The 122,146-nt window shown below is 41.2% G+C and overlaps 6 protein-coding genes across 13 annotated transcripts; 4 read left to right on the top strand and 2 right to left on the bottom strand.

Annotated features, from left to right (window-relative positions):
- The first annotated feature begins 5,799 nt into the window (after positions 1-5,799).
- On the top strand, positions 5,800-18,258 carry LOC147197476 (junctional adhesion molecule 3B-like). Of its 4 annotated transcripts, none has more exons than XM_086126390.1 (10): positions 5,800-5,942; positions 9,503-9,574; positions 9,672-9,785; positions 9,936-10,088; positions 12,545-12,747; positions 12,969-13,068; positions 14,300-14,429; positions 14,508-14,546; positions 14,643-14,675; positions 17,725-18,248. In XM_086126390.1, the coding sequence occupies exons 1-10, from the start codon at positions 5,876-5,878 to the stop codon at positions 17,831-17,833; spliced, it is 1,020 nt and encodes a 339-aa protein (XP_085982516.1). In that variant the 5' UTR covers positions 5,800-5,875; the 3' UTR covers positions 17,834-18,248. The 4 variants fall into 4 exon arrangements, with proteins under 4 accessions (XP_085982516.1, XP_085982518.1, XP_085982517.1 ...); XM_086126392.1 differs by having other exon boundaries at positions 14,624-14,675; positions 17,725-18,245; XM_086126393.1 differs by having other exon boundaries at positions 5,860-5,942; positions 9,503-9,552; positions 17,725-18,258.
- A 4,379-nt stretch (positions 18,259-22,637) lies between these two features.
- Positions 22,638-38,627, top strand: LOC147197475 (junctional adhesion molecule 3B-like). The gene is made up of 9 exons (XM_086126379.1): positions 22,638-22,830; positions 32,941-33,012; positions 33,103-33,216; positions 33,373-33,525; positions 34,545-34,747; positions 35,494-35,593; positions 36,648-36,777; positions 36,852-36,903; positions 37,601-38,627. Exons 1-9 carry the CDS (start codon positions 22,638-22,640, stop codon positions 37,634-37,636), a joined length of 1,053 nt encoding a protein of 350 aa, XP_085982505.1. The 3' UTR covers positions 37,637-38,627.
- A 463-nt stretch (positions 38,628-39,090) lies between these two features.
- vps26b (VPS26, retromer complex component B) lies at positions 39,091-43,740 on the top strand. 2 transcript variants are annotated; one of them, XM_086126028.1, is made up of 7 exons: positions 39,091-39,267; positions 39,496-39,726; positions 40,802-40,958; positions 41,152-41,316; positions 41,430-41,605; positions 42,445-42,587; positions 43,069-43,740. In XM_086126028.1, exons 2-7 carry the CDS (start codon positions 39,504-39,506, stop codon positions 43,240-43,242), a joined length of 1,038 nt encoding a protein of 345 aa, XP_085982154.1. In that variant the 5' UTR covers positions 39,091-39,267; positions 39,496-39,503; the 3' UTR covers positions 43,243-43,740. The 2 variants fall into 2 exon arrangements, with proteins under 2 accessions (XP_085982154.1, XP_085982155.1); XM_086126029.1 differs by having other exon boundaries at positions 39,091-39,726.
- thyn1 (thymocyte nuclear protein 1) lies at positions 43,739-46,803 on the bottom strand. The gene is made up of 8 exons (XM_086126030.1): positions 46,745-46,803; positions 46,123-46,174; positions 45,887-46,050; positions 45,757-45,825; positions 45,178-45,270; positions 44,999-45,094; positions 43,968-44,118; positions 43,739-43,895 (listed from the first exon to the last, which is right to left on the bottom strand). Exons 2-8 carry the CDS (start codon positions 46,163-46,165, stop codon positions 43,849-43,851), a joined length of 663 nt encoding a protein of 220 aa, XP_085982156.1. The 5' UTR covers positions 46,166-46,174; positions 46,745-46,803; the 3' UTR covers positions 43,739-43,848.
- A 347-nt stretch (positions 46,804-47,150) lies between these two features.
- Positions 47,151-55,076, top strand: acad8 (acyl-CoA dehydrogenase family, member 8). 2 transcript variants are annotated; one of them, XM_086125481.1, is made up of 11 exons: positions 47,151-47,271; positions 48,772-48,872; positions 49,148-49,317; positions 50,020-50,129; positions 50,208-50,284; positions 51,553-51,690; positions 51,797-51,932; positions 53,200-53,297; positions 53,378-53,530; positions 54,475-54,577; positions 54,657-55,076. In XM_086125481.1, exons 1-11 carry the CDS (start codon positions 47,157-47,159, stop codon positions 54,710-54,712), a joined length of 1,257 nt encoding a protein of 418 aa, XP_085981607.1. In that variant the 5' UTR covers positions 47,151-47,156; the 3' UTR covers positions 54,713-55,076. The 2 variants fall into 2 exon arrangements, with proteins under 2 accessions (XP_085981607.1, XP_085981608.1); XM_086125482.1 differs by having other exon boundaries at positions 53,378-53,534.
- Positions 55,077-56,430: 1,354 nt separating this feature from the next.
- On the bottom strand, positions 56,431-114,921 carry esamb (endothelial cell adhesion molecule b). 3 transcript variants are annotated; one of them, XM_086126381.1, is made up of 8 exons: positions 114,431-114,921; positions 68,163-68,308; positions 66,100-66,301; positions 64,354-64,509; positions 61,049-61,093; positions 58,878-59,000; positions 58,639-58,768; positions 56,431-57,593 (listed from the first exon to the last, which is right to left on the bottom strand). In XM_086126381.1, the coding sequence occupies exons 1-8, from the start codon at positions 114,483-114,485 to the stop codon at positions 57,116-57,118; spliced, it is 1,335 nt and encodes a 444-aa protein (XP_085982507.1). In that variant the 5' UTR covers positions 114,486-114,921; the 3' UTR covers positions 56,431-57,115. The 3 variants fall into 3 exon arrangements, with proteins under 3 accessions (XP_085982507.1, XP_085982509.1, XP_085982508.1); XM_086126383.1 differs by lacking the exon at positions 114,431-114,921 and adding an exon at positions 70,073-70,359; XM_086126382.1 differs by lacking the exon at positions 61,049-61,093.
- Positions 114,922-122,146: the final 7,225 nt, after the last annotated feature.

Raw genomic sequence — 122,146 nt, 5'->3', positions numbered from 1 at the left:
TGGGCATATTTCCACCTACAAAAAAAAAAATAAGAAACCTGATAAAATTTTCAAAAAAGTATCCCCATGTGTGCCATCTACGCCTTTCAGTGTTTGCCGTGTGTCGTGCATGTGTGTGTGACGCATGGGTGTGGCGACAGAAATAAGCATGGGGATGCAAGCTGCTTCTCTCCACTACACACGGTTCGTCCTGATAAGCCAGCCACTATCCACTACTACGCTACACACATCTCCCCATCTCTCCCCTCGCCTCGTCTTCAATGGATGCCGCTTTCTGCATGCATGTGCGCACACAGGGCTGCGATTGATTATTGCACCTCCAGAAAACGGCGCTTTGCACCAGGCAGGACCATCAAAGGCGTTATTCTGCATATTCAATACATGTCGTCTTTTATATCGGCAGCACGGCGGGTTCGCGATTGAGCACGGTTGCCAGCACGGCGGATTCGCGATTGAGCACGTCTGCCTCACAACTCTGAGGTTGGGGGTTCATATTTTGATGCATTTGTTATGCTTGAGAAAACATTTGTCTGAATTTTGGGGGTCTTGAAACGGATTAGGGCACGAGTTTTCATTGTGAAATGAGCACAGACGCAACAGTATTGCACAAAACAGGAAGTAATAAGATAATTGAAAAGAATGTAAGTAATTAAACAGCTTTTGAATGATTATTTTATGCTTCAATGCCCATTGACATTGTGCTTTTTCTGGCGTTTGTACCTTAACTATCAGTAGCAGTATAATACAGCTGTACATTCAACACAATGAAGACGTTCACATCTAATTGACTCAGTCAGCTGCAGTCATTGTTTTCTGCAGAGGATAAAGAATATATGCCACCGAGTATGCTCTGTGTGTTGCTATTTGTGTCGAAATGCCTGTGGCTTAAAGGATTATAACTACAGCAACAATGATTCTAGTTTTATTAGCCTGTCTATGATGTTTTCTATTGTGGTTAGTTATCAAGCTAACGAACTTTGATTAAATATTCAATGTATAATTCTCTTTTATTTCATGTTTAAACTTCAAATGGGAATAAAACAATAAAACAGCCTGAAGATAGCACTTGGCCTCTTTTTTTTTTGTGGAATTGTTCACCGTCTGTTGTTTGTTGTGAAGTTCACTGCCACTATTTAGCGCTTGCAACTCAGATTTTTGCTCGCAACTCAAGACAAAGATTGCATTGAATGCTCCGATTCGGCAATTTTCCAGGGTCAGTGTGTGAAAAACACATATAGTATGACACTGATATTGGGCCACATGGGCTCCAGGAATTGTTTTGGGGCATCTGCGCAAGGTGAGCTTTGTCCCTCTTCTGCATAGTAAGACACAATGAAATTATCAACACGCACTGTCCATTCCACCCCTCCCATCCGAAGTTACCGAATTGCTGACACAACAACACAAGACGACTTACATGCAGCCACATCTGAGATGCATTTTGATTGTGAAACACGGTGTGACATAACATCTGGCTCACGAGGCAATTTTTATTTGCCGTGCTGCCTTTGGATTTCCCCGCTAGAGAAACATAACATAATCTCTTACGCAACCAAACTATTGGTTTTAGATGAAACCGTGATAGAACAGGAAATCTTTCCGATTTTTGGTAGGCAACATGGGGAGTCATTTGAAATAAGTTTGGGTTTATCTGTTACATAATATAAAAATGATATGAAGTTGGGCAGAATGAATGCCAAATGACAACACATTTTTTTTGCATTGCATAAACAAAATATGTAAATATTTTACTTTCCCAAAAAGATGATCTTGAATGTGATGTACGATGCTTTTTACAGTCAAGACTGAGGGGTTTACTTATATGATATGCTACAGTACATAAAAGCAATGTATCATAAATTATTAATTTCATAGAAATTGAAGAGAAATGCAACTCTACAAATACAATCCAACGTTCCAACAGACACAAGGAGGTAGTGACATATGCATTTGTGTGCTACAGAGCTCCTTCCAGCATGTCAACTTAGTCTGTAAAATGTGGACCAGACTGGCCAACATCACAGTGTCTGTTGCAGCTGCGTCTCCATGAGTGCTGCACTTCCATGCTGTGTATTCGCATGTTAACTTTACCTCTAATTGTACCTTTGAAGGTTATGTCTGCTAATATTGCTTGCTGCTTATGTTTACTTGGTGTGTTGCGTCATCACAACTCACTCCTGAAATGGCCAGCAGCTAGCCAGCCGGGGCCTTTTAGCATAGCATTTCCGTGTTGTGTGTTAGCATGTCAATTTTACTTCTCATGGTACCTTTGAAGCCATGTCTACTGACACTGGTGTGGCTAGCTTATTCTTATTTAGTGTGGTACGTAGTCAAATCTCAATCCTGCTTGAAGTGTGGCTCTTTACCAATGGCTAGCCAGCTGGAGCCATGTCATCTAACAGTTAGTGCTACGCTCCTCTTAAGCACAGAGACCGTGATCGCTTAGATTGAAGCTACAGGCAGGATGCTGAAAGTCCAGTTTGACACTCATTGACTAAAGACAAGTGTAGATATTGCCGTTGTTTTTTCTTTTTTTGGGGAGGGAATTAAACAATGTTATAAATATCACAAAACTATTAGTAATGTCTCTCTTTGTGTGATTCTTGTTTAAAACGTGTGGAGCAGATACATTTCATTAAGGTAACACAAACAATGGTTACAATAGCGGCTTTGTGTGCTTATTTTAATCACTGTAAGAGCCTTGGAAATGTGTTGAAATACTTCTGTTTTGCAACCCAACCCTCAAGCTCCCACTTCACTTTAGGTCATCAAAAAGTGATGATTTTACTTGTTTTGTCTTCTTCTTTATTGTATACAGTGGTAAGGGCAGAGCGAGTTCAAGTGATTTTCTTTACTTTTCATAGTGACAGTGTTAGTTTTTCACAGTCGCCATGGTTACACATACAAAAGCCTCTACAGGTGTCATATGCATCGCTGCCACCGCAGGAGTTCAATTATCCATCCATCCATTTCCCGAACCGCTTGATCCTCACTAGGGTCGCGGGGGGTGCTGGAGCCTATCCCAGCCGTCTCCGGGCAGTAGGCGGGGGACACCCTGAATCAGTTGCCAGCCAATCGCAGGGCACACAGAGACGAACAACCATCCACGCCCACACTCACACGTAGGGACAATTTTAGTGCGTCCAATCAGCCTGCCATGCATGTTTTTGGAATGTGGGAGGAAACCGGAGTACCCGGAGAAAACCCACGCAGGCCCGGGGAGAACATGCAAACTCCACACAGGGAGGCCGGTGCTGGAATCGAACCCGGTACCTCTGCACTGTGAAGCCGACGTGCTAACCACTGGACTACCGGGCCGCCCTGGAGTTCAATTAAAGTAGAATTAAAGTAAAAAGGCAGCAATGAGAATGTGAAAAGCGACCAGGTTTGAAAGGAAGTCTTCAGGTCTTCAAGTTGGGGTTTTTTTTCCTCTCACAAATCTATTTTTAACACAGTGCTGATTGCACCAAAGCGTGCAATGCCTGCAAATTCACAGCTCTCGCACTTTGGTTCAACCTCACGTTGCTAGTTTGTGATGCAAGTCATTCTGTGAAACATTATATTAGGTCACTTGTTGTTTTTGTGCCCCCCCCCTCTCCCTTACTCATTGTAACTTCCAGAAATGTACCTGTAATCCCACTGCAAACGGAGAAGGCAACCTTCCAATTGGCTTCGCAAACTTATCTTTCCTAGCAGGGGGATCTGAAGTCTACACCCAAAGTGGTAAAACAGCAGTGCAGATGTGAGCTCACAGAGAGGAAGCTAATATAGACTCTTGAAATTTGCATCTATTGTACATTGGGTCTTTCCACTTTGTGTGTGCCGTGGCATAGTAAGTAAGGTGCTCTAAAGCTCATCTCTCACAGAGATAGGTTTGACCGAGATATAGGGGCAGGTCTGTGAAAATAACTCATTTTCATCAGTTCACTGACTTTTTTTTTTTTAGTTGCTAAAATACAAATAGACGTCATGGTACGTTTATTTCTTGAAGTGGATAGCTTCCATAAATGACCTGAGAGAAAAGGCAGGCAGCAAAAGGCGGCAGCAGCAGTATACCCTGGGCTTATACCTCCACCTAGTGGTCATGAACTAGAACAACCCCATTTGAATAAGCACGATGGAGTTCGCAATTCATGTCAAAATCAGATATACAATCATTCTCATCCAGTCACCCGAATCTCAAGTGGATTGCAATTAAAAATCGAGCAAATACACAGTCGAGGATATGTCGTTTAAAAAATATATTTTTTATGTGAGAGCTCATTTGCACTTTTGATCAACTGGTATCATACTCTTTATTATTATTATTATTGTTATTATTGTATTCCTATGGTTACAAATGCAGTCGTCCTCAAGCGCAGTATCAATACTGATGAACCGTGTGGCAAGTCCACGTTTTAAAATTATTTTGTGGAATTGTGGGCACAGTGTCCTCCGAGTTAAAGAGAAAAAGAACCACACGGACTGCTTTGACGCAAAGTTCAAAGCCATCATCTTTGATGGTATGGGGCTGTATTAGTACCAATAGTATGGCTGATTTACGCATCTGTGACGGCACCATTAATCCTCAAAGCTACTCCAGGTTTTGGGGAACATGCTGCCATCCAAGCAACAGATCTTTTTGTTGGACGCCCTGCTTATTTCAGCAAGACAAAACCAAACCACTTTCTGCGTGTGCGTTACAACAGTGTGGCTTCATAGTAAAAGAGTGCGGGTACTAGACTTTGGCGCCTACTTGCAGTCCAGACCTGCCTCCCATTAAAAATGTGTGGCACATAATGAAGCGTAATATACGATAATAACAGAGACCCCGGACTGTTGAACAGCTGAAGTTGTACGTCAAGAAAGAATGGCAAAGAATTCTACTCAACAAAGCTTCAACAATTAGTGTCCTCAGTTCCCGAACGTGTATTGAATTTTATGAAAAGATGACGCAACACAATGGTAAACCCTGTGCGAGCTTTTTGCAGCCATAAAGAGTTAACAAGTATTTGCAAAAAAAACAAAGTATCAATTTAACATTAAATGCGGTATCTTGTCTTTGTAGTGTATTCAATTAAATGTACGTTAAACATGATTTGCAAAACAAGGTATTGTTTTTATTTATGGTGAACGCAATGTCCCAACTGCATTGTAATTTGGGTTTACTGTAAATCCTACTGGCTTCATCAGGTGTTTTGTGCCTGGGAGACCATGCGCAGGGCTTAGAGACTCTTGGCGTAGCGATAGAAACAGCTGGACGGAAACATTCACGAATTATCTGGAGCGTCGCTCTCGCTGTCCCCCTATCCTTGCACTGTACCCTATGTGCGGTGGAGATCATGTGTGCATCCGCGATCGATAAATGAGGCACTACAAGAATGTGCGACTGATCGCGCCGGAAGGAGGCACCTTCCCTAGTTAAGAGGTGGCATGCCCAGTGCCCTTGGATTCATGCCTGAACTCCAGCAGAGACTGGCCGGCCTGCGCAAAAGTGTGCCAGGGGAGAAGGTACCTTCGCTACGGAAGAGGCGGCATGCCCCGGGACCCTGTGTGTTGGGTGCTGTGCACCACTAGCAGACCAGCCTCGACGCTAAGAGCTCGATCGAAACGAGATGCGCCTGTCGCAACTCGCCTTAATATGAAGTTGGCTCAACCTTCACAGGTTAAAAGAACGAAAGACACGTTAGACTGGTACGCTTTGAACCACGTTTAATCGGAGATTACTATGACGTACATTGCCTTCAATGTTACCAACTCTTTGATGTTTTGGAGTTCACGTTGATATAAGCTTTGACTCCTCGACAAGGGTCAGTTCGCTCTAGACGACTGCTAATCAAGTTGTTTTTACTATTACACGTGACGTGGTTATTGGTCAACTACCATATCGGTTATCATGGGTAAAAGCAGGACATCTTTTTTGTGGACGTTGTCACTTTGTCTCGTCGCGTGCACCTTCCTGTGTAAGTAGACCGGCCATGCTGCTGCGCGTCATTACTCCTGTAAATAATAGCTGGGTGGGTGCGTGCGAGGGACACGTTTAAAAAAGGTCTTTATGTATTTGGAGCGAGATGCTGAGACGAGCCGCTTTTTTTTTGGAATGTGTTGCAATGCATAGAGGCACACAGTGGCGGGCCGTGCATTTCAACCTTAGGCCTTCAGTGACGTCACATACATTAACACAATACAGTATAGGCTTGATAACCATCGAGTATGCATTCACAATTAAGAGCAGGAAACTAAATTTATAGATATTGTCAAAAATAAAAAGATGATTTGAAAATACTAAATAAAATACCTCCCAAATTACGCTGTGTGATCTTAAACAAGTCTGTCCAATAAATTGCGCAATGTCGCAGTTTCATATAAGACACCAACCAAACAATAACAAAACAAACTATTCTTTGAAAATAAAGTAAACAGATCATTTGCATTTTGAGAATCGGCTATACAACAGCAAACAACTGACGATGTTGAGCAGCTGAGATTGAACGAACTTTAGTGCACGAAGGTGACTACAATGTGCCATTATAAATTGCAGGTGAGCAGATTTATTTGATACATTTTTGTATCTTTGTCATTTTATTTCGTTACCATTAATTTAATACAAACGAAATAAAATGACAAGAAGAAATGTAAAATAAAATTCATTTACTCACCTATGTAGTGCCTGTTCACTGAGCTGCACATCTACGCGAGTGTCCCCAAACGTTTTTAAACGCACCGTAGTTTGTAGGTGCCCAGCCGTGCTCCGATGTTTCCTTGCTGCCTTGGTAAAACAACTTAAATAGGTAAATCCAGTGTGGCTCCAAACACCAAATCGTTCCGTTGCAAGCAATAGGCATTCCCAGCAGTACAATTTGCAGCGTTTCTCAGAGGCTGTGAGCCACGGGTACCGTTCATAATTGCTCGTCTGAAAATGACGGACAAACCCCTTTCCTTGCTGGAACAGGCTAGCTAACGCAGGAGTTGGGCGACCTCTTCGCACAATATCCAGCTTTTCGTGGAAGGTCCGTCTTGAAAATTGTGTGGAAAGTAGTTCTGCAACCAGATCAACGTCTTCTTCTTCGGCCATCTTGGGTTAAAATGCAGTGATAACTCCCTCTAGCAGGCGCTAATCCAATCACAGAACGCGCACATCCAGTCTCGACGTAAGGCAGTGTAGTCAAACTCAGGTCCTGGTGGGCCGCTGTCCTTCATGTTTTCCAAGTCTCCCTGTTGTAACACACCTGATTCAAATGATCAGATTATCAGCAAGCTCTGCAGAAGAACATTGAAGAACGAACATTGAACCTGTTCATTTGAATCAGGTGTGTTGCAACAGGGAGACTTGGAAAACATGCAGGACAGCGGCCCTCCAGGACCTGAGTTTGACAACTATGACGTAAGGCATTCTAGCTAGCCCCGGTACACAGACTCGTGATCTGATTGGCTATTGCAACCTGACTGTGCCCGTCATTTACAGCGCACAGGGGCCTGTTCTGTTTAATCTGCAGGCCCCGAGCAAGTTTAATTTACCTGGCAACACAAGCTAACTGGAATATGATTGGTTAAAAACTCTACCATAATAAATAAGTTATTTATCGAGTGGCTTTCAATGTTATTTTATTTTAAATAACATTGAAAGCCACTGGACTAAGTGAAAATAATATGGAGGCACAACAGTAGGCATCTGAAGAATCTAATGAAAGCCAATGCAAGAGCTGCGTATGGGAACCGAATACCAATATATGTATATTTGTATATACGTATCACGTTTGCAAGGTGGTGGTGGACCCCAAAGAGCAGGCAAGAGAGGGAGGAGCACGGTGTACTTGAAAGATTGTATTAAAACACAGAAAACTAAATCCTAAACAAACAAAGTCCTAAGTATCAAACAAAAACCATGATGGAAGCTCAAAACTATCAATAACAGAAACATAACCTAAACATGACAAACAAACAAACAAACATGACATCAGCAAAGAACAACAATGACCCGACAATGAGTGTTCGTGCGGGAGTCCTTTTATAGAACTAATTACCTAACGACCAACGTGTGTGCAGCTGCAGGGGGAGCCGTACAGTGCCACCTGTTGGTCCCAAACCGAATCATGACAATATGAGTATGTGATAGCTGTTTTGATACTATATCTGTCACCCCTTCATCAGTTATTTGTAGCCTACTATTATCTTGAGATCGCATATAATGTACTAGCACGCTTGAATGTTTGTCTGAAAAGGGTTGAAAAACTTTTGTTGAAAGTCAGGTTTGTTTGTTTTTTTGACAATGCGAGTGAAAATAGAAAGGATGCATAGATTTGAGTAGGTTTGTTTTGTTAAAATTGATCATTACATTAAAATTGATCATTCGAGTACGGATGGCTCTAGAAGAGCTTTGAAAAAGATGGCGTATCACAGGCGTTTGTGTTTGTTGGCATTTTGTCCTGTTGGGGGCGTTAGCGTGTCCACGGACTTTGATGTAGAGTATGTGACTGTGCTATGTCCGTACCATCCACTATTGTCACAACCAACCATTAAGTTTTTATTTATTTATTTTTTGACCATAGAAATGATTTGCATGTCATAGCATTTGTTTTCCGTGGTCTTCTGGCCACACCTAATGAGTTGTTACATGTTTCAGCCTAATGAGGGCTTGCTTCATTGGTAGTGAGAGCTCTTTGGAACTTTGCATTGAGAGGTGACCTCACCAGATTCCAAATGAATATACCACACTTGAAATGAACCCTAGGCCTTTTAGCTGTTAACAGTAAGTGAAATAATGATGAAATGACAGATACCTAGCCACACAAAAAGCTGTTTAGCCGATTCTCCAAATACTCTTGGTCCCTTAAAACGGTGGAGACACTTGTAATAACTACACCATTGACCTGAGTTGGATGTAGATACCTCAAATCAATATTCACAGAGTTCATTTAAAGCTCATCGTGATTGCCTCATTTAAAATCCATTGTGGTGTTGTACAGAGCTGGAACATTGGAGTTTGTGTAAACATCCAAATAGTTATCGACCTGATGATGTAATTGTGTCATGCATCATATGAAGAGCTATCGCTACAGCTTTGCTCCTCTCCTGGGGCTAAATAACGGTGACCATATTTTGATATAGCTCTTCGATTGTGACCGTGAGTGCGTCTGTGTCGAAACCTAATAAATAGAAAAAAAGAATGTACCTGTAAAACGTACGGTCAGCACTCTAACCTGAGCATGTATCTGGAGAAAAGGTCATGACTGCCGTAATTTTTATGGCACCACAAGCCGCATTATCATCAATCAACCACCAAAAAGGGACACCATAGAATTGGTGGATGTGATGCTGTGTGTACCCCTCACTTTGGAATAATCTTCATTAATAGAATAAAAATGAAGTGTTTAAAAATTCCAGTCGCAGAGAGCTTATTCGTGTATGTTTTGTATGTGTGTTTTTGATGATAATCCAGTGTTTATAAAGCGAGTTGCCCAGCTGCTAATGAAAACTATCAGGGTGACTTAGCATTAAGTCTTTTTTTCTTATCTTTCCACAGGCCATATCCCATCAATGTTCGCAGTTATCCTCCGAACCAAGGCCAAAATTGTGCGTATAAATGAGTTTGAGCGTAAGTTGCCGCTACCTATTTTAGCAAAAGTAGCTTTTCTTTCTCTCCCATTTTATGTTGCGCTTTTCTGCACTTTACATTCCCTTCTTCTCGGCAGCCGTTGAGCTGACCTGCTTAATGCACTTCGCTTCCACCTACAACCTGAGGATTGAGTGGAAGAAGATCAGGAACGGCATCCCGAGCTATGTTTACTACCGAAGCAAGATTGTAGGTAAATTGACACAGCAAGCTGAGGAGAACGAATAGCACAGAGAGCACTCTGCTTTGAATTCCGTTTGCATCTTGACCCGATTCCTGCTGTGTATTTCAATCAGTTGTTGTAAAGTTGTGTTTTTTCCCCCCCTCTCTCTTCTCTCAAAAGGTGACTTGGAGAACAGGGCACAGCTCAGAGAGCCGGCCAGCATGCTGATCTTCAATGCCACCCGCACGGATACGGCCGAGTACCGCTGCGAGGTGGCCTACAATGACGGCTCTGGGGAATTTGATGAGATTAAGATTAATCTTGAAGTGAGAGGTGTGTGCAATCAACCAACCAAGTAAATCTTTGCTCGACTGCCTGTTCCCCAAAATATGACTGAGAGCAAGTTCTTCTGCATTTTACCGAAATGTGACATCACAATATGGCTACTTTCCATAATACCGCCCCCACATGGAGTTTCTCCACCGAAGACCAGCAAGACCATCATGTTACCTGAACAATAATTAGCTTCTCAGAACGGGCAGTTGTGCTCAAGTCCGCTGCACTGAATTTACAAATGAGCTGGTTAGTGATGAAGTGCTGCCTCAAATACAATCCATGCTTTTGCAAAAAAATGGATTGATGGATTTCATACACAAGGGAACTCAATGTGCTTCCCACAAACAAAAGCACAACACATGAAAGCATTTACAAACCGCTGAAGAAATTCAAAGGCAAGGCAAAGAGAACAAAAGTAGCTCATTAAAATTACTAAAGAACCTACATCGAAAAAATTTCATGGCATTTACAAACAATTTCCAAAACCGGTATCCTCAGTCCTGTTTTGATTTAGTTGAAGGAAATGTTGGTTCATTAGTTTGTTCGTTCGCTCGAGACAGGGACACGTCAAATGAACTGCGAAGTGAGGCAGCTCCATATATGGCACTTCAACGCTTCAAAACGGTTATAAAAAAGTGACAGTACTCAATAACAGTCCTGAACATGGAGGAGATTATTAGGTGGTCTTCAGAGAGCAGGCCCTTCAAATGAAGGCGAAACAGTTGGCCAACCTTGAGTCATAATGTACTGAGCCGCCAGGCGTCATCACTTTTGTCGCTACACTTGGGTTACGCAGCAGTAAGTTCTATTTTTGATGTTATGGTTAACGCACTGCCACATTGCCTCGTGATAACTCCAGGGTGTACCTCACTTCCTGCCCCAAGTCAGCTGGGATAAATGCCAACTCAAACTCACTGAGGACAGGCGCGACACAAGATGAATGGATGGATCGATAGCAGAATTAGAAAAAAAAATCAACTCAACTCACCTGTATTTTTATCACTTTAAAACAACTATCGCTGTATAGAAAGTGTTGTACTTTGAGCAAATATCGTATATACAACAATAAAACTAAATAACATGGACAGTAGAAAGGACAAAAACAGTAAAACTAAAAATTAAAGTGAGTCATGCTGAGTCAAAAGCCAAAGAATAGAATATTAGTTCTGAAACGAGTTTTAAAGATGGGCAGCGAGGGCCCTTGCCAAATATTCAGTGGGAGGTCATTCCAAAGAGAGGGACCAACAACGGCAAAAGGCTCGATCCCCCACACCCCCCAAATTCTTGGTACCTCTAATAATGTCTGGTCCGCAGACCTGAGGCACCGAGCAGGTGTATAGGGGTGGAGAAGCTCATAGACAAATAATAGGATCTTGAAAATAACTCTAAAATGTATAGGGAGCCAGTGAAGGGATGCGAAAGCAGGAGTGATGTGCTCCCTCTTACAAGTACCAGTCAAGAGGCGAGCAGCAGCATTCTGGACCAACTAGAGACGCTTAACTCCAAAGTAAAGAGCATTACAGTAATCCAACTGGGATGTGACAAAGGCATGAATGAATGTTTCAAAGTCCTCAAGAGAGGTTTTACTTTAGCCAGCTGCCTAAGATGAAAGAAGCTGGATTTAACAATGGCACCAATTTGCCGGTCCAATTTAAAATCACTGTCCAGTTTAAGACCCAAGTTTGAGACTGTTGGCTTTAGATAAGGAGCCAGGGGGCCCAAGTCTGGGATGTACAAGGACCATTGAGACCAAACACCATCCCTTCTGTCTTCTTTTTATTTAAATATAAGAAATTTAGTGCCACCAAGGGCTTGGTTTCCTCGAGGCAGGATAAAACTGGACTCAAAGAGAAAGTGTCTTTTTTGCTCAGTGGGACATCGATCTGACAGTCATCCACATAGGAAGGAAATACCACGTTTCCGTAAGGTGGAACTTATTAGGAGCAGATACAATGAGAACAGCAGAGGCCCCAGAACTGAGCCCTGTAGAACACCACACGACAGTAGGGCAGTACGTGACTCAGAGCAGCCAAGGCTAACACAAAAGGTTCTGTCAGCCAAATTGGGCCCAAACCACTCAAGGGCGCGGCTGCCAATGTCCACCAAGTGCTGCAAACAAGTCAACAGAATACTGTGATCCACTGTCTCAAATGCTGCAGTTAAATCCAATAAAACAAGACACACATAGTCTCCAGTGTAATTTGCCAGGAGGATGTCATTAGAAACACGTATCTGTGCTTTGCATCATCTTGAAACTTGACTGGAATACCTCCAAAATGAAGACTCTAAAGCTTTTAGGCGCAATCCCAAACACAGTTTTTCCATTGTTTTTGTTCAGAACAATCACTTGGTTTCTGCCACCCAAAGTTCCTTTGCAGCCACTTGTTTCTAAATCTTACAAAAAGGTCTCTCTTCAAGACAAATCAATAGGGAACATGTTATGTTGCGCACAGTGAAACCCGTGGAGCCCCAATGCAGCGTGCCCAAGGCGGTCATGGTGGGCACAGCGGCCGAGCTCCAGTGTCTGGAGAATGAAGGCTTCCCGGCACCTGTCTACCGCTGGTTCCGAAACAACGAGGAGCTCCCCCAAGACCCCAAAAAAAGCCTCAAGTTTATCAATGCGACTTATACCATGAACACCAGCACTGGAAGCCTGGTATGTAACACCCTATTCCTTAATACATTTGGACAAATGTCACTTTCTAATTTAGCAAATTCCACGTGTTAAATACTTTTGTCCATTCAGCATGTCAGCAAAAGCAACAGCTCGTACAAGAACCTGTGTATTTGTCATTGGAAGTAAACACCGGACGCAAGACTTGCATTTTGTCGACTGTGCAGCCGAGTGTCACTCAATTGACTTGACGTTTCCCTCAGAAATTCCACAGGGTGAGGAAGGAGGACGCGGGGGAGTACCACTGCCAGGCCAAGAATGATGCCGGCCACGCCCATTGTCCCGCGAACTTGATGGAAGTCCGTGAGTGACGTGATTGCATGTCCACCTTTTGACAACTGAGGAAAATGTTGGCCTTGAGGAGAACATGGGACGGCATAGAACATGATGGGACTGAGCAGAATCAGAAATTATGGATGAAGAATACATCCGTGTCCCCCAATAAGTCGAGCAGCGACACTTGTAATTGTGCTGACAGCCACGTGTACCAGAACGTATGCAAAAATTCAAAGGCATATTTGTCACCGTGTGTGATTATGTTCTGTATTTCTAGTGGTAATTTGTCTTACACATGATGACAAAAGGATTTGCCAGCTATCTTCACCGGGCACTTCATTAGGTTCACATGTGGCTTTTGTTGCAAGGTCTATTTTGATTTTTATGAAGTCCTCCAAGGGTCAAGGGTCATACGAAATGTATGATAACAAATTACTTAACAAACATATTAACATTATTATTACACGGTGGTTTAATTTAAAACTAATTAAAGCAGGATCGTCATGTGAGGCTAATGCCACTGTTGCCCTAAATTAACAGCAGTGGTAATTAATACGGTCCGACTGATGGGGATTTTTTTTGGCTGAAAAGATATTTGTTAGAATAAAAATTCAGATAAGTAGTAAAATTGCTGATTCATGTAAAACATATATAATGAATGAAATAACTTGATCTGGTAATGCTTACAACAATAAAGATATGAATTATAGTCAGAATATTTGACTGTTTTAGAATAGTTTGTCCCCCATTTTGAAGCCCCGTTTGAAGGGTGGTTGAAGGTCATTATCGTTGTTCTATGTTGTAATGTGTCAAAAAAAATGTAATGTGAAAAAAAAAAGTGACTTAAGAGCTAATACCGGCCAGGCCATAGTAATTACCAATATAGTTAATGTTTCTGATAATTAATACACCAGTACATATGCATTACTGTAATGCTAAAATACACTGAAAAAAAAACGGAACGCTAGATAATTTTCCATGAACAGAACTGAAAAAGTCTTCTCCCAAATATTGTTCACAAATTTCTCTCACAGGTGTGGCCTGTCAAGCTGACTAGACACCATGATTATTGCACAGCTTAGATTGTCCACAACGATGTGTCCACACTATTGTAAGATCTCCACAAATCTACAACCACAAAACCAAACATTCTAAAATGGATGCTGACAGCATCAGTCCTAAATGAGTGCATGAAACATTTTCATTACATTGCGCTAGTGTCATGTATCATAAGCATGTCTGTATGTACGTTTTCTAGATGATGTTGACATCCTCGCCATCATTCTCAAGTCTGTCGGCGGCGTGATAGCTGCCCTCTTTGTGATCAGCAGCATTTGGTGTTTTGCTTCACGCGTCCACGCCTCCAAAAAAGCCAGAAATGAAAACGAGTGAGTCAAATAGCAATCCATTTACTCCCGCATTGACTGATAATTCTGAGATTGGCTGCATTTGCTGTTGCCTTTCAGAAAAGCCATCTTCTTCAAAAAAGGCCAAAATGAAAACACGTGAGTATCTCATACCAATTTATTTACCGGTAGTCTTCTAATGACATGGTATGCATTCATCGTGTCATCTTTGACAGAGTCAATTTGTCAGCGCAGAACAATGGTGTTGATGACGACAAAGCCGATGAGGTACAAAGTGTAGCATATCCTCAAGTGAGAGTAGGATAATATATAAAATCTTCAATTGCTTAAATGCAAATATTTAGAGCACTGTGCCTGCCCACTAATCAAATAAACCTTTTTGGGTCCTACTTTCGTTCTGAGCGCAAGTCTAGTGCAAGGTGCATCTATTTCACAGACTGACGTAGTTTGGGGCAGTTCGACGGAGGCTGTGTCATTTGGGCATCAAAACACCCGACTCCAGTCGTGCCCAATCAATCAAGTTGCTTTCCATCCTTTAAATGTTGTGCGCCTGACCAGTATACCAGCATAGGAAGAGATTCAATGATGTCAGATAAAAGGCCAAGGGTAAACTAGTGGAACGCCGTGCAGAGCAGCAAGCAACAGGTGGGTGGGAATGCTTATCAAGGCGTAGCACGGTTTACCAAAATCACAAACCCATTAAGTTGCACCTGCCCCGCCAAGAAAATTACAATGAGACTCTTTTATGCAGAGCGCAGGTCTACTCTTGTCACCAAATCGTTTGGTGCGTCGGGGGATCGGCATCTTATGTGCGGCAGAATGCACAAATAGGCGCAATGCGGTTTGCCAAATTCCCAAATATAGTAACCTCGACTTTTGCTCCATCATGAAAACTACTTATCGCCAAATCTCTCTGGAACGGTTTGCAGCCGTGTGTGGTTGGGATTAAAAGCAGCACCAATACATCTACACTTCTCGTGGAGCCACTGAGGCAATTATTGAGGAAACTGCAGAAATAGCAAATGAATTTAATGAATATTTTGTTAATATCGGCAGTAACTTAGCAAAACAAATTCCTGATCCAATAAATTCTTTTGAAATAGATAAATACATAGAAAAAAATCCTTCCACAATGTTTCTTACTGCTGTGACTCAAAATGAAATATTAAATATTGTAAAAACATATCAAAGTAAAAAGTCAACTGACTGTTTTAATATTGATATGTCAATAGTAAAACAGATTATAGAATTTGTAGTGCGACCCTTTACATATATATGCAACCTGTCATTTAAAGACGGTATTTTTCCATCAAAAATGAAAACAGCCAAAGTCATTCCAATTTTTAAAAGTGGAGAAAGACAATTCTTTACAAATTATAGACCAATATCACTGTTATCACAATTTTCAAAAATATTAGAAAAATTATTTTCTCGCAGACTTGACAACTTCATATGTAAATACATGCTATTAAGTGAAAATCAATATGGCTTCAGAGAAAAACGGACCACCTTAATGGCAGCAATGGAGTTTGTGGAAGCAATAGCTACTAATATAGATAATAAAGAATACACGGTCGGGATTTTTCTTGATCTAAAAAAAGCTTTTGATTCTATAGACCATACTATATTATTGAATAAATTAGAGAGATATGGCATCAGAGGCACAGCATATAAATGGATTGAAAGTTATTTAGAAAACAGATATCAGTATGTGCAGTTCAAAAACAAAAAATCCAATCTACTGAAGATTATCCATGGAGTGCCTCGGGGGTCAGTGATTGGACCAAAACTATTCATTTTATATATAAACGATATCTGTAGGGTATCAAATCAACTCAAATTCGTCCTATTCGCCGATGACACAACCTTTTACTGCTCTGGAAAAAATATGAAACAACTCCTGAAAATTGTGGAAAATGAATTGACAAAATTAAAAACTGGTTCGACAGAAATAAACTATCTTTAAATCTAACAAAAACTAAGTTAGTTGTCTTTGGCACGAGACCAATCAAAGACCAAGTTAAAATAAAGATAAATTCAATTGAAATAGAACGAGTCTATGAAAATAAGTTTCTTGGACTAGTAATAGATACAAGACTATCCTGGAAGCCACACATAGATAACATAATAAAAAAAATATCCAAAACTATCGGGATACTCCACAAAACGAAGGATGTGTTGAGTAAGAGCTCCTTGTATACATTATATTACTCATTATTACTCCCATATATGACCTACTGTGTAGAAATATGGGGAAAAGCTTGTAAAACAAACACACTCCCTGTTTTAAAACTACAAAAAAAAGCAATCAGAATAATCAATAGGTCTAAATATATAGAACCCACAAATCCAATATTCATCAAATTAAACACAATGAAATTCTACGACTTGGTTGACTTCAAGATTACCCAATTAATGTATAAAGTACATAACAATCTCCTCTGCCAAAATATCCAGCAGCTTTTTGAAATTAGAGAGAGCTGTTATCATCTAAGGGGTACAAATCAATACAAAAATCCAGAACAAGAACAAACATCAAACAAAGGTGTGTATCAGTAATAGGTGTCAACCTGTGGAACAAGCTTGAAACGGACCTGAAAATGAGCAAATCGTTGGAGGAGTTCAAAAACCAATTCAAAAGATTAGTACAAAAAAACTACATGAATCAGAATTAAAAAGATAAATTTGATATACTTATAAAATATAGTAAGACAACCGTTTGTTCTTGTTTTGGATTTGATCAACTTATCAATTGTATTCAAGAAATGAAAATTATAATGAATATCAGAAAATTGAAATACAAAAGGAGAAAGAATAACTATATATATACAAACCAAAAGGTGTATAAATAGAATAGTATAGTATACATAAGGGTAAAAGCATTTGATGATATGTAGATTTTTCTTTTCTTCTTTGTTTTGAGAAATGATCAAATCAAATTGCTACAAAATAAGGGGTAGGACTAGATAAATTACTTACTTCTTCCTACTCCCTTGAGCATACAACCGTGATGATGTGTGTTTTCTTCTTTTATCTACTTTCTAATTTTCCTTACATAATTTTTGTTTGACTTTTGTCAACCTGTTATTGTGTATACTATATATGCTCAATAAACAATAAAATTAGGGTCCTCAATCCGAAAGTGGTGCAGCGCCTTTTGCAAATAGGGGATGAGATCTGCCCTGAAGTGGGGGAGTTCAAGTATATCTTGGGGTCTAGTTCGACAAATTAAATCAAGCTTCTTGAAATGTTGGGGAAGAAATGCATCAATACATTTCTCCTGGAAGGCTAAAGGTGATTTTGTTTGCCCCCACAGGGAAATTTCATCCACAATCCATCTTTCATCATCTGAGCCTTGGGATAAGCAAAACAACAAGTGCACTGGCGGTTACATTCAAGCTGTAACATGGCACACTATTTTCTAATGCACATGAAAGCAACTTACCAAAGTAATGTTTAGTGTGGTTTTGTGGCACTGAATCATATTTTTATAGCATTGACAGATTTTACATTATGAAACTGCCCATTATTCACGTCATGCTCCACATTCCACTTGAAGCGGATTATTTTTTTGTCCTGCATATTTCTACCTGACTGTAGAGTCATTCATTCATTTCTATAATACGACATTATGATGGTCGCAATCGACGCGTTGAATTAACATAACATAACATCACAGGTTTTGGAGCAAATTCTCTTCATGTTTTGTCTTTGCTCGTGAGAATTTTTTTTTTTAATGATTCTCTTTTGTGATCATATAAACACTCAAAACTGTTGTAAAATAAAATACCCGCTGTTCGTGGTTGATTTTCATTATTAAAATACTCAAGAACTGTACACACTTGAAGGCTTCTGTATGTCCTTTTAGCTGCAAGTTTCATGTGATTGAGAAAAACGTGAACATAAATTATGTGACTGGGGAGAATAACATTTAGGTTTTTTTATATATAGCTTTGTAGTTTTCTGTATCTTTATACCTCGAATTTGTAATTAAATTTATAATCTCACTTTGAGTAAATGCAAGTTCAACTCCGGTGTTCCTTTTTATTTACTAATACTGTATTATCTTTGCTGTGTATGATACAGGGGTACTCGTCGTAAAACGTGTTGAATCTTGAAACGTTTTGAACTCAGTATTGAGCTCTGCAACCTTGCTGACCGGGAATATGGCCCCAATTGTATAATTGCTCTGGTTGCCAACAGTCCTTCTGTACTGGTAACAATGTGAGAAAAAAACTCAAGATAAAAAGTTTTCGTAAAAATAAAATGTACAATGTTTTTTTTCTTAAATCCATCACATGTATATTGTTTGTTTAAATGATCTTCAAGACAAGGCAGGCAACAAACATGCCGCCGCAGCAGGAAAGCCTGGGTCTATACCGACACAGTATGTGCAGTATGTGACCAGCCCGACACATGAACAAGGTCATATTTTAGACCTTGTCCTTGCTTATGGTCTACCGGTGTCAAATCTGGAAGTCCTTGAAAATGGGATTTCTGATCACATGGCAGTTTTATTTGACGTAGTCTTATCGCGTGCTGCTGTGAAATCTGCCGCTCCTAGTTTTAAACGCCGAATTTTTAACCCTCGCACTGCTGGTCGTTTCTCTGATGCCTTTAATAACCTTTGCGTATCCTCGTCTAACACAGAGGAACTCACCTCTTGGTTCAACTCATCATGCTGTGCCATCCTGGATTTGGTGGCTCCTTCAAAAACTGTGCTCCCAAAACCTAAACCCGAGCCATGGTTTAACGACATTACCCGCGCAGCTAGGCAGGGGTGTCGCAAAGCCGAACGCAAGTGGAAAAATGACAAATTGCATGTCTCTTATCAAATTTGGAAAGACTGCTGGCGTAACTACCAGCTCACAGTAAAAGAGGCCAAAAGAGAATATCTGTCGGACCTTATTCAAGCTAACCGTCACAACCCACGCGCACTATTTAAAACAATAGATTCTGTACTCAAACCCCCTCTGCCTACTTGCTCGGATTCTTCACCCGAGATGTGCAACAGATTCCTTCAGTTTTTCATTGGTAAGGTCTCTACAGCTAGGACTCCGGTCTCAAATACCGCATCTGACCCCTCTGTCCATGTTCCATGTTCAGCTGTGCTAAATTCTTTTGAAACTGTGTCCTTGGCGCTTTTGGAGGATGTAGTTCGCCAGACAAAGCCATCTGGCTCCCCTTGCGACTCTCTTCCCCCGCACTTCTTTCAGGAGGTTCTCCCGAGTGTTGGCGCATCAGTCTTGGATATCATCAACAGCAGCCTCTCTTCTGGTGTAGTTCCCCAACAGTTTAAACATGCTGTGGTCCAACCCTTGATCAAGAAAGCTGGCCTTGATCCAGATGTGCTGTCAAGTTTCAGGCCCATTTCCAAGCTGCCTTTCATTTCCAAAATTCTGGAAAAAGTCGTGCACATGCAGTTGAAAATTTTCTTGGATGAACATAACATCTTGGAGGTCTTCCAGTCAGGTTTCAAGACGATGCATAGCACGGAGTCAGCCCTGTTACGCGTTTCTAATGACATCCTCCTGGCAAATGACTCTGGAGACCACGTGTGTCTAGTTTTATTGGACTTAACTGCAGCATTTGATACAGTGGATCACAGTATTCTGCTGTCTCGTTTGCAGCACTTGGTGGGCATTGGCGGCAGTGCTCTTGAGTGGTTTAGGTCCTATTTAGCTGACAGAACCTTCTGTGTCAGCCTTGGCTGCTCTGAGTCACGCACTGCCCCCCTGTCATGTGGTGTTCCACAGGGCTCAATTCTGGGGCCTCTGCTGTTCTCGCTGTATCTGCTCCCATTGGGTTCCATCTTAAGGAAACATGGTATTCCCTTCCACTGCTATGCAGATGACTGCCAGATCTATGTCCCACTGAGCAAGAAAGACGCCTTCTCATTAAGGCCACTCCTATCCTGTCTGGAAGAAATCAAAACCTGGATGGCACAAAATTTCTTGAGATTCAATGAAAAGAAGACAGAGGTGATATTGTTTGGTCCCAGTGGCCCTTGTACATTCCATCCTGTAGACTTGGGCCCCCTGTCTCCTTATCTTAAGTCAACAGTCTCAAACTTGGGCCTTAAACTGGACAGTGATTTCAAACTCGATCGGCAAATTGGTGCCGTTGTTAAATCCAGCTTCTTTCACCTTAGACAGCTGGCCAAAATAAAACCTCTCCTCTCACATGAACACTTTGAGATGGTAATTCATGCCTTTGTCACATCCCGGCTCGATTACTGCAATGCCCTTTACTTTGGAGTCAGCCAGTCCTCCATTAAGCGCCTTCAGCTGGTCCAGAATGCCGCCGCTCGCCTCTTGACTGGTACTCGTAAGAGGGAGCACATAACTCCTACTCTGGCATCCCTTCACTGGCTCCCCATTCATTTTAGAGTTATTTTCAAGATCCTCTTATTTGTTTTCAAATCTCTGAATAATCTCGCGCCACCTTACCTCTCTGAGCTCATCCGCCCCTACACACCTGCCCGGCGCCTCAGGTCTGTGGACCAGACTTTATTAGAAGTACCAAGAACTAAACTGAGGCTCAGAGGGGATCGAGCCTTTTCTGTTGCTGGTCCCTCTCTCTGGAATGACCTCCCACTAAACATTCGGCAAGCCTCCTCGCTGCCCATCTTCAAAACCCTCCTCAAAACTCACTTGTATTCTTTGGCATTCGACTCAGCATGACTTAGATTTGTTCTTGGTTTTACTGTTTGGTGCTTTCTACCGCCTTTATTACCGATTTGTCTTACTGTTTATTGTGCATGTTAAATTGCTCCATGTACAGCACTTTGTATGCAGCGATGGCTGTTTGAAAGTGCTCTATAAATACTGTTGACTTGACTTGACTTGACTTGACACCTAGCGGCCAATTACTATAAATTTAAATAAACCCGATGTCAAAGTCAGATATAAATGCAAACCATATAATTCACACATGTGGAATACAATTAAAAGTCACTAAAATCCAGACTCAGGTGAATAAAAAATGATCAATTTTAAGTTTTAGTTGATTTGCATTTTTTGATTATCAAATTGTGAATTATCGTTTTCAGTGGTTACTGCTCCGGGCTTCAAGCACATTGTCAAAAGTGATGAACATGCATTTCCTGAGCGTTTTTGTATTATTAGCCCTCATCGTGGTCTTAGAGGCACACACACTATATATACAGTATATATATATCCATCCATCCATTTTCCGAACCGCTTGATCCTCACTAGGGTCGCGGGGGGTGCTGGAGCCTATCCCAGCCGTCTCTGGGCAGTAGGCGGGGGACACCCTGAATCAGTTGCCAGCCAATCGCAGGGCCCACAGAGACGAACAACCATCCACGCCCACACTCACACCTAGGGACAATTTAGAGCATCCAATCAGCCTGCCATGCATGTTTTTGGAATGTGGGAGGAAACCGGAGCACCCGGAGAAAACCCACGCAGGCCCGGGGAGAACATGCAAACTCCACACAGGGAGGCCGGATATATATATAAATATATATATATATATATATATATATATATATAATTTTAAAGATAATTTTATGATATATATTTTTTCTCTTACACTGCACATAGACCCACCAAAGCTAAAAGGTCACGGTTCGAGGCTCATCCCAATCACTGCTAGTTTTAATAGATTCCCATCAGTGGCGACTAACAAGGGCAGTCGCAGAAATTGAAGCTTCAGATGATGATGTCCATTACTGCACAGACAAAAATTGTGTGATAAGTCCTCAACATAGCTCCTTGAGCTTTTTGCTTCATCCCCTGTTCAGGAAAACCATTCTCCAATTGGCTGACACACTTCAGTTAACAGTATCCACCAATAAGCTCGTACAGGCCAAAATTCCAAGCAGTTCTTCTCCAGGTCGACGGGTCAAAAATACCGTAACGTTTTGAACTGCTTTGCTTGCCCTAAAAACTCGACATACATCGTGCAAATGAAAGGTTAATTTGTAAGAAGAGCAATGTGGGCAGTAGATCATGTATACAACATAGTCAAATTCTGTCCACTGAATGTATTTTAGTGCATTTACTGGCCTTTAATGTGCTCATTCAATGTGCGTTTGTTTTCCAAAATTCTACCTGTCACGATTCTAATGTGAGAATATTACTACAGTGACAACTTAAATCGGGATGAATATATTACCGACTGTACGACTACAGCGCCTAATGACTGAGCATGTGTTTGTGGCCTGCGAGACAATACGCAGGGATTACTGATGCATTTGTAGCTATGGAAACTGGTCGATGGCAACATCCACCAGTTTTCTCAGTCGCTCTCTCTTTCTCTCTTCCCGGGTCCCCCCCATCCTCCTCGTACCTTCTGCGAGGTGGCGAGCGTGTGTGCAAGCGCGAACGACAAATGAGACGCTGCAAGATGGCGATTGCGCGACTGATAGCGTGTTGTGTGCTGTGCACCAGCCTCGGTAAGACCTCAAGCTATACAGTACATACGCGTGTGTAGCCTTTACGGACGCTCGTGCTCTACTAGTATTCGTGTTATAAATATAACACGTGACGTAGTTATTGGTCAGCTGCCATGTCGGTCGTGATGGCGAAAAGCAGGAGGACAACATCTGCTTTGTGTGCGGCGTCACTTTGTCTTGTGTGTGCTTTCATGTGTAAGTAGACCGTCCATGCTGCTTCACTTCACTACTACTGTAAATCATGGCAGTGTGTGCGAGAAGGGCTTTGGGAGGCTGAGACGAGCTGCTTTTTGGTCGACTGTTGATACAGAATGAGGCACAACTATCAATGCACTTGAAGAATCGAATGACATAATGCAAGAGCTATGTATGGGAATCAAATACCTACACAGCATATGCTGTAGCGTCGTTTGAAATGAAGAAATCTTTACTGGTGGTCTGAAATTTCGTTTTAATTCCTTTTTAGACTTGTGCACATCGTATACAGGACTGTGAAAGCCAGAAAATTCAACAACACCTTCAGTCATACACGTTCACATTTAGCAACTACGATTAATTAAAGTTTGAGTCTAATCACAAACATAAATGTATTGACATTGAAGCACAATTCTGAAAACTTTCACCCATGCTAATCATCTTTAAGCAGTTGTATCCGTCATATATGAATCTTCCTTTTACTTTTACAAAACATTTGAGTGGGTTTTGTTTTGTGAAATATGTGTCACTTTTATTCCTTGTTGCAAAAGGAAGCTTGTCAATAATGGAGGTAAATTAGTGTGCAGATTAACAGTCAATATGTATCGGAAGAGACACGTGATCAATAAACATAAAATGTGTTGGATTGAAAAAAGTCATGAAGTAAACATCGACATCGCCATTGTGCATGTTGTAGGCAGACACTTCAGTGTGGCGGCAACATTTTACACGTAAGCACTGGTGGAGTACCATGGTTGTAAACATTGCACATGACACTACATTGTAGTACACACAAGAACAGTGTACATATTTTTTGAATGGTATTTTTCACGTTGCTGATCAGCAGTTTTGTGCCGTCTTTGAATGGTATGTTTGTTTGTTTGCTGTTGTTTTAAAAAAAAAATTTTTTTTTAATGCAAGAGAGCCTTTTGTACTGTGGGAAAAATACAGGATACGGTTATGTTGTTGTTGGTGGACCTTTTACAGATGCATTGAGAAATGTATTATGAAAAATGAATATATTACAAGCATATGTTTTGCACATATGTACGTATTTTTCCCATATGCAAAAAAGCATTTATTTTTTGTCATACATCTGGTAAGGAAGTGTGTGACCCCCGAGTAGGCACTTTTTTGTGGCCCTCTCTGGCATTTTAATCGCCCATCCATGAAGTAGCGTTTCACACAAACCATGCAGGTCTAATTATGCCAAATAGTCAGACTGACGCATGCAGGGCAAAATTACAATGGATCAGAATGTCAGAAAAGTCAGAAAAGCTATGGTGCCCTATTTTAGTAGACTGGCGCCCATGCGCTCAGCATAAAAACAGACGAAAGTTCATTTTCTTGCCAGCATAAGTCTCGTTTATCTGTTTGGGACTGTGTTGTGCTCATCTGGCACAAGAAGCAGGCTCGCCCCTGACAATTTGGTGACAGAAAGTAGTCTGCGCTTGGCGTAAAAGCGAGTGCACGTCATGTCCGTGCAGAGACAATGGTTTAATTTGGCATGTTGGTAAATTTCGTATGCCCGTTACACCTCACTCGCAAAAAAGCACGTCTAATTTGAGGAGCAGACGGTCAAATCGGCACTCCGCAAATGCGAGCGGTGGGCGTCAAGTCTATGTTTATTCATAAATATGACACAATCCCTCTGAATCACGATTTGAACGGGTTATAATCATGGTCATCTTAAAAACATATTTTAAAGCAACCCTATGTGTGTGTGGGGGGGGGCACCCACAGGGATGCGGGGGGGGCACACCCACCAACCCATGTTTGGTTTTGCATGTCATGGCCATCAAGGTGACTAACCATTGCAGAGAGGAACGGCGGGTGGTGACGTCTCATCAACCACGCCAAGAACAACCAGTCGGGCTGATGGATGCGGCTGGTGTTGTGATGATGTGTCGTGTGTGTGCGTGCGGTCACCTTGCTGAGCGGAAGCTGACGGGTGTGTTGGCTGGTGTCTATAAACGCTATATTGCATCCGTGAGGCTTGAACTCCTGACCCAAGTGTGAATCAACGCGCTGACAGGTCGAATTTCATTTATCAGATTACTCCTCACTCGCACCCTTCGAGTAGTTTTCGCCTGTGAGTTATGCAGATGAATTGTTCAATACACGTTGTGGCATTTGTCAGCAGTGGATAGTAACGCGCTGCATTTCCTCAGTTACATTTACTTATGTGACTTGTTTGATGAATTGAATGTGTAATCGTTTTCATGCAACATATGCTTACTTGAGTTTTTTTTTCTCCTTGTTATATTGTTGTCAATTGGACATAAATACACTAATAAAACTAATAGTCTGGGGAGTTGGATTTGGGAGAGAATTCCAATAACAAAAAGTAAACCTTGCCAGACAGTAAGTAGGGGTGGGATAAAACATACTAATTCGCTGTAACAATGGATCATATCGTCGTTAATTCAGGCCTTATTTTTCTGCCCCGGTCTAACCGTGCACATGGATGGCATTTTCTTTCTTTTGCTATTTTCGTCGGGCACAGTTAGAAATGGATATTTGCACCGTTGTGGGGGTAAACACAGCCGACTTGCTCCCTGGCCAAAGTATGTTTCTCATACACACACACACACATACACATACACATACACATACACATACACGTACACGTACACGTACACACACATATATATATATATATATATATATATATATATATATATATGTGTGTGTGTGTGTGTATATATATATATATATATATATATATATATACACACACATACATACATACATACATACATTCTATGCAACAATGCAAATAACAACGAAGTGACTTCAGTAACATTGTAGGCTTTTTTTCTACTGCACCGATTAATCTGTTGTGTTGTGTGGTGAAATTATGGTTGTGGTTGGCAGAATATCGATAGAAAATCCCTTGGGATCAATAACGTCTTAATTCTGAAGTCATCCCCCTTGAGGATAAAAAAAGGGAGTCATTTACTCCTTACAAATGATTTCATTGTTTCAACAGCGAATCTTGCATTATTGTAGAATAAAAGCCGTTGGGTAACACTTGCTTTCTCATCTCCCTCAAGAATTTAAGACAACATGCTCACGGTCTAAACTCCGCTGGTTGTTTTTACACGGTGGATCCCAACGGTCCAGTCGCTCGCAGCATGTTTGCAGAGGCTGCACTGGAATGTCTGGGAAAGGGGCTTTTTATAGCTGCGTTCATATTTTGGCGCGGAAGAGGATTGCGGGACGTGACCGTTGGAGCGCACGTTTCCCCAGAATGGACGAGTCATTGGAAGAACACAGGGATTAAGACATGGCTGAGATGATTGTCGGCATTCACCAATATTGTCTTCACGCCGACCCACATTGTGCCACAGACGCACCAGTGTGGCATATGTGCTTTTATTCTCAGCTCCTATTAGCATTTAGTGTTACATTGTCTTCTTGTTTCCCACGGCCTACATTTTACTGAGGATGACAACCTCAATAAAAGGGTGAAAATATGTTTTCCTCCCTGGATCGGGGACAGGCATTTGACCCCCCATCTCCTTGATGAACTAGGAGAAAAATTGACAATCGTGTCTTTAAATTTTTATTTTCAAAGTAGTGGGAGATGATCTTTGTGAATGTCATTTTCACTTTCATTCCACCAGCATTCAGATTTCATTCTTGGTCCATGATGACTTTTTGTAATGTTAAAGTATTCTTGTAAAATTCAGACTTTATGGTCACTATATATATGACTTTATTCTTGTAGTATTGTCACTGTTCTTTGAATCTTGTGATTTTATTCTTCTAACTTTCATTTTCACCACATTGTGTTATTTATGGTCGTCACATGATGACATTCATTCTCGTTTATGTTACATTACATCTGTTATTCTCAAAATATTGTGCCTTTATTGTCATTATGTTACGACTTTCATTCTCGTTACATTACAAGTTAATTCCTGTAACATTAGGACTTGATTTTCATAATATTCCAACTTCCATTCTCATGACATTAGGATTTTATTCCTGTTACATTCAAAACTTTTTCTCATAATATTACAACTTACTTTTCACGACTTTATTCATATAACATTATGGGCCCTATTTTGGTAGCGTGGCAGCCATGCGCTCAGCATAACAGTCTTACTGACTGTATTTCGGGCTGTGTTTGGCATTCCAACGCACAGAGTTGCCTCAACCCAACAGATGCACGGTCGGGGTGGAAGGCGGTCTAAACTGCCAATGACCCTCCTGTTGCCGCACGGTCAAGAACGGCATACTGCGCTCGAACCGCCATGACTTTGATGCAAATGAGGGATGCCAGCAAAGGACTATTTCCATCCCACCACGGCGCAAATATCGGTCCAACTGCCCAGTTACCCCCAATTCTATCTGTGCAATATACCAAAAGAAAGAAAACTCCACCCATGCACACAGTTAGACTGCGCTTTCTCTTCGACTTGCATTTGGCACGAAAAAAGGGATCCTTATGACTTCACTCTCCTAAATTACGACTTTCATTTTTGTGAAATTGTGCGTTTAATTCGCGCAATATTACCACTTCACTGATGTCACATTAAAATCTTATTCTTGTAAGAATCAAACTTAATTCTTGACATGTTATGACTTTAATTTTTCATCATATAATAATGTCATTCTTGGTACATACTTTACAACAATATTCTCGTACTCTTACAAGATCCATCTTGGAATATTATAACTGCTGTCGCATTATGGCCTCAGATTTATTTTCTTATCATTTTATTAATAATTTAATTTCCTCTTACACAAGCTCTCAACAGATGTGACCTATTAGCCTTTCTGACAACGTCAAGTGCGCTTCATTGCTGCAATAGTGAGAACGTGAGTCATATGTGTAGAATAACAAAATGCACAGTGTTATGAAAGCACTGAATCCATAAATGTCATGTTTCTCTTCTCAACCTTGCAAAAGTGCGTCACGGGGGGGGGGGGGGGGGGGGGGGGTTGAGGACCGGAGGACAACAACCTCTCATGTCTTTACAGCCGCTTTCCTGCTAAGCCATAATGCTACACCTCTGGCCTGTCCGCAGCGGACGGAGCTGTTAAGGGATAATCCACAAGTAGCGAGGGGATGGGATTGTTTGCCGGACAAGCTCGCCTTGTGTCTCTCAGGATGTCCAGTCACAGCTGGAGTAAAAATAGCTCTCACCCGCCGCCACCGTGTTCAGGGTGGGAAAAGTCAGAGAGGGAAGGCAGAAGCCGAAACCTGGGAGTCACGTCTCATCTGCGCACGACGGCGCATTGATACATCTTGATGTTGGGGCAGGAGCCGTGTTTTCAGCACACCCACAGGCCCCTCGGTGTGCGCGTGCATGTGTCTGTGTGTCTGTGTGAGCATGTTCGTGGTGTCCTGCTTGGAGGCGAGGGGGAGTGATGTCGTGTGGTAGTGAGCTGCTTTGAATAAAGACCTCTAAATTAGTCAGAAAGCTGCAGGGGAACAAGGAAAGGGGGATGTCTTGTCGTGTGCGAGGCTTTTATTTGTCTTAATTTGGGCCTCCATTTTGCTGCCTTTTATCCGACCCCCAGTGGGAACGCACATTCCTTCATGACCCAGCAGGGGGGTCGTTAAGTCCCATTTTTGCACTGCTATTAACTACATGAGAATCACCACAGACACAATACAGACCCAGTGGATGGTGAAAACAATTCACCGCAGCAATTTTTTTAATGACCCACATTTTGGGGTCATTGTGGTTGGAATTCCCACTTCCTGCTCATTCAATAGCCTCTCCATATGCATTTTTAAATAACAACGACGTTAAAGTACTGTAAGATTAAACTTGACACAAAAGAGTCAAATTGTGATGTAAAAAAAAAAAAAAGTAAATTTTGAAAAATATTTTTCGCAACTTGACTTAAATAAAAGTCAATTACATGAGACAAAATATTTCTACAAATGAATTCACATATTTTATTCATGTTCTTAAATTTTTCATGAGAAAACACTTTTGAAACCTAAAAATTGAAATTACAACGATGAAATTACAAAAACAAGGAGCAACTATTCAGAGGATAAAGTGGGACTGCATGTTTACATTTTTACAAATTCCCAATTTAAAAAAAAATAAATTATAGTTTTACACAAAAATGTGACAACAATGATGAAAACATTGTTTGAGAAATAGTTATAAAATAGTAAAATTAAGAGAAAGTCATCATTATTTAATGTAGATAACTGTATTATTGTAACGTGTAATTTTACATGATTATAGTAGAAATATTCTCACCTGAAAATTAACTTGGGGTTGCAATTTTATGAGAAAAAAAAAGTTATACGATAATGTTTTATGAGAATTTTAATTTTTTCATCATTTTGTTTTCTGTTCGTGGCTGTTGTGATAGCGCTATATGAATAGTTAATTTTTTTGAAGATGTAATACCTGTATTTCCTGAAAATACACATAATATTTATTATGCTTTTTTTTTAACAAATAATTCTGACTTTGTGCCTCAAAGACTACAAGTGGTTATCAAAATATTACAACTTTATTTTCATATTCTATATATTATCTTATTTTACAAGGAGTTGTAATGTGAGAGAAATGGTGTACCTAATTTTGCGGGACTTTATGCTGTTTTGTTCAGCGCTTTGTTACAGCTGCAGCTGTTGTGAAAGCGCTCGATAAATCAGGATGTATTGTATTGTATTGTATTGTATTGTATTAAATTAGCGAAAATACCAATATTACAGCCCTTAATGGTGCACTACTGCAAAATGTAAATAAGCCTAGTTTGTGGATTCACCTTTTCTCCCTACCCCTCCAATTTTGACATCAGGCTACTTGGGGAAAAAGAAAAAATTGGCATTTACTTAAATAACACAGATGGCTTTGAGGAGTCCACTCAAGCAAGGACAGCTTAAACCTTAAGAGTTACTGTATGCTCAGTGTGCCCCGGGACAAACAAGAATGATGATTAAATATGCAGCACATTTAAGCACGGTTAAGTAATTTGCGCTTCTGCTTTTTGCGGCGCCCACACTTTTTGTTTATTGCTCATAATCTGCATACATTTCAAACATGAAGGCTTTTACCTGCACGGAAAGCTGGCATTATAATTGTTTAGGGTGTAAAAAAACAACAGCTGACATGAATTTATAATTTAGCAGCGATGCTTCAGTTTGTCAAGCGAGCGCGCCTGTCAACGTGACGACACATAATGGTTGAGATAATGCTCTGGTCTGGAGTGTCCTCATGTCATGTTGCAACATCAGGCTTGGGCTCCTCTGTGGTCTTCTAGCTTTCTTCCTATTAACTATTAACAGGCCCCACGTTATGCTTTCTGCGGCTTTCTTGCGTGCCACAAAGTTGCCAGTGAATAAGAGTAGGGCGCACTCGTGAACTTGGACCTCAAAGTCGTGTGAAACATCGCGGCTGCATTGATCGGCCATGAGTGCGGACATGATTTTGAATTCTGAAAATCGTGGAAACTAAGGGCAGTTTAAAAGGAAAACAATGGCCTTTCGTGGTGCATTTAGTTGTTTCTAATGTTGTATCCAGCTCATTTATCAAAATTCTATGCAACCCGTTGTCTATCGTGCTTGTTTGAGGCATATTGTTCCATTCACGCCAACTATGATGACTAGTTTAGTCTCTGGAAAGTGGAGTAAGGACTTGACAATGGACTCGTTTTTCTTTGATCAACTATGAAACACTCATGTCTGAATGTTCTGAAATCCTGTTTCCATAGTGGTGCAGGATCAAGCGGAGTCATGTCAGATGTCCTGTCATCCTCAGACAGCAAACTAGTTGAGAGTGAATCAACAGCTCTTCAATCAATTTCACAAAATAGACATACAGTCATACCTCGGTTTTCGACCATAATCCGTTACAGAAGGCTGTTCGAAAAGCGATTTGTTCGAAATCCGTAACTATTTTATTCGCCCATGATTAGGGGCGAATACACGATGCAGAAATAACATAAAAACAGTCAGATTTGCGTAAATCACAACAAACACATCTGCTCACAATGAACGCTACAGGAGGAAGCGTCACTTCCTCGTGGAAGGAAGCCGAGAGGAGTCAAGTGGCATATTCGGATTTGCTCAGTTTGGTCGAAAACCGGTTTTTGGTCGCAATCCAAGGCGTAAAAATCTCACATTTTCAGGTCGAAAACTGAGACGTTCGAAAACCGAGGTTTGACTGAACAGTCCTAAGCTCCCCGATGAAGCAGCATGTGGCTAATTAGCCATGGTCCGAAGCTTTTTGTTGAGTGCCATGTTTCAAAAAGCAATATCTAAATACAGTTGGATGAAGTAGCTGCCGAGGGGTTGGCTTTCCTGCTAAAGCTGCTGCTCTGCGAAATCAAGCTACCAACCAAATCAAATTTTCACATTCCATGACAACAGTTCTTCTGCCCACCGTTTCTAAACGACTTGGTTGCTAGATTTACCAACTTTTCCGCTCAAAGTAAAGATTTATTTTCTCCAAAGACGCGCCAAAACTCACGACTTTCAGTGCAAGAGTGTTGCTGTACCGCTGTACATCTTTCTCTCTGTCCCTGCCTCCTCTGTTGAGTGACATAGAGCTGTAGTGAGCACGCCGGCACATTTGGCTGTGCACTCAGACATCTCTGAGGTCAGAAGAGCCGCAGAAACTATGACGGCTTCGAGATAGCGACCGGTAACAGGTAGTCTTACTGGGCCATGTTTCACTCAGTATTTCATACTTGCTCCATTGACCGACGGCAGAACAGAAAATAGGCAAATGAGAAAAACTTAATTCATTCCAAATTAAGTTTTTAAGTTTTTCCACCTCTATTAAAATACAGTGTAAGTCCACAGATTCAGCTTTTAGCTGGTTGTGGCAGTGCTATGGGTGCTCCCATGGGGTTCGGCTCTTTCCAACCCAACAGCAGTTCATAGGTCAATCAGCTGTATTCCATTGTCTTGATTTACGTGATTGAGATGTCAACATCTAAGTGAGAGCTTTTATACTTGTGACGTTCACGAACGAGTCATTCTTTTGAACGGCAACGAGTCATTCTTTTGGGGTGAAGGATGAAATGATTCGCAGCTGTGAGGGAGCCATTCATTTTTTCATTTATTCATTTTTGCCTATTTGGTAATATTGAAGTAATTTAGTTATAGTATAAAATATAAGCTATAGACTTTCATCTATCCATAAAACTGTTCCAAAGCTTGACTCGTACTGTAGCAGATGAAAAAGTCCTGGAAAATTATTTCAAGACAGGAGTCGGAACCCTGTTTCAGTTGGAGTGTACAATAATATATCACCATAGATGTCTGTACATGTTAAAATGTTGTCACATTTATTCAATACAATATCAGACACACCGGCCCCCGTATTTGTTTAGGTAATCATCATACTAACAGCTATTTCTTCAACTTTGTTCCTCTCCTGAGGCTAAATACAGTGACCACGTTTTGATATAGCTCCTCGATTGTGCCTGTGAGCGCGTCTCTGTCCATACCTAATAAATTGAAAAATGAATGCACCCATAAAGCTCCAAGTCAGCACTCTAACCTCCAGCCTGCTTCTGGAGAAAAGCCAGAACAATAAAAGGCCGTCACCACCGGGATATTTATGGCCCGGTCCCGTATCGTCATGTTTTTATGAGCGACAATTGAACATTCGGCGCTTCCCCTTTCGTGACCCACCGCCGGCCGCATTATTATCCAATTAACCACCATAAATGGATGCCAACGACGTGTTGGAGGTGATGCGGTGTGTACCCCTCACTCGGTTTTGGGGTTAATCTTCTTGGATAGAAATAGGAAGCGTTTAATACTTCTCGCCGCAGAGAGCTTGTGCGTGTGTGTGCGGGTGTTTATCATGATAATCCGCTGTTTATAAGGCGAGTTGCCCAGCTGCTAATGTCTGCTAATGAAAACTCCATCAGGGTGACTCAGCATTAAGTGTTTTTTCTTCGTCTGTCTTTCCACAGGCCACATCCCATCATCGCTCGCAGTAATCCTCCGAACCACAGACAAAATCGTGTGGGCAAATGAGTTTGAGCGTAAGTTGCCACAATCTATTTTCGCAAAAGTAGCTTTTCTTTCCCTTCCCGATTTGCATTGCGCTTTTTCTACTCCCTTCCTCTTTGCAGCCGTCGAGCTGACCTGCTTAATAGAGTCCATCTCCACCAACAACCCGAGGATTGAGTGGAAGAAGATTAGAAATGGCATTCCAAGCTATGTTTACTTCCAAAGGAAGATAGCAGGTAAATTGACAGGCCAAGCTGAGGGGAATGAATGGCGCTCTGAGAGAACTCTGCTTTAAATTCCGTTTGCATCCTGACCCGAGTCCTACTGTGTGTTTCAATCAGCCATTGTAAAGTGTTTTTTTTTCTTTTTTTTCCTCTGTCTTCCCTCAAAAGGCGACTTGGAGAACAGGGCACAGCTCAGAGAGCCGGCCAACATTCTGATCTTCAACGCCACTCGCTCAGATACGGCCGAGTACCGCTGCGAGGTGGCCGCCATCGACGATCAGAGGGACTTTGATGAGATTCTTATTAGTCTTGCAGTGAGAGGTGTGTGAAATTAAATAACCAAGAAGCAGCCTATGCCCCAAATATGACTTGTGAGCCAGTTGTTCGGAAATTTGAGGAATTGTGACATCACAATAGGGAAAATATACGCAAACAATACTTCCCCTACACCAGGGGTGTCAAACCCATCTTCATCGCGGGCCACATTTTAGTTACTGTTTCCATTGGAGGGCCATTATGACTGAAATCATATTTTAAAAAGTCAAGAATTACAAATGTATCCAACTATTGTTTAAGTTACTTTAATGAAGCGTTTGGCAACAAGAAAATTCTCACAATATTTCTCTTATTTATTACAATGAGAATTTGAAATTTTGCTCCATATTTTAGCAAGTTGCCATGTTTGCTTTGATTTCACGGGCCGCATAAAATGAGGGGGCAGGCCAGATCTGGCCCCCGGGCCTTGACTTTGACACCTGTGCCCTACACGGAGTTATGCCACAAAGACCAGAAACATTTCTTAGGAAATAACAGAAATAGAATGATTCTTTTCTAGGATGAGACTGTCCAATTTTAAAGAAGACGTCAACATTTATGGCTGCTGTACAAGGGTGAAATCAAGAAAAACGAAACCTAAAAAAATCCAGCTTTGTTAATGTATAACAGAAGGGAAGATGAGTCGATTCCTTTTATTGTGTTTTATAATCTTCAAAACTGCTAAACAGCTTGACTGCCCATAAGCAGTCTTGCTATGCTCTCTGTACAACAATTGACGACATCCACTCAATTTATCCTCCTCACCTACTGTTTCTCCTGTCATAACTTACTGTACAATTTAAAAAAAATAAAAGAAAGAAAAAAACTACACCTTCAGGGCTACATCTGCTCGCCGCTGGCACAATTCCAAAAAGTGTTTGCCATTGTTTCGGTTTAGGTCAGTCACTTGCTTTCTGCCACCCGAAGTATTCCTGCGTCTATTAGTTCTAAACATGTTAAGAAAAAGGTCTACAGCAGTCCGTCTTCAAGACAAATCAAGAGGGAACATGTTATGTTGTGCACAGTGAAACCTGTGGTGCCCCGGTGCAGCGTGCCTGAGGCGGTTACGGTGGGCACGTCGACCGAGCTCCGGTGTTTGGAGAACGAGGGTTTCCCGGCACCCGTCTACAGCTGGTTCCAAAACAACGAGGAGCTTCCACATGACCCCAAGAACACCCCCAAGTTTATCAATGCCACGTACACCATTAACGCTGACACCGGAAGCCTGGTACGACATCAGTAGGTGAATGAAGAGACAGTGTCGAGCAATTTGAGAATGTAGCTTGAAAGTAGAAAAGTGCTAAACAAAAGGAAAGCCCATTTGTGATTTACAAGTTATAGGTCACATTAAAGTGGATGTTTTATTGTTAATTGTATTATTTGGTTGGAAATAAAGTAGAGTTGAATTGAGTTTGAAATGCAACACCATGTTTTTTTTTTAAGTCAACAATTTTTTAATCAATCATAATCTCAGTCTGTTGTTTATTTACCTTTTTAAGGCATAAATAAACTGTTTGGTGTTGGGATTGATGAAAAAACATTTAATTATCACTTTTTGTTGTGACTGAGCAAGATTGTATAACTTCACTGATAACTTGCCTGAACCAAGTAAGGACTTGACTAGACTTTTACAAATTTGGGGCCGACTCGGCTTGCTTGATTTTCTATTCCCCACGGTAAAGCGGGACATGCTTGAGTCTTGAAGGTTACAACTTGAGACTACCTTGTGACTTGCACATACTGTATGTGACTTACTCCCACCTTAGCCCTAACAGGAAGAGAATTTACCTTTCCCTAAATCTCTCATGTCCAAATACTTTTGTCCATTCAGCATATTCGGGCACCCCCCAAAAAAGCACTTCTAAGACCTTGTCTGTATTTGTTTGTCGTCAGATGTAAAGGCCGGATGCAAGACATATTTTACATTTTGCCGACTGTGCACTGTCACAAGACTGACTTGACAATTCCCCTCAGAAATTCCGCAGGGTGAGGAAGGAGGACGCAGGAGAGTACTACTGCCAAGCTAAGAATGACGCCGGCCACGCCCAGTGTCCCTCTCAGTGGATGGAAGTCTGTGAGTGACATATGATTGCGTGTGCACTTTTGACAACAATGAGGAAAATGTTTGCCTTTGAGTACGTGAACGGTATAGAATATGACATTGCGAATGAAGATTTCAAGTAGAGCAGTGACAGTTGTAACTGAGATCACATCCATGTGTACCAGAATGTATGCAAAAATTCAAAGGGGTATGTGTGGTTTTCTGTGACTATCCACTGTATTTCTCATGGCACTTTGTCTCACACATGATGATAAAAGGATTTGCCAGCTATCCGGACACTTCAGTAGGTTCACATGCGCCTTTTGTTGCAAGGTCTCTTTTGATTTTTATAAAGTCTTCCTCGGGCCATTCAAAACATATTACCTAACGAACAAATGGTTATTAATCATTACACAGTGCTGAACATATTTATTAATCCCAGGACAGATGTGAAGTTTATGCCACAGTATTCATATTTCTGTCATAATTAATACACCAACATGTAATGAATTATTGTAATGCTAAAATACACTAAACAATAAAATATACCGTAACGCAATACTTTTGTTTTTTTCATGACCTGAACTGACCTGAATTATGATAACCTCCATCAGGATCTTCAAGGATGTTTTTTAAGATTATTTCAATTAGGAGATCGCAACTGATGAGATAGCATGATTATTGTACAGGTGTGCCTTGTCAACTCTATCACAAGAGCTCCACAAAACTACAACCACAATAATAAACATCCAAAATGGATGTGACAGTGCCTCAAAACTCACTTGTATTCTTTGGCGTTTGACTCATATGACTCAGATTTGATCTTAGTCTTACTGTTTGGTGCCTTCTACCATCCCTGTTACTGATTTATTGCTTTATTGTTGTATATATGTTAGTTGCTCCATGTACAGCACTTTGTATGCAGCGATGGCTGTTTGAAAGTGCTCTATAAATACAGTTGAGTTGAGTGTCACTCATCAATGAGTGCATTAAACATTATTTTGTTAGACTGTGCTACTGTACCTAATTAATTATTTGTATATTGGAACATGTTTTCAGATAAGAGTGTATTTACCTTTTTCGATAGATGATGTGGACATCCTCGACATCGTCCTCAAGTCTGTCGGCGGCGTGATAGCGGTCATCTGTGTGCTCGGCTGCATTTGGCATTGCGTTTCACGCGCCTTCTCCTCCAAAAAAGGCCAAAATGAAAACGAGTGAGTGTCAAATAGCAATCCATTTACTCCCGCATTGACAAAATATGCATTCATTGTGTCGTCTTCTACGACAGATTCAGTTGGCCGACACAGAACAATGCTGTCGACTATGGCGATGCAGATGAGGTAAAAAATTTTAGCATATACTAGAGTTCGAGGCGGGATGATATGTAAAATGTACTTTTTAATTACTTGCAGACAAGTATTTAGAGCACTGTGCTTGACCACTTGTCAAATAAATCTGCTTATTCTTATACTCCTCAAAACTAGTCTGTGAGTGAGCTGTTCAGAATTCTGAAGGATTGTAACGTGAACAACTAAACTGAGCCCCAGTGTTAGCACAGGTTAGCGTTAGCTTCTGATACACATACTTGGATGTTCCTCTGAGTTATCCACAAGGGAAAAGGGGTGATGAGGGAGGACTGGTACTTGGCATTGTGTCTCTGCTGCATGTGCCACATACTCAATTCAGACCTCGGTGATGAAGTGCTGCCTTTATGAGTGAAAATAATTTATGGGCAGTAGCTGTTTGCTTTGTCACAACCTCCTTTTTCTGCTCACTGCCCTCGCGTTACCAAAATTGAACCCTGCGCTGGCTCGCAGTAGAGCATGGTAGGGCGACCTGTGGGTCATTTTATATAATAGAGGGCCACTCCCTCATAACAGGATGATTTCAGACAGGGTTTTAAATAGATTGTGAACATTCTTGATCATTTTGAGTGTTTCGACAAATTGAATTTGCAGGGAACTGTTTGAAATTGTGGGCAAGAAATCCATGATACATCTCATGTAAGGTTATAGGTTGTTCTTTTCCCCCCTACAGGGACACTTCCGCCATAAGTCATCTTTCATCATTTGAACCCAGGGAGGAGTAAAGAACAATGGCTCTGGTGGTTACGTTCGAAGTGTAACATGGCACACTCTATTCTCTGATGCACATCAAAATCAAACCAACTTGCCAAAGTAATGTTCAGTATGGTTTTATGGCACTAGCTCATGTTTTTATAGCGTTGACAAATTTTATAACACTAATCCTTTCATTGTCCCCCTCTCACTTGTAGAGTTTATTTTTTTATTTGCCACATATTTCTACTAGACAGTAAAGTCATTCATTCACTTCCAAGCTGTGGCATTTAGCTAAGTGATGGCAAGGGATGTGTTGGAGCAACATTCCATCACAAGTCTTGGAACAAATTGTCTTTTGTAACTTTTCTTTTTTTTTTATATACATTGAACTTGTTTTGCACAAGACCTGTGTCATGTGAGCAACATTGTGTTATTTCTTTTCTTCTTCCAAGTGGCCAAGAGTTGAAAGGTATTTGTGCATACCGTAGTTGTACAGGCAATGAATAAGCAGACTGAAAACGGAGGATATCAGATAGCATGAGGCACAATTTATCTGCCTTGAGCATAGAGTAGTTACAATTGATAACATTACATGTCCAAGGTACCCAATGGATTTGAATACTATCTATCCCACTTTGCTGCAAATTCAGTATTTACTATTAAAAGGTGGCAATGTATGACATTTAGAGTGCTGTTAGTGTATAAGTGACCTTCTGTGTGTTACTACTTTTTTGGGTTGTAGATATTGGACATATTGTCCAGTTTTGCATCAGTATTGTATACATTAAAGCGCAAATGCTTTTTTTCTTCTTCCCCCAGTACCTTATTGTATATAAGGCAATACGCTGTTCAAAATGGTAATTTTACAGTACAGTAGTTACTGTCCAGTGCTGTTTCAAACTTTTTTTGTGTTCATGATTTGTGTAAAAACTCAGGAACTGTTGTAAAATGCCCACTGTTCATGGTTGATTTTTGTTATGAATAAAATACATTTGAAATGTTCACCCCTGAAGGCTTGTGTGTCCTTTTAGCTGCAAGTTTCATGTGATTGAGAAAAATGAGAATATAAATAACGTGACCAGGGAACTTGTCTTTTGTGTTTTATAGTTTAGTACTTTACTTTATGCCTGCGGTTTTCATTTCTAATTTAATAGTATTGAGTATAATCCCAAGAGGGTAAATTCAAGTTTTAAAACAGTTATCCATCACAACTACGCCCCACGTGAAAATAAATGTTTTGGAAAATGAGTGGATATTCTTATTTCCTTCAGATAAAATAATAATTTAATTGGCTGGTGGAACTGATTTTATATAAAAACGGTAAACCGTGGACCTCCTGTAAACGGGTTGAACCATTCTTTACATGTTTTGAACAAAAAAATGCCCCTTTTATTGTGTAGCCGAATTTCCGGTCAGCGAACAACATTGCATTTGATACCCTTATTGTGTAGCCGCGCTTACCCGGAAATAGTTGTGTCGACCCAGATGTCTTACATCCTGACTATTTGATAACAAACGCGACATTATCTTATCCGAACAAAACAACCATGTAATAGTACAATACTCACGTCGCAAGCGTGCTTTGCGTGACTACGCAGAAACTACGCGTCTATTTAGGGAGAAATTGAGGATAGAAAACAATAAGTACGTCTTTTTCCTTTCCTTCTTGCTTTTTTTTAATCGATGGACATTTTGTTTTCTGTTGCGCCGCACGCACCGTTATCGTTTTCCACTCCATCGCTACCGCAATTGGGCATGGACACATAACGTGTTTGCATTACAAATACGTCTATCAAAAGAGCGTGCCTCGGGCGGGGGGAATTGTAACCTTCGGGCCTTGTGCTGTAACTGTATACGTTGTTTTTAAAAAAGCTCACAACATGAGCTTCTTCAGTTTCGGACAAAGTGCGGAGATCGATGTGGTGCTCAACGACGCCGAGACGAGGAAGAAAGCAGAGCACAAGACGGAGGATGGCAAGAAGGACAAGTATTTCCTCTTCTACGACGGAGAGACCGTCAGCGGCAGAGTCAACGTCACACTCAAGAGCCCCGGAAAGAGGCTGGAGCACCAGGGCATCAAGATTGAATTTGTCGGACAGATTGGTAAAGAAATAATCCATCCTGCCATTCAATCTCATGTATCGGTTGTGTAGCCACCCTGGAGCTGCTTTATCCTACATCACCCCATCAATCTATCTATCCAGCACATATAGCAAGAGAAAAGTTAATCAGAAAATCGTGTGTGGCACATCCGGTAAGATGCCCAACTTATACCCTATCCTACTACTTGGTTAGGCAAACCGTGCCGTAAACAGCAAAAACCTGTGAATACTGTAATTGTTGTTCCCAAAAGGGGGTTGTACCTGTATAGATGCCACAAGATGGCGGCATAGCGGTTAAAACAGAGGATCATAAAGCATCAACATCATGTTTCTAGCATGCACACTATCATGAACTCATGTTCCATAGTTTTCAACTTACTCAAAACAAACCACATTTACAGGTCCATCAATAGTCATCGCTTGCATACTAGATAAATAACACGTTAGCACAAACTGACATGAGATCACACATGTGCATGAGCACTTTTCAAAAATGAATTGAGAAATTGAACTGAGCTTTTCACCTTTGCGCACAGTAACTAATGGAAATACAGGCAAATCAATGAATTCTAACGACAATACCAAGATTCCACCACATAGCGACAAAACGTTATTACTTTGGACTGAACATATAAACTGCTCATTGATGATATTTTCAGTAAATAACCGGGAATATGCTCCAAGAAAAGAAACTCGATTGGCGTATTTGTGGATATGCGGGTGTTCACTGTACATCACAAGTACGTGTCTCCTCCGAGTACGGCCCACCCTGCACGCTGTTCTACCCACTGCTGAAAATCTCTACCTACTATTTCACCCAGCCAAAAATGGCCACCGCAAACCAAAATAGATTACTTTTTGTATCTTTTCGATGTCGTGCTCTTCAGCCTTTTTTTGTGAGTCAGCTCATGATGTGCCGACCGATGAAACTGGCTTTGCGGTCTGAATTTTCTCATTTCTGCAAGGACCTCTTTTTTAGATTGAAAAAAAATATCGCTGTTTGTTCAGCTCAAGAATGCGTTCATCAAAAACAAGCATTTCAAGAGGAATACAAAGAGATCACTTTGTGTTTTCAGAGCTGTATTACGACAGAGGGAACCACCATGAGTTTGTGTCCCTGGTAAAAGACTTGGCGAGGCCCGGTGAGATGACCCAGTCGCAGACGTTCGACTTTGAGTTCACTCATGTGGAAAAGCCGTACGAGTCCTACACGGGCCAGAATGTCAAACTCAGGTAAACCGCCACTCACCCTTGCGCCCTGCCTGTATTTTGCACATATTTTGTCTATATTTAATGGTATTTTTGTCATATAGTACATCTGATTAGGAAGGGCATGGTTGTATGTGGCCCCGAGTAGCACTGATGAAAGATTGTGGCCCCCTCCATCATTTAAGTAGCCCATCCCTGACCTACATCTTCTGTGCAGGTACTTCCTGCGTGCGACTGTGATCCGAAGACTTAACGACATCAGCAAAGAGTTGGACATTGTGGTGCATACACTGAGCACGTATCCCGAACTCAACTCCTCCATTAAAATGGAAGTCGGCATCGAGGACTGTCTCCACATTGAGTTTGAGTACAACAAGTCCAAGTAAGGCAATTAAGACCTCTTAATTGGCTTTGTACAGGTAGAATGAGTCACAGTTCTTAAATCGGATCACCTTTTATTGTGTGGTTGCATTCTACTACTTCTCCCTGTAACAGATACCACCTGAAAGACGTCATTGTGGGGAAAATCTACTTCCTGCTGGTTAGGATTAAGATAAAGCACATGGAGATAGACATTATTAAGCGGGAGACGACCGGAACGGGCCCGAGCGTGTACCACGAAAACGACACCATCGCCAAGTATGAGATTATGGACGGAGCACCAGTCAGGGGTAAACAAACCCAAATATTTTCACTCACTATTATTATTATTATTATGGGTGTTCTGATTATTACAATTAAATACAATGGAACATTTATTTCAATTTAAGTCTGGTCTCGGATTTTTCAAGGCTCAAACTTCCCCAGCATGAAGCTTTTATTAATTCTTCATTAATAGTGCAATGGTTTTACAAGCATTGCAAAAGGGTAGACATTTTCTGCCTGGGAGTTTTGTAAATATTCCATGTGAATTTACCTGGGAATAATGTAAATATTGTTTTGTCAGATGCAAAAATCAATGCAAAGAAACCTTGAGTGCATTACAATACAAAGGGACCAAATGCCACGAAAAATCTAGGAGGAATTGACAAATCCCCTAAAAGGGTTACTAAATACTACTTTTGTGTAAATGAAGCTCCTCAACTTTCTTCAAGTTTCCTTGGCACCATGTTCTCATCAACCGGCGACAAGGCAATACCGTTATTGCTTTCGTCTTTGTTTTTGGGGATGACTGAGTATCGGTTAAAATAAAAAAATCATGTGTGGAGGAGGGAAACATTTAAAACATGCAGGATAGTGCCCCTCAAGGACCGGTTTTGCACACTCGACCTATGGTGTAATGTAGTCACGTGTTTAAAAACAAATTTCAAAAAAGTAATCAAATGGGCAAATTTTAAAATAGCCCGAATACAGAGTGAAGTCAAACTGCTCAAATTTTGCGTGAGTTTTAAGGTATCGTTTCACATCATATTGAACCTCAGATTGTTCAAATTAGGGCCGTTCACATTTGCAGATTTTATTGTATCAGTTAATTGTGAGGAATATGTATTCAAATTGTGTGCGTTTTTAGGCGAGTCCATCCCCATCCGGCTCTTCCTGGCTGGCTATGACCTGACTCCCACGATGCGAGACATCAACAAGAAGTTCTCGGTGCGCTACTACCTAAATCTGGTGCTGATCGACGAGGAGGAGAGACGCTACTTTAAACAGCAGGTGGCCATATGTATTTATCTTGTATCTATCTTAAATCCGGGTGTTTCTGTTTTGCCCCCCGCCCCTGACAAATGAGGAGAATGTTTTGGCCATGTGATCATCAAGAGCTAAGATCAGCACTTTGCTTGCCTCACCAGGCAACTGGGTCACAGAATTTAGCGCGTTATTTATCTATTTATATATCACACAGCACATGTGCAGTCCTCCTACGGAGAAGATGCTAACGCCAGATCATCACTGAGTCGTGCACTGAAATTGGCAGCTATATCTCACAGCTGAGGGGAAGCATCTATTACAGGAGAGGCCTGTATTTGTACAAAGGCAACCTCAAGTTAGTTTGAGCAGAAAACAAAAATAGTTTTAATGTTACAAGAGCGCGAATTGTCAAATAAAAAATCCAGCAGAAGAATTAAATAGCCGCAGGTTGCTAACTCCTACACTCCACCATCAGTATGTACCAACGTTCCCCTTGTATTCCCAGGAAATTACACTATGGCGGAAAGGCGACGTGGTGAGGAAGAGCATGTCCCACCAGGCCGCCATCGCCTCCCAGCGCTACGAGGGCTCGGCTGCCTCGGAGAGTGCATTGGAGCAGTGTGCCAAGGAGGACAACGGATATGAGCCTCGCCTTCGACTGGACCGGGGGTCTCCGTGAGGCCATGTCCGTCCCAGGGAAGAGGACTAAGGGAGACTGGACTAGATTTATTCCTCCTTGCTTTGTTGTTTTTTGTTTCTCGACGGAAATCAAAGTAAATCAGCTATTATAATTCCTGGGACTTTCGCGCTAACGCCATTCAGTGTGTACTTAATGGTTTAATGGCTAACTAATTTCGAACTTTGAACAAGCAACATTCCAATTATGAAGAACTCCGAAATGTGAAATGCGCGCAGGTGTTGTCCAAGGAGTGTGGATGTGTAAATAAGAGCGGTTCAAGTCAGCATTCCGGCAGTATTATTTGCCTGCCACAGTGTTTAGTTTGGTTAGACACATGCAAGTGTCTTCCTGCCTCTAAACATGATTTTATGTCTTTTAAAGCAGAGAAGAGTTAAGTTAGAGCTATTTAGATCTTTTTGCAAAGCGCTTATGACTGATTCATTGTCCCCAAATTGTCAAATAAACTGATGCCAAATGAGAAAAAAAAAGTCACACATATTTTTCATTGTAGTATTGTTTGTCTTTTCACCCCAAACATTTTACAACAAACACATATTACGATGATCTACTACATAAACTAAAGAGACAGATTTCAGCCCAGCACAGTCACAGCGGTTCTTGGTCCTCCAAGCTTAGAACAAAGTCAAATTCCTCTGCAGGGATGATAAATAAAAGTGTGTGTGCAACGACGCTGATGCTACATTTTAAATTATCTAATCAATTACCAGTGGTTAGAGGCTGCACGGACAGCCTGGGTCTGGTGAAGAGCATGATGTCCTTCAGAGGGCCCCCATTGGTCCGATGTTGCAGGTGGTACTCTTTGAGCTCAGACAGAGGAAGAAACCGCTTCAACATTCTTTGGTACTGGATGTCCACCTATGAGCCAGGAAGACCATCAGCATCATTCCACCTTAACTTTTCACCCTCATTCCATTTGCATTCGGACTTGTTCTTGTCTTGATACCCATGCGGGTGATGGAGCATTGAATGATGGGTAGGTATTCATTCAGAATGTTTTCATTCATTTTTAGGAGTGAGTCTTTAAACTGAAAACAACAACAACAACAAAAATCCCCAGGAGCCATCCTTAAGGGGGAAGTCAAGTACACGTTTTCTTTACAATATGTTCTGGGCGGATCCACTAGTCTAAACATGGCATTCTGATTAGTATTGTGTTTGTGTAATATCATTTAAGCAGGAAAATCCACCTGTTTTAATCCATCTGGGGGGGGGGGGGTCATTTTGCCACGAGCTGTTTACTAACAATGACAATCACAGTTCCTCAGGTAAGGATCAATCACGGCTCACCTGTTTTCTGAATTCGGTCACGTGGCGTTCATAAGCTGAGCTGTGATTGGTCGTTACTTGAGCACAGACTAACTGATGGCATTTTTAGCCGACAGCAAGTGGCAAAATAGCCCCCCCCCAGGGATGGATTAAAATACTTTGAGACGTCCATATCTGATTACATGAATTATAATTGATATTATTCATTGATAAAGGAGGGTTTGCTGTTCACATCTAATATTTTATACCATCCAAAGGAACAAAAAATAAATAAAAAAATCAAAGATTAGTTTGTTTAACCCCTGCAGGACTCACTTTGAAGAAGTACAACAATGTGTATATTAGAAAATTATGGGGGGGGGGGGTTCCTCTCAAAATCACAGAGAGGATGTGATATCTTCTCAAGTTTAGAGTTCTTTTTCTTTTTAATTATTATTTCCAAACACTGTCTCTTTGCATGTCCTCTTACCATGCTCCACGTGGGCTTCTCTGGCTTGCTGCGAGCATCATAATGAACATCTTTCCTGTCAAACTGCGTGTGGTCCACATATGATTCCTTCACTATCTGGACAAAGGGAAAAGAATCACCGCTCATTAATTAAACATGACAGTAAGTACAGTGATATACATCCTAGCATGGGATCTTACTTTCATGATTCCTACTATGCCAGGTTCCTTGCAGTTGCTGTGGTAGAAGAAAGCCAATTGACCCTCTTTCATTTGACACATGAAGTTACGTGCCTGAGCAAGATAGAGCAAGACTGTGTGATAGCAGTGACATTTTTTTTTGTAGCGTCATACAAACTGTAAATTCATCTTCCGATGTAGGGCTGCAACAATGAATCGATACTCCCAGTATCACAGTCAGTTAGGACAGGCTCCTGCACCCTGCGACCCTAAGTGGCTCATTTAATGGGTGGATAAATGTTCGATTTTTTTGTGTGTCGGTCCTTAGCCTATTGTAATTTGATCTCAACTTTGTTTTTTTTTTTAATCATAATGTATTACTTGAAGAGCTCTGGTATGTTCATGCAGCAACTGCCAATTTGAAATTATGTCCAGTTTTTTTGATGGTAATTAAGGGATGGAAATTTTAGAACAATGTTGTCTTTTTTAATCCGGTTCATGGATTCATTGAAAAAATAAGTGACAGATTAATCGATCATTAAAATAATCATTAGTTGCAGCCCTACTTTGATGACAAAAGCCGCTTTTTTGCAGCTCTACCTGATAGTTGCGGACACCGTCCCAGCAGCTGGTCTGATGAGGCAAAGCCTTCAGATCCTCAATTCCAAACTGTAAATTTAACAATGATGAGATGTTTACAATCACATACCCGAGTCATTTGATACTGTACCTTGACGTCAATGCCATTCTCAAAGCGGCTCTCTGGCTCAGACTTCATGAGCCAGCGACAATACTGCTTGGCGCTCGTCCCCTCCAAAGGCTCCACTGAAGATGAAGCCTTCCTCTTGAGGCTCGGCTTCGGAGAAAAATCAACCTCGTTGTCAGCGTCTCCATCTGTGTTACACATATTGTACTTTTAAACAAACCAGACAAAAAGGATGTACTTGACAAATTGCTTCAACCTACCTGAATTTATTGTTCTTTTTCTCACTTTCTTCTTTGGAGGCATTGCTTTTCTCTGTAAGTAAAATCCTGTACTCTTACATGGACTTTAACCACCAATTTCATCAGTATACACTCAACATTTAGTGCAGAAAAGGGCAACAGAGACTTTTTTGTTTTAAACTGGTGCTATTAAATGGAAGATGTCTGGCGGTTTTATTTTTAATTATGAGTTCAACTTTTAAGGCTTTATGAGTAGTTCCTCTGGGGGTTCAAAACGTTTTAAAAATTGCATTATAGATGTGCTAAAACACGATTTTAAAGTATTGACATGCCCAAGTGGAGAGCGACCTCGACGTTTATCAACATTGGTATCGGAGTATATTAGTAGTATCAGTTAAGTATTAATTCAACAATACAACACTTGTTATCTTGCTCTAATGCGTAAATCCCAAATTAGCGTTTGGCAATCCGTCCATTTTCTGAAAAATGAAGAAACATGCTTTTCCTTCATTAGTTTTGGGTTCAACAATCAAAAACGCGTCCAGGCAAACTATAAGACATACTATTAATGCTTAATAGGTTTAAAGTTGATCTGTGGTAGGTTGATTAAATCCATAGAGGAGTTCAAGAGTGGTAACCATACCTTAAAGTCAGCCGTGTGTCATGTCAACAAGCGGCCATTAAAACCGGCGCCAATCCGGAACGCGTGACGTCACTAGAAGCAGTCCTGCTTTCCTCACCCGCATGTTACTACTTTAAATGTTTGTAATATGTGCATGTATTAATAACGTGTTCGTTTTGTTTTCTGTTTACTGAGAATTGTATCCTGACTTGTTCAATAAAGAGTGTTGAAAAAATCCGCGCGTTACTAACCAATGTTAATTGTGTGCCAAGTAACTGTAAAATAAGAAAATACAAAAGAATAAAAATAAAGATAAAAAAATATTTAAAATTAATACTAAAATTAAATAACCGGCGAGTTCGATGTTGTTCTAGAACTACATATCCCATCAGCACTGTCGGCACATGTGGTTCATTGGGGGAAAAAAACGAACATGGCGGCTGGCGGAGTATTAAGAGTAGCCCGGCTGACTGCGAATATCTACAGGAGACACCGTTTTTTCGCTGGTAGAAGTGCACAGAGACGAGGGGTAGCTTCGTGTATCGATCGTAAGTCAGCGCTCAACAGCACGTATACGTTTAGTAACGATCGTCATTAAAATACTCCTTTGTGTACCGATGTTAGAAAGCAAGGCTGGTTTCACATTAGTTTACAAACAATTTTCTATACAACGATTAAGACGTATTTTTAATGTGGGCCGTCTGAATGCAGTTTAGCCATTTTTAAATGTACTTTTTGTTTAATTGTCATTGGCAAGAGGCGCTCCTTCCTTCATTCGTCAGAGAGCTACACGCCCCTCATTGATACCGCCCCCATTTTCTTTCTCTTCTTTTTTATGTTCTTCCCCCGATAAAAAGAATCCCCCCGTTTGCCCACGTGACATTGGCACTTCTAGCCGGTGGTCGCTTGACTTCAGATTCAGTCGACAACTGGTGGCGGTACTGCATAAAATGTCAGCCGAGTCAAGTCCCTCAGATGTCTGAAAACGTGTGGACTCATCTGCTGAATTCTTATTCCATGAACGCAAGATTAATCAGAAGACAGTACGTTTGGGCTAGTGGGGGCACACAGAACATATTTCCAAAAATGTTTGATTTACGATTTCATTACCAACATTTAAGTCATACAAATTAACTTAAAAATAAGGCGGCCGTGGCTCAGAAGGTAGAGCAGATTATCCAGTAACCAAAGAACTGGCTGTTGGAATCATGCTCTGTTCGAGCCATGTGTCGCGTCCTTGGCCGAGACAGTTCAGCCACATTACCTCCAGTGACACTCTCACCGGTGTCAATTGGTGGGCGGAGGTGCTGTCGGCGCATCTTGGCAGTCCCGCTTCCTTCAGCCTGCAGCAGGACATCTGTGCCTACAGAATGTAGTTTCCCACCACCAGAGCATGAATGTGCGAGTGAATGAAATATATACCCAATGTGAAGCATCTTTGAGTGTCCAGAAAAGCACTATATAAAACGGATTCATTATTATCATTAAAAGAAAACTGACTAAAAGTGCAACATTTTCAGAATGATAAAAACACAACCAGGCTTTAAAAGAAATTGAAATCATATGTTGTTACATCTCAAGTAGTTAAGAGTTTGTCAATTAACTATTGTTAATAATAAATAAATAATAAAAACGAACTTAACAGACGGAGGTGAGTCGTTACAAGCCACATTTACTCCATAACCTTTTACTGAACTAGTTCAGTTTAAATACAGTACATCACATTTTTTAACTTTGCTTGAGTATTTTTTTTAAAAAGAATTGTCTCTATTACTCTGTTATACTGCTGAATTCTTGTTTATGTATTATTGCTTGTGTGTTTTGTCAGAGTGACTCCTTGTTACAGTGCGTCACACGATAATTTTATCAATTCGATACTTGCAATGTTTGACTCTATTTCACCAATCAAACTGGGAAAGACCATTACGTGACTCCACACATAATCTCTGTATGTATGGAACTTACATTTATTTTATTTCTTTGTTTTTTTATGAATCGCCTTGCAAAATATTGCAAATAATTTGTATTATGTATTGTTATTATTCCAGCATCTCACGGTCTCACAGATGAACAGAAGGAGTTCCAGAAAGTGGCCTTTGACTTTGCAGCCAATGAAATGGCTCCGCATATGGCGGAGTGGGACCAGAAGGTTGGTTAAACACCCTTAAATAAAAATCTCCTGAAATAAATGCCACACTTTTCCCAAAGGTATTAACTGAAATTATCTCACTACATACAGTAGAAACTATGTCTGCACAGTAACTGCTGAGGCAATTTCAACTCAGTTCCGAACCAAAGCAGCTGCACGTAAACAGTCTCGCTGCCTAATAATAAAAATAATGCATCAGATCTACAGTATATGCTCCCTTTCTAGACAACTATGCTAAATTAAGCTAGTTTATCGCCGTCTGCTTTTACCATAAGGAAACGTTCCCAGTGGAGACCATGCGCAAGGCGGCCCAGCTGGGCTTTGGGGGCATCTATGTTCAGCCAGACGTCGGGGGTTCTGGTCTGTCTCGCCTGGACACATCTGTCATCTTCGAGGCCTTGTCCACCGGATGCGTCAGCACCACTGCCTACATCAGTATTCATAAGTATGTTTCATTCAAAACAGTGACTTGTCACTGTACAACATGTACGATGTAGTCAGAGCCGCATCTAAAACACACCTACAGTGTATCATAAAACGTCCTTCATATGAATAAGAATGTAGGTTTTTTTCCCTCTTCTTTAACCTTTATATACAATGTAATACACACACACACACACACAAAATGTTCATTTAATCAAACATATGAATAGCTAAATTAGAAATATCAATAATTTTGCAATGGTCTATTCCCCCCTACGATCACCACATTAATATTTCCTTGCACGCCCGTCATGTGGTTCTCTGCGTGGTGTGCAACGCAATTGATTCCGCAGCAAGAGGGATTATCATCGCTATAAAAATAAAAATTTCAATTGAAAATTACATTTATAATAGCAGCCTACACAATTGCTCAATAAAACATTTCTCAAACCGCATGAATAGTGCTGTATATGAAAAGGAATCAAACAAAATCCATATTTAGTAAACAAAACAATGAAATAATAATCTTGCTTATTCGAAACAGTTCTCATTATGACGCAAGCTACATGAACAACAATAAACATCCCGATGCATTAATACATTCTGACAGATTTCAATCAAAAGTGAGCATTTTTATCTTGGCAAAGGCCCAGTTATTGATATCGCTCTTGTGTTGGATGTCGTTAAAATGGACAGCTGGCCCTAACATGTACTTTGCATGCAGCATGTGCGCCTGGATGATTGACAGCTTCGGCAACGAGGAGCAGAGGCAAACATTCTGTCCTCAACTGTGTTCCATGGAGAGGTTTGCCTCCTATTGCCTGACAGAACCCGGTCTGTTACCTACAATACTACTTCGAATTAATACAGTACCATGACTCCATGACTTGAATGTGTCCTCGTTGATTTCAGGCAGCGGCAGTGATGCTGCGTCGCTCCTGACGAGTGCACAGCGCCAAGGTGACCATTACATCTTGAATGGCTCCAAGGTAAAGCTTCCATGACATTCTGACACCATGCTGTGCCCACATTAGACGAGGAAGAAAAAAACCAAAAACATTTTAGCGTCACTCTTTTTTTCCAGAATAGTGTTTCCCAACTTAATTTAACAAGTTTTAAAATGAGTAGTTTTTCTTAACACTTGGAGAGAGAGCGAGAGAGAAACTGACTGTTAGGGGAGAAAAAACAACACGTAAATTATGGTGAATTTACTCGTGGAACAGATTAATTCCAATTTCTAATTTCCTTATTTCTAATGGGTGATTAAAAACAAAACAATAAAATACTTCCAAATGTGAAAAAATGGACTTGTTGTGACCAGTTTTAAAAGGATTAGCTTATCACACCTACTTTTTTTTTTTTTTTTTTTGCAAACCCGCTTGAGAAAACTCGGAACAAAGAATGCTCGTCGACACCGGCGTGAAATGAATGCTCTTTGCAAGAGTGAAACTGTATCGTTCCAATGTTCTGGTCCTTTTACGTGCCCTATTCTTTTTGCCACTCAAACAACTGTTTGCTTGAATGTGAACGGTGCATCGCCGAATAACTCGGTAAGAATAGAAAAAAGCAGTTAACGAGACAATCAACAATGCAGTACAATGGCTGACTGGGGATGTGTTTGCACTGTGGATGAAATTTCATCTGTGCTGTATGTTTCACTTAGAGCACATGTGTCAAACTCAAGGCCCGGGGACCAGATCCGGCCCGCCAGGTCATTTTATGTGGCCCGCGAAAGCAAATCATGTGTGTCAACTTGCTAAAATCTGCATCGAAATGTCAAATTGTCATGTGTAATAAATAACGTAAAGATTTTGCAATCGTTTTGTTACCCTGTTTACCTTCACTTGAACAAACTATTTTAATCGACTTGACTGATTTCAAAACTAGCAGTCTATTAATTTGTTGTGTAAAAATAATAATTTAGTGATGTCACTATCATGACAGCCCTCCGAGGGAAGACGTAACTCCAAATTGGCTCGTGACTAAAATGAGTTCGACACCCCTGACATAGAGCATATTTGGCAATAAAGTTGACTTGACTTGAAAAAAAAATTGCAGAACAAAAGCATTTTCGTTGCTTTGAGTCTAGCTATGAACCTGTGAGGGTTAGCTTAAAAAAAAAACCCAAATTTGCTTAAAATAGTATTCGCTCAAAGTATTACTCAAAAGATGGTTGGCCAAGTCTACTTCACACTTGACCTTTAAGTGTCTTATCCTGGTTCAATGTGGCACACCTCTCCCTCCTGTGTGATTCCAGGCGTTCATCAGCGGAGGTGGCGAGTCTGACATTTACGTTGTCATGTGTCGCACAGGAGCCAAAGGTCCGAAAGGCATCTCGTGTCTGTTAGTGGAAAAGGGAACACCGGGTCTCAGTTTTGGCAAAAAAGAACAAAAGGTACCGCAATTGTTATCTTATGTTGAGCTGCCGGAGACCACTAGATGTCAGAGGGGAATCACAGACAGTTCAGTGTGGAGTCGCTGACTCGGTTGTGTTCCCTCAGGTGGGCTGGAACTCGCAGCCCACCAGGGCAGTCATATTTGAGGACTGCGCGGTTCCTGCGAGCAACCTGCTGGGAGTTGAAGGTCAAGGCTTCACAATTGCCATGAAAGGACTGAACGGAGGCAGAATTAATATTGGTGAGTTCATACTGCCGATTACGCTCATGTACAGTGACAGCAAAAAGTCTACACACCCCTCTTTGATTACCAGTCAAGTTGCAGGGACTTCTGAACAGGTCCAAATTCAAGTCAGTGAGAGAACAAAAACTTGAGGCATTTGCTTTGAAAGCAAATAAATAAGTCAGGAGACGCCTACTAGAAGCGCAAAAATGTATTTGGGGTTATTCTGAGGCACTCTAAACGCCTGTGCTTACTTCAAATTAACATGAGTTTGACGGTGACGTTAATCTGAAAGATTATTTTTTTTCTTTAATCAGATGAAAATGAAGTGACTTTTGCATTTGTCTTGGTCTCATTTTTTTTTTGTTGTTATCACAAAACCTGGCATTTGAACCTGGGTGTGTAAACTTTTCATAACTTTTTTCTACATTCTTCCCTTCAAAAAAATCGCTGCTATAAATTGCAAATTTTCTCCATTGTGAGGCAAATAAGTTTTCTTCTTTTATTTATTTTTTATATGCACTGTACTGTACATGTGCAGTTCTACATTCTAATGGTATTTTGCAAACCACCATCATTAAACTGATGCTAATATCACTGAATTTTTGCGAAATGACTTTTTTGGGTGAAATACAAATGAGTTTTATGATATATATTATATATCATAAAACTTAATTATATAATTATATTATGACTCATTTCTCATACGATTATGGATGTATTCTTAATATATTTCCAATTTATTCTGACACAATTTTGATTGTTTTTCCCACCAGTGTCTAACACCTTTATTACTGTAGTATTTAAAATTTTCAAATTTAAAGTTTCTCTGAGTTTTACACTTTTATTCTTTAAGTATTGGAACTTTTTTCGCCTATAACATACATTTTTTTCTTGCTACTTTAGTCTAAAAAAATGTTGACCTATTTCTGGTTATATTCTGAATTTATTCTAAAATGACAATTTATTTTGTACTATTCAGAATCCGTTTCAGAACAATTACAAGTTTATTTTTGTATCATGACATTTTCCTCGTAGAATTAGGACTTTTTTCCTCAGTAAAAAAATTTTAATTGTCAAATAGCCAGTTTAATCACAGATTTTTTCCTCAAACTATTTTTCAATAAAGTTTCAGTTGACATAAACCAACTTTGCTGTGGTACTTCAACTTTCATAGTTTTTTAAAATTTAAATTGAATGTTTTAACCATAACCCAGGGTGGATTTTGAGCTCAGTGTTAACATTGTTGGCACTCAGTATGAACATGAAATGTACCTTTGAACAGCTTCATGTTCTCTGGGCGCGGCCCACGCCTCCATCCAGCTGGCGAGGGACCACCTGTTGGTACGGAAGCAGTTTGGGGAGAGTCTCTCCAACAACCAGGTCAGGAGCCCTTGAACGGCCTGTTTTTGCTCAACATGTATGTTAACACTGATTTGAACACACTCTGCGTGTATGTGCAGTTCCTTCAGTTCAAACTGGCAGAGATGGCCACCGATTTGGTGGCGTCTCGACTTTTGGTACGCCAGGCTGCCGTGGCGCTTCAGGAGGAGCGAGCGGATGCCGTGCAGCTGTGCTCTATGGCCAAGCTCTTTGCCACCGACCACTGCTTCAACGTGAGTACGTAGTGGATCCGAATTAGTGGCGGGCTGTGCATTTGGTACCCGGACCTTCAGTGGGGACCTACCCAGGATCAGAATCAATGTTATTGCCATTGTCAGTGAAAGATAAATTCGCAACTAGATTTTTATTATTTTTTTTGGGGGGTCCGACCCAACTTGACTCACCTTTTAATACCAACACTTTATAGCCGCCATCATACAAAAACACAACAGAATGCAACCGTGCCATTTACATCATCTGGATCAGTTCACAGTGAATACTTATTTAATAATGTTACAAAAAAATAAACAAACTAAAAATATGCCGTGCATAACAGAGGTCATTATCTTGGTCAAGACCCATTTTGGTGCCAAGAAAAAAATCTGAGGGTTGGGGGTATTTTGATGTCACTGAATCCGAAAATGATTGCTTTTTGTGTTATTCCATATTTTTGTTTTAAAAAAGTGCTTAGAATATTCAAGGTATTCAGTTTATGCGTCAACTTTAATGGGGCTGTCTTTTCAAGCGTGTCCATACAGTACTCTTTCATTTTTCGATGCGATATTATGAAAGACGGCGATCGTTATCGCAGGGAGCTTTCTAGATGCAAATCACGTTTCGCGTGAAAATTAAGCAAAAATTGAAAACTAAGCACTAATCAAATCCAAGATCTACTTTTAGTCACAAAGTAAACTGTCAAAGCACATCAATTAGAAATCAATTAATTGCCAAAAATGTCAACATTTCAAAAACTAGAGGCAATTTAAAGGAACAGATGCCATTTTTGGACTTAGCAGCCCAAAATTACCCATAAACGTTGAAAATATATTTGGCGCTTCTAAAAAACTCATCTTGTGTGTAGATCGCTACAGATGTATTTTGCTATTCCAACGTAGCTGTAGCAATTATTCGTGTCATATTCCGGCCGTAATTTTATCATTCCTCTGTACCCGCTCAGATCTGCAACCAGGCTCTCCAGATGCACGGCGGCTACGGTTACCTGAAGGACTACGCCGTGCAGCAGTTTGTGCGTGACATCCGCGTGCATCAGATCTTAGAAGGTCAGAAGCCATTGCGTCAGCATTGATGCTACTGATGTTTCCGGTGCTCCCTCACACCCAATTGTGCATTTCTCCACAGGAACCAATGAGGTGATGAGGATGATCATCTCACGAAGTCTTCTGACAGAGACCTGATAAGAGTCCTTGGAACACAAATTGCCATGTTGTGCTAGTACTTTGGAACGGCCCAGGAGCTTTTGAGGGTGGGGTCGAACCGGAACCATTGATTTGCAAAAAGATGATATTCTCTGATGAATCTATCGATCTAATGGAACGAGTGCTGTGGATTTCTGTTACTGTCGTATTTTAGCATCCCGGGGATTAGGACGCCCAATGTGTTTGTATCACATTACTGTTACCTCATTTGTCTTCAAGTGGCCTTGTCCAGTCTTTTTAATTATTGTTTCTTTGCTGTTACTGAATTGCAATACAATTTGTACATTCTGTATGAAAAGAGATATACGGTATTTGATAGAAACACTCCAAATAAATTCTCAGTCTATGATAAGAGAAATCCTCATTTTCACTGAATGATGTCAGCGACGCGCTGCCTCTCAGCTATACATGTGAAACCTGCTCAATCATTTGGATGGCAAATCATTATTTGTGCGGTCAACATCAAAGTTGGCCGAACTAAGGAACAATAGCAAACTAGGAAGCGCGACAAAAAGTTGCCCGGCGCAAATAGTGGCATAATTGTTTGAGTGTCTCAAAAGATATTGACCACAGTCAAAATGACAAGATGCAGATGCAAAATGACAATGCAATGCAGTTACCAGAAAAGCTAACAGTTAACTATACTTCTTCTCGTTCTTTTTGTTTGGCAGTCTGAATGCCATGACACCATATTGACTCTCATATGTCAGTCTTGGTGCTACAACAGACCTCAGGTTTGGCTGAGGACCACACACAATAAGAGTAGTAACAATACAGCAATTTGTAATCCTCCCAATTGAAGATGAAGGAAATGCAGTCAAATACTTTTTAACTTTTCGACTTGAGAAGTTTCTGGATAAGCATCAAATAATAAATGAAGGTTAGTACGAATTCAGAACTCCATGAATGGCAAAAAAATGAAATTACAAATGCACTTGATCAAAAAACATTTGCTGTTGGAATTTTTGTTGATCTTAAATAAGGTTTGGTGCAATCATTCGATCCTATGTAACAAGCTCGAAAATGATGGAATTCAGTGTGTTGCTGAATAGTGGTTAAAAAGTTTGGTAAACGATAGAAATGTGTCAAATGGGGCGGTATACATTTTTAAAAAATCAAAACCTTCTTGTGGGATTGCCCAGGGGTCCGTGCTAGGGCCAAATCTTTTTTAAATTGATACAAAGTATATCAGTGACATCTTTAATGTATCCCAAATAATGATATTCATTCTTTTTGGAGATGACGCCACTATTTTCTACAGTGATAATTATAATGGGCTCATCACTACTGTGAATAATGAGCCAAGTGTACTGAAAAAGTGGATGGCCTTGAATTTCCTTTAAACATAAACAGAACCAAAGAATGCTTTCTGGGAATTGAATAAATGATTCAGGATTACCAAAAAACATGACGTTCAATTAGAAAGAGTGTATGAAAACAAATTTTGAGGACTTAATTTAAATTTCCTTGGAAACCCCACATCAACACAAGTCTGAAAGTGCCTCTCAATCTCAGTGACACTGACCGTGTTGCTTTCGCTAATGCCTGAAATAAAAATAAAAATGGCTGAAATTGGCTCATCCTTGCGAACAAAAAGCTGTGCGTAGGTTATAAATATGTTTATTTAATGCTAATATCCATCCATTTTCAATACATTTAAATCCTGCGCAGGGTTGCGGGGAAACAAAAAAGGCAGACTTCACTCCAGATTGGTCAATGGTCCGTCGCAGGGACATATCTCAAAGAGACAACCAATGTAACATGTTTATTTTTATTTTTTATTTTAAATTGGAAAACAACTGCCAACCGTTCAAACTGCATTTCAACTGCTACATGTAGCTGCTCAACTTTTGCAAATAATACCAGCTGTAGGGTATATAATACATAACTGTTCAGTAGTAGAAATTCCACGACACAACCAGCAGAAAGCATGGCCTATTATGGGATGTCTCCAGGCCGTAACTGTCAGTTATCACCAAAAACAGTCCAACACCATCAACTATGTTCACATTTTTCATTTTACTTACATTCTGTCTATCATCACAGGCAACACATCCAATGCTACATGACCACTGAATTCTATAGAAAAACCTGAATGGTCATTTAGTGGTTTTTTTTTTAGTTTTTTTAAACTTTGTTTGGAGCATTTTTTTTTGTTTGTTTGTTTTTCTAAGCCTGAGAAACATCAACAAGAATGTGCCAACTACACAACCTAAGCTTTTTGCTCTTCAGATAACTAAAAACATCTTCAGTGAAAATCAAAAATGTGCTGAGTCAGTGATATGAACAAACTGAATGTCCTTGCGGGAGGTTTCAGAGAAGTCCAATTACAAGGCAGAAAAAACATTAGAACCCGCCCCCTCCTACCTGTCCAATCACAGGCTACACCAGGGAGCCCGCTTGACTTTGCGCAGGCACCATGACGGCCACAGTGCCCGCCCGGGTCAATGTGGACGACGAGCTGGCCCGTGGGGACGCCGTGAAGGCGGGCGGCGTCTGAGGCTGAGCCCCCTCCGTTCTGGCAGGGGGCATGCGGACCACCTGGGGCGGACCCCCATTGGTCGTGGGGGGCCGCTTGTGTTTACGTGATGGCGTCCCAACCGCATTGTAGCCAGGCAGGCCACGCAGGGTGTTGGCCTCGCCCGGGTGCAGCTGGTAGGCGTTTATTACGGAGCCCGCATCGGTGGTGGACGATGGCGAGTAGGGGTAGTGGAAGGCGGGTTGGCGGTGGTGGTGGTGTTGGTGGTCTCCGGGCCGAGGGCTGGTAGCGATAGATGACAGTGTGCCGTTTTTGGAGACAATGTCTGACCCTGTGTTGCTCTTTGCCCATGACACTCGCTTCGGAGCCTGAGCATCCTCCCTGTATATGGACAGCAAAAAAAAAAAACGATTCAAAATGGCCTTGGCCGTTAGTGGGCACTAGAATACATCCATCCATCCATTTTCTGATCAGCTTATCCTCACAAGGATCGCGGGATGTGCTGGAGCCAATCCCAGCTGTCTTCCGGCAGTAGGCGGGGGACACCATGAACCGGTTGCCAGCCAGTCACAGGGCACACAGATGAACAACCATTCGTGCTCACACTCACACCTAGGGACAATTTAGAGCAGGGGTGGCCATTACATCATGTCATTACATTTATGTGTCTCTGTGCATGTTAGTAATATATTTTTTGTGATAGTGTACACTGCACCTTTAGCATCCAATCAGTCTCACTTTCACAGAAAGTATGTAAAAAAACAAAATAAAGTCGGTCACCATTAACTAAACAGTGGCGGGTGACCTGCGTCACCAGATGTTGTTTGCGCTCAGCAGTCTGCAATTGGAGCTTGTGATCAGAGCTGTTGCGCTATATATTTTATCGTGATCATGTTTCTCATTCAGAGTTTGTTTCATGGACAATTTCCCGATGGCACTCGCAAAGAATGGCAATCTGGAGGGCCGAGAGAAGCATTTTAAAACAATACGCGTGAGCTACGATAGCTAACAGGCTGCAAAAGTTGCTTGCCTCCGCGTCAGGTCTCCCACTAAGGTCGGCAGTGATATCCTTTTCAAAAAACTCATTAAATCGACTTTATTTTTCTGTTTCGTTCATCTGAGGAGCAGTTATGGTTGTTGCTCATCATGGCATGCATGTGTAAGTGCGTGCGGATTCGCACAACGGGTCGATTGCGGGGAGGGAGGGAGGGGGGGATGTTTGATCGAAAAGTAGATCTTCCTAGTCCAAAAAGTTTGGGCACCCCTGATTTAGAGTGTCAGTATCATACAGATAGATATAATACAGTGGACCACCGCAACCTGCGGCAATCGGGACTGACGCTACGTCTATCATAATATTAGCTAATTTTCACTTTCCGCGCAAGGGCCCGGTACTTATCGGCATCCGATTTTAAAAACTTCTCACTTGATCTCATTGGCTGTCTCCTCCTCAGTGTCCCGCCTCCTCCTCAGGATGAATATGAGGAAGAGCACCATGGCAACCAGTCCCACCATGGAGCCCAGGGTGGCCGCCGCAATTATGCCCGCGTTGGAAGCTATAAAACAATAACAACACAACACACAGAGTGTTAATCACATGTGCTGGAGTCCTGTGATTGGAGTGTTGCAGAGTGTGTGTGTGTGTGTGCGCGCGCGTGTACACACAGGTGATAACCTCCAGGTTAATGGAGCAGCTGTCGGAGCCGGCTGTGTTGCTGGCTCGGCAGATGTACTTCCCCGACATGCTTTTGGTCAGGTTGCTCAGCCGCAGGGTGCCTTGTCTCTCATCTGCACACCAACACACACATTGTCACGACCACGATCACTTGTTCATACCGACACGATCAGTGATAAAACAGCTTGAGTTCATACTACGACGACACAAACTGCATGTAGTTGTTCCTTAAAGGCGGTATTACTGTGAAGTTTGCAGAAATAAAACTAATGATTAATGGATTGACTGTGAATATGATTTTGTATTGAATTATTTGATTTGTGCACAAGTAGTTTACATTTCAAGATTTTATTTTATTATATTTTATCAATGAATGCATCCATTTTCCAATCTGCTTACCCTCACAAGGGTCGCGGGTGTGCTGGAGCCTGTCCCAGCTGTCTTTGGGCAGCAGGCGGGGTACACCCTGAACGGGTTGCCAGCCAATTGCAGGGCACACAGAGACGAACAACCATCCGCGCCACACTCACACCGAGGGACAATTTAGAGTGTTCAATCAGCCTGCCATGCATCTTTTTGGAATGTAGGAGGAAACCAGAGCACCCGGAAAAAACCCATGCAGGCACAGGGAGAACACGCAAACTCCACACAGGAAGGCCGGAGCCGGAATCAAACCCAGCACCTCTGTACTGTGAGGTCAGTCGATATAGTAGTGCCGTGTCATGACACCAGCATTGTGACGCTCATGTTGACTCATTAGTTACCGTTTCCTGTCATTAATCCGTAATTTAATCCACCACTGGTGGATTTCCAACAGCCAGTTTGGCAGCATGCAAACACACACCGCTCTCCATCGCACGAGCATATTCGCTCGCCAGATTTTCTTCTCATATTTTCGCACACAAAGGTCGCGACACTACGGCTAGCGCGTGTCCGCCGCCGTGCTTTCACAGTATTACCATTCAACAAAATCTGTCGGCTGTTGCAGCAGCTGCCTTTAAAACGGTGCCATTAAAAAAAAAAAAAACGTTCAGGACAAATCTGTCTGCGATTCAATTTTCAGATAACACATTGAGGCATGTTGTCATCTTGTGTTGTTTTTGGAAAACATGCTTTGTGGAATTGTAAATAACAAATGCCCCTGGTTTTAACGAGTAATTCCTCAGCAGGGCAGGCAACCACAGCAATTGCTGAAGGCACGCCACAGATTGGAGTTTGAGTTTCCAATTAAAAATAATACAGTGGTACCTCCACTTACGAAATGAATGGGTTCTGGAAGAAATTTCTTCACAAGAAAATTTTGAACGTAGAGACCCATTTTCCATGTAAATGCCCTCATCCATTCCAAAACTCCCCCCAAAATGCAGACATCAATGTTTTCTAAGGCATAAAAATGTATCAAAATATGTAACAAATACATGTTACAATGATATTATTGCATAGTAAACGACAGTTGTGCATTATGTAAAAGAAAAAGAATAGATAAAGAATAAAAATGATGGTCATTTAACTTTTAACTGCATCCTCATCGTTTTTTGCACTCTTTAGTCTATGTTCTCTCTCAGGAGTGGTTTTTGCCTGGAGTTTTGTCACGGATAGATCCAAGGACGTCGGCTTTCCTTCGAAAACGTCCAAGGCAAATCAGCATAGTGAGCGATCGCCTAACTGGTGAACACTTTTTCTGGGTGATTCACATTTACGTAAAACTATCGGAACGCCTCATGCCCACATTTTTTTTTTGTGATCCACAAACATTCTTATTAAATGGTCACACACACACACACACACACACACACACACACACACACACACACACACACACACACACACACAAAACTATATCCAACACTTTGGCAGCCAATCACCAATTCAGCCTAGTAGGATATCAACTGTCTAGTGTACAGGGTCACAAGCTAACACAAGATTTTATATTTAATACAGAGCAGTGATTCCATGCCTATGACAACCTAACACAAGACATATAAGAGTATAAAGGTAAAGATTTAAAGGAGAAAATCTTGGATTAATGGTGGCAAATCAGCCATGTTAAACATCTACTGTAATTGCTGATTAAATAATACCAACTCTTGTTTTTCTCCTTTAAAACTTAAATAAAAATATCAGATTCGGGATGAAAGGAGGAATGAGGTGAAACCCTTACCCATAAACCCCAAGACCAGTATGGGCTGAGGGCATGGCCTCCATTCTTTTGTGTGTGTGTGTGTGTGTGTGTTACATGTTATCATGGAAAGAAAAAAGGCAGAGAGAGAACAAGACAAAAATGAACAAAAATGGCACTGTGTGATGCACATGAGGTGGAGGGGAGGAGGAGGGAGGGGAAGAGAACCTCTCAGGCCCAAATCTCTTCGAGCAGCTGATCAAGTAATGACATGGGGCATGTTAGATTAGGCACAAAACAGGAAAAGAGGGGATAGAGAAAAGAGAGAGAGAGAGAAAGAAAGAGAGATGGCTAAAAGAAAAAAAATAAGCAGTAAAGTTCCAGTATGAAAGGAGAGCGAGAGCATACATTAAAGTGCTGCTAAAAGGATGACATTTGCACTCAGGTGTTAGCAAGTTGCCAACCAAAATAAACAACAATGTCAATCAGAGGGAGTAGCTTTCATTTGCAAAATCTAAAGACTTTATAAAGAGACTTTCATAAAGAGATGACTGATGCACATCAATCGATGCTAAGTCCTCTTTGTTCAGAAGCAGATGGCCGCAAAGGGCAACCCACAACAGATTTAAATATATTTGTTTGTTTTTTTCCACATTTCCGCTTTCAGGGCTAGTAGTGGAACCGACAACTCTGGAACCGTGCCCCACCTCCTACTTGTTTGGATTTAGGAAAAAAAATAAACTGCACTGGAAATCAAAATAATCTGTTCCCAATGCCAAAAAGTTGCCATTAGAAAATCTTAAAAGAGGCATACTTTATTCATTGAAGAAAAACAATAAATGTTCTTATGTCTTCCCTGAGAGTTTAATGACACCCCAGTTGGTGTTCACAGAAAAACTAAACACACAACAAAAATAATTTCACACACTATACATTTAAATACAATAACCGAGTACCCTTGCCAATGACTTCATTGCTACTAGCCTCAACCAAGCTAGCACTAAGCTAGTTCGTCTCTCAGATACGCCATCCAAGTTTACAAACTCACTTTTGTCTGTTGCTAGAACGGCGTTAGCTGGCCAACAGCAAGGCGTTAGCATGCCAAATCTTGCCAAAACTACATACGGGCATCCGCTTCAATGAACCATGTGTAGTATTCTATGCATGTGTCCTACCCATTTAGATAAGTCACACATATGGAGACATAAGGGCTATCCAAACAAACAATCCTCCTTGATGACAATATGCAAAAGTACAGCGATGCTATGACATGTTCTGACTCGAATGGGAAAATTCAGATTCGCCGTTCGTGAATGGCCAATTCGCTACTCAATTTGAGTTACCACCCATTTGTGCACAGCCCTACTTCCCGATAAAACAGGAGGCACAATTTTTCTCTTGAAGCGAATTGTTTGGTCAATCGCAGAGTGTACGGTGAGGGGTCACTGACTGTATTTTGAAATTGTTTTTGCCGATTGTCCAGTTTAGTCACTTTCAACCGCGTCACATTGTGCGGCGGTCTAAGTTTAAGTGTTGAGGTGGTTCACTCTGACTAACGTTACTTAAATCCTTGCCTGTACTGTTAATACATTTTTTTTGGAGCTGTTATGTACCAAACGCAGCCCAAAAGGTTTTGTCTGGGACATGATGATGATGATAATGTTGATGATGATGATGACATAAGGATGCTAAGTCAATTATGTTGTGTTGGGGTCTGCAGCGAGGTGCATGACATTTGGGCCAGCACGGCAACAGCATTGCACATCATGCTTGCCTTTGCTTTGACCCATGAATGATGTCATCGCCACTAAAAGGCACACGGACAAAAATGTTGTCACCACATTCTGTTTTTGAACCAGTTTTGCACCAATTTTAAAAATTGAGAATATTTTACATTTAGAAGATTGGTATTTGGAGTTTATATGTTTATGTTAGCCACTTCAACACATTGTTACAAAAATACAATCATGTGAAACTGGTTTGACTCAAAGCTGATTAAAAAAAATAGGAACAGGAGACTTATTGATAATATGAAAAAATTGAAACATCACAAAAGCATCACATAATTAACTGATTATGTGCATGCAATATGGATTTTTTGAGCCAGACAATTCAGCTATTCATCTGAATGAATATTTAATGACTGATGAATCGTTTGATCAATTAAAAAATATATAATGAATAAAACTGGGGTTTTTTGGTCTCTTAAGGCTTACAACAATAAATACTGAATATGAATTACAGACAGAAAATGTGACCTTTTTTTACAATAAGTTTATAGTATTTGCTTAACTTGTTGGGATGGAAGGGTTTTGAATTTCATTACCTTTGTCTTATGTTGTGATTAGTTAATGTGTGTGTTAAAAAAAACAACAACAACAACAACATAATTTCATCTGATGAAACTGTCTGGCTGATTAATCGGTCCAGCCCGAATTAATTAATGTAACATCATGTAGATGACAACATTCAGTTCGAGTAATGCAATTTAAGAATAATTCTCAGTCACTCTACAATTTGGGGGAAAAAATGTGTTAAGTACACTTCCACTTGTATCACGACAGTGCTCAATGCATAGTGTGTGTGCAAGTGTAAAACAAACAAACCAAAAAAATACAGTCAACACCACCTCTTTAATTTTAGGGTCAATATTTTTAGTGGCATATTTTTGTTATTGCAAGTTTTAGTCAATACCCAGGAGTCAAATTTGTAAATAAAAAGAAAGCTGGTGACGTCAGCCAACAAACAAGCCTAAAGCTCTCTAATTACCATGTCCATTTGTTTAATCCTCTCACAGAGTGTGTGGCTTTCGTACACACTGAATGTTATATAAGCTTGACTTCAAATTTAACGACAAACCCGCTTTTATTCAGTGACATTTTGAAGTGTACATAAACATTTCATTTCAGCCTTTTCTGGACCCCCCGCCTCGGCTGTAACTCTCAGGGCTAGATTCGAACCCACGACCTCTGCACCGTGAAGCGGACATATTAATCAGTCGACCAATGTGCCGGCCATTTTAATGACCCCCATGAATAATTTTTAAGTGTTTTGAAAGGTGGCAGATAAATTTAAGTGGCTTTTGGGGAGGAGCCTTTTGAATGTACTTTTTTGGAATTAAAACCTCTGACTCATTTTTGATGAACACTACTTTGTCATGATGGTGGTACATGTACAGCTACATGTATTTAAACATTTGTGAGCTGCTAAACTAACTCGACTACTGACTGAATCCAAAAATGAGTGAAGTGCGGAAAAGTCTTTTGAAGCGGTTATAGCGGGTGTCCCACTTCTTTTGTCCGTACAGTGACGATTTGCTTCTTTGTTGATAATTGACAAGTACTCACTCTGCATTGGTGAGAAGAATACCTCCTGCATGGGGGCGGTCTTGGTCCACTTGTACTGAGGGACGGGCTTCCCGTGAGCTGACTTGCAGCTCAGAGTCACGTTGCCATTGACGATGGGCTCGCCCGTCATAGTGCACACTGGAGGGGCTGGCGGGACTTGAAAGACAAGATGTCAGCATATAAGCTACTGCAGGATACAACACATGCTTCAAATGTGTAATTCAAGCTTTTTATCCATATAAATCCCACTTGTGCTTTCAAGAATGGTTCTGTGTTACTTTGCAGTTCACGTTAATGTACCCATTTGCATTAATCAAAAATAAACACACACACACACAGTCACATACCCGCGCGCATATCCTCAAATACAGTATTGTGGGCATTAATTATTCTTTGTTTACAAAACTACAGAGAGAGAAGGTGTCGACTAAGGACGTAATGATAACGGCAATATCGGTAAAATTGCCACAATATTATTGTCATGTCCCGATATCAAAAGCACCGCATTTGTTAAATCAGCCAGGTTAGTTCTCATTTTTGCTATTCCAGCGCCCTCTGGTGGTTAGTTTATTCGTGCTAGTTATTTTGTATTGGGCATGTTTTGGCCACTTTGGCTGCCAATGTACACGAATGGCCAGATAAGATAAGATAAGATAAGATATCCTTTAATGAAGAGAGACGTAACACCAATGAGTACCTCCATAAATTGACTTGATTCACAAGTTATTAGGACGATCAGCGAACTACATAGACCATGATACTTTGCGCCGCTGAGTCAATAAGAGCAATTGACAATAAAATGACTGGCCAATTGTATTTCTTTGTCACTGCTGTTATGTACGAAAAGAAGATTGTGTGCATTTTTCTTCACTGGGTTTTTTATTTTTAACAATTTAATATTTTATAAAGGTTTTATACAGTATCGTGAGCTTTTCTTATATCCACAACTTCCCCGCAATATCATGATAATTATGGAATCGTGAGGTCTCATTGTGATGTTTGGATATGGTTATAGTGTCTAGAGGTTTGTATTTTTAAAATGTAATTAAACTACATTAGGGCAGCAGGTACTAATTACATTAATAATCCATTAATCTCATTGATTAATCAATGCATTGGATAAAAAAAAAATCCATCCCTTTGTTCAAAACCAGGAAATTATTTCAATTTGAAAGTGCAGAAAATGCAAAAACAAAATGATAAGGACTTCTTGGTTTGGTCTATCAGATGTCACAAAATGGGCAAAAATGTTGGCTATTGTTTTCCAAAGTAAAAGCAGACATTTGCAAATGTGTTATTTTGATTAAACATGAAAATAAAATCAGCTTTCACTGAGGATTATAGAAATCTGAGAATATTTACTGTTTGAGAGACAAAAAATTTCCGCAAAAGAGAAAAAAAAATATTACCTTGCTGTCAGTTTTGGCTGTCATTTCAGCCTTCGTCAGAGCTGTCAATGCTTCCTTGTGACGCGTCTTAAAAACAGCTGACTAGATTCAAAAGCCTTCATAATAAGGCTCCCCGACCCAATCAAGGCTGTGCTCCAACCCCCGACACGGCAGATGATAGAATAATTTACATGATAAAATGTAACAACACATTTTTGTTAGTATTGAGGAAAAGGTAGGCGTGCGTCCCTTTGAGGGAGGCCTGTCTTTTCTCTTCGTGGAAGTAGTGGTATGCTTACTTTGTGTGGCATTTCTGATCCAACATAACCTTTATGTGGTGATGCTGGGGGTGCGTTACCTTTGACATTAAGGCGCATCTGTCCAGAAATGCCAGTGCCTCCAGGTATGATGACGTCACACACGTAGGGCCCCGAGTCTGACTCCTGCGTGTTGTTGATGAAGATGGAGAGGTTGGCGGAAGGCATGGCAGCGCTGAAGCCCGCCCGCTTGCTGAAGTCATTTTGGCCATGACCCACCTCCCCCGAGCTGAAGTTGATCACCTTCAGGGACATTTGGTAATTGGCAGCGGTGGGCGGAGCAGACAAAAATGTTAATCAAGTAAGAGTACTGTTATTTTCAAAGCATATGACTTGCATAAAAAGTAAAGAGTACACACAAAAAATAAAAAAATAGTAAGTTGTTTCCAGAACCCATTCTCTGGGTAGCTGTGGATTTTGAGCAGATTGGGTTACTTTTACCCAAGGTTGGGGAAAAGTATTTTATTTTGACTAAGCAGATTGAAGATTTGGTTTGTGCAGACTGAAGAGATCAAGTTGATCATAGGGGCTGCATCAGGAGAAATGTTAAAAACTGTGACAAACATAGCATGGGAGTGACTTGGTAGGGTGAGTTGCTTCTTCTTCGTCATAATTGTTGTCAATACAAACAGCTATACCGCTATAACCTGGAAACCCATTTCTTGAAATTGGTATGGGCCGTTCTTGGATCAAAATCTTGATCCAACATGCTGGGTCAAATTAAGTTTTTGGTTAAATAAATAAATGAATAAATAAAAATTGTTGAGTAACATCTGGTAATTTTTCAAATCAGAGCATGAAAGTCAAAAGGACACATCGAAAATAGGAACGTGCAAATTTGGATATTGCTCTACATTAATCCCTAAGAAAAGAGTAAATATTTATAAAATGACCCAGGCCGACAAATTCAACCACTAGAAAATGGTCTTAAATTAACTTGTTAACCTCTTGAGAAGCAACACGACTTCAAATTGGAGTTCTCGTTGGCTGAAAAGTTGAGATTTTTAAGCACACACAGATGACAGAGTTCCTGATTATATACATATTTTTTCATAGTCTATGAAGCATCGATTAAATGTTAGTCCAGAGAAGTCACTTTGAAAACTTTACTTATGTGTGGGGCCGTCGAGACTTTGTGTGCGGTCCTGCGACTGCCTAGGCTCTGTTTGATTGGTGTTTCATTGGACTGGTGAAACAGAGTCATGTGACAGAAGGTTTTCTGACAAACCAAAACAAACCGCACAAGTGATCATAAAAGATTCACAATGGAGCGAGTGGAATAATTATGACTGAGAAACTAGCATTTCTCTTCAATAAAAATTATGTTCCATGAAACAAGTCTGCAGATCGTATCCAAAAAGTCACTGAAGTAAATATAATGGAATAAACGCAGCGCATTACTGAGCACTTCTGGTAATTAGTCAAATGACAGAGGTGAATTTTGCATATCATACATTTTAATTGCATTGGTTGCACGTATTTGCTTGTGCAGATTAATCATATAAGCAGAAATGGACGTCCATCATAAAGATAATCCCGATGTGTGCAGATGGCAAGCGGCGACTTTTCTGATTTTCCCTGCGAGATAAGCCGCCGTGCATCAGACACTGAAACTGTTTAGATTATATTAATCATGCCAAGACTCACTCACGCACTGACGCACTCACGCACACACGCACACGCACACACTGTATTTGCTAACATTTACAGAGCAGATGTATGTCATTAGGTTCACTTGCACTTCGAATGAGTTGGACGTGACATGTTGCAATAATCTTCATCTCAGAAGAGCAACTTTATGACCTGACATACCCTAAAATGGCCTTTCGGGACATCCTGTGTGAGGCGTCCTCCCGCTTGGCTTTAGAGACAAGCATTGAATGTAAAAAAAAAAAAAAAGTGCTTGCTGATATAGATTCTGGAAAAAATTACATTTAAAATGCCTTTATAGTGGTCCATATATACTGTAGTTATATTGCACTCAAGATGATCATGAATCCAAGTGGAGTTCAGTGCATGGTCAACTTCAGAAGTACTATCTTTGACAAATGACAGACACATTTTTGTGTGTGTGTGTGTGGTATTTTTTCAGCTTTCGTCTCACCTGCTTGGACTCGTTCCCGATGAAGTGCCAAATGACCGTGTTTTTGGAAATGTCCGAGCTGGGGCTGTACCAGGCTTGCAGCACCACCATCTGGCCCTTGACCACCTCCATCTCCTCTCGTGGGATTTCCACTTTTTGGCTGTCACCTGCAACCATGACACAAATGTGGATTGTCTACAGTATATTAACACAAATAGGGCTTGGCCTGCTTGGATGCTTAACTGAGCACCAAATTAGGTACACGGCTTCAACTGTTGTCGGATAGAAAATATTAACTTAATAATAATGCTGACCTTTGATCAAGGCAGGGGTGTCATTTTTGTCACGGGCCGAATTGTCGTTACGGTTTCCTTCGAAGGGCTGTTGTGACTGAATTTTGTGAAACCATATAAATGTTTCAGGACCTCCACATATAACATACACAGCGAACAACAAACTAATGGATAACTCATTTTAAAATCAGAACTCAAGAATAATGGATTGTTCCAAGATTGCAATTTTGGATTACGTATGACAGTTTGAAGTTTTGGTTCAGACTTCAGCAAGCATCATGGAAGTTGACATGCTTGAATTGCTTTCGCGGGCCATATAAAAAGATGTGGCGGGCCAGACCTGGCTCCCAGACTTTGACTTTGACACCTGTGGATTAAGGCATTCATTTTATGATATTTCCTCTGGTTCATTAGGATTTAATTGAATTTCGTTGCTCTGTCCTCATGCATGTGCAATGATGTTGAATTTGATTCCATTGAAATAAAGCATCATATTAAGCCCAAGTGTTAAGAAAAACAACATACAGGTTTTGTTTGTACAAATTATATTTTATATCCTTGTAAAACACTGGAATATTATCTGCACAGCTGTACTTCAATAAGCCATCCTTCCATTATCGTGGGTGTATCGTGGGGTACTCCGGTTTCCTCCCACATTCCAAAAACACGCATGGCAGGTTAATGGAACAGTCTAAATTGTTCCTAGGTGTGATTGTGGTCGCGAATCCACTGCTGAAAAGACAATTTGATTCTAAACTCAAATCAACTGTATTGATAGAGCACTTTAAAACAGCCATCGCTGTATACAAAGCGCTGTACATGGAGCAACTATCATATATACAACAATAAAGCAATAATCAATAACAAAGATTCTCTTCTCTTTTATCTATAACTTTTTCAAACAACAAAGTGTATGCAGAAAAGTGTGTCTTATCTGTTGTATTGTATTATTTTGTCATTTGATGTACGGTAACTGTTCTGTTGATGGCGGCGCGGGCACCCGCAGCAGCTCCTCTCTCTCCTGTGGTTGAGAGGAAAGAAATTTCATCTGTGCTGTATGTTGCACATAGAGCACATTGGACAATAAAGTTGACTTGAACTTGAACGATTGTTTGTCGATCTGTGCCCTGCGACTGGTTGGTAACCAGTTCAGAGTGTACCCCGCCTACTGCCCGAAGTCAGCTGGGTTAGGTTCCAGCACGCCCGCGACCCTCCTGAAGCTAAGCGGATCAGAAAATTGATAGCTCGATGGATGTTTTATGTGTTTACCCATTACAACATACAATCCGAAGATGCCACCAATGAAATTTTCAGATTTCTCTCTGTTGTGAAATTAAATAGTAAAGGACAGAATATTGTAAAATGGTCAAATGTTATGCCTAATTCATATCTTTATTGAAAAAAATGAAAATTGAAGAACACTTTTTTTAAAAATGAATCAGCCGATAAATGGATGATTGAAATTTTGTCTGTCATCAAAAAGGCCACAATGGTCGATCACTTCAAAATGCATGACTGATAATATTTTAATTCGAATACGAATGAAATTTGCAGTTCAGAAGACATCAACTAAACCTTTACTGTCCCACCACTTCATTTTCTATTTAAACCTGGACAGACAAACAGACAGAGACTCACAGGGCGCCCAGTCACCAGAACCAGACAGCTGGAGCTGGATCAGCTGATCCCAGCAATCGGAGTCGGAGTGCGTCTCCAGTTTGGATGTTATGGGTGAGGAAAGGCAACCGAGAGGGGGAAAAAAAAAACCCCAACGAAATAAAATCCTCGGGAATGCTTTGACGAGGTTAGCACTCAAGAGAAAATGGTCAATCAAGAGCGGGACAGCCCTGTGATCCACAGTCGGACGGACAGCTGGAACATCCACATCTGTTCAACCGGGAACGTCTTTCTCATTCTGGCGTGCATGTGCAGAGCAGAGGAATTAGGAGATTGGAGCTGGCTGGGTTGGGCTGAGTGGGAATGCGAATATTTGGACAAGTTGTTTTTTTGACCTCAAAAAGTTTCCTTGCAGTGACTGTTTTTTTTTCTTCTTGCGACTCCCGAGGGCAAAATGACCTCCGTCTCAGTGGCGCTCCTATTCCTTAATTTCTCAATCTGCCAAATCCTGTTGACTAATCCCCGAACAATCCCGAGTTCAATCCTCTCACCTCACGTGAGGGAAAACAGCTCAACCCGACATGGATAGAATGTAACATGCATGCGCACACACACGAATTAATATACCAAAAATTAAGCCAATTACTTTGCTTGACATGAAATCATGACATGTCATACCATAGCCCCGCATTGCCCCGTTTGGAAGGAGCCCTCATCCTATTTCATCATCATAACAACAGAGGATGGGGTGAAGAGGGGTAACAAAGTTTTACCTAAAGATCATCCCTTAAAAGTCATATAAAATTAAAATATTTGTTAAAAATCAAAGGTTTAAAATTTATTCATTTGGGAAAATTGCAAAATTGTGAATTTTGCTATAAAAATAAAATGAATTTGATCATAAAGGTCATATTATATGACAAATTAATTAAGAAATTGCAGATCATTTGGGACATTATCCATGACAGCACCAATACAATAAATGGCTACTATATACCGTAGCTAGCTAGATACATATCTTTCACTGCCATCATCCCTCCAGGCCATTTTCATACTTTCATTGACCTAATGTGGCGGAACTTCAGTATTTAGAGGATTTTTTTTTTTAAACCTTCTGTGGCATGTGTTTATTTCTTTAACCTACCCCCTCGGTTTCCACAAATCCAGTTAGTGCTCCAATTTCATCTCCAGCACAAGCTAGTGCTCACCAATAAACCACCTTAGATCTACGGTAACATTATGTAACAACAACAAAATTAATGTTAAAAAAAAGGTCTCTGAAAGGTTTTGGGAATGAGGGTGTCTGGAATCTGTGACCTGGTGTGATGCAATATTTCATCTTGATTAATCAACAATGTGCAGCCACGGCACCAATCAGAGCGGATGATCAGGTGGGCAGAAGACTGACAGTGAGATGATGATGATGATAAAGGGGGGGAGGGATAATACTCTCGTCTGCTTCATTGAGCAGGTTTAGTGTGTCATTCAATTGTTTATGAAAAGGAGGAAAATCTTCACTTAATCCATGGCCGTCTCCATCTGGGACGAGAAGAATTAAAGCTCAAGAGGAATCTGCCAATAAACACCACTCACATATGATTCGACAAAGCCTCCATAAAAAAATTGTCCTGAATTCCACTTTGAAGTTATGCTTAATGTCTATTAAGTGGATTCCTATTTTTTTAAATCAAACATTGTTTCGGGCGGAGGGTTAACAAACTTAAGAGTAAGTAAAGAGCTGAAATGTCCTCTTTCTTCACAAAAACAAAATGAGGCTGCACACCAGTTGCAAGCTATTGCGTCAGATCAAAAAAGTGACAAAATCAGGACTAAGTGCCTTAATCGGTCCAGTGCATTGTTTGTTTGTTTGTTTTGTCGCCCAGTGAAGCATATAGTGTGTCAACTTTGTGTCTTGCTACAAGATTTGTAGTTTTCATTTCAGAAAAAATGTTGTTCCAAATGTTCACATTTTCTTCACTTTAACAGATTGATATAAGCATTTATTTTCAACAAATCCCTTCTTAACATAAACAACACGATCGTATTTATATTTGCAAGTAACTATTTTAACGACTTGATTTGAAATCAAGTCGTTGTTGAAAATGCACAGTGAACACCCACACAGGGTACAACTAAGACCCCCCCTTGGTGTAAGACGCCTTCCCGTAGATCAGGGGTGCCCAAACTTTTTGGATCGAAGATCTACTTTTCGATCAACTAACCTCCCGGGATCTACCCTTACTGGCGCGCGCACACGCACACGCATACACACACGCACACAAACACGCACGCACGCACACGCCATGATGAGAAACAGCCTGAAACGGAGGCATGCGACGCATTTTTGCAGCCTATTAACTATCGTAGCTCACACGTGCCGTTTTAAAGTGCTTCTCTGGGCCCTCCTAGATTCCTATTCTTTGCCCGTGCCCTCGGTGAATTGTACACAAAGCAAACTCAATGAGAATCATGACGATAAAAGATAGAGCGCAACAGCTCTGATCACAAGCTGCAATTGCAAACTGCTGAGCGCTAACAACTTCCAGTGACATAATCACGCGCCACCGTAAATTTAAGATTTACCTGCTTTATTTTATTTTATTTTTTAGTGAAAATTAGACTGATAAGATGATTAGGGTGCAGTGTATATTAACACAAAAAATATATTACTAACATGTACAAAGACACACAAATGGCTGTTTGTTTGTTTTCTCCTCGACACTCCTCGGATCTACTTGGGACCTGTCTTAGATCTACCGGTAGATCAGGATTGACCTAATGGGCACCCCTGCCATAGATAAATCTCTTTCTGGCCACTATATGGAGACAATTTCAATCTACCGATAAACTGTTTAAAATCTAACAATGCCATTATGTTCTAATCTACATAATGGCGTTGTTGAACTATGTTTGGCATTGAGACGTGTCACTCAAACAACACAACTATGTTAATTTTATTAACACCATACCATTTATTTTCCTTATATCGTTAAGGTTGTTCTTGATTTGTTAGCACAGCAGTTATCAAAGCTAGCATGTACTCGAGTGCCAAAACCAAAGCATTATTATTGAAAGTTACTGCGAATACTAAAATTAAATTAGTTTTCAAATAAGAACTACTGTATTTAAGAATGTATTCAGCAATACGTTCAAAAAATATGCCTGACTCTCTGCAACAGGGTGGTGCGAAACACAACAGCATATATGACAACAAATAAAATTGCTAATGGAACGCATACCATTGATTTTTGATCTTAATGAATCAAAATACATGATAATGATTAGGCTAAGTGTTTTTCTTGAAAACAAAATACAAGATTTTTTTAAAGTTTGTTAGTTCGCATTACCATTTGTAAATATGTAACTTTTTGTGTTAAATCCTAACCGCCCTGAGCTCTAATTAGAGTCTGATGTAAAACCAAGATTTGCCCAAAGGGGGCAGCACATTCCTATAATACTATTAGGAGGGCTAATGAGGAGATAAACTCCCATAGTCATTAAAACGGCATGATAGTACTGTACTGGATAGGATCAAATAAATGGCTGTTAAGTGAAACAACAAGAGTGCCCCAAATAAAATCGTATGTCATTGTGTCACCTCTCTCTCTCTTTCTCTCTCTCACACTCACTAGTGTGTGTGTGTGTGTGTGTGTGTGTGTGTGTGTGTGTGTGCATGTGTGTGCGTGTGTGTGTGTGTGTGTGTGTGAGCGTGTGAGATCAAGCGCAGGATAAAAAGTGCGTGGCTCAGTCAAAAGCCCTGAGGGAGCCATGTTAAAGTCCTGTTTGAAGATAAAGTGATCCTCTTTAAGCAGGCCTGCTCTATCTCAAACAGTAATCTCTGCTGGTTCCAAGCCTCCTCCTCTAGGTGGTCAGCCCCTCTCCACAGAGTCAAAACCCCAGCTGAGCAAGTATCTCCATACATTCTTCTTTAGCATCCACACCTCTGACCTTATTTTACATGCACAGCCAACACGGACGGTAGTGACGTCCCTTCACACTGAATTCAATGCAGCATTTGAAAGCGGCATCAAATTTCACTGTCTGTCCTGGCTGCTCAGAGCAATATGGGGAGATCCATCCATCCATTTTTTCTTTCCAGAAATGATAACATTAGTATCATGTGTAGACATAATTCTACCCCAAGTGACTTTAGGCAAGAGTTGGTGTCCACTGTGAAATGGTTGCAAGTCAACTACAGAATATGGCAACAATAATAACAAAACCAAAGTGTACAATGTACGAAAAAAAAAACAAAGACATTAGAATCAAAATTTTATTGAGCCCAACAGTGCGGTGCGTTTTTGTAAATTCCTCTACCGTTGGCCCTTTTCCACCGCGCTTGTGCGAGTGCTAGTTATATTTTTCCACTCTAGCTCTGGTGCTTGAAACTGGTGCTTAAGATGGCCCCAATTATTTGTTGGGCCAGATTCTGGCACCAACTATGTCAGGGGACGGGAGGCGGGGTTATCATGACACTCGCAGATGTAGAGGAATGACTCCCCTGGACACACGAAGGTTTTGCACAAACTGTTGAGCCGTGACCTCCGGGACAGGTGTGTCCCACCAGAAGAGCGATTGCGGATGTGCCCAGGTAGCATGCGATCCCCGACAACGATTAAGAAACCGTTTGCTGATTGCATGTCCTTGATTGTTATATACAGTACGACATATAAGGATAATCGATGCTATGCTAAGTTGCCTAGCAGATGCTAACAGTGCATTATTCTTATTCTTATTAATATTACGATTATCATTACTGTTAATAGCGCAGACACCACACCGCCCTAAAGTGGCCAAGGTGAGTACAACAGTAACAGCCATTTATTTATTTATTATTTTAATATACAATAATGATATGCAGTTCCAAAGATGGATGGATCATTTTAATAGTTTTGTTCTTTCAAAGTATATTATATAAGATAAGATAAGAAACCCTTTATTAGTCTCGCAATGGAGAAATTCCCAATTCACAGCAGCAAAGTTATGAAAGGAAGAAGTAGAACAACAAAATATAGGAGCTGCTGGAAAGGCAGCCACTCTCGCGGCGCCATTTTGAAGTCAAAATAACAAAAATAACACAACACAACACATAGGACACAGACAGTCGTGCAATCTTCACCACTTTTCTGCATACACTTTGGTGTCTGAAGCAGTTATAGATGAAAGAGGAGAGGATCAAAGTGTCCTTTCACCAGTGGATCAGAGACGTCATGCTGAAAATGTGCACACGTCTGCTACAAGCTAAGTTTTGAAAGCAAACACGAAGCTGTAGCGTCCATTGACGAAAATAGATTAGTTCACTTCTCCTGTCCCACGTAATCCGCTTCAAACTCCAAGCCGCGACTCCCAGTTCCAAATCCGCATCGGCGCTCCGCGCTAACGCTCCTTTCTTCTCATCGTCGGCTCCTCAAGACTTACATCCATCCAGCCGCAGACCGTTCAACAGCACCGATCTCTCCGCTGAACAAAGCGGGGCTGTGAAAAATGCTGCCCATTACAGGCGCAAGACACAAGCGCCACGGGACTGTCCAGCAACGACAGTCAAATGGCGCCGACATTCCTCCCAGTCAAAAACAGTGCTGGTATACCCATGCTGCCGAGAAGGCGCAACCACCAAGCACAGAGTCTCCTCCCTGATGAATGTCGTGGCTAAAAAATGCTGAAAAAAGTCCACATCAGGTCCACACGATGTAACAACAAACACAAAGTGACAAAACAAACACAAAAACAACAAAAAAAGCAAGGCTCATGAGAGCACTTGCTGACGGCTGCCTACTCGGGCGCCATCTTGACTTCTATGTTGTATACTTATATGTATATAAGTTGAATTTTGGTATTTGAATAAATACTACGTTTTCAACTCCGTGAATATTTTTTTTCTATAATCACCCAGCCCTACCACAAAGTGAGATTTGTAATTTATGTGACAAAACTCACTTGTAGGTCACACACATCAAAGCAATGGGTAGCTACACAATTGAAGGCTTTTAATATTTTAGTATTAACAGAGCTTAACTCCTTTCTGCACTTGTATGGCAGTTATGAATGCTAAAAAAAGAACTCCAATGTGATCTGAAGGTGTAACATCTACGTTCTGGCCCTTTTTTTTCTCTCTTTCTTTTTCCAGAGGCCGCGTTTTGCCTCATTAAGGCAGCCTTTGTGCGTTAAAGTATGTCACAGAAGTTCGAACTAAGTCTTCGGACGACCCCGTAAAGGAAGCGTCACGCAGAAACAAACAATGGGATAATACATTATTCAAGCATTCAATTCCTTTCGCCTTGTTATAATCTTTCACCAGAGCGCCCCAGAAATCGAGATGACCTTAAAATTTCACTTTCACCAAACTGAAAACTCGCTCCAGATTTGCCGAGGAGAACAAAAAGTCCCAGACAGAGCGAATCGGTTATTCCGGAAGATTTTGACAGAAAGGAAGGATGGAGTGTGGAATATAGGACAACAAAATAGCCCGTTCGGTGTCAAAACGGCATGTAGGACTGACCCTCCAGGCTTCAAAACAGATGGCATCTCAATAATAAATATTTGGGGAGGGCGCCTTTAAATTGGATTACATTAGTATAATCTCTGCAGCTATTTTCAACTATCTCGGGCACACTGGCTTTAATCCCTCTTAACTTTTCATTGTGTTTTAAATTGATTCTGCTCGCGCAACCCACACACACACACACACACACACACAATACTTGAAGGATGCTCACACGTGCTCAAGTATATAAACAAATATGCACGTACACACTCAACATCATAAATAGTATTATCTTCACTGTAACAGCTTGGGGTCAGAGCAGACGCTCCATAAATAGAAAAAGGCACAACTAATGTAATCAACATGAGTGAGAAAATTTGTGTCGATTTCCATCCATCAAATTGAACCTACAGCAAATACATGTTGAACAACAACCAAGATAAATACAACTGAATGTACTTAACAAGTCTTACTGTCTTGTATTGAAAAAGAAAAAGCCTTGAAAACATTTCATACAGTTTAAACATCTATTTCAGTGTCATTGCTTTATCAATCAAATCAACGACACCTGAGCTCGAAATCCAAATACCTGCACTGTCAAATGGAAATAATGTCCTGTTTTTGAAAAAAGGGGATGAAAATTAAAATGTGTTTTCTTGTATTCTTTTCATTGATGGTTTTAATAATCGTAATTACAGCCCTACGTTCTACTGTATAAAACACGAGAATGGTGTTACAACATAAAGTAGAATATTACAAAGTGCAATGAAACTGAAATTCAAGTGCACACGCTTTCTCGCGTGTGTGTGTGTGAGATGTGTGACTTTGGGGGCCTAGCGAGTGATGTCAGAAGCTGGAGTTAGTCAGGTTTGTTTCAGTGTGAGTGTCTGCTTGTATTTTCGAGTATTCTCATTTTCTATTTGTTGTTTGTGTGTATTTGTCCGGTTGAACCTCAAAGTGCATTCGTGACATGGCTCCCCTTTCCCACGCGCAAGGGCATTAGAGTACCTTGAAGGGGAGGTCAAGTCAAAGACTTATTCTTTACAATAATATCTTCTATGCAGGCAGCCTCGTCTAGAAATTATATAATCATTAATAATTGGTTGTTAAATGAGCCCCAAGCAACTGTGATGTCATCTTCAATCGGCAGCATGTGGCAAAATGGCCGCCCCCTGATATGAATTAAAAATGGGTGTATTTTGGTGCTTAATTCATACTCCACAAACGCAACATTAATCAGAATAGCGTGTTCAAATAAGTGGGGCCACATAGAACATAATATTGTCAGGAAATTTTTTGACTTCCCCTTTAGTGAACGCTGGCGCGTTTTGGCTGCCGCTGCTCAACCCGTATTGTTTTGTGTTTTTTGTTATTGTAAAGTGTCCTTGGGTGTCTTGAAAGGCGCTTATAAATAAAATGTATTATTATTATTATTAATCGACTCGAGCTGCGGGGTAACTAAAGCTGGCTCATAGTAACAATTTTGGCTCACAACAGAGTTAAAAATATATATATGAAGCGACATCTTGTCAGCAGAAAAGCATTTTAACGCCTCTAATAGATTTTCAACATGTGGTACTCTGCTGCTGTTGAGTTGTTACCAAATGAATTCAAACGGGCTTCCAGTTTACTATTTCATGCCCAGGTGTGAACACCAGCGTCCACCTTGATGGGGAAAAAGGAGACGCCTATTTGAAGGAAGAGTTTAATCTAAATGAATCCACTTAATTGGGGCAGAGCACCCAGCATGGGAAATACGGAAGATTTCTTGTCATAACGCATTAATTCTGTATAACACAAATGCAACTATTTACACCAACTATTTATAGCGCAGGAACATGAAGTCATTTGAGACATTACTGCCTCCATCTTCATCAACAGCGCCTCATTATTATCCCATTATTTACTCCACCATAGAGTACACGGACCCGTACTCTTGCTTTGTCCTTCACCTTTTCTGCAATCTTTATTTACAAGCGTGATGGTGCAGAAGTGGCAGTGGCGGCATGTGCGAGGGTGTGTGAGATGCCGGATGCCTGGCGTGTCTCTTAGCGCCTTTTGACAAGCAAACACATTTAACGCAATGCCCGCAGAGCTGATGCAAACATGAAACACAAGACAGACAAATGGGGAATGGGCGCGGGGGAGGTGGGGAGAGTTTCTTCTGGGGGTGGGCGGGGAGCAGCGAGTGTGTTGGGTTTGAGGAAGAGCATGGGGAAAGTGGGCTGATGCTTTGATCACATGCAAATAGCACACGCTGGGGATGTAGGTGTTTATGTGGGGGGAAAACAAAGACTGCTATTGTAGCCCAACTTTGCTGGAGTGTGCAAGTTTGAGAATCGAATGCGTGCTTGTCAGTGGTGGGTAATCTACTTTTAAATGTCATCTATTATGTAGTGCAGTCATTAGTCATGGCAATATGACTGTCTCCGAATCATTTTACTTCACCTTGTGTCACTGAAACAAATGTGGAATTCTGTAATATGACATTGTACTTTCTTAGGTGTGAATGTAAATGATTGTTTGTTTTTTTGTACCCTGCGATTGGCTGATGACTCGTCCAGGGTGTACGCCACATCTCGGCCAAAGTCACCTGGGACGGCGATTCTGGGAAAAAAACTAATAATCACAATTCTTTTGACTGCTAATGGAATTGTGATTAATAAAATGGTTATTTACGATTTCCAAATTTTTGTAATTTTTCAACAACCAAAAACTCAACTACTCAAAACTACGATTTTAGCCTCATGCCCATTCATCCGGGCACATTGAACAGTTTATTCTTGAGCTCTGCATTGTTTTTGTCAGATACAAAATGACTTGCAAATATCACGTGAAACAGCCTTTGCTCGGGCTCATACACGGTGACTCAACTCTTCACCAAATGTAGTGGTTAGGCTGATTCTTCTTCTTCTTCAAAAAAGGGACTTCATACTGATTAAGTTAAGTTTACTGCCAAACTCAACATGAAACAAACAATTTCACCTGGTGTATGTACAACAACCACATAGCTAACTTAATGCTAATGTTAAATAGCATGTATGTACGGTGCAGTGCTCCAATTCTTTAAGCAACGAACGGAAAGCAAAAAGTGCCGCAAACATGTAGGCAGACCTATCATGGTACTCAAAGTCATATATTCTTTATCCTCTGCATAGACAAACTTAGTGACAAACTTGTTAGTGCCATGCTGTTGAGCTGAGAGGAGTTGAGACATGTCAATGAACCCAGGTGGCCAAAGCGGGCGCACCAGAAAGAGAAGCACAACTGCAGACATCACTGTAATAATAATTCTAAACTTCTTTGTAGGGGAATGGGGGAGAAATTATTCACGGTTTTATTTGTGGCAGGGCTGCGTTCCGATCCCACGCCAATAGTAGATTGCTACTGTACTCTCAACACCGATGCGAGTAAATTTGGAAGTAGCGATGGTCAGCCGGGCTCGAACCGGCGGCTGCCAGCGGCCTCTTTATCCCAGCTGTCCATCATTCCCACATTGACCTACCTCGCCAGCTTTCGGGCAAGCAATGAAAGACGTAGAGACTTAAATAGGCCTGCAATGTTACCCGACAACAGAGTCCACAACCAGCCGCCTAGCGTCTTGGAAGAAGATATTTATAAAGCATTAGCACGCCGCTCGGCTGCTTTAACAAGGCCACACCCAATGAACCGGCCACATCGCATTCATTTGGCTGCATGCAGTGGGACGCGGAGGCTTTATTGCGCTGCTCCTGGTAATTAACAAGTAGAATGATCTGATTTCAGCTTTCCACTGGGACTTCATCAGAGAGAACTCATAGGATGATCTGTGATATAATCTCCCCATGCCCAACCAAGTAATCCAATACCACCAAAGTTGATTGTGGAGGAGGGGCTTGGGTGGAATACATGGAAATCACAGCGTCCACATACGTCAACACATATTGCAATGTATTGCGTCTTGTCACCACAGACGATCTGAATGACCAATGGAATTGAAGACTGGCAATACAGTGAAGCAGCCAGATGACTGGGATGACAGTAATCCCTCGTTTATAGCGGATAATGGGGACCAAAACCACCTGCGATAAACAAAAATCCGCGAAGTAGCGACCAATTAACATATACAGGTAAAAAAATAAAATAAAATTGTCCGCAAAAAGTCCGCAAACAGACCGTGAGAAGCTGCAAAACAACTGCGGGTCACATAGAGCTCCTATTGATTAACGACTTCCGGGGTGAGAGGACGCTGGCGTGTATGTCGCCGCTTCTCACTCCAAACTTTTCCAAAACTTTTCAAAAGCTCAGATATTTCTTCTGATTTTTCTTTTGCCCTCCTGTTTTTGGACTGTTTGGACTGTGATTGATGTAACAAATCATAGCTTCACCCGATCAATCAAACCCCAAATCGTAACTTAGTCCACGGGCTAACGCCGGTAGCTTAAACTTACCGGCTGTCACCGCACCGGCCCATCTCCCTCGTCATGGGGCGGCACAACTTCGCCGCCTTTGGGTTATTTCTGATACTTCTGACGTTCTGCCATCATCCAGTGACAGGACTACTCCACTATTCTGTCGCGGATCTTCTCCGGATCCGGAGGATTGCACCGGAGCCTCCACCGCCGGAACTGCACCATCATCCTGACATCGCTCGCCTGCCTCGACGTCGCTACATTCACCGCGGGTCGCGTAGACATGTTGACTACAAAAATCCTGGCTCAATCAACTCGACCTGGTCCACTTCTCGACGTCCTCCCAGAAACCGCGGCCGCAACACCAACTACTATGCAGTAGCCCGCCTGGCTAGGTCGGCTAACAGCACTGCCGCCGTCAAACATGACACCTCCGCTGTCAACTTTGGACTGCTGAACATCCGCTCACTTACGAACAAGGGACACCTCATTCAAGACGTCCTCGCCGAACGCAAACTTGACTTCCTCGTTTTAACAGAAACCTGGCAACAAACAAACAACTTCGCTGCTCTGAATGACTCCACTCCTCCCGGCTTTGTTTACATCTGCCGTCCCCGTGGCAACGGCCGTGGAGGAGGCCTCGCGGTAATCCATCGCGAGAAGTGGAAAGTCTTACCAGTCTCCGTTCCTGCATCAAGCTCTTTTGAATGCATGGTGTTTAAACTCCCTGGACCCACGCCAACCATCATTGCCACAGTTTATCACCCCCCGAAGCCACATAGCGATTTCATCAATGAATTTTCCAGTTTAATCACACACTTATCCACTCTCTCGCCAAATTTAATTTTGCTGGGAGATTTTAATATTCACATGGACAACCCCGACCTGCCACTCACAAGAGACTTCACATCCTACCTGGAGAGCCTCGCGATACACTGTCTTACCGACTTCCCCATCCACATCAAAGGCCACACATTGGACTTGGTTTGCTGCTCTGGCCTCTCCCCCTCCAAGCCCACTGCTGATGTTTTTCCTGAAACCGATCATTTCCTCCTCACTTTTAACACCGTACTCCGTCTCTCTACAATCAAAACCTCCCGCCTCATTTCTTTTCGTAATACCAAAAATATCAACATTGACACCTTCTGCTCCATTATCGACCGTTCCCCGCCCCCAGACGCCCTTTCAAACCCAGATGACCTCACCGCTCACGACAATGCCTGCCTCACAAATATTCTAAATTCTCTCGCCCCCCTGATGACCAGGACTGCTTCATTCTCTACATCTGCCCCCTGGTTTACACCCGCTCTTAGATCATTGAAATCAAAAAACCGCCAACTTGAGCGACTCTATAAGAAAACCGGTCTCACCATCCATAAGGACATGTACACTACCCATATCACTAAATACAAGGACCAAATTGCACAAACCAAATCCAGCTACTACTCCGGCCTCATCCTCTCCAACGAAGGAAATTCAAGAACTCTCTTCTCCGTCATGAACAAAATCCTCCGGCCACCAAACTCTCTCCCCCTCCACCTGTACTCCACAGCAACCTGCAACTCCATAATGGAACACTTCAATCACAAAATCCTTAAGATCCATCACCAACTCCATCAAAACCTGCCCCCCCCCCCATCTGAACCTTCTTCTCCTTGTCATTTCTTCTCCAGTTTTGTTCCACCAATGACTGCTGAATTATCCAACCTCATACTCAAATCCAAGCCCACCACTTGCCAGCTTGATCTCCTCCCTTCATCCCTTGTTAAATCCTGCCTTCCTTCTGTGCTTCCTCTCATATCTGCTATTATCCACTCCTCACTCTCTTCTGGTATTGTCCCATCACTCCTCAAAACCGCTGCTATCACCCCCACACTGAAAAAACATGGCTCTGACCCCAACAACTTCGATAACCTCCGCCCCATCTCCAACCTTCCATTTATCTCGAAAATCCTTGAAAAAACTGTTGCTGCTCAACTCCACTCCCACCTGTCCCTTCACTCTCTCTATGAACCCTTTCAGTCCGGTTTCCGGCCCCGCCACAGCACAGAGACTGCCCTAATCCGTATTGTAAATGATCTCCTCATAGCATCTGATTCCGGTTTAGTCTCCATCCTCATCCTCTTAGACTTGAGCGCTGCCTTTGACACAATCTCTCACCTTATCCTCCTCAATAGACTCTCCTCCATTGGTCTCTCCCACACTCCCCTCAGTTGGTTCCACTCCTACCTCACTGGCCGCACTCAGTTTGTCCAGCTCAAATCCTTCACCTCAAAGCCCTCCCCAGTCACCACGGGTGTACCACAGGGATCTGTCCTAGGTCCCCTTCTCTTCATCATCTACCTCCTGCCTCTTGGCCATATCCTCCGCAAATTTAATATCCACTTTCACTGCTTTGCTGATGACACCCAGCTCTACCTCTCCTACAAGCCAAACTCCATACTCCCACCCCCCTCCCTCACCTCTTGCCTCTCCGAACTCAAAACATGGTTCACAACAAACTTTCTTAAATTAAATGCTAATAAAACTGAAGTCCTCCTTCTTGGCACCAAATCCACTTTATCCAAAGTAAACAGTTTTTCCTTCAACATTGACAGCTCCCTAGTGTCCCCCTCCCCCCAGGTTAAGAGTCTGGGTGTCATCCTGGATAGCATGCTCACCTTCCACTCACATATCAACACCATCACCCGCACTGCTTATTTCCACCTCCGCAATATTACCAGACTTCACCCTTCCCTCACCCCCCGCACCACTGCTATTCTTGTCCACAGTCTTGTCACATCCCGCCTTGATTACTGCAACGCTCTCCTCTTCGGCCTACCTCAAAAGTCCCTTCATAAAATCCAGCTGGTTCAAAACGCCTCTGCTCGCATCATCACAAAAACATCTTCCCAGCAGCACATCACCCCCGTTCTCCAACAGCTCCACTGGCTCCCTGTTCAACATTGCATCAATTACAAACTGCTTCTATATACATATATGGCCATCCACAACCTGGCCCCTCCTTACCTATCCGACCTTCTCCAGGTGCATATCCCCTCTCGCTCCCTCAGATCCTCGTCCTCCCTCCGCCTGTCAGTGTCCCCTGCCCGACTGAGCACCATGGGAGCCAGAGCCTTCAGTCACGCTGCTCCAAAGCTCTGGAACAACCTACCTCCGGACCTCCAAAACTGCACACCTCTTTCCACTTTCAAGTCCCGTCTAAAAACACACCTGTTCAGGATTGCCTACAACACATAGCTCTTCCATTTCCTATGTTTTTATGATTTTATGTCCTGTTTTTATATAATATCTCGTTTACTAATTTTTACATTGTATTTTCTTATTGTCTGTACAGTGTCCTTGGGTGGCATGAAAGGCGTTTTTAAATAAAATGCATTATTATTATTATTATAACATATACAGTACTGTACTCCATGTACATGGAGAAAAAAAAATTATGAATATGTTTGAAAAATCCGCGATGCACCGAATTCGCGATAAACGAACCGCGAAATAGTGAGGGATCACTGTACTTTGTTTTAATGAATTTAGCCTTTTTTCCTTTTTCCCCATTACATCATATTACAAGTAACTCTGATTATCCAACCCTGATGCTTACAGTGCTTCCGAAACATATAAACACACATATAAACATACATACACACATACATATATATACACACACACACACACACACACACACACACACACACACACACACACACACACACACATATATACTGTACACACATACATATACAGGTATATCGTATATACATATACAGTATATGTATAGACTGTACATACACGTATACAGTATATACATATATATATATATATATACACACACACACACCGAGAGAGAGAGAGAGAGAGAGTGCGAGAGAGAGAGAGAGAGAGAGCGCACATGCAAAAGTGGGTTAAAGAGGTTGCTGATTGAAAAAGCGGAGTCTTGAGAGATACTACTTAAAACGACACACCTGCTAAGTTGGAAATGTGGTTATGAAATAAAAATTGAAATTTAAATCTTCAAAGTGACTCAAGCAAAGCAGTGATGGGCCTAATTTGCACTGCACATATGAAGTGACCCCCCTTGGTCCGTCATCAAGGAAGGCCCATATTTTAAACATGCATTTTTTTTTTAAACACCATTTGAAAAAGCTCTCAGGTGTCTTAAATGAATCACACTGACAGACAGTGTTTCACGCAGTGTGACCCGCTTGAAAGTGGCTTTGTTTCTTCGCTCAGCCTCGCTGATGATATCACTGGAGAAGACACGCTTTTTAGGGTGGTTATTATGTAAATCAGCCCCACTGTTACGTAACAGTGGTGTTATTTTTAGAAATAGGTAGACAACTAAAGATTTACTGAGTTTTTGAATTCAGACCACTATTTGTATACAAGCCATTAAGACGTCAATTTTTCATGAAAACGAAGAAGCGTCTGGACTCTTCAAGTGCAGGGACACATTAAGAGAGCCAATTCACACACATGACATTTTCCCCCAAATTACCCTTAATGATATCGTGATCCATCTCGCCTGTATAATTATCAATTTATCTACAGTCCCACAATGGTTCTGACTTTTGCTTTTGTAGCCAGGTACTTGTCAGTATAGAGAGGTGAATTGAAAATCGAATTCATCAAGCTGGCTTTGTTCCACCCAGCAGGACAAAGCAAAGGCGTCGAGGCCTTGTGGATTTTTACATGTAATTTTCAATGCCATTTGAATAAATTGAAGTGGTTCTCAGTCCGTCCACCAGCTCAATGCGCCTCTGCAGCAGTTGCCAACTGTCGCACGCAGCCCGTGTGACATTTAGTGCAGAGCGGGAGCCACACTCATGTGTTAGGTACGCTCACAAATCACGGGCATGATTAGCATGGCTATTTGCGCAGGTAATGCCGCTCACGCTTCCCCTGTTGTACATTAGCCAACTAATGGGACGCTTTATTGATCCCTGTAGGGAAAATGTTCTTTTGGCAGCGAGGCCTCAGCACAGGGTCAGGCGGACCGACAGCGGCCCTGCAGCGAGCCATTTGAGCATTTAGTGCGGTATTGAAGGATGCTTCAAGCCGCCGTCTTGCAGCTTGAAGGGCGCTTGGTGATATCCTGTTGGTGACTGCTGCTCCAGCCGCAATAATAAGACATCTCCATCTTTTCACCAACAGCAGTGACGTTACGGATTTTTTGCAGGGCGGGGGGGAAATATTCTGATACGTGTCTTGACACGCGGTGATATAATTCGAGGACATTTTAAAGTGGAATGGTTCGATTTGGCTCAGTGGGGTCACGATTCGAAGGTACAGCTCAGTTCGAGAGCATATGACGCAATGTTTCTCTTGTTGACATTTTGCAATATTACCGTATTGGCCCGAATATAAGACGGCCCTGATTATAAGACGACCCCCTCTTTTTCAAGACTCAAGTTTGAAAAAATACTTTTTGAACACCAAATTAATATTTATACAGAAAATAATTACAGTACATCTGAAACAAATCATTACAAAAATATATTTGAGAGAAAAAGCATCTTGAAGTTTACACCATAACTTCTCCTCAGCTGCCGGTTAACCTGGCCGATCTCCGACCCACTTTTCTCCAGATTGTCGCTATGTTTCTCCATTTTCTGTTATCTCTTCTATTATTTTCGTATCTTTTCTTCCTTACCGCTATTTTTTATTTTTCTTCTTTGTGCTACCGCTATTTTTATTTTTATTCTTTGTGACAGGGGTTCACTTTGGCCTGGGGAGTCAAGTTCAGCATTCGCTTCAATGATATCTGGCGCCATCTAGCATCGTGAATGGGTATGATGTCTAGACCCCGAATATAAGACGACCCCCACTTTTTCAGTCTTATTTCAATGCAAAAAAACACCGTCTTATGTTCAGGCCAATACGGTAATGAATGATGTTAAGGAATCTATCTATTCCTTACTGTGATTTTTTTTTTTTAGCGCCTCCTTGTTGTTGGTTCTGTTCAAACACTTGAAACAAAGGATGTAGAATGCTGTTGAAGGTATTTCCTACTTACTGCGATTACAATCACCTTTAGTGCCCCTTGACCCCCACCTCAGGAGAGTCCCTGAAGGCCGTCAAGTTCCCGCGGCGAGGGACTCTTATCTCGAGATTTACGCATAGCTGGAGAGGTCTGGACTTTCCCAACATGCCAAGATCGGATTGCATCGACCCTTCTTTGTTTCCGGGATTTGCATGGAGGCGTAACTCCCCGCCTCTCATTATCATATTGTCTCTATATATTCTCATGACTGTATTTTTTCTGGTCTTCCTGACGAAATCTGAAACTGTCAGGAGCCCGAATCGATTCGTAAACTGCAGAAAAGAAAAATAAAACCTTCAAAGGTACTGTTCATCGTCTCCAGCCTGTATTTGGAGAACCAACATCCTCATTATCCAAAATTAACGAACCCGCGGAGGAAGAGAAAGGCCACTCACTCCCCAACAATGACCAACTACTATGTACGAAATGCTGTGCATGTAGCATAGCTTTCAAAGAGATAGAAGGTGAACGTACACCGAAACATTTCTGAACATTCAATGAATCCATATTTTATGGATCTAAAAAGACATCAACATTTCTGGTCTCTCTCAAAAGTTTTGGGGTGTCTTTTTATGAAATACTTAGCTAGTAAGAAAGCTCTTTTTCACGCTCCTCAAAAAAATATTGATATTATGCACAGATGATCATTACCGGGACAATAAATTTGGATTGTTTGATCTGTGCAGAGGTCTGTGGTGAATAAATTGTGTTCCATTTTTTTTAACTTGAAATTTGTCCAGAGGGTGTTTGAATGTATTTGATATTTTCATGATGCCCAAGAGAAGAAGGCAATCACATAACAGCAGTACATACCAGACAAGTGAAATTACAGCGTAGGTATCAACCAATGTTCCCTCTTAGCTGCGTGCAATCAATTCCGTATTACGCTCAGAGCACACGGTGACGTTGGCCCACACCACGCGCACAGGCTACAATTCCACACTGATTGCTTCATTTCCACCCTCGTTTAATCTACGAACAGCACACCACACCATTCCCACTTGCCTTACAGGATCAGTGGCGCGGCCGAGGAGGCACGCCCGGTTGATCCAGTATAGTTTGAAGCATATGTTTTCACACATATACTGACACATATACTCACACTCACCACTGACAAGATGCTGCAGGCAACATGCGCATCGCTCCATTCAGGAAGGACGTAGTTTCCAAGCGCCTTAAATGAGGCTCTTTCTTACGTTTCAGACGTCAGGTGACAAGATATTTTCCCGGTTTATTAAATGATAACTTTCCTATCCAAGGGCCTCTTACGTTGCCATTGTTACTGACAACTTATGTTGGGGTTTTTTCCCCCCACTGAAAACACTTATCAGTGCATGCTAGTATCCCCGTATGGCGTATGGTAGCCTCTTAGTAAACAAACTTCACATGGAAAATTAGAGGGAACATCAGTGTCAACCCTGTCATTGATACAAAGGCTGTCTAATCTGCATGGTCTGCTGTTGAAAAGCAATTGCTTATTAATTGCAGGCACAAAAATACATTTATTTGGCCAATTACGCAACACACCACTTGCGTCAAATCTCACTCCAATGTTTTCAGAGAAGTTGGCAGCCTTGACAAAGAGTATTTCTCCTCTTGTTTACAGGCAGACATTGTTGCCTTGTTAACCCTGCAAAAAAGAATAATAAAAAAAAAAAATTTTAAAAAACAACTAACAAACCCCCCTAACCCCCCACCACCAAAAGGCATCACCTTACACAGAGCCTTTGACAAGCTTAGTCAACACCTCCTGTCTTCAGCAAACAAGCCGTCACACCACAGGCAGGGAGGCCAAAACGACAAGATCGCAGTCCATCATATTCATCTTAAACACCTTCTGATCCTGCTTTTGCCTTGATTCGAGAGTGCAAGTGGCCAATCAGGAAGGTGTGGGAAAGATCCGCTGCCTTTAAAACCTTTTCCTTCCCCCAACCTGAAGTCTATTATACCCACCCCCAACCCCCCACCACCACCACTTTAACAACGTGAAGTCAAGTGAGGTGTCTGCTACACAAACCAATTGCTCTGGAGCTTGCGTTAAGTATGCTGGCGACCGCCCCAAAAAAGTTTAGTATATAGTCGGCTCGCACACACTGCGAGACCTCAATTTTCTTCCCCCTCAGCTCTTTTTGCCTCATGCCACGTCTTGTGGTAACAGTTCTCACTCAATGTGAACACGCTGCCAGAGACAGAGGAGATGTCTCGCCTGCTTCAAATTGGGTCATTGGTAAAAAAAAAAAAAAGGAAAAAAAAGACTGCCCTAAAGACACTGTTATACAGCAAGATGGCAGCTCACCTGATCAAGGAAATTGGGTCGCTCGCACTCGGGAGGGGGGCAACGTGAGTGACAGTCAAGAGACATTCGACTGCAAGTCAAGACATGCAATCCGCCTCGGCAGGAGGAGTCAAAAAGTCACTGCTCTTAAAAATCAGCACAATCAACAGACTGGATGGGTCACAGTTTGTCCGGCTGTGTTTCGACCAAGCAGCCAAATTCGGTTTAATACAAATAGCTCATATTCACACAGTGAAGGGTCCCAAAATATCCAAACCAAAACACTTTTCAACATGCTTTTTGTGGGTCACTGATCAGATCAGATTTGTATGGCACGGTCCTCTTTGATATGGTGAAGCTAGACTGTTTTTGAACCTACAGATATATATATATATTTTTAATTCCAGGAATTTTTTGAGAGAGAGGAAGTCATGAGATTGGAGGCGTTCACAGATGGTGTGAGAATGCTGCATTGCTCAGTTTTCTGGTAAATCTGGGGCCTCCGACACTATTTGTGTAGCTTATGTGGCTTACGCCATCCAGCCAACACCCTACAGTGGAAACATACATTTGATCGGGGTTTATTCAGCATACGACAGCTCAACAAACACGGGTAGCAGTGTCCCTGTCAAAGCTTCTAACCCCAATTTTCAAAGTAATATCAAATGTAGTCAACATAAAAAGGAGAACATCACATGAAGCACCAGAAGAGTGGCGGAAATCCCGGATACTCGAGGTGATCCACTGCTCAGGGACAGCGAGTGACAGTGGCTGGCATTTATGTGTGTGATACATGCGACACTCTCCCATCCCGGAGTACTCCAGTCAGAGCCGCATTCCCTGATGGGAGACGACACAAGAAGTTGATCTGAAAAAGATGACGCCCGGGGGCGTGGTTGTGTGCCATCAGGATGGTTGTCTAAGGATAGCTGAGCCAGGACTGCTGAGCCAGGACGTGCGCCCTGATGTGAGCCAACCATGCGACGGTGATGACGACTATCTCAACGGCAATGACAGCAGATTCATTCTCCTAATGGTTTCCTGTCATCGGATGCTCTGACGATCAAGTCAGTCAAGGAAGGGATAATGTACTTAAGTCGAAGCCCAAACTAATTCCAGGCATAGTGACAACAAGACAGTGGTGTATCAAGTTCTTATTAAGAACTTGTGTCGGTGATGCAGGTCTACAATGGGTTTCGCTAGCAACTTTGTGGATCAGGCACTTTTGCACTGGGCACTACAGAGTTTGTCCCGAGGACAGACTTCTTGCCAGAAGAGAGAGATGAACTTACTAGGGGGAAAAAAACAAAGCGGGGGAATAGGAATCAAATCCCGACCAAATCTCTTGCATTTTTCTCCTCTGTACTTTTTTTCCCTGCCAAAGTGCTACAAGGGCATGGAAGTGAATCTGGCACACTGACAAGTGCCATTTCTTCTCAAAACGAATGTTAGAATGTTCAAATATGTCTGGGGTTTTTTGAGGGGGGTGGGGGGTATGTGTATGGGAGGGGGGGGGGGGTTGAGTGCAGACCCGAGGATTGTAGGCTACCATCTTGACAGACCGATGCATGAGAAGCTGTCTTGTCTGCTAATGTCATCCACTCGCTCGCCGCGGGCTTGAGTTCTCACCCTTCTCTTCTGTGCTTCATGCTGAAAATGACTGTCACAGCCGTTGTGCCAACAAATGCGCGGAGAAGTCCAATGATGATGATGTTGGTCTCAGGCCAGTTTTTAATGAGTGGCTTTCTTAGTGTGAAAATGCAGTCTTACAAATTAGTGTAGTGCATGTGAAACTCCCAAAATGTGTGAAATGATGCATGGGGGGTGGGGGGGCAACAGCAGAGATGGTGAATCCATGCGACATTATTGACAACAACAGGTGTCAGGACGCCAGATTTGAAGATTGTTTTAAGACTGGAACTTGGTTGGTTACCAACTGGTGGTACCTCAGAGTCAGACAATTATTTTCAAAGTTTAGGAAACATTTACTGACAAATGTTCCAAGTGTCCCAAGGTAAAAAGCAGATTCCCCAAGGAATCATGATTGCTACGTAGTTTTGCGACAGAAATCAATCATTTTGATAAATGGGAAGCTGTCTTTAGTTTCAAGCTTTGCGGTTTAGGGACATCTGGCGCAATCTCCTCAAAAGTACCAGACCTGGTATGAACATTTTGACTATTGCCAATCTCGGCCAAATTGAATTGTGAGATGGCATACACATACGGTTTGACGGTGATGGTCTAAATTTAAGAGACCCCCACCGAGGCTCAGCTAGGTTATAACTCAAACTCTGCCTTCATCCTTATGGGAGTTTACTAGCAACCAGTTGCCTCACAAGGTTATTTGCTACTCTTAAGCATTTTATTAGCCATTCTACAGCTGTAAAAACTCTTAGGACAGAAACAATGATGAGCTTGCAGGAGCTTAAACAGGCTGTGATCAGAACAGCAAGCGCACCATCGTTCAATTGGGTTGTTGTGCAATGGACAGTGTAACTCATCTTCAGAATGCAAAATGATTCCTGGAAAGACAAGCGACACACTATAAACTTGTGTCCACGCGGCTAATCAGATCATTTCAAGGCTTCTCAGAACAGGGTTGCCGTGTGACTCGCCTGCCAACCGTTAGAGAGGTGAGAGTAGCACAATCACCATGGATTATTTCAAAAGCAAAAGGATTTGATGGCAGCAACATGCCTGACATGATAGATGCGCTGGTAGAAGCTCTTAAGGCCACTCAAGGGTTCGCTTTGCGAATGCATTTAAAGGCAGGCCTCGCCTTCGGCACCGGGATTAAGGCGCAGACTCCCTCGAGGCCGAACAAGTGATGTCTCCGCGTAATGATCCAAGACACATGAAAGAGGTTTTATTCTGGTTTTTGTGTAATCCTCTTGAGCTACTTTGCACGTTTCTCTGCCCCAATAAGTTGATAAAAATCTGGCACCTTAATGGCAACAGATTTGGCATTTAATCTGTTGGATGTAGAAATTCAGCCAATGCTTCAATCTGGTTAGTGGCGAAGTAGGGTAAATCTGATTTGATGTGATTGTAAAAACACTTATCTCTGGGTGGACTTGTTACTTATCCTCAAAACATTTTTTTTTAGATTATCATCCATGACTTCTCATGCAGGTTTATCAGAACCAATGACTCTACATTAGATGAGCAACAGGGGAACAGTCATAGCGTGAATGTTGACCTATTTCTAAACAAGGATTTTGGTGTCGTTAATAAACCCTTCGATTCATAATCCAATTTCCATATTTCAAAGCATCGTGTAAGCAGGAGGTCACAGCCCACATTACATCCCTACATCAGAAACTTTCCTATTTACCACCATAGAACACGAAAAACAACAAGAAAAAGACACATGGTAGCTGTCCAGTGCCAAACATCTGCAAAACTCCACTTGTACATTGTCCTTTGCTAACGTACCATTATTCAGTGTAACAAACTACCTAACAATCAAAATCCATTCCCTTTTACCTGTGTTAATACATAAAGTGTCAATGTATAAAAAATGATCACAAGCTAGCTCGTGCAATAACTTTCTAGACAACAAAGAGTACTAGTTCCTCTTATGCGCAACATTCAAAATCCAATCCCTTCTACTTTTTCTACGCCCGGTGGACTTGAGTGCCCACAAGAAGGTTTCGATACATAAAAATGTACCAGCTAGCAAGTTAAATTGCTAGCGAGCCCACTAACTTGATGTTATTAACCCTTTCATTCCACAAGACGTACTTGTATGTCTTTTTAAAATTAGGCCCCGCCTACCAAGGACGTACTTGTAGGTCTAATTCTTTTTTTTTTTTTTTTGCATTATAGAGAGGAGGAGGGTCTGATGCAATCTGTGAATGAGAATAAGCCGTTTGCATTGTAAATCATGTAAAAAAGCGACCAGTAGGTGGTAGTGGTGCCTCACATGCTTGAAATGCATGCTTTTACAAAAAGCTTTTTCTCCGTTTTTTGCCCAGGAATCGCCATTTTCATGAAACTTGGCCATTTTGTAATGCCGATTGCTGAAGAATGGTAAAAGATACCATTTTTTTTCTGCTGAAAGAAGAGAGTCCAAACTTTATTTGGTAGGCTCCATGTTTATATAGCATGAGAAGCAAATATTCTGTGGGCCTTGCATGGTCAGTCAAAATCCAGTCAAATGCTGGGATTGAGGGGGTTGCTCCAGTGAAAATGGCTGGGATTGAATGAGTTAAGATGTGTACAGTGAGTGTCCAGAAAAAAAAAACTGGAAAAATGTATTAATCAGATATACATCAAAAGCTGCATCAGCTTTTAGTCAATTATTCATTTCCAGCTTTTAGATTAGTAACACAACACTGAAGGGTCTGAATTTAAATCTAAAATTTCAAAACCACGACTCTGACACAAAGGCAGTTTTCTTCCTTGTATACATTCATGACTGTTTACAAAGGGGACATCTTGACTGTGTAAACCATCAAAGCTAAGGGGAATGGCCGGATTTCCTCCAGCGTGACACTGTGTGACCCGGAGCGTTGCAATACGTATTAAATTGCCTTCCCTAAAGCCGTGATTGTGTTAAGATCTTTGGAGCCAGTTGGCTGCAAAGGGGTTAAGCCTTTAATTCTACCACATTTCCACAGAGCGCTGATTAGTGGAGCTGGATGAAGCCACCAATGGAGGCGAAAGTCTTTCTTTTTACCCCATTCTTCACGTGCCATTGTTGCTGCAGAGGAGGTGATTGAGATGTAAACGTATCTGCAAAGCTCGTTCGTCGCCAGTGTTCAGTGGGTTCTAAAAAGATTATTGCAGTTATCCTAAAGAAAAGACATTTTTTGGCGGGTTTCTTTTTGAACCGGGCAGCCTCTTGGTCACAATCAGAGACCGTAGTAACGTCCTGATGAAGCGACCTGGCGGAAAAAATTATGTCTATTTCTAAGGCCAGGTGACTAAGATGCCTCTAATCTCATTATCAGCACAAGCTGGCTTTTGCAGGGGAGGGTAGGGTAGACAAGGCGACTTCATAACACGACCACGGCTCTTTGACACGGGAGCTCATCTATCGTGGCACAAACAAGACTGCTCCTGTGCATGGACAGTCAGGATGGCTGAAGTGTGAAAGGAATGATATACTGCAATTATTGCATCATCATAATAGTGTCCAGACATATTTGGACAATGACTGATGAATGATTATGAGTTCAGGCCTTTATATATCACCAACATAGATTTGAAATAAAGTGGAAACTGCAGAAGTCCAACATCACCCAATGTTTCAGGACGAATTTGCCTCAAGCAAATCCATTCATTTATTTTCGAAAACAATTGTGCTCATAAAGGCTGCAGGTGATCTGGTGCATGAAGTCTATGATTCAAACCCAGAACTGTGAGGCAATTGTGCTGCAGGCACAATGTTAAGAATCCAATTAATAAAATATGATAGATAGATCGATCGATCGATTGATCGATAGATAGATAGACATGGAGCCCATCCCAGTTGACTTTGAACTGGTCGCCAGTCAGTTGCAGGGAAATAGAGACGACCAACCACTCCCACCCACATCCACACCGTCACTAAGTGCAAACCGATCCTACGCTGCCCACACACAAGTCAGGCGAGTGGACCACGACACCAACAGCGACTACACTCAAAAACCTTTTCATTACAATATCGACTTTAGAGGTTTTCTGTATAGAGAAAGAGAGTTCATTTGCATTATTTCAGACTGGAAAAAAATTTCGAAACGAAAGAAGGGAAATGAGCATTTAATAATCTAAAGCAGTGGTGTCAAACATACGGCGCGCTGGCCGGAACTGGCCCCGAAGGAGGTTCGATCAGGCTCACAGGATAATTTAAATGTGAAAAAAAACATGAAAGGCACGGAATGAATATTTTTAATAAGCTGCAATTTATGGATCATCCGCTAGGGCGGGACACTGTTTTGATCAGAGAAGAAGACAACAGCAGTCTCAGTCTGTCACTGAGACAGACCCAACACAGCAGTAAAAGCCAGCTACCTAATTGCTCGCGAAATAGCATTAGCATCAAGGCCGTATTCCGACGGTGACTTTGTTAAGCGATGCATGATGAAGGCGGCTGAACTTGTATGTCCCGAGAAGCGACAAGCTTTTGCCAAAAAAAAGAAATACCGTATTTTCACGACTATAAGGCGCCATTAAAAGTCTAAAATTTTCTCCAAAATGGACAGGACGCCTTATGATGCGGAGCGTCTTGTCTATGCGCCGAGTTCCAAAACCTGACTGACAGCCGACACGCTGTTTATATAGAGAAAAGGCGGAAGTGACTGTGGACAGGCATGCGGCAAAGAAGTCGGCCAATCAGTGAAGGGTGGGCGTGTATATATATACACATATGGAGAGCGAGAGAGAGAAAAGGCAGATGTGAGTGAGGACAGGCATGCGGGGAAGAAGTCCGCCAATGAGTGAAGGGTGGGCGTGTAAGTCGACGCTAAAGGTACGCCCCAAGCAGGTACCAACACCTGTATAGAGTGTGGCTATGTGCATTGTTGCAAAACAACTTCGGTTTTGGTTTCTAAGAACCCCCGAAAATAAATTCTACAAAGAGACACGCCTACGAAGCTCAGTTCAAACTTCAAGCCATCGGTTATGCTTTTGGCATGCGTGCCCATCTCACAGCAGCGGTGAAAAACCAAGTCAAGCAAATGAACTCTGAGCTTGGGAGATCTGAGATTCCCGGAGGCTTGACTAAAGAACTCCAACCGCTGGACATCGGCATCAACTGGGCGTTCAAAGTAAAGTTGCGAACGGCATGGGAACAATGAATGATCGATGGCAAACACAACTTTACAAAGAGTGAGAGGCAGCGCCGGGCGAGTTACGCCACAATTTGCGACTGGATTGTGGCTGCTTGGACGAACGTGTCTGCTTGCACTGTTGTTCGAGTTTTTGGCAATTTCTGTGGAGCCACATGGCAATGAGAGTGACTGACAACGAGAGGGAACACGGCGTTTTTGATGGATTACCGGTACTTGCACAATTGTTCAATTCTGATACAGAGGATGAGGACTTTGATGGATTTCTGGGTGATGATTGATCGAAAAACGTGAGTACATTGTATGATGGCTAAATAAAATACAACGGAACTCAGTTTTCCGTTGCCTTTTTAAAAACGTGTTTTTAGCTTGTATCTGTATGTCTTGGCATGCTACCGTATGCTACAAGCTAACGTGTTTTTAGCGTGCGCGCATGCATGCCGTATGTTTAAGCTGGCGTATGTTTTACCACTTTAAAATTGCGCCCAATAATACAGTGCGTTTTGTCTATGTGTAAAATACAGAAATAGCACCCATTAATGAGACTGCGCCCAACCATACGGTGCGTCGAATGGTCGTGAAAATACGGTACATGATATTTTGGTTATTTATAGCAGAGTGTGATGTAATTTTAATGGTCCGGCCCACTTGACATCTTCCGAGGCCGTATGTGGCCCACAATGTCAAATGAGTTTGACACCCCTGATCTAAAGCATACCATATCACAGAGGACAAAAGAATGGAATGCAAAAAGCAACAAGACCAAAATAATAACAATAATAATGATAATAATAACTCCGATTTATAAAGCGCTTTTCAAAGCTATGTCATTCGATGTCACCGCTTTCTGTTTCCTAGTGTTATTTTGCATTTTCCTGTCACGTTACAAAACATTTGCCTTTAATAAAAAGCATACGTGGTCACTGATAAACAATTGACAATTGAATCAGGGACACGACACGCTAATGAGTCACGTGAAACTGCATATTAGGAACCTCATGTCTATTCATTTCCCAGAGACAAGAAGGAATTGTTCTTTTTTTTATTTTAGTATCATCCAGTCCTCAGAAAAGAGCATGTTTCTGTCCCAAAGCGACGTCACTTCTGCTTCAAAACTAAACACAGTCAGTTTTTTTCACGTCTTTCTCGTTTGATTGAAACGAGACGAGCTTGTTTTCTCATTTCAAGCTACTTGCATTGACACTTGGTTGATTGGAAGAAGATTAAAGGCATGCCGCTCATCTCCGCTGTGGGATTTGACTCAAAAGTGTCTCCATGTTGGTCTTCGTTTGGGTAATTAGCCTGCGTGACAGCCAACAGATGAATAATGAAGGACACCTAAATCCCGTTAAACCGCCACAAATGGTCTGATCACTTACAACTTGCAAGAGTATGATAATGGGAACCTTTTTTTTTTTTTTTTTAAGAAACGAGCAAAATGACACATTCTTGGAGCTGCGTCAAGTTTTCATTGCTGGACGTTCTGTTGAAGGGTTTCCATTTTTTTTTTTACAAGCTAACATAGATCAAAATCAAATCTGGTTTATTATACGGACATTTTTTGGTTTTGTGTCCTCAATGCTAAACAAATGAATTAATACAAAAGACGGTTTTTATATGTTCTTCAATTACAGTTCTTAAGTTACTAAAAACAGACTCAGAGTGTTTTAAGTGTTCACAAGGGCAACTTCACAAAATTCTACCAAAGAAGTTCATCATATACACATAAGTCAGCAAGTCATAAATAATAAGGCCTACTGACCGACCAAATATAGCTTTTTTTTTCTTCTAAAATTGCAGACTTTTACTATTTTTTGAAGTCGATTTGAATTCGATTGTTCAGCCTGAACCTGAATGTTTGTTATCAGACAAGTTATAGCCTAACATCCAATTGATCTCTGTAGAACCTGTGCAAATTGAAGTCTCATTTTCTTGTTCTTAGCAGAGAGGGACACCCACACGTCCTGTTTTTGATTCTGTCTTCAACCTGTTTATGCATTCACAGATGCTTCTTGATAGCTGGCACCTAATGAGACAATTGTTGGCTTTCTATCAGTCCAACCAACCAGTCTGGCCCATCTCCTCTGACCATCAGCTTTTTGGGGTTATTTTTTCTTTTCCAACCGAAATAACTAAGACTCTCTGACCTAAAAAATGCACACTTAGACAATTGAACCTGGCATGCACATAAATATTTTCATTACACATATGCACCTGCACACAGCGCCGGTTTTATCACAGCAACATAGATGCCATTTAGCGTTAGCGATAAGTTAGCAAAGTGAAACGCTCAGCTACATATCTTTTTTTTTTTGTATTCATGAGGTGTAGTTGACAGCAAACTTCAGCTGGGAGTAGCAATAAACAGCTTTAAGCTCTGTGTTTTATATTCGCATGTCAAAGCAAAAGAATGTGTACGTTGGGTCACTCGTATCTCAGGGCACCACTGTTGTGACATCATCAGAAAGCTTCTACAATGGCAAGCAGGTCGAAGAGCACACAGCCAAATCCCCTCATCTGATGGCAAACTTAAGACCAAAGCGAGTTTATGGTGTAGAGATGAACATTAGAAACGAAGGAGACATGACATCTGCAGCAGGTACCATGGTTACGGCTCTTATCGGGTGTGAGCAGCTCTCCTAGAAGCAGCTGTGTTCACCATAGCAATTTAGACGACCAAATCAGCATACCGGCAAACCTCTTGGCTGGAAATACAATGAGCAAAATAAATAAATAAATCAATACCGTATGGTCGGACCGCTTGTGCGCAGTATTCAATGTCATACGCCAGTGGCTCCACTTCATTCCAGCTATATATTAGGTTATTGAACCAAAAGTACCAATGGAGCTCTTGGATTTGTCACCTTGTTACTGCATTTATATCAGGGATGGGAGAAGCCACGGCTTTCATCAGTAGAGTATAAGTGCGCTTCCTGACCAGATAGATGTACTGTATGACAAAATTACTTTTTAAAAAAGGATCCAATTTGTGCAAATGTCAGTTTTTTTTTAAAATGGAAACAATATACAGAAATGCATAGAAGAACCAAACTCACTCACTCCCAAAGACGTTTTTAAACGTCTTTTCAGACTTTGTCTAGAATTGGCTGGTACTGAATGAGTTAACAACAAAGAGTTGGAGGTAACCACATACTGTGATTCTTTTTGTGGACATCGAACATAACACAACAGCAAACCAACAGTTTGTGCCAGAAGCAATTGTGTTAAGTTTTAAGAGGGTTTCAAGACGGGGTTAAGATTTCACTTGAAACTGTTTTCAAACCTGGATTTTGGTTTCAAATTCAGCCTTCTAATCAGGGCTAGCATTTCAAATTGAGGTTTCTTGCAAAGGTAAGGCATTCAGGCAGGGATTAGGGCTTCAAAGTAAGGTTTCAAGACAGGCTATGGGTTTCCCCATCTTTATTATTTTCAATGGTTTAAAACATATCTCTGGTCAACCAGCGCGTCCTTGAGTGGACTGTGTTCAAGTTTCTAAATTGTGAGTAGTGCAGCTAAAAGGCGCAGGTGAGAAAAATAAGCGGCGATGGAGAGAAAATCCTCGGCACAGCTAATCTGACTTGTCTGAAAAAAAAATGGATCAAGCGATAATTAAAATCATCTTCATACTGTGGTGGAACTAATCCTATTCTAAGAGCTGAATCACTGATGTGGACACGCGGATTAGCTTTATTGGAGTGTGTTGGGGATTTATTGGGACCAATATTGTTATCAGGACAGCTTTGCACTTCCATGACTTTTTTCGTTCTTTCCTACACTTTTTGCTGTCTGAAAACCCCCCAAAAAACCTGCCATTAATCTTGACTGTGTGGGCATACCACTTGGTGCACTTACTCTGTCGTCTGATTTCTCCCCCCAATTTCTCTCTGTTGTAAAGTTAAACAGGGACAAATTATTGTTAAAGAGTGTCATATTCTGTCTTAATTCACATCTTTATTGTTGTAAGCATTAGAGGACCAATATATTTTTTATATAAATTTATATATATATATATATATATATATATATATATATATATATATATATTTTTTTTTTTTAATTAATCGGCCATTTAGTCGGTTATCAAAATTTTATACAGAAAAATATCAGAATCGATTGCGGCTTCCAAAAAAACCCCCAAACAAACAAAAAAACCCCCCCTCAATATTAGTCGAGCCCGACTGCTAAGACTCATCCTGACACGTTGAAACTGGCAAGTCAATAGCATCAGAACTCAATTCTGGGGGGCATTATGTAAATTTGCCACACGTCACAATCTACAGTCACAAAATTCAGAAAAGCTTGCTCAGACACATTTTGGGAACTAAACCGGCCACAAAATTAATTTCACCCTTGATTAGGTGGACAGGCACGTCAGACTCAATCATTAGTATCCAAACAATTCAAGTTATTTTTTCCATGTCTCCTTTAAACAAAGCTTGCAAAATTCAGAAATTTCTCCATGAATGCTCCTTGATTTACATTGCGCTTATTTTGTTTAATTAATTACAAGCGTTACACTGCCTACTCACCCGAGTTTAGAAACGTGATGCTGAACTGCACCACTTGCCGGAAATGAGTTTGGATTCTATTTTCCGGCCAGGTTCACTGGAACCACCTTTTGGGTAAATGCTACGTACGCTCATTCATTTTCTGTTCTTTGCTAACAGGAGAATCAAGACACAGCCCCGTAATGGATCCCACCTTTGAGCCGTGTCATGATGTCGCCAAGGAGACATCTTTTTTTTTTTTTAATCAAATGTGACGCTGGTCGCACACTAATGACATATGGTGAGGCTCGCCGGCAGGAGTTTCACGTCCAGCGGCGGTCAGGTCATTACTCTGGCCACCTTCAAGTTGCAGTGATCCCATGGAGCCAATTATTCCTGCCTTTGACCGATAGCTGAACAAAAACGCTCTCATTCCCTTTCTTTTGCCAGCATTGACACCCCAAAGGTATTCATTCGAAAGGCAATTTGCTTCAGACCCAGAGGAACTAAAACAAAACTAAAAATCCTTGCTATGTATTATAATGGACACTACATTGGCAAACACGCAAACAAACAACAGTCAAAGTAACGTAAATGAAGAAAATAACTTGGGATGTTTGATACCACTTTTCTTATGACCGATACCAGCACAAGTAGTCAGAGTACCTCTTTTGATACATAAAAGTTCTCAAGTCAAGTACAACTTTGTCAAATGTCCAAAAAAAAAAAAAAAAAAAAAAAAAAAAAAAAGCCTAATAAACCTAATCTGAAAACGAATTCAAACTAAGGCTGGAAAACAAAAGTCAAAACAAACTTCAGATGAACCAAAATAAAACTGCATCGCTATTATAATCCTGACACACAAGCAAGCCTTCCTTGTCGGGAGGCTTTTAATTGAGTGTTGCAGTAGATGAGTAACCCCAGGGACCTTCATTGGCCTCACGCGAGCATGCCTGGAGCCCGGAACGCCAGGTTACACCTGCAGCCAGATGACGGCATTAATCTGGCCACGCTATCCCTCCCCCTGCCATCTGGTGAAAAGGCGCAACCTGCCTCTCACCCCTCGATGAATACTAATCGTAGCTTTCTCCTCGGCGAAAGAAACAAGAAGACAATTCCAGCGGCAAGGAAACCGCCATTTGCCCATCAACTGACATTTTGAAACTATCCTAGCGAGCAGGAAAGACGGGAAACAACCCTAAAATTGCTCGGCCGTTATAGCCAGACAGTAATCTTCCCGTGCTCCCGTCATTCAGCCCATTTTCCTTCCAAAGGGGAATAAATAAATAAATCAAATTAAAAGTGTTTTATTTCTGCACACACCAGCGTTTCTCACACCTCTTTACCCTAGAAAATACATCTTCCTCCCGAGATCAAAGACAAACATTTTCACATCAAAGACTTGTGTCATCTTTTTTTGAAATAATAATAATAATCATCATAATAAAGGAAACACGTTCTGACTGCCTCAGCAAACGTCGATGCGGATCTTGTCTCATTTAAAAGAGAATAATTGTGCCGGGATGAAGCCGAGAAATCGACTGCAGCAGGTTTCCTCGAGCGCCGGCAGGATCTTTCAAGATGGAGACGGCGCTTACAATAGAACGTCAAAGTAGAAGTGACGAAAAAGGTCAAGCAACGTGGAAAGTGAGCATTCAAAAGCTTTCGTGACGTCTATGATGCGAGCGTGACTCTTTTGGATGAGACGTTTGCTCAATGTCAAAGTGCTCCTTGCTGTGAAGTGAACGGAATTGAGTTGAGTTTTATTGCGACAGTACCATCTCCAAAAAATCGTAAATGTGGTCCTTCGTATCTCAAGACACCACTATCACTACATTTTTTTTTTTTACTGGTCCCCCAAGTTGTCAAGTTCGGCTCTGAACTGCAAGAACTTAAATTGTCCATAATTGTGAATGATTATTTGTCTGCAAGTGCCCTGCGATTGGCTGGTGACCAGTCTAGGGTGTTGCCTAGAGTAGAGTAAGTCAACTGGGATCAGTTCCAACTGACCTACTTGTGACCCTTAAAAACATAAAATAGGACGACCGTATATCTGACATAGCAACAAAAAATAATAAAATCTGTGTGCTTAACTGTCAGTGAAGTGGCCACATGAGTCATGCTCAAAAAGATGCACCTGATTTGCATCATCACGACCCTCACCCACACCCGGTGGGGGTTGGGGACGATGATAAAGATGATTCATAGGCCACAATCAGCCGGGACACCTCTGGCGTCTCCACAACATGCCCCGGGTCCTCGCCTCCTTCCCCCTGAGCAGGAGACAAGGAGGCAACGCGAGGTAAAGCGTCTCATCTCCTTCGGGGGTCCGAGCGGAGCCACCAGCGGCGGCCGCATCATTAGTCATATGAAGATGTGTGTTCTGCCCCCCCCCCCCCCCCACCGCCACCCCAACTGACTCATCTAACACGCACACACACACACACACACACACACACACAAATAAATAAATAAATAAAAAGACTTTACATGTCAGCAAGCAAGTAGGAGTAATAGAGATGCGGACTGTCATGGAGGACGTGGTCAGTAGCTTTACTAATGATTGCCAATTACCGTCACTGTCCATGCGTGCGTGGATGTGAGAAACAGACAGAGAGAGAAAGAGTGGTTGGAAATAGGAAAACGTGCACCATTGTTGTCGAATTGTTTGAATGCGGTACATTCAACTCCGGCAGGAGTTCCATGTATGATGCCATCTCGATGTTTGAGTTTCATTTTACAACAGATGTACCTGTATAATACACATACCTGTGAAATACTTTACAGGTGTTTTTACCGTCATTTAGGTACACATCCAATAGTATGTGTGGTCACGTGGCACAAGAAGGAATGCTCATTTTCCACCGTACTTACTGTGCTTCATTGGTGTGTTTTACATTTATAGCCTCCACCTCACCGTCGCAGGAGTAGAATTCGCTTATACTACAAAGTTCTTGTACACGAAATCCAATTGTTTTTTTTCAGGTGAATATACTGTAAATGATTGGGTTTTGTTCGGCTGAAGCCAATTTTGAGGTTTGCCCCCTACCCCCGCACTTCTCAAAAATTTACATAACCTATTAATCAGCTGATATTTTTTTTTAACTTTTAAACTCGGTGATATCACAACTTTTGTTTGTTCAAAACCTTTTAAGGGTTTTGAACAAACAACAAAATAGCTGTGTTGCAGGCGTAACAGTTTGGTTTTACATTTTGTCCAGTATTTGTTAACTTTACAACATAGAAAATGTTTCAAGTGATTGGATGGAAGGAGTACATAAGTAACATAATAATAAGAATAAGCAAAAAGGACTTTGGGATGATGGCCTTTAAAATTTAATTAGTCAAAAAAAGGAGCATTCTGTCAGTCCCGCACGCCCACGCCTATGAACAGGATTTAACGTTTCATGAAAAAGCACGCTTAAACTTCGGCTGACTATTACACTGGTCGATTAATTGGTCAGGCACTCAAGACAACTGAATGAGCGGAATGTCAGTGGATGATGTCAACAATAAGATAAGAACACTGCTGCTCAAACAAGCATAAAGTCACGTGATGAAACCAAATCATTCTCTACCAATAGCGTCAGCATCATCAGCTGATTTTCTCGGCATCATAGTTCTGTCAACAATAAAATCAGGCAATGATCACGCCTCAGCCGACTGCATGGCAACCGGCATAAAGCGCCTGCGCTTCGGCCACCATACAGAGAACAACTACATAAGATGACCAAAATGTCACGAATAGCTCCCAGTGCGATTCAGCACAGTTGTGCACCGTTGCAAACAACCACCACAATGACAAACATGCAGTTACATTCATATTTCGATCAAAGTCAGCCTCGTTCTCTTGAGAAAGCCAACATTTGTCAGATGATGGTTTTACACGAGTTTTATTTTTACTTTTGCAATTTGGGGGATTGTAAAGTAGTTTTATTTTGACCTGCATAACAGCTCGGGTATTTTCGGGGGCAACTGAGACACTGTTGACATTTTTTGTCGTATTTTTATCTTGCACAATTTTTATTGTCTGGTCCTATTCTAACCTGCACATCTTTCAAAGCATTTACAAAAATCACATTTTACTTGCGCAGTTTGTGGATTTTATGAGATAGTTCATTTTTACAAGGGCAACTTTTAGAGGTTTAACGTTTTTTTTGTTGTGTTTTTTACCCGCGCAACTTTTAGAGCGTTCATGGGAGTCTTATTTTAACCTGTGCAATTTTTTGGCAGCTTTTATGCTCATTACATGGGTAAATGTAAGCACACAGGATTCAGCGAAACTCCTCTACAACAAAACCTACATGTGCAAAAATACCCCCTAGTGTGAAAAAAATCTTCCTGCATTAAAGCCATTCCCTCTTTTCCGCTTCCCCCTACAACGAAATGTCCCCCTGTTGCGCAATATGAACTCTTTTTCTCTGCCCTTGCCTCGCAACGAGGTTCACTACAACGAAAACAAGCCTTCGGCAAAAGTCTAATCCGACCTCAGCGACTCCTACTGCTTCGCTCCGAACCGGCAACAGTAACCACTACACTGGTTTACACATGCGCAGTATTACAGGGAGTATTTGTTATTGTTAGTTTCAGATGCAGCAAGAACGTTGCATTACTAAAATGGCTACAAGACGGACCTTTGCGGACGAAGGAGTTAAGAAAAGAAAAGCTTTAACGCTTGAAGACAGGATAAAAGTAATAAAAATGAAAGACAGAGGAAGCAAAGTAAAAGACATTAGGCAAGAAATTGGTGTAGGTGAAAATTAATGCTGATCGTAAATTTTGCAATTTCTTTCCCGTTTTTTTTCTTTCTACACTGGCTATATGAAGTGTCAAATAAGTGTATGCTCACACTAATGCACTATTGGAATAAAAATAAAGGGTACACATATACGTTTTGTGTGTGTGTGTGTGTGTGTGTGTGTGTGTGTGTGTGTGTGTGCATTTGCATCTGAGATCAAATTTGCTATAGTGAAAAGTCACCTGGTGTGAAAATTTTCTTGCTGCAAACGTGATTTCGTTGTAGAGGAGTTTCACTGTAGTACCAATTGGGTGCACTCGAGCTCCTTCCACGTTAGATTAGTCAGACAATCAATTTCGAGTGGAGCAAATGGATGCGTGCCGGGAGGGCAAACAACAGAAGCAGAACGGGCTAGTTGGTCAAGAACTCTAATGCATTCTAAAACGTATGATATTCTGGACCTCAGCCTGAGAGATTTTCCTAAAAACGGACATCTTTAATGATTAATTGAGGAGTTCTGCTCTACAGCCACACACATAATAATGAATTATCAATAAGTAACCCTCGCTGCAGCAACTATTTCACATTAACATCATAGAAAATGGATGGATGGATCCTCTGATTGGTTGTTCGGGAGAGTGGCAATTGGTCTAGTGAAGGGCTGAACATTTCCATCAAAAATGCAACAGGAGAAAATAGTATCATAGGTCATTTAGTTTTTTTCCCCACAACTAAATCTGTGAAGGAACGCATACATTCAATGCAAGTTCTCTCAGGGAAGGAAAGTGCTACGGTGATGATGTGCGCACGTGATGCCACCCCTTCATTTTCTTCCTTCGTATATTTCGCTTTGGTGGCCCCACGCTCGCTCAAGATTCTCTTGGCTGATTAGCATTGTAGGCCAGTTAGATAACGTGTGGGCCGTGGATGGCAAAACGGATAATGCGGTGTACTGTAGCGAGCATCAAAGCGAGCGATTCGCGATCGCAAAATGCTGATTGGTGTGTGAATATAATGATGGCGGCGGTTTGAGTCACATTCGCCTCCGAGTCAACGGCGGCAGCGGTGGTGGTGAGAAGGTTGGGAGGAGGGATGGAGCGTGCATGCACAACCTAATGGGCATCGAATCCGATGTTTACGGCCAAAATGTAATCGTATTATATTTGTAAGCACAGAGCAGAAGTGAGCCAGCAGACAGTGACAAAGTCTTTTTCAAAAATGTGCTTCTTCAAATGCCGTTTAAACGACAAGCTGCGCCGCGTCACTGCTAATACCCATCACACTTCCTGTTTTGACCACCTTCTTAAGGTCACATGATCGCCAATAAACACCTCTCTGCTTCCACAATTGCTGCCGTCACTAAATCCTTACCTGGATGTTTCCATCCACAGAAAATATGTTGTGAATGGAAATAAAAATACAAAGTGCTGGAAGCTGGTTGTCTGCCCAATTTTTCTCATATCAAAACATGCAAAGCAATGTAACATGAATAAATTTGCCATCTTCAAACCATTTACGGAAAGCTCACAAAATGTGGTATGACTACATTATCAGTGGTACAATGGCCCGGGGCCACAATAGGAAATGACTGTGTCAGGCCAACTGAAGTTTACTGACGCTGACCCAACCGGGCTAGCACAACTATCATAAATAAATACGTTCTCGCTTTTTTTAATGTTTATAATTGAATGTTCTGAGCTTTATCAACTTCAATTGCTCAATCGTCATTGATCTTTCGATCATCATTATTGTGTGTGTGTGTGTGTGTGTGTGTGTGTGTGTGTGTGTGTGTGTGTGTGTGTGTGTGTGTGTGTGTGTGTGTGTGTGTGAGGTTAAATTCTTCGATATAGAATGGCTTAAACAAGATTCCAGGCCAGAAAAGGTTAAATGTTAACTAGTCAATCAGGCTGAACATGGAAATAGGTAACTACACAAAAGTAATATTTTTTTGCAAGCTTAAATAATACAGCATAAAGACAATAATTGTGAAATAATCATTGAAAGTTGCCATATTATATCATGAATTTACAAGGTCGGTGCCGGTACTAGCAGGGCCACCAGAACATGTCACATGGCGCGCTCATAAAGGCTTAATGTCAGACGCCTGCTGCTTTTCTTGGTTGTAAATAGGTTGAGCAGTTGACCATTTAACTGATTATACAATCTACTGGAACCATACTGACCAATTAAAGAAACCTTTCTGGTCATTTCCATGCTAGCTCTTACAATTTTAGCTAATTGCTATTAGCCTATTTCTTTTAGCATCTGCTAGGTAAAAGTATTGTTTTAGTATGGAACTGATAATACACAATTCATTCTAGCATGTTGTAAGATAGCACCTTTCCTTTCCACCTTAGAATTCTAGTCACTGGTAGTTCTTGGTTGCTTGTGCTTCCTGGAACTAAAATATTCCCATGTGAACCATTTGCACAGCAGCCTAAGGTCGCTTTACATATATGTAGTTAAGGCTGATGACAGGCTGAAATGGGACCTCTTTGGTATCTGCCATCACTGGTGCACCTTTACGATGGTGTCTCAAAAACAACAAACAAACAAAAAGAACACGCACACATACAAACAAGTCAAATAAAAGTTTAAACACACAAATCCTGGTTTACACTTTCACTGAGTTTAAGTTTCATGACTTTTGCAGACGTCTGATTTATCACCAAGCATGATGATGGAATTGAACTGGCTGAATTCCAAATTGAACGACTTGTAAGGTTACCCAACTGATCTGGTCTACTTTTACATTTGAGAGTTATTTGCATTTCCTGCCTGCAATCAGCAAATCTCTAACCTCTGCAGGGGTCTGTGTGTTTGTGTGTGGTCAATTAGACGGCCTCGTGGAACACCCACACTAAGGTATGTGTCAGCCTAACAAATGCAGCCATGCATGGCGTCAGGGGGGTAATTCACCAAGATGGACTGGGCTCAAAAAAAGTGACAGTGAAGATGTACAACATGGCAGTATCGTCTCTGCACGAGATTGTGTCGGTGACAGGGAAGAATAATGGGCATCGCGTTACATTTAAATGGCACTGACTGCGAGCTATTAGACTGCATAGGTGGGGGGAGAAAAAGGTTGCCGGTAACAAATTATATACATTCCCACAAGACCTGTGTGATCATGGAAAACAGGCTTGTAAATATTTTAAAGGTTCGTATTCAAATATCCCTTACTTGAGGGGTTGTTAGCTAAAACCATAACTATCGACGCTAACTGTTACCATGGCAATTGCTTGATGCATTATATGTTAAGCTCGCGTGGCATTCTTAAGGCAGCGTTCTTTGGTTGGTTTAAATACATAAATTTCTTTGTTTTATGTTTAGTTTGACAGTAAACTTAAAGTGGTAGTGGCAGTAAACAGTTTAAAGCCTCTTTTTTGATGAATTGCTCACTATTTGCCAAAGTGCTACTTATGAAATGAGTTGAATTGATCTCACTGCCACCACGACAGTGTATGCCAAATGATGGCTTATATCTCAAAAAATAAAAAAGGCGTGTCACTTGTATCTCAAGGCACCACTGTAGTTTACTGTTTAAAGTAGCAAAACAAACCAAAAAAGAAAACACGTTTTAACAACACGTCGTGGTGGTTGTAGTTAATATCTTCACTGGTCACCATAACACTCTTTTAAAATGTTAGATCTTACGTCAGACCACTATCGCTCCACTTTCAAAAAGAGACACAGAAAAGCTGGTTCTTACGTTAATTTTCAATAGACTGCACTATTCTAAATAGGTTCTATTAAAAAAAAAAATTCAATGTAATAATCAATCTGACAGCTGAAACCGGCCTAGAATGCTGCCGCTTGGATTGGACCACATCACGACGATACAAAATTCTTTAACCCAACTTTCTGTGACTAAAAAAATTGGTATTTAAGTCTGACAGTTGGCCGACAAATTGAAACGCTCTTGGACCGAACATATTCAAGACCTTATACTTCCCTATGAGTGGTCCAGACATTATTGCTCATAGGGGATCGAGCCTTTTCTGTTGCTGGTCCCTCTCTCTGGAATGACCTCCCACTGAACATTCGGCAAGCCTCCTCGCTGCCCATCTTCAAAACCCTCCTCAAAACTCACTTGTATTCTTTGGCATTCGACTCAGCATGACTTAGATTTGTTCTTGGTTTTACTGTTTGGTGCTTTCTACCGCCTTTATTACCGATTTGTCTTACTGTTTATTGTGCATGTTAAATTGCTCCATGTACAGCACTTTGTATGCAGCGATGGCTGTTTGAAAGTGCTCTATAAATACTGTTGACTTGACTTCCGGAAAATCATTGGGTGAAAGCCGATTGAGTGTTTCTGGAACCAGAACTAAAGTGAGTAAAAGAGCATTCTGTTTCTACCTCAACCGTGGAAACACTTTCTGAGTCAATCACTCTGTAAATGTGGCCTGGAACCTTTATTGTTCACCGTTGCTTACAAATCAAAATATTATTATTTAATTTTGATTGTTACTTTTCTTTCCCTTTAGAAAACACTATGGATTGAGCTTGTGCCCAAATGGAAACAATGATGGGAAATACAGTTTGTTCCCACACTGGCCTAATTTCTACTTTAGCTAATGAAGCCCTACATGATGAGATGAGTTGACCCTCAGAGCTCAGTGACGATGTGATGCGGTTCCGCTGGCCGGGAAAACACGAGGTTTACGCCACAGCGGAGCAGCTTAGCTGAGGACACGTCAACGTCTTGATAGCAGTGGCCAAAAAAGAACGGTGCTGCTCAGAGGCGGTAATGGGAAAATTGAGCTAACGCTACATTCAGACTGGAGGCGAGAGTCACCTTGTCACAGTCCTTGCCCCACTTTGAGCTATCAGTCATGTGACATAGCTGGCATATAGACGGCCATAATCAAAGGTGTTAATGGTTGTAAAACATCTAAAAAAAATAAATCTCTGCACCCCGTTTCGAGTTCATCAGCGTGACCATGACGACGGCAGAGTATTACAAGATTTATTTTGTAGGCTAATTAGCTACGGGTGTCAGTATTTTGGATTTGTAAAGTTGCTGTCGAGCAGGATCAGCTTCTTGAGTGTGAAAAGGAAATGCATCATGTAACGTGAAAGCTGCTTTCCATCATCAGAGCTGGGGTTTGCCGAGATTGCGCAGCTTTTCTTCATTCTCTGCTTCAAGTATCGGCGATAAACGAGGGATTTTAGGAGTATCTGCATGATATCCAGAAGTTAACTTCATAATTGTTTAAATGTACCATTGCAAATACAACTGTAGCAATGAACGTTTTGTTAAATGAATTGTTTAGAATGTTTCAGGTACAGGGGCTTGGTCGAGGAAGGCTACACTCTGTACAAAAACGTGCATCACTCATCAACAAATTCAAGGCAACGTTAATATACTGTATTACCATCACGTTATCTTGAAATACAACCCAACTATGAGAGTTAGCGCGTCTATCATTTGTGTCATAAACACAATAGACTCGCTACCTTGGCAGATAGCTAGCTAACTAGCATGGCCAACATCAGTTCAATAAACACAATAGACTTGCTACCATGGCAGATAGCTAGCTAGGCATAGCCGACATCAGTTCATTTCAGCTCTGACGTTGCTTCAGACAAGTGGAGAAAAGCAGACAAGTTGCTAGTCATTTTCTAGGAAATACTATAAGTACTTGTACTACATTTTGGTTTCATTCAACAAAATTCACTTGTTTTCAACATGTTGCTATACCAAAAAAGTTGATTATCCATGTTTCAAAATAATACATATTGAAGCTGTAATCGCAATAATGTGATCCCATGAAACCACAATATTTATTGTATGTGTATTTTTTTTTTTTTTTGCGAGCGGTTCGAAAACTGCCCACTCATTAATAATAAAGGTTTGGAATGAATTAATGTATTTCACATGATGAAGTTAGTGTAACGCTCGGTGATATCACAGAGCTTAAATTAGTTTGACAGTAATTTCTTGCTACATTTTATCATACTGCAGGTGTACCAACTGTTGTGGGTGGAGAGTTTAGTCAGGACACTCATGTAAAGATTGTGAAAGAAGCAGAGCATTAACTTGCGTTCAGCTCTTGTTATTCTGGGAGACTCCCAATCAGGTCCGGAAATATTGAGGCATAATTCTCATCGTTTAGGCTCTAAAAACCAGCCCAATGGTTCTGACACAAGACAACGAAAATGAGCTTTAAGTGTAGATGTTCAGTTTTTGATTTGAGGTTAATTACATCCAAATGAGATACACGATATAGGAATTCCAACAGTTTGCATGTCTCACACTTTCAAAGGGACCAAAAGTAATGGGACAACTGGCCAGGTTTGCATGCATGGCTGCCAATGGTTCCTTTGTATTTCATAATGTGACTGCTGACAAAAGCAGCATGGTGAATTCTGAGATCATATTCAGCCAAATACTTCAGAACACACTGAATGGCGCTTCACAGTGCAGATGGACAATGACCTGAACTATTATTTATTTATTTATTTTAAGGCAAAGAAGTGGAACGTCATACAATGGTCAAGTCCATCACCTGACCTGAATCCAATTGATCTTGCTGACAACAAAGCTGTAGAAACTGAAGACAGTTGTGGGTGAAGCCTGGCAAAGCATCAAGGTGTGGTGCTGCCTATATGCATTCCAGACTTCAGACTGTAATTGACTACAAAGTACTAAAACATGAATTTATAGTTTTACGATTGTTAATTTGCCCCATTACTTTGTGCGAGGCATACAGTACACTTGTAAGTCTCACAGAGTTCACTTGATATGGATCTAAACACCTTCAAATTAAAACTGAAAGTCTGCAGTGGAAGCACATCTTGTGGTGGCGTTTACAGGCAAAAAGATGAGAATTGTCCGTGTCCCAATGTTGACGGACCGGACTATCTGCATCTCCAGTGAAGGTGGTGTGTACTCATGTCACGCAGTTGTCCTATCCACAGATAGCGCTTCACTAAATCCAAATGTTCAACAAGAGCGCAAAGCAAAAATGATGCAGTGCTCACTTGACTCACACAAGTTTGAGGAGCCTTCGGGGCTTCTCCGAAAAAGCGTCTGAATTATACACAGTATGAGCCGCTTTGGAGAAAGAGGGGGAAATTAATCATATTTAATGTGTGCAAACGCTTGCATTCGCTTGGTGACACAATATCACGTTGCTCTGCTAAATATGAACTTTTAAAGCAGCCACGATTAACACTAAGGTACGACCTCATCAGATCAAATCAATGCATTTATTGTCCGCCTGTGTGCCCTCCTGAATAAATAAATAAGTCATCATGTGAGCATGTCTGCTTCTTTTTTTTCCCAGGTAAATCTCTGCTTTTATGTCATTCCAGGGCTCACCGGGGACGATATAGCAACATCGTTCGACATCGTGGAAATTCATTTTTGGAGCGTTCAAGCGTGCCAAGACAACATTATGCCCTCTCAAGATGAAGAAGCGCTCCTCTGCTGTGTGCTTAAAAGCAAGACTCCCCTCGGTTCAAAACACAAGCGGCACAACCACAGTGGAATACATTTTTTTAAGACATATTTTATGACTTGTCAGCACGCTTGTTCCTGCATTTGGCTTTCCAAAACATAGAGGTGCACCTTTAAGCTGCCAGAGAAAGTAGATGCATCTAACAAAAAACGGGAACTATTTCTCCATTTGAAGAGACATGCACACCATACATTAGATCATCTGATTAAAAAAAAAAGAGAAAATCCATGTTTTGGACTGAAACAACTTTGATATTTGACAATTTATCCTGAAAGAACTTCCAATGGAATCATTTCTAGATTAAGTGCTCCCCAAACTGAGGGTCACGGCCCAAAATGGGATCGCCTACAACATAATGATAAACTCCAGCTGGAGACTGATGCCTGATCCTTTCAAAGACATTTCATCTATAACTGCTTCTAATAACAAAGCGTACGCAGAAAAGTGGTTAAGATTGCATGACTGTCTGTCTGTGTTGTGTTGTATTATTTTGTCATTTTATGTTAACTGTTTTGTTGATGGCGGCGGGGGCACCCGCGGCGGCTCCTCTCGCTCTCTTGTGGTTGAAAGGAAAGAAATTTCATCTGTGCTGTATGTTGCACATAGAGCACGTTTGACAATAAAGTTGACTTGAACTTGACTCAGGAGTCAGAAGGAATTGTAGACTCATTGTAGTTTCCAATTCATATTCAATTAATTTACTTTTAGTATTTCATTGATATTTGTGTAAAATTTAATTGTTTACCTTTTTTCTATTCACAATTTTTTGAATGGCAAATTGTCTCTTTGTGTATTATGCATCATTTATATTGTGATTCAACTGTGTGTGCACCTTATTAGCAATGGATTTCAATTGTAAATTTGTCAAATTGATTTGGAATTTTATATATATATACACTGTATATACTGTGTACACACACACACATACATAAATATATATATAATTTCAAATCAATTTGAACCTTGACCAGGAAGCTTGAGAACCTGGCCTCTGGTAGAGGACCCGAGCTGAATGGGGGACGGACACCACCCGAGGGGTGAGAGGAGGATTTAAAAAAAAATTATACATATATATATATATATACAGTATATAATTGTAAATTAATGTTTTTATAAGATTAACTCATTCAGTAGCAGCCAATTCTAGACCCCATTTTCTTGGAAAAAATGAAAAAAAAAGTATATTGGGGTTGAACGTGTGGAGTGTGAAAAGACATATGTCTTTGGGAGTGAATGAGTGAACATAAAAATTTAACGAAATTGCAGTATTGTATTATTTCGTGTAAATTTCTATAATCTATAATCATGTGAATTTGTAGCTTCTAACTGTTCAGTGAATGATATTATACTTGATGTAAATTTGTCATATTAAATTGTAAATTCATAGACCATTTGAAGCAGACTTGTTTTATAGTGTATGTTGGTTTGTTATTTACATACAGGGAAATTTAATACATTTGAATCGATTAACAGCAATTTGTTAATTGTTATAGACCTCTGTAAAATGAACTTGGAATTATTTGAATTTTTATATTCCACTCATTGAAAGTGGCGGCATTACATTGTGAATAGTAAAACCGAGTTAGCCCCCACCCGTGGGAGTATGAACAATGTGATTTTGAATAGCGCAATTTAGATCACAGCAATCATTTGACCTTGGGTTCAGCCACAGTTTACGTGCAAAATAGACGAGAAGCTCCGTCTTCTAATTACTCATCTTACCTTGAACAATCCACCAGATGATCATCAAGGCTCGCAGTCTTGAGTGCATCTCCATGGCGCCACATCCAGCAAGCAAGGGAGCCTCTTCAAACTTGTCCACCACACTCACACACACCTGCGACTCGTTTGCTCAGGTAACTCCGCAAGAAGCCGGGACGGGAGCGACGCGTGCAGTTGTGCAGGAGAAAGCTTCCTCTCATGTCACGGCGGACATGGCACGTTGGCCCCGCCGCCGCCGAACGAACACTTTGACGGCGACGACAATCTCCGCAGCCCCGCGCGTGTGTGTGTGTGTGCAACGCTCCGCCTCGTAGTTGCTTGCGCCTTGCTCCAACCTTCAACTGTGCTGTCGGGTACTACAAGCACGAGAACAAGTGCAATCCGCCAAGTCGAGTGTGAGAGTGCGTGCGCGTAGCGGTGGAGTCTACTTCCCACTTGACTGTCCGCTTCTCTGGCGCCCCCTGCCGCGCACTAAAGCTACCGCAGCTCATCAAGACTTGTTCAACTTTTGACCTCTGGAAACCTCAAAGCAATTACGCTTCACAACGTTATTTTCCTAAAGCAAACTCATTAATCAAGGGGTCTAAAAATAATCATTCAGAATGCACTGTCGTCATTAGAATGCACCCTCAATTGCCGTTATTGTTTTTTTTTATTCTGAGACACTCTTAATGAGCAAAATACCAGTTAACAGCAAATTTTAACTAGAGATGAATTTCGTGTCTTTAAACGTATTATTATGCTGATTAAAAATATGTCTCCACTTTTTTTCTACCACATCAGGTGTTTGCGATACTTTCATTTTCTGTTTTTAAGTTTGACCTGTAAAAACCTGTGCAATATGTATTTAACATGGATTTAACATGTGTTGTAATTTGTAGCAATCCCCCCCTCCCAAATTCCTCTCGAACCTTACCCTTCAATCATAAATGAAAGATCATAGGCAACGGCTATGTGTAACTGTCGTATTTACTGTTTTGATCAACAAAAAAAATCTTTGTGTTTCGGTGCCGTCACATACGGGTTAAATTTGTTCCGTGTCCATGCTTCTAACTTTTCCGCAACTACGCTATGTGCTTCTGTAACCTGTAGAAAGATGAATCATTTTTTTGTAGAGGATTAAGAATTATATTGTCCACATGTTCCAGCATTGTTTGTGTGTAAATTTCCATCTCGAAAAGCATTAAAACACCAGCGACGAGACTATAGGTTACCTCGGGCGGTGTCAAACTCATTTTTGTCACGAGCCAATAATTGATTGCTTGGGAAAAGTTGGTTCCAGCCACCTCAACACAAAAAAAAGTCTTATTTTTTCAGGTTTTGGGTCATAAATCCAGCGAGATGTGCTTTTATCTAAAGCGAATTCCAGATATCTGTGTGTTATGCGGCGGCCCGGTAGTCCAGTGGTTAGCACGTCGGCTTCACAGTGCAGAGGTACCGGGTTCGATTCCAGCTCCGGCCTCCCTGTGTGGAGTTTGCATGTTCTCCCCGGGCCTGCGTGGGTTTTCTCCGGGTGCTCCGGTTTCCTCCCACATTCCAAAAACATGCATGTCAGGCTGATTGGACGGTCTAAATTGTCCCTAGGTGTGAGTGTGGGCGTGGATGGTTGTTCGTCTCTGTGTGCCCTGCGATTGGCTGGCAACTGATTCAGGGTGTCCCCCGCCTACTGCCCGGAGATGGCTGGGATAGGCTCCAGCACCCCCCGCGACCCTAGTGAGGATCAAGCGGTTCGGAAAATGGATGGATGGATGTGTGTTATGCGCTCCTGAATGCATCCATTGTCCCAGTTGACATTGATGTTATCTGTGATGCTGCCAGGTGGTGAGAGTCCACTCCACTAGGGCGTGTGTATGTGTGTGAGAGAGAGAGAGAGAGAGAGAGAGACTTTCCTCCTTGTTGCTCTTTGTGTTTCCAAAGCTACAATGACTAGTACAAGAGAACGTTGTGATGTTGATGTTGTCTGCCATCTAGTGGCCATTGCTTGTAACAACACATCGTGGATCTGTTGGGGTTGTGCAATAAATTTGACAGCTCCGAGACCGACAGGTATTATCTCTGTACATCTCAAAGTAGAGGAAAAAAAACATCTTACTAAAACAACTTACCATTTAAATAAGATTTACAAAATATTTGAAGATATTAAAGGTTATTTGAGTAAAATGGCAACAAGGGGCTTAGCGGATCTGAAGCTGTTTTTAACTGTTCAGTTCCAAAACTTATTTTGTTGTTTGACGCTGAAAGTATTTTGCTTGAGAGATTCCCACTACAGTCTCACTTTTTTTTGGTTTTCCTCCCTCATTTCCATTGTTCTACACTCCAACCTAACACTCATGTTTCGCCATCGCACAGCCCAGAGAGTTTTGAATCTAGAATGGGTTTTCACTGCCTCTCTCATCCCTGAAATGCACGTGAAGACTCTAAAATTGTGAACGTGAGTGTGAATGCTTGTTTGTATGTGCTCACTTATGACTCATGAACCTAAAAAGCATTTTGTAAACACGTCGGTGAAAGTGCTTTGACAGTTTGCGCAATCTGCTGTCGAATTATCCCAAGCTGCCAGTTAGCCTCCAAAAGTCAATTAAATGGAGTAATAGTGGTGTAAGATATTTAAAAGCTTTCATGCAGATAGATGACATTTAAAAAAAGCTTCCATTTATAGATTCTGTGACATGTTAAATGTCCTGTGGAAGAGTTGTCCTCTCGTGAAATCAGAGTGACACATTTTCTGGAACGTAAAATCTTTGACGCCCACTCATGCAAAAAATGTTTTTAAAACATGGAAAAAGAAAATCACAAAAGTATTGCCCACACATGAATATCGGCAGAGGAGTGATCCTGTAAACTCATGACTCAGTGCCAATGCCATTTAAAAGCATGAGTAATGTCCACTGATGGTTTGGAACGCAATCCATGCTACCGAGTTGTCTTTTTGCACTGTTGAATGTACTCACCTTGAAAAGCAGTACGAGGAGTCTTTAACGTTGAAGCGATACTGCTTGTAGTTTGAAAGAAAAATAACAAATAATAAATAAATAAAAACTGAAAAATTAAGCAGACACTTTCTACACTGAAAAAAAGTGCATTGAATTGATTCCATTTGGTCAAGTGTTTAAACAAAATCATCTGGATCTAGATCCATTTTTAACTAAATGTCTAGTCTACTAGTCATTTATTATAAGTAGATGTATTGTCTACTGAGAAAATGTATCTTGATCCAAATTATTCTATTTTGTGCAACCATTTGATAAAATTGAATAAATTCCATAAAAACATTTTTCAGTGTAGAAAGTGCCTGTCAATTTTTTTAGGTTTTTTATATATATATAAAAATTAAAAAAGATGAGATTTTGTTGAATTAAATTTCATTTCAACAAGTGGTTGCTTGACATTTTTAAAAAATAAATGCAAAGTCTACCCAAAAAAATATATGGATGAAGATCAAATAAATTTGAGTATCGGTACATTCAACACACCATTTTTTTTTCAGTATACATGCTTGAAAGTGGCTATAAGAATTAGAAGCTCATCTAGTCTTACACTTTCATTGCAATGCTTCCATGTTTTGCTACCAATGGATTGTGGAAGATGACCGTTCCAGGCCCTCGAAGCCTTTCCAAGTCTGTAGAGGCTCTTGGTGCGCACTTATTCGCATTTTACTGGGCAAAAAGCTCGGAAGTATTTCTTTTTAATACCAGTGGTGAATTCAAAGATCCCTTGAGCTTTTGCGGCACGAACACGTGACGTCATGTTGAAAATGTCTATTGTCACAATAAGATTAGACTGTACTGTGCCTCCTCTTAGAAGATAAATGTAGAAGTCGAGCTGACATGCTCGTATTGTGCCTTCGTCGCAGTTAGGCAAGAAAAAAGACGTGTGACCTTGTTGAATCAGGACGTGCATCATCTCATGCTGAGTATAATTCGTGTTCATTCATTCTTGTCTTTCATGCTCAAAAATAAAACGTCCGGATGGGCCACTCTTGGCAGGAAAATGTGTTTTCACCCAAAATGGATGGGTTTTTACAGTCAGGAGATACTCACTGGGGAAAAAAAATATTTCAGTGAAATGAATGCTAAAACGGTGTCTACTTCAAATTTACAATCTCCGCCCTGACGCTAAATCTCCACCCGTTGCCACCATAAAAACGTTTAGCTCGATACGCACGCTTTTAAGTTCCATTTTCAACTGTCGTCGAGATGTAAAGAGAAGGTAACCGTAACTGTTTAATAAAGCTCAAGTAAAACGGCTCACCCTTTGAACTCAATAGTCAAACCCAGGACCAACGTCAATGTAAAAAAAATCATTATTGTGTTTCTCAATATTCTTTTAATATTTTACAATATTCATTTGAACCCTTTCAGGGACAGCGGTTGCTACAGTGGATATTTTACCATGTTATCAGATTACAGGGGGCATGGAAGGGTTAAATATATAGACACACTTTAAATTGATGCTTTTGCCTCTATTTTGTCAAGAATTAAATAAAGGTATTTAACCTACCAGTATTATAGAGACATTTTTAATTCCTTGCTCCTTTTTTAGAGGGGGGGGGGGGGGGGTTGTCATAATCTCTAACCATAATGTCATCATTTGATTGAATACCAATAAGTGATCCATTGACACTTCCGACATTCCAACGGTAATGGTTGCACTTAGGCTTCCAGTCAGCAGAGGGCCTTCCAGAACCTCAATTGGAATCACGGGTCTGAGCTTTCTCCCCGTTTAAATTTGACCCCTCTGCGTGGAACGCGGTAGAAGAAAAGGGACTGGGGAGAGCATCAATTTGCACAATAGAGTACATTTGTGTAGAATTGACATGAAGGAACAGGCATAAGCAATAATGCTTCGAAAAATCATCTTTGGAAACACAAAGCTGAGACAACAGCCTTTGTGCCTGTGATGAAATAGTCCAGTGAAACAAACAAACAAAAAAGGCTCTCGTGGATAAGCGGCAATTACATGGCAGGTCTATTTGTACCAAGCAATCAATGAGTGAACATTTTGGACCTGAAAGTCACTTGCTTTTTCCTTCCCTCCTCTTCAATTTTTGCAAACACCAGAAGGATGCGTTTGCTAAGTGGAAATCATCTCAGCTAACTGTCACTCAATTGAAAATTGGAAGGAAAAAATATTCTCCATTTTCTCTGTTACTATACAAATTGAGTCTAAAGGCTTCACTTAGCTTCAACTAATGAATTGGCCTCTTTACGCTATTAGCAGTAGTTCAGCCTTGAGTTGGTGTCGCTTAAACGGTGAATAATAATGAAATCAAGACTCATTAGCGTTCCTGACCTAGATACCAATTAGCTATGCCTGCAATCATTTCACCATTAAAAACAATTTAGCCTTTCGTTTAGTGACACTTTGATACACTTTGCCTTTTTGTGGGTAGGACTGTTAGCTTGCGGTGAAATAGCACTTAAGGGTTCTCTAAGACTTGCCGAGTTAATGTTTATTCTTCATTACCTAGCTTTGAAAATGAGCACCAATCAATCTCAAATTTGGTGGAGACTTAGCCTCTACTGAGCTGTTAAGTATGTATTGAGTTGACATGCGTGTCTCTCCTCATTGTATGGACCGCATTGGCCCGAATATAAGACGGTGTTTTTTTGCATTGAAATAAGACTGAAAAATTGGGGGTCGTCTTATATTCGGGGTCTAGACATTATACCCATTCACGACGCTAGATAGCGCCAGATATCAATGAACTGAATGCTGAACTTGACTCCCCAGGCCAAAGTGAACCAGTCACGAAGAATAAAAATAAAAATAGCGGGAGCACGAAGAAGAAAAATAAAAAATAGCGGTAAGAAAGAAAAGAGAGGAAAATAATAGAAGAGATAACAGAAAATGGAGAAACGTAGAGACAATCTGGACAAAAGTGGGTCGAAAATCGGCCAGGTTAACCGGCAGCTGAGGAGAAGTTATGATGTAATTTACATTTAAAAAACCAGAAGCCATTCATTTACGAATGTGATTGTACTTTAGTTTACATATTTAAACGTTCAGATATTAAGATTTGAATGAGGCAAAATAACATGCTCTTTCTCTAAAATATATTGTTATAATCATTTGTTTCAGATGTACTGTAATTATTTTCTGTATAAAAATTAATTTGGTGTTCAAAAAGTCTTTTTTCAAACTTGAGTCTTGAAAAAGAGGGGGTCGCCTTATAATCAGGGCCGTCTTATATTCGGGCCAATACGGTAGTTAAGGTCTAAATGTTGTCCATTTGGACCTAGCTAAACTGCTTGTCATCGATCCTGTGACCAATCAGCTTTTAATTTGTGTGGTTTTTGCATCCGTATGTCCCTATATTGCGCTGTCGGTGATTTAGCTTATAGTTAGTAGCCATTCGCCTCAATGCTAATCTGAATGAAGACAAAGCTAATTAGCAATCCTGGCCACACGCCCTTGCTATTACCGATGATTAGTGTTTCAGCCTTTGAGTGAGCACCTGTTAACCAACAACAGGATAACCTCTACTTGATGTCTGAAGTCCACCCATCCATTTTCCAATCCGCTTATCCTCAACAAGGGTAGCGAGGGGCGTGCTGGAGCCTATCCCAGCCGTCTTCGAGCAGAAGGCGGGGGACACCCTGAACTGGTTGCCAGCCAATCGCAGGGCACACAGAGACGAACAACCATCCACGCTCACAGTCACACCTAGGGACAATTTAGAGTGTTCAATCAGCCTGCCATGCATGTTTTTGGAATGTGGGAGGAAACCGGAGTACCCAGAGAAAACCCAAGCAGGCCCGGGGAGAACATGCAAACTCCACACAGGGAGGCCGGAGCTGTAATTGAACTCGTTACCTCTGCACTGCGAGGTCAACGCGCTAACCACTGGACCACCGGGCCGCCGATGTCTGAAGTAATGCTAGCTAGCATCCCTGACTAAGTTAACATACTCACTGGTCAAATTAGCAGCCATTTTTTTTAAGAATAGTAAATGGGCCTCAGTTATGCTTTATTTTGCATTGGCGGTAATGTAAGTGATTCAATTCGAACATTAATAAGTCCAAGCTTGTTAGTGTTGTTTCTTCCATGGAAATTGTTGCTTTTATTTGCAGTGATTCTGACTTTTGTTGGCATCTGTTAGTTTCTGCCTCGTTTATTTTTGTATTTTATTTAAATATATAATCTTAATTTTATCTCTGTGGCAAGTGAGACCAGATTCTCATTTCTCATATAGTCTAAGCAAGTTGGCGTTGCTGGCCTGACGCCTTTTCTGTGCAAATTGGCGCAGATTAGTTGTTGTAGTCGCAATGATCTGTCTCTCTTATCTTGGGATCATTTGTCTAATATTAATTATAAACTCCACTAGTTAAGTGTTTCTGACCCAGCCATGCAACCTTGCAAATGAGCACCTGTGAGCCTTTCTTGGCCCTTAACGTGCATTCACTGTGATGGAGCCTCTTTCTTGTTAGCTGTCTAATCTGAGACACAAATGCAGTTTGTGTTTTGTTTTCCAAGTGAACTTCTTTTTTTGGTGACTCTTTTGTTACCCCTGCACTAGGGATGTTGTGCAGAAACGTGCACGCACGCACGCATGCACACACACGCACGCACGCACGCACACACACACGCACACACGCACACACACACACACACACACAAATTCCTCCTGCCCTGTCTCTCTCCAGGCATTTGTTTTGATGAATATTTATCGAGCTCACCTTTTAATAATGAATATAGAATTATTATAAAGTTATC

The sequence above is a fragment of the Hippocampus guttulatus genome, chromosome 12 (assembly GCF_054856545.1).
Source record: "Hippocampus guttulatus isolate MCC_2025c chromosome 12, RoL_Hgut_1.0, whole genome shotgun sequence".
Lineage (NCBI taxonomy): Eukaryota > Metazoa > Chordata > Actinopteri > Syngnathiformes > Syngnathidae > Hippocampus > Hippocampus guttulatus.
This window is presented reverse-complemented; position numbering and strand designations above follow the sequence as displayed.

Excerpts from the sequence above, each read along its gene's own strand:
- LOC147197476 (XM_086126390.1), top strand. The coding sequence starts at position 5,876 with ATGGGTAAAAGCAGGACATCTTTTTTGTGGACGTTGTCACTTTGTCTC. Across the intron at positions 13,069-14,299 it reads CGCGAACTTGATGGAAGTCC|ATGATGTTGACATCCTCGCC; the intron begins GTGAGTGACGTG and ends TACGTTTTCTAG. Across the intron at positions 14,676-17,724 it reads ATGACGACAAAGCCGATGAG|GGAAATTTCATCCACAATCC; the intron begins GTACAAAGTGTA and ends TTGCCCCCACAG.
- vps26b (XM_086126028.1), top strand. The coding sequence starts at position 39,504 with ATGAGCTTCTTCAGTTTCGGACAAAGTGCGGAGATCGATGTGGTGCTC. Across the intron at positions 39,727-40,801 it reads TGAATTTGTCGGACAGATTG|AGCTGTATTACGACAGAGGG; the intron begins GTAAAGAAATAA and ends TTGTGTTTTCAG. Across the intron at positions 40,959-41,151 it reads GGCCAGAATGTCAAACTCAG|GTACTTCCTGCGTGCGACTG; the intron begins GTAAACCGCCAC and ends TCTTCTGTGCAG.
- esamb (XM_086126381.1), bottom strand. The coding sequence starts at position 114,485 with ATGGAGATGCACTCAAGACTGCGAGCCTTGATGATCATCTGGTGGATT. Across the intron at positions 68,309-114,430 it reads CATCTGGTGGATTGTTCAAG|GTGACAGCCAAAAAGTGGAA; the intron begins GTAAGATGAGTA and ends TCATGGTTGCAG. Across the intron at positions 57,594-58,638 it reads GAGACAGCCAATGAGATCAA|GGAGGATGCTCAGGCTCCGA; the intron begins GTGAGAAGTTTT and ends GTCCATATACAG.
- acad8 (XM_086125481.1), top strand. The coding sequence starts at position 47,157 with ATGGCGGCTGGCGGAGTATTAAGAGTAGCCCGGCTGACTGCGAATATC. Across the intron at positions 51,691-51,796 it reads TTGGCAAAAAAGAACAAAAG|GTGGGCTGGAACTCGCAGCC; the intron begins GTACCGCAATTG and ends GTGTTCCCTCAG. Across the intron at positions 53,531-54,474 it reads CCACCGACCACTGCTTCAAC|ATCTGCAACCAGGCTCTCCA; the intron begins GTGAGTACGTAG and ends GTACCCGCTCAG.
- thyn1 (XM_086126030.1), bottom strand. The coding sequence starts at position 46,165 with ATGCCTCCAAAGAAGAAAGTGAGAAAAAGAACAATAAATTCAG. Across the intron at positions 46,051-46,122 it reads AAAAAGAACAATAAATTCAG|ATGGAGACGCTGACAACGAG; the intron begins GTAGGTTGAAGC and ends TGTGTAACACAG. Across the intron at positions 45,826-45,886 it reads AGAATGGCATTGACGTCAAG|TTTGGAATTGAGGATCTGAA; the intron begins GTACAGTATCAA and ends TTAAATTTACAG.
- LOC147197475 (XM_086126379.1), top strand. The coding sequence starts at position 22,638 with ATGGAAACTGGTCGATGGCAACATCCACCAGTTTTCTCAGTCGCTCTC. Across the intron at positions 22,831-32,940 it reads TGTGCTGTGCACCAGCCTCG|GCCACATCCCATCATCGCTC; the intron begins GTAAGACCTCAA and ends GTCTTTCCACAG. Across the intron at positions 36,778-36,851 it reads AAAGGCCAAAATGAAAACGA|ATTCAGTTGGCCGACACAGA; the intron begins GTGAGTGTCAAA and ends CTTCTACGACAG.